Genomic DNA, 104,714 nt, shown 5'->3' on the forward strand with positions numbered 1-104,714 from the left:
TGCTCTTCAATAATGTCAGTGCATTTCAACACAGTGATCACGAGAAGTCCTCTCCTTTCAATGTGTTTTTTTCTTAGCAACATTTGAAACAAAATATCCCTAATTCCCAGAGGGGCCTTTCGCACTGACGGGAGTCAGGACGGCGCAATATTATTTTCAGATATCAAGAGCACAGCAGTACCTCTGGAATGTAATATTCCGTAGAGAGTTTTCCTAATGAGGATACAGCCGGGAAATGCGATATACTGTATCGCGGGTGAACAGAAATACTGAGGGGGCTACACAGAAATAGCGGTAAGTACTGCAGTACCTGCAGTACTGTATGTTAAAGCTTTTAAGGAGAACGCACCTGAAGGCATTGTATTTGCTTTCCGTGACATTTCTGGGATACAGAACAGCCTTTAGAAACGACCTCGACCCCTTGACAGCGATTTAATTTTCCATTGGTGATCATTTTCACATTGCCGATGGTAGGAGACTTGTATTCTGGAGCATATCTTTTCACAGACATTATCGCGTGAAAAATGTAGCAATACAAAGACAACTGATTACATTTTAACTACACTGAATTGATGATGCTGTTTTTTTTTACCTTCACTATAAGCAAATTGCCTTTTTAGAAAGGCAACAAAGTACCCGCACTCTGATTACAGTAATCGATAATGTAAAGGTTTTAAGATGCATCACACCTGCACATTTCCATAATGGTAGGGAGCTGGCGCTTGGGCTTTCCAGTTTAGGTCTATGATAACACTTGAGGCTGCAGCCTCGCCATTTTCAAGCCGGCAGAAATGCGCCGGCTAGCCTTGTGCCTGGCGACAGCTCACGATGCGCAGACTTTGTAATGTCAAAACCAGCCACCCCCCCCCGCCTCACTCACATTCGCCCAGTCACATCGCTCCCCGGCTCCGGCACGATGTGGTGCGATTTCCTGCTTATTGTTGTGGGAAGGGGGCCGGCGGAGGAGGCGGGCGTGATTGGCTGTGGACCTTTGTCGGTCATTTCGCTCTTTCTTCCCCTGCTTCTGCTGTCTTTTTGAACCCGGTTGAATGACGTCCCTGTCAGCGCTGGGCTTGTAGCTGCTGCCTAAGTGAAGACAGAGAAGAGATACCCTGGACAGCGCAACTCCTGTCTAAACTACCCGCCCGCAGCTGCCGGCTGTAGTACCAGCACTCCCAAATTCACACTGAATAAATATGGTGAGTGTCACTATCATTTTTATTTTGGCCATGTGTGAATAGCCGTTCTTAATGTTCTGTTAAAATGGTTTCTGGTGAAGGCGCTGTCATTCATTGATTCAAGATTTATGTGCAGTCGGTTTCGTTTTTTGCAAGTGTGCCTTTAGGGACGCATGATCTTAACCTGCTCAAGGCAGTAGGATAACAATTTCTGTGTCTGATCTAGGGCATGTTTCGCTGTTGAGACAAAAAGCTCCACACCGCGTTTCATGTCATGGACTTGAATCGTGTTTGAAGTGGTCTTGGAGATCAGCATTGACACATCTTTTCGAAAAAGCTCACATCCTTTTGGAACAATTAAATATGGTGTCGTAATAATAAAAACTAGACTAGTCGACGGGAGGCATGAAGTTCTTCAGTGAAGGAGGCTGTAACAATGAAGGCATGCACCAGAGTACAGGAGCTACAGAAGCCTTTAACGCGTCCCAAACTCGAAACATACTGTAAAGCTGTATCCTCCAGTCCTCAAGAGAGGGTCGGTCTCCCGAACTAACTTTGTGTGCGCGGATGCTGTTTTTTTCTTTCTGCAAACCAAATCTGAACTAATGCATAGTAAAATCGCCAATGATAAAGATATCGCGTAACCTATTCTGGAAAAAGAAAGTACGAGTTTTAACCCTCTTGTTAAAAACTGATATAATCCCTATAAAGCGTGTACATTGTGCAGAAATCTAACATAAGGTTGTATTGTGCTCTTTTCACATTGCTCTTCTGTTCGATGTTCAAATTCTATTCTATGAGGATCTTCAACCAATTTATTTTAACAGTTGCTCCCGATCTATAGTTTAGACTGCAAATGTAGTCTTTTGCTTTACGGATATTTGGACAGGAACATCTTACAAGTATCAGATGTATCAGATTTTTGACGGGTCGTGTATGCTTTGCCTTGTGGCATTGGGTTCTAGTCCTGGAGGTTTCTGATCGTTGTGAAATGAAGATTGCTAAATGACAAGTGTGGTATAACAGGCAAAACATGTTATTGTAGTCGAAAACAGTAGTGCAGTCTGATTAAATTATTTATTTATATTATTGACTGTTCAAACAATCCAGTATATTCATTAATCACATTGAAGATGTCTAAGACGTTTGCGAAGTAGTGTAAATGCAACGCTTATCAGTAAAGGGATGCCAAATATGTAGTGCTTGTATAAATGCGAAAAAAGAGTATTTTATTGCCGTCTTTCGGATGAGACGTTGAACCAAGTCCTGACTCTCAGTGGTCATTAAAGATCCCCGGTGCATTTCTCGAGAAGAGTAAGGAGTTATCCCGGTTTCCGGGCCAAATTCCCCCCCGCCTTTACCGTGGCCTCCAAATTTTCCCCATGTATGATTGGCTTACACTTGCCCTGCGATGGACTGGCGCCCCAGGGTGAACCCCGCCTTGCGCTCGTTGCTTGCCGGGTAGGCTCCGGCTTCCCGCGACCCTGTACAGCATAAAGCGGTTCGGCAAATGACATGACATGACATGACATTTTCTTAGTGATACAAACACTAGTTCATCCCATATATGACCTAAATGGAATGTATTTATACAATTATAAAATAATATTAAATATAATACAAATAAAAATATATTAAATCATCCGTGCTCATTTTAGTAATATTACAGCGATCTGAATTCTGCGTGTAAAAGTGCTGGGGGACGCTTGGTTTAGCTTCTGCGCTCACATTCACCTCACCCCTCAAACATCTGACCCAGAGTCACACTGCGGAGCTAAGACCCAGATGATTTGCATGAATTTGTGCTCATTTACTTATCTTTACACAGCTGAGACCTACCCCTGAAAGCACTGTAAATGCCAGTAGTCCCCATCACACCTGGTCCTTGTTTTGCATTGAATTGAAACTGGGAAGAACTAAGTGTGTTAGAAGTGCTTTTTTTTCATAATTAGATGGACCTCAGACTTTACAGAAATCCTGGGACTAGACCTCAGTGTCTGTCTGGCAGTTAGGAATGCGACAAAGAACTCCCTGGTCTTGAAATCAGGCTTGTCACTAGACGAGCAAGACAGTATTATTGATAGACAGTACAGCCCACATTTAATTTTTAGTTTTAGATAACGCTGAAAACCAACACGTTGTTAGTCCCTTATTACTTATGTAACCAGCTAATGTCTGTTTGACAGATTTGCAGGTTTGTTTGAGCTCAGGTGTTGGCCAGTGAACTAGATTCAGTGTTTCTCAAAACATCTGGGGAGGTTATGAGAGGATCCCAGAGTGTTTGGAAGATAACGCTTTAATTTACCCAAGATTTTCTGTTGAAATTTGTCACCAAGGTTTCTGTAATGTGGTTGCCATTCGTGCGTAAAAGAAACATCTCTGAACTCATGTTAGATAAACCTGCACATCTACAAACTCAGAACTTGTGCACCGTTAAAATGCTCAAGACATGTTCCTTGAGTGTTGGTCCTGAATCTGTGGTTCTTTGTGTTTCAGTGCAGTGCACCATACAGTAATACTTGTTTACACAATCCATGTACTGCAGTGTGGAGATGTACAGTGGAGCAGGTTTATTTCTGGAATATTTATATTCGCACGTACATGTCTTTTTTAAAGATCACCCAAAGCTGTTGTCCCTCTGTAGTGTTTATGAATACGTTTCCCTACCTTAGGCTCAGTCATAGGAACACAGATCAGGGTGCTCCTTAGCAACCAGGTCACAGGAGAATAACACTGACATAGACTATCATAAAATAAGAACCGTGTGTCTAAGGAACACCTAAAATTAAAACTAAATGAAAACCTTTTCTGATGTAGTGAAACAGCAAACAAGCGCTTCTAAACCTATTAACTGCACCTAAGTGAGGCTTCAGTTCAAGCTGGTGTGATGAAAGAATTTACAGGTACTGCTTATGCATTGAAGTAAAACTTGTTTCAGGCATTTTTATTAAAACCTGATAAATATATTTAGGTGTGTTCATCCACATGCACATTTAAATAACTTCAGAATGGACAGTTAAACCAGGGAGAAAAATATAACCTCGGTATAGCAGATAAAGATATACATGTATTATTTCAGCATTGTCGTGAACCACAAAAAATACTAAACATGTTCAGAAGTACTTATCATCTGAATGTTGTGTTTTCATGCATTATGTTCAAGAGTTTCAAAATGGCAAAATAATAGTACAATAAATTCTCAATTTAATGGACTTCAGACTTACAGTAACAGACAAAATTGGCTAAAGGGGAATTTTGTCTGTGAAATAAAAAATAGCAGACTTGCTCCATGATAACTGTTCCAATTGAGCCAGGAACCAGCTGATTGGATTGTTAAGACCTGAGCTGGAAGGAAAACCTTCAGACACATAATATTTCTGCAGTCCTTCAGCTTTAAAAATGAGATTGCTTGAACCTCAGTCTTGGGAAAGTTTATTAACCCAGCTCAGGGTTAGAGATAACAGATATAATAATGTGATTGTAATATGTCACAACCAATGTAGAAATGTGTGTGAATTTGTCTACATGGAATAAATGTACATTTTCTTAAAAGTATTATTTCTCAATCACCAAATGTTGCACACAGCATAGTTTTTTTGCAAAGATAGAAAAACATTTAAAGACAGAAGGAAGGGGCAGAGATGTACTGTTCAGCATGTGCTGTATGTGCTGTCCAGAACTGCATTAAAAATCAAACCAGAGCCTCATTCATAAAAGCCTCTGGTGCAGTTAGAAATATCCACATCAGCAAGGATGGGAACATACAGTACTGCAATGAAATGGCACAATTGTAAACCCTGATTAAAAGTGACTGAAAGCCTTATGCATAAGTGCAAATTATCCATAAGGCTTTCAGTTGCTTTCAGTATCAATTTCCCTTCGGGATCAATAAAGTCTCATCTATCTATCTTACATGTCTGAAATTTAGAAGGTGATTAATTTTACACAAGCTGACGGTTCTCAATGTCTGCCCATGCAGATTGAAAAGGGAAGGGTGCCATCTTCACAGGAGAGAGGACTAACAGACACCAGCACATAGAGTTTTCAAGCCTAGCTTAAAATATGAGAGCAGAAATGCTTACCTCAAACACAGTACTGGCTCTACTGTTGGCAACTTCTTACATTATGTCTTTTCTGCCTGCTATTAACAGATTTCTGATTTTTTGCAACGTCAAGTTCAATGATTTGACCTCCAATTGTTTCCACATGGCGTGTCTCCTACGTGGTCTCTATAGCTGCCCTGTGCTTTGCAGTCAGTGGCATCTGTGTATGGGATCATAACAATTTGAAGAACGTATATTGAGTAATACCATCTGATAGGAGATGTCAGGAAATGTCTGTTCATTAGATCTGTGCTTAAATTACATGCATTTGTAAATTAGATGTGTGACGCTGTGCTAATGATGTGCTGATTAATGTCTTCCTTTGCACGCAGCTACATTACTGGCATTTATCTCTGTGAGTGCACACCTACTCATTGTTACAGACATCTCAGTTACTGCTTATAAGTGGGAGGGCTACACTACCATCTTGCACAGGAATCAGGGGAAGTCTGCCCCAGCCTTGTCTTGATGGGTCTGCTGTAATTATCACTGCCAGGATAATGAATAATGATGCTAATTGCTTGCAAGCGTGCGGTGCTTTTCATCCCAAAGGATTTCAAAGCACTTCCTATGAGAGAGAGAGAGAGAGAGAGAGAGAGAGAGGGGAACCGCCTCACCCACGAGTGAAGTGCGGCACTGAGTTTGGAGATGTCTGGCTTTCATTATGTTCCCTCAGCTCCACCACAGAGCAGATCAGGCGGCGTCCCAGCCTTCCTACAGCTCGCTTTGGTGCAGCATCAGCTCTTCACCACCCCAGCGTGTATAGTGCATGGAGGGTCAGCTATGCATCGCCCCAGAGTATTGTCTCTACCTGAGTCACTGCTTCTGGGTGCTCCGGGGGCTCATCTGCCTGACCCCTGGAGGCTGTGTGCAGGAGCACCTCCTGGCTTGCAGCACCGTTAAGCCTTGGTGTCTGCCTCTGGAGAGCACTGTTTGTCCCTGGGCCAACATTGCCATATGCCTGCCTCAGGAAATCTCATCTCATCACATCACACAGAGGGCTGCATTTAACTTTCAAGAAGGCCTGACAGTAAGACTTGTCAATATTTGTCATAGTTCCAGAGACCTGGAAACCTGGCCTCTCATCTTTAAGTGAAAGGCAGCAGTTTTAAATATAGCGGGCTTGTTAGGTGCTCCGCTCTGCTGCTGCAGTACTGTACTGTATAGTGCATGAATGTTCTCAGAGACGGGGAGGTGTTCAGAGGGACCTGCTTCTTAATGGATTATTATGATCAGATTTGGATCCAGCTGTATTCAGTAGCTGAAGGTAATTGGCTTGCTTTTCAAACTATAGCATTAGAACTATAAATAGATATTGTATCTGTTGCTTGTTCAAACTCACGGGATCACTAGTATTATTTTTCCAGACGTTTACCAGGTGCGTGAGCCATCTGATACAAGTTATCAAGTTTCTGCTCGAAGTTACATGAGTGACCAAAAGTAGAGGGTACAACCACACACACAGGAGCGTTGAATTCTTAACCGCAATACCAAATCATACGTTTGCGAATGGCATGTTGTAGAAAAATGAAATCCAGCTATTTGTGAAACAAATCACATACAGTATTATACTACATTACATTTCGACAATCTCTATACAAATCCATGGAGTAAAAGTGCTTATTTCTTATGTTCTTTGTCATTAAAAAGGAACACTGCCATTATCATTGTGCTGTAAAAGGGGATTTATCATTATGATGTTATTGATTAATATGCCGTTTAGGGGTAAACGTGAAAAATATGTCAAATGAACACAATTTTCATGAATTGTAGCCCTGACAATAGGTGGAATTCATTCTGACCTGTCACAAGGAGATGAAAATCCTGATACACTACTTGAAGGCTACGTGTAGGGTTCGTGGTCTTACAGGGCTTTATTGGCATGTGCTAAGACCCAGACTTTGTCACTGACTGCAGTCTGAAAGACCCTGGTTCTCTGGGTGATTGATATTGAAAAAAAGAAGCAATCTTTACAGGAAGAATTGTAGGAGCCATGTTGTTAAAGCTAATAGCTTGTCTTATTTCAATGAACAGCTGGATGGTGTTCTTGGATTAATTAGCTACTGAAAAACGAAACTAAATAAATAGGCCTAATGGCCCCCCTCTTGTATCTAATCATTCTTATGTATCCTGGTTTCAAACCACTTTTGCCTGATGTGTCACCTGAAGTGAATTTAGAAAGATGAAAAAGTAGAAATGATCCCTACTTATATCTAGTGAGGCAGTTTGGTGCTTTTTAAAGTTTCTAAAATGTCTTGGAAGTAATTAGGCTTTTAAAGAGGAAAGTAATGCACGGCACAGTTTGTGTATTCCATTTGTATCACAATAGTAGAAAAAATGAATAGAAAGAATCTGAGATAGTGCAGATAGAGCTATCAGAATGATCTTAACTCTTTTTTCTACGCAGTCCAACAGAACAATATTAGAATCACAGTATCCGTCTGTGGTAATTGTGAAACATGATATCTTTTCTCTGGAACAAGATGGGGTTCCTGGGTTTAGCTTAGTGCTTGCTGTTCACTTGCAGAATGCTCTTTGTGTTAAAGAATACAACTTTCACTGTCAGGTCATCAATCCAATGACGAAGTTCCTGAGAACAGCGATGAACAACATTCTCCATGTTGCATCCCTTTATCCGTGTAAAAAACTCTGGAGCAGAACTGTATACTACTGCAGTCTTTGCAAGAGGCACTGTACTGAAATTTCAGAACCCAGCTACTTTCAAATTGCCCTTCTAACTTTCCTGTTCATTTGTTACAGTACACCACAGTGTGCTTTCATCAATAATCATTGCTAAGAGTCTCTACTGTTGTTACTCCTGGCTTGAATGGATTGTTTTTTTAATGGCAAACATGTCTTAGTCTAAATACTTTATCTTGCTAATCTTAAAAGGAAGTTATTCTTACTTTTTATAAATACAAATATTTTTTTTCCCCACTCTTGTAAGTGTGGAGGCACTTTGAAGTTTGAACAATGACACTCATTTGAAGAAATAAAAACGGCACAATCTTTTGTACTTGGCAGTAAAAGGGTAAAGTATGCAAAGTAAGCATATCAAACAGGCTGAATTTATCACCTCTGATTTGTAACCTTTCTTAATTTCTTAGAAATTAAAGCATAATTAACACAATCAGGTACAGCACAATTAGGCTGGTTGTTATCCCTACAGCTATTAAAGTGGTAAATATCTGTAGATTGGTACTGTAGATCATTTTCTGAAAGATAAGCATATTTTGTAATATAACTAGAAGAGTGTCAGCAGTGTGGAGTCAATGGTATCAATGAAGGTCACATTGTGATGACTGATGGCTGACGTATGGTTTTCTTACTGTTTCGTATGTGATGAGAAGAGGCTGTGAGGTCTGATTAACAGCTCCCTATGTCTCCTGCAATTCACAGTCTGCTGGTATTTGCCTTACACAGAGATTAGGATCACAGTTTTGCCACAGCTTTAAATATGAGCTTTGTGATTGTTCATAAGATAAAGAAAATAGGTCATCATTATTTATATTTTACTGCTTTTACCTTTTATTTATTTGCCAGATACTGTAGTTTTCATAATCTAATAATACTGCACCAGCATAATACTGTGATGCAGTACTAATTACTGTATAAGTCAAATTGAAGATCCCAAGAGCAACTACCTTTTTTGGTGGTTTGCTACTCATGATGAGCACTCAGTAGCTGAAACTATTCATCTTTACATTTTATTCATCATTCGTTTCTTTCTTTCAATGCTTTGTTTTCTATGCCACAGTGGTGTAAATGTCTTGGCCAGATTATCATATGAAAAGATAATTTACTTCTCAATTGATGTATGTGTTTTAAAATGTTTAAATGAATAATTCTTGTTTGCATATACTGTATACTATGAAGGACGGAGGAAGGTGTCTTAATATGACATGATATTTTACAGACAGATGGGTTTTACTGATGCTTTTGGCCTTGATGAAAAAAAACTACCATGAAAGCTTTTTTATTTTATTTTTTGTTCAATGAAGATTGGACAGTTTTCTAATTACTTATGGGATTTGTTTCTTGTATTTTATTTTTAGGACCAACTAGAGGCCTTTGACAAACAGTTAAATGATTTTGTGGATTATTTATTTGGACCAAGAGGTGAGTATGCCCTTTGAGATTCGCGTGGTTCTTCATTTCATTTTTGAATGACTGTATCTTGGCTGACAAGGTGTATGTACTGTATTTCTGTGACTTTTAACAGCCTGAGGTAAATATTCATCACAATGGCTAAATGAAATAAGTGTGTAAATCTGTGAAAATACAGTAGATAATAATTTGAAGAATCCCATTTATTTCAGAGCAGACAAACTAATAACTTTAGGTTTTAAGGCAGCAGTGTAGTTTCAGGGCTCTGAACTGTTGATGTGTTGCTGCAGGTTGTGCGACGATACTGCACATTGTGCGACGGCATTACAGCGGTACCTTTGTACTGTTGTGCACTTGCACAAGCTACACCACCACGTGCACATTGCTCCAGTAACATGCCCAGCTGTATAAATGAGTGCAAAAGTAAGTTGATTTGGGTAGAAACATCAGCCAATTCATTAATAATAACAGGCAGGTCTCTAAACAATCCATCGTGTGGGTCGAACACAGCTTTAATAAGCAGCAGTGTTTTATTGAATATTTCAGAGAATCTTAGAGATATTGACTTGACAATTTATAGCATCCGTTCTTGTAATTTCTGCATACAACCTCGCTAGCTTTGTGCAGCTCAAATGTAAGATACAGTATTCATTTCCTGTAGATTGAGGATCCCAGTTCCCTGTTTTATGAGCAACAAGAATGATGCTGCTTGGGGCAGTTAGGGTGAATGAATGTCCTCCTCTTTTTATTTTTGAAAGAATATGACATTTGAAAATTTGAAATCCATGGTACTGGGACTACAGAGCAGACAGGGTAATGCAAAATCATTGCTGCGTTGTCTTAAGAGGAGCCGAGAATGGCCAGTGCTCACTTTGACAGGCCAGTGACTAACTTCCCTCTAAAAGGCCTGCAAGTTGCTGACCCCACGATAGGAGAAACACTTAAGAGATGCATGCTGGTCATTGTCAGGGAAATGATCAAGGAAAATTATCAAACGTTCTGAATTCTTTCAGAACACTGCTCATGCTGGATTGTAGTATTGTAGTGAATGGGTTTACACAGATCTTCTAGCTTAGACAGGTGAAGGGTGGCTCACATACTGTACAGTAACTTCATGGGACACGTCCTGTGACTGGCCTTCATGTGGTAGGAAAATACTTCTGAGAAATTCCAATGCCAAATTACAGCTTAAGCCTCAAGTGAATTCCCAATTAAAATATGAAAGCCCAGGCAATTATTCCATACCCAGAAAATATGTATCGCTGTCATGCTCACTCATTATTGTAAGATGTGCACAGATAACATTTATAACTACAAAACTAGACTTATTATACATGAAGAACAAGAGGCTAGAAAACAACTCAAAACCCCATCCGAAAAGAAAATAATTTCTTTTTTTTAATGGATGTTAACATGACTCTTACTGCCAGGGACAGATATGTGCTTACGTTAGTGCTCAGTGCCCATCTACCACATGTCCTTGCTTACACAGTACTGGAATTAATGATGGAAGCAAAGTAAAATATGACTGTGTAAAACAAATTGTGCATTTTAAATGAATAGCTTTTGTGTAAAAATGAAATGCTACCTAATACAGAATTTTATCGATTTTCTACAGGGTCCTTGGTTGTCAGACAATAAGAAAGTGTCACAGCCCCTCAAGGCTTATGTAGTATATGTGAGTATAGGTGGTGATACCACTGTAGGGTATGTTTAGCATGTGGAGAGCACTATGTCAAAGACTAAGGCTTTAAGACTCTTTGCTTCATTCTCGGATTTTGTTTTTGTTTTTTTGCTTCTGCAAAGTTTTTGGACCATCTACACATCCAGTTGAAATCCCTTTCTGTCAGTGTGTACCTCACATGTCCAGTTTATCCTTTGTTTCCTTGATTACCGCTAATGCTGAATATCACAATTTTTGTCTGAACTGCTTCTATTCGGCAATAATAAGTTCTCTATATACAGTAGGTTCTATTCTCTTTTGTTGAAATGATAATAGTTTTCACCCTGTGCTGTTATGTGATTATTTGCAGTAATTCCAAACTAGAACTTGCGTGGTAATCTCCTTGTGCAAACAAGAAACAACATGCAACTAAATTCTCACCTGATCCTGTGTAGTTCATTTGTTCCTGGATCACAAGACTGCTTTTCTTAAGATAAGAGATAAGATTAAGCTAATTAAGATGAATTCTCATTATATAAACTTATCTCATTATATAAACTCTTATCTTTCATAAGCTTACATAAGACTAAATTCTCTTGCATTTACCTGTGTCTCTTACTGTCAAGCCAGTTAGTAATTGTGAGTCTAAAGACATGGGATCATATACTGTATGTACTGTTTATATAATGAATTCATCTTAATTAGCTTAATTAAGAGCTCAGTTAGCTCTCACCATATCTCAATGCTATAAAGCTAAACTATCTAAATAAACAACTATTTCAACTTCACAAGACAAGAACAACTGTTCCATCTCATTAAAGCTGTTTATCAGGGCATAGCAAACTTAACATACAGTATATTAGGAACAGGTCATGGGTTTATTCCATGCTGAAAAGAAAAGAAAGGAAACACAACGTTTCGGCTGTGGAGCCTTCTTCAGGTCTGAGAAGGCTTCAGTATATACATATATACCGTACCACTTGACATACTTTTACTGCAGCTGAATGGAGTAGTCAGTTGTTTCTATAGTGTAGTGGAGTGCAGCTCATGTGGCTGCCGAGGTCACGGTTCAGGCGAGCCCCAGTGAGTCGTTTGTTTCGTGACAGCTTGGCTCAGTCTGTCAATGCTAGGCCACACCCACTGAAGCTCCGTTCCCACCACTGGCTGACACCGTTTTCTATGTCCTATGGCTTGTCGGGAGCATTAGAGGTAGGAAAGAATGAAAAATAAACGGTGGCGGCCGTTATTGCGACGCTGCCCTGACCTTCAACACTGCTGTTCCATCGGAAAAACAGGCACAGGATTAATCCCAGCTGACAAGTCCCCCTCTGCCGCCTGAGCAGCCAAAAATTCCCATCAAAGCCAGGAAGAAAAGAACACGAAGACGTTCATGGCCACCCAGCCTCAGTGCGAGCCCTGGCCTTTATTTAGTGATGTGAAAAAAAACCCCAACATTTTAATGAATTCTGTTCTTGTACAGTCTTCCATACAAATACGCAGGATGCAGACGTCTTGCCAGCACGTCCCAGTCACATGCCAGATTCCAGCTGGAATCCTTACCCTTCTGGAATACGAATGCCAGCCAGACTGTGGATTAGTCTAAGCTGAACCGTGAAAGGAGCTGGTTGCTTTCTTGTTGTGCCCCTTTCTCTCCCACACCCACTCGGTGGCCTGTTAAGGGCCTGTAATTCCCAGCCAGTGTTTGTGTATTAACCCCTGTGCCTCAAGTGTCTAACTCTGCCTTTCCACCCAAGTGTTACCCGTGAAAAACGAGCACGCTACCACATGGCTCATGAATTCGTTAATTTCACGACTCGTCACTGGACTAGGGCCTGTGTCTGATTGACCTATGTTCTGTCTGTATGAACCTGTACTGTATGTTCTTGTTTAATTTCTTTTTTTTTACTTATACTTTTTTTGCCTTTTTCTTTATCACTATATACACCCTCTTTGGGTTTGGAAAGACACTTTATAAATAAAAGTTACTAGAAAACCTTATACGTACCTGTGAGGACCCTTCACCAGTATTTTGGGGGCAGGGGCATTTCACATTTTCTAAAAAGATGAGACTTCTCTTATTTCTGGAGGGCTTCTTGCAGAAACACAGCTAAATATTTCTGTACTTTAGTCTACTTCATATGTACTGTAAATGGTAACAAAATGGCTACTTTCAACATTCACCCTAGATGATTCCCTAGGGAGACATACAATATATCTTAGTCATTTTTAATCATGTGGTTCTTGATTTTGAAGTTTGGACAAGGAGAAGTAAATTATCAAAGAGAATTTGTCAATTAGCTACCAAACATCTCATGCAGGGAAGATTTTCATTTTCAGCATTAACGGTCCCCTCACAATTGGACTGAGCTTGTCAGAACAGTTCTGTAAGGAGGAATGGGCAAACGCTGTCATATCTAGGTGTGCTACAGTGGTACAGATCTATCCAAACAGAATTATGACTGTGATTCAAGCAGATGGTACTTCCACCAAGTACTAACTCAGGGGTGTGTTCACTTCCGACATCCAACCCATTTTTATAGGTTTTCATTTGTGATTAGTTTTGGCACTTGTTTTTCACATTGTGTTACAATGTGTAAAAAAGTCTAATTAAAATCTGACTCAATGTGTCATGTTTTCAGGCTACCAAATGTGTTACTTTGGAAAGGGAGAGTAGATTTTCTATAGGCACTGTATGTGTATGGCTTTGAACTAACTAAGGAAATGTTGTATTTTCCTTTCAGACGCAAGAGTCAGAGGATGGTTCATGCTGGATTCCTGTCTACCCACACTCTTGCTCACCCTAGTCTACCTGGTGATAGTATATTTTGGACCACTGTATATGAAGAACAGACCTGCATATTCTTTGAAAGGAGTTTTAATTGCATATAACTTTGCAGTCACTATGTTGTCTCTGTACATGCTTATTGAGGTAAGAGCAACAAAGGTCTTAGCCATTCACATTTGAATTGATTATTTTGTTGACCATCGTGAGCTCGTATCTTTAGCTTCCACAGTGATGGTCAGTATCGTGAGTTATTTTGCAAACTGCTGTGCCAGGGGTTCCCAGTCCTGATACTGGGTACTTGCACTCTTACTTGTTTTCATTGCAGCTGATCTCTTTCATCCAATCATTAATTGATTAGCTGGACCTCAGTTGGGCCAACGGGTTGCTTGTTTGGAAGCTTTGAAAGTTATTTTCCTACTTAGAGGTTGGAGATCTTAGGTTGTTTATGAAACAAAACAGTTTTAATTTTAGTCTTTGTGAGTGTACAGAAAGATATGTTTCTGTGTCATGCTGATATTGGACTTTGAGCAAAGTGGTCAAGGAATAATGCTGTGGGTAAAAGGAGATTCTAGTTCAGGGCTATATTTATTTAATGAATACCCCAGAAAATGTTTGTAGCTTTCCTTGTCCTTTATCTAGACGGACATGCCTGTGTGAATAGGAATATTTTAAGAAGCCTAGGCAGTTCTCTGGGAAATAGCTAAACTGGGACAGATTTTGCATACTGGCTGCATTGTTGCTGAAGAGTGCAAAGAGTGTGGGATAACTCTCTTTTTTCTAATTCTTTATGACCACTGTTATGAACTTCTGGCTTCTCAAAGACAATAAGAGATTGTATTTCTAGGAAATTCAACTATACTGTTGAGTTCACGCAGAGGAGTGTTGCTGTGGTCAATGTGGAGCTCCTTATTATAGTGCCAAGTACAGCAGATTATTCAATGCATTGTTATAGGTAAACAGAAACCGCTTTTAAAAAAACCTAAAGCTAGGCTTGCAACAACATGCTACGAAGCACATAAAAGTAGCTCACACCAAACCCAACACAGAACGTAACTTTCATGGCTTTTAATTTCACTTACAATGAAAAACTGTGTCATTGAGAGCTCAAAACAATCTCCCGAATCCTTGGGTGAATTAGTGTAACTTGTGTGCGTTGTAATTCTGTAAAATATGATCAAACACAAATTATGAACCAAAGTCTGAAAAGCAAGCCAGCAAAACAGAAAATAGACAGATGCATGGAAGAATTAAGTGTGTTATGAAAACAAGGGCCTGATGCCGTGATATGTCAATGGGCCAGGATGTGTAATGATGGACCAAATGCCACTAAATTGACGAGTGTGGGTATACAGCGCTGTTTGTAACAGATTAGACAGTCGAACCCTAATCTGACATGATCTCATGATCATGATCTCACAGTGCAGCCTGAAGCCTCAGGCCTTGCTCCTTACTGGGGATTCACAATGGAGTGAATGCACCCCCATGACAAGCGCTCCCCAAGCACCCTGCCTTTCCAGAGGTGAGGGAGCATGTGTGTGCTCTCACGAGTACGTGCTGCTGCTCTGTTTCAGCTGATTTTAGCAACGTGGCAAGGAGGATACAAACTGCAGTGCCAGAACCTGGACAGCGCCGGCGGAGCTGACATCAGGGTAAGAGGGGAAAAAACCCGTTTTACAGCAACATCTGGGACGAGCAACTGGGTTTCTGTGCTTGCCTTCCAGTAAGCATCTACTTTTTCTACATTTTCACTCGATCTTTGCTTATAACATTACAGTATGTAACCAACTTATTATTTTGCTAAATGCTTTGAGGACAAAAGTGTGCACGCGAACACACACACACGTGTGTTATAGCATTCTCAAAGAACAAATTTGGTCCCGCAAGTCTCAACAGGTTAAACGTAGCAGAATGTTACGGTTATTTTCTCAGGTTTGTAATTAAAAATGGTACTCGCACGTTAGTAATATACTTTATATATTATATCTAGCTAAAACAGAGAAATTTCAGATAAAAAATTCTCAAGCTTTGAACGCAGCAAGAGTAACTGTTTTTAATGATATAGAGAATTTTGGATGTCCTAGCCGGGAAGTGAGCAAGACAGACTTGTGGATTAGTTGTAGTCCCCAAAGGATACACACGTTGAAACCTCTCGCAAGGCTAAAACTACCACTTTTCTCACAGAGCACTGTATACTGTATAAATGTCCAGTACAGTAACATGGTCAGAGGAAGCAAGGAGGACGTAAAAACGTTTCTGAAATAACCACATGTAAGACTTTGATGCTTGAAATGTTTAGGGAGAAACATTTTATATTTCATATAAATATTCAATACTAAAACGTGCACAGTAAAGACATTAAATGATTAAATCTTTCCACGACCAACCAACGCACCACGAGTGCCCCTCGGTCATTTTGGCCAGCCAATCACGTACCGCGGTATGACGCGTTATTATGACGTAGGGAAATGGCTGCGGTACGTGTTTGTACCGCGCACCTTGAATGGCTGCATCAGTAGCTGTTCTGGCTGCTGGAGTGCGTTTGTCTTCTTTCACACACACACACACACTGTATACGGTGTGAAGTAAGACTCCCGCTCACGCTGTGTGCTGGTGGGAATGGCCGTACAGAGCTTGAGCAGCTCGTACAAAGCGGCTCACTGGCTGGGTTGCGTTCAGCGCTGTTGGGGAAAGAAGCAACCCGGCTCTTCTGCTTCCCGGGCGGAACATTGTCCTTTCCCTCCCACAGGTTGCCAAAGTGCTCTGGTGGTATTACTTCTCCAAGCTGATCGAGTTCCTGGACACCATATTTTTTGTGCTGCGGAAAAAGAACAGCCAGATTTCGTTCCTCCACGTGTATCACCATGCCTCCATGTTCAACATCTGGTGGTGTGTGATGAACTGGATACCATGCGGACAGAGTGAGTCACAGTGTTCACCTGGCTTAGCAGATACACGTGCTGTCGTATCACACAGGGCCGATTCCAAATCAGGCCAGTAGGACAGACTCTCAGTCAGGTACGTTGCTATTTAGCATATGCCAAGGAGGCATAGGAGTTGAACAGACATCCAAAGAACGCATGAAAAAAATGTATGACATTTCCTGCAGCACATTTATATATTAATTTTGACAGCTACAGCCGTTATTAGTACAGCAGTATTAATTTAGAACAATAATAAATTGAATGCCTAAATAGGTAAAGTAAAGATCAAGATACTTCAATGTTCTGCTTAAACTGTTTTTCTGTTTTTCCTGGAGAAATGTTTTCACTCATTATTAAAGAAAGAAGGGAAATATGTGTAGCATATACAGTACTACTGAGATACAAACACAACCCTGAACTGATTAACAATAAAAAACTGTCAATATATACAGTATAAAGGCCACAAGACTACATGGGAAATGAATTCTAAAAATCAGAGGTGTTGTCAAATTTTCCTTCTATTACTGAGATTCCACTCTATTTTTTTCCACAATTTTTGCATTCAGGAGATCAATATTTTTTAGAAACATGTTAATCTATTGTACATAACTTGGATATCCCCTTTTGCTCTACACTCCAAACAAAGAGCCCAGTATATTAAGCTCATACAGTTTCTATAATACATACACAAGGTATAAGAAACAAAACTGCAGAATATTTCACTTGTTTTCAGAGGATTTTTGTGAATTATCTGTATAGCACACTACACATACAGTATGTCTATTCGGTGTAATATTAAATATACATGCATGTGTATAATTGTTATTTTCAATATTTACAAAGTCCATATATACAACCCCTGAAAAATGATAAATATCCATGAAAAACTAATTCTGCACAATTTTCCAAAATATTTGTCTTCAGATCATGCTGTCAATTTTTTTTTTTTATGGGGCAAGATTTGTCATCGTGCTGTCCCACAAGAGATTTTTTTTGTTTGTTGCTAAAACAGAGGTGCCTCCCTAGACACAGGACCCTCAGAAGGTCTTAACGTGGCCTGTGAGTCAGATGACCCAGCTGGGACAATAGTGTAATGTGATACCAGACAGAATAGGGAAACTCAGAAGGTGATCATATCTCAGCCCCCTGTTTCAGGTCTTTGAAATACATCTAAGCCTGCAGGAGCCATTATGACCCTACCTACCTATTAACCCAGGAATCCAGCCTTAGGCGTGTGCTAAAACAAACCCAGGAAATAAATGCACGTGCTGGGAATATTATTCATCCTTTCTTAAACTTTCTTTTAAGGTTTCTTTGGCCCGACCCTGAATAGTTTCATCCATGTACTAATGTATTCCTACTACGGGCTCTCTACAATCCCGTCTATGCACAAGTACCTCTGGTGGAAGAAGTACCTCACTCAGGCTCAGCTGGTAACGTATTGCCTCTCACGAGATTTGCATGCTGTTTCTTAGCGCAAGAACTCACTGTGGGCGAATGCTTTGTTCAAACAGATTCTGTCAATTTGTGCTGCTCTTAGATTCAGTTCCTCCTGACCATCACACACACCCTAAGTGCTGCTGTGGTTCCATGCGGGTTCCCCCTGGGATGCTTGCTGTTCCAGTCTTCTTACATGCTTACTCTGGTCATCCTCTTTGTCAATTTCTATGTAAAGGTAAGTTATCTTGTTGTACCAACCCATCTTGTACTCATACCCAACACTGTTAGTCAGAACCATGCTGGATGGACACCTTTAAGAGTAACAACATTCAGGCCTTTGTGCCATAGCTGTAGAAATAACTGTGGCACCTTTTCAGAACAAACGCATAAACAGTGGCAATGATCAAGATCACACGTACAGTATATGTGAAATAGCTTTGTATGCTATTAAGCCTTCTGGTACTTAAAACCTGTTTGTCGCTGACGTTGAAGGTTTTTGCTACTGTAATAACATTTATCACCTTCAAAGGTGATGTGTGGTATTGTATTGTTACGATTGTATTGTGTTTATCTGTGTCTAAGAAGTAAGGCCGGTATCTGGACATTACAATCGAAATGCGAATGTTCTATTAACCAGCCTGAAAGGACATCGCTGTTTTTCTTGGTCACATATTTGACATTATCAGTCACAAATCTATCAACTTGGTTGAAATTCAGCCTCAAATGCATGTAATCATTTTACAAAGCCTTGAAAAACACTCATGTAATTAAATCGGTCAATAATCAATCACACTGAGAATGGCTATACATTTATTATGAAACTACGCATATTTTATTTTTCTAAAACCATGCATACAGAAATAGAGTATGCATATAAATAACATTTTGAAGCGCAGAATATGAACACGACTGGAGTGATAACTACATCCAGATAGCACAGGTGGGAAACATCAACAGAATACTTAGCATCGGTTCTGCTCCAGCCTAATTTTCTGTTAGCTTCATTGCAGAGTGGATAGAGCCCGCTCGTCTTTAACACGCACTTCAAGTGACCTTTGCTATAAACATGCCTGCAGCATGTTGTCTTTGGATAGAAAAGCCTAATGGCAGTGCAGGGATCCTTTGTGCATAGTTGGGACAATGTTATTTTGGTGTAGTTTAACTCCAAGACTCGTACTGTACACCATCTTTTATCTGCAGACATACAAGAAGAAGACCTTCAGAGAAGATGGCAAATGCTCGCGAGATCTGAAAGATGGCAGGAATGGTCTTGTCAATGGCTATTCTGCCGTTTTCAATGGCACCATTTCAACCAAGAAAAGCCAGTAGTGTGTGAATACACTTTACAAGATAGAGAGGGAGATAAAGAGGTATCAGCATCTAAAGGTGCAAAATCAGATAGCTCTGTAGTTTAAACTGGAGATAAACTGTATATGTTGTTATATAGACTTATTTGTACTTAATTTTGTATCAAGTGGTTTATCTTGTTTTCTTAATGCTTGTAACTGATAATGGAAACAGTGCAGGGTACTGTATACATAGGGCTCAATTTTCTACTTTTCTTTACGTCTATATTTGGTATTAAAGAAGTGCTTAATTATCATTAAGGTAATAAAGTTTTACATGAAAAAACACTTCTTTTCCCCATCTCTGTACATTGTTACAGTATATTAAACCTTTGAAAAAGGTCTTTGAAAAAAGTGCAGAAGCCAACCCTGTGTGTACAGTACAAAGTATCACTTTGCTAGGACTTAAATCAAATCAAAGCAAAACAAAAGATGCCTTAGAAATACACAGTAAACCTTCTACCTGATGCATTACATTTTTTGGGTTTTTGAATGCCTTAGTTTTACCCATAAAGATGGCATTTAACAACTTATTTTTAAAACTATTTAAAATAACTTTCTTAATTTTTTTTAAAAAAATCTAAAACTTTACTAGACTTTTTGAGATATTCAAACTAAAGGCAAATTCAGAGACGAATGAATGTTCTGGGAGTCTTGTCTTCTGCATAAATATTAAAAAAAAAAATAAAGCAATTGAAAAAGTTTCATTGGATGTCTTTCATTAATACCGTTTCATGTCCTTGAACTGTGAAGGAAATTACTCAGACCCAGTGAACTGTTTTTGTACAAAGCAAACTACAGCTGGAGATGCAGCCACTCAAAACGAGCTTGTTACACTGTGGTAAAACACGGTGGGTGTTTTACATCACAACGCGTCCTATCGCGTCGTACCGTATACTACTGTAGCGCTCTTGGGTTCACATGGGTACGCCCCTTCTCCGCTGCTGCCTCAGGTCGGCCTCCCCACCGCTGGGGACTCGAACCCGGGCCTCCGGCGTCACTCAACAGGGACCCAGCCAGTTGAGCTAAAGGGAGATCTCCTGTCAGCCGACGGCTGTGGGAACCTTCCAGCCACAGGCGCGGATCCTGAGCCACAGAGCCACCGCCCCGCCCCTAATGTCAGTACAGTTTCCACTGTTTCATAATATTTTTGATCAGATTAATGTTTTAATGCTTCTCCCTCATCTATCAGGGAATAGGAGATGTTATACTTACCCTCTCAACCCTTACTGGGGCGTTGGATTTTGACATCTTCCATAAACAGGCAGGTAAACCATACAAATCTGTAGGAGATGCTGTAATTGTTACAGCCCAACACCAACATTTATCACAGACCGAGGAGTGTGGATAAAGTTGTGCAGTTTAGGTTCTGCTATCTATAACAATACACTGTGTAAGCAAAAAATACACTTCCTTTCAATTAACTCATATACAGTATCCTCATCATAACCCCTTCGTAAACTTTGTGTGGTTAACTGGCCAAATTCCTTTAATAATACAACAAAATGAATATCAATGTATCAAAAAGATTAAAATACAGTTTTGATCAACATCATTATTGCAGTCTTATGTTTTCAAAAACTAACACCAGTCATATACGAGTGATAACATTTTATTCATAGAGAAAAAAATTGCTAATTGCAGGTCCTTTACAATTCTCACAAAACATGTTAACCAAGATGAGTTTGTTACATTACAGGAACAGCCTAAGGATCTCGAGTCTAAGTAAAAAAAAAAGACAAGTGATCATTCATAATGTAGGATCAAGGTGTAGAGCACAATAATGCTATATGAAATAGTGACAGATTTAAGTTTTTGTTCTCTTGGAAAAATATTAGTGGAGATATGCGATTACAAAGAATGCATATGAAACTAAAACCTGAACAATGTATAATTGTTTTAACAAATTCTCCTGTGTTGCCATGTTCTGCTTCTAATCTGCTTTCTTTCAAGTCATTACTGAGCAACTAGTCCATTAAAGTATTCAGGGGATTCAGGGGAAAACTATGATGCTCTGGATAGAGGCTTTTCCTTAGAAAATAAATGGCATTATTCATAAAATTATCATTGCGGTATTGTGGACTTCACCAATAGTTCATTTCCAGTTTTGGTTTCCTGTCGAGGAAAACAAAACACACTGGTATCACTTTTCAACATTAGAATATTCCACAAGTCAATGAAACATTATATAGTTGAGGCCTGTTAAAATGTCCAAGTAAATTAGATCCAACTGACTTACCTGCAATCAATTCACAATCTAAATTAATCAAAAGCATAATACAGTGAGCATTAAACAAAGCCACTAAAACCACAATGAATTAACAACGTATTGGGGAAATGACTGCCTGTTTTAGAAAGGCCACTGACATTTTATTTAGCAGAGTTGAAAGTTGAACTCGTTATGCCGATTGAAAACCATCATCGACGGGAGGATTTTCACAATGAAAACTGCAGGCCAGCAGCAAGCCCTCGCTGCATCTCTAACACAGGCTCTCCTGCAGGATTCTGTCCCTCTGCTCGTCCTCAGAGCCCGGGCAAGGCGTGCTGGTGTGCTGACCGTTCACTTGGTTTCCGAGACCAGGGTGCCCTGTGCCCTCCTGGCTGCCCCCACGGGTGCTCCAGGGGCTGGTACCCAGCAGTCACAGCCACCTCTTGCCACAAGCCCTCAGAGCGGGCGGCAGGGAGGACTCGGGACTTGAGCAGTGTCGCGCCATGCAGTCAGGTTGCCACCAGCCACTGGAAGTGGAGTCCTGCAGTGACCGAACACTCCTGCCCGGAGCACCACACTGACTGGTCTGTTGTGTCCAAGACTTCACATTCCCTTCTGCACACCTGAGCCACGCTAACCTTGTCTGTCAGGGTGGTTTATACAAGAACCATTCGAACAAGTCACTGCAAAACACCTGGCTCCACTCCTGCTGCTCTATCGGCATAACGAGCCGAGAGGACAACCGCCCAACTTTAAGGGCAAAGAACCCCCCCCCTCCCTCTTCCTTAAAAGCAATGAGCCAGGAGGCTGCTGGTCCAAGTAAATAAAAAACAACTTTATTTCTAAGTCAGGATGCGAGAGAGGTCACATCACAAACTTTCATTTAAAACTCTTTTTCAGAACTGTGGTCTGAGGAGATGCGGCCTGAATTAGGGTGAGGTGTTTCTTACCCAACCTCCTGCTGCTGCACTGTGAACATGGTCAGTACCAATACCTGCCCTGCAGGGAGGGCTGTTTCGCTGCCCTCTCACAGTCGCAATGCTGATGCGCAGGGTGCTGTGACCTGTTATTTCTGATGAAATGGGGCTGCCAGTGCAACAGGGATCAGGAACACAGAGCATGATGAGGTGCCGATCAACCCGGAAACTACATTTCCCAGGTTAGAAATTGCTTTTATTCCTATTCCTATATTCCTATATATAATATATATTAGTTTCTACTGAATTACAGGACGTACCATAACAGTGCAAGAGTTATGGACTGTATAAACGTGATCCTTTTAAATATTTAAGGCTGAACTCAGCCGTGCCATTTGAGAAACAAATCAGATAGCAGCACCCATGCCTGGTTATGTGCACTTGAGGAAAAGCTTAAATTTCAACCACGTACGGAATTTCTGGTCTCTTGCTGTTCACTGTTGCATTCTAATTAATCAATTGTAGGGTGCCCATAATCGGCCCTGCCCACGATGTCATTTTTAACCACTACTTGTATTTTATCAAGTTTATCACACAAACCTGCTGAGCTGATGGTTCACCCACTTGTGCCACCACACCTCTCGTATTTGGGTTCATTAATTCCAATGATTTTAGCCTGCAAACACAGAACACTGTAAAACTGCAGTACTGGCAAATAAGTATAACACTTAATAGTTCTCATTTAAACAAACAGTGATAGGACAAATATGTACTTGTTTCATGGCTTAGGAAGATGCGTCCCATCCCGTTGTTGGGCGTTCATTATACTGGAATCACCAGAGAACTGGGGAAAGCCATGAGGCAGCTACAGCATAGGCAGTAATCGGTGGAGGTACCGAATGAGTCTGGAAACCTGAAGACACAAGAACTCCTAAGGACCAGGAATGGACAGTCTTACTTCAGCTCCTCTCACCTCATCTGCTGTCTTTCACAGAATGATGCAAATGTCTGGGACTGGGTCTGCCAGAATTCCTGAAACCAAGACAAACACCTGCAGTTACATAGTTCTTAGCACGTAACACAGGCTAGTTTTTTTTTTATGTTTTCCCCAAAACGACCATTTCCAAAGAAGCAAGGCCAGAAATAGAATCCCATGGTAAATAATCCATCGAAAGACGGGTCGGCTTGTGGGATGTTAACGTCTTTTCCTACAGTAATGTGCAATGCTTTTCTTATGTTGCACCAAAACATAAGTATCATTTTTTATATTCAAACCATAATGCTTAAATTTTACAAACTTTATTTTTGAGTTCCCAAAAAGTTTGTAAAATTTAAGCATTATGGTTTGAATGTAAAGAAAAATGAAGATGTCAAAAACATCTTCTGACGCCATATGAAACACTTTTTATTCTGTATGGTTTATAATCGTTCTGACCCTCTTACAGCATGATTAATAACCAAGACAATAGCACGATACATATTAAAATTCTTCACAAGTCTTCCCTGAAATTAAGGGTTTGCAGAAAGCACATTTGTAAATTTACATCAATACCTTAAATGGAGATTTTTTTAAATTGAATGGATTATATTTATCTGAGGAATGAACTCTAATCTCAAATTTGCATCCGTAATCCTAACCTTTACAATTTTCACCTGTCCTACCTTCATTTTTGCAACTAGATGGACCTCTAGTGGAGACAACGAGTAATTCTCCATACAAAGTACTTGATTTGGTAAATTCTCAAGTGCTTGATAGCACGAGTTAACCCCCGGACATTATTATTCTATGTATAAAACGTGGACTTCCCGGAAACATTATTTCCAGAATAATTGCAAACCATTTAGGAATCTTGGCATATATCAGGAAGGGATTGATAATGGACCACCATCTATACACATACACAGGTCAAAATAAGTATGACGTTCAAAAGAACGTAAAAAGGATTGAAACTTGTGGAAAATTCAAGGCGCCGATAATATGATTCGGGGGACTTGATATTAAAACTCCAGCAGAGGTTTTCTCCCCGGAGTCCCCGAACGTTTCTGGGTTTATTCACACTATTTTCCTCTACTCATTCCTGCACTTTTTCTTCCTTAGTCTCTCAACCTCTCCCCCTCCATTGGTTTTGGGCACCAAAAAAATCCTACATTCCAGCTGATCGACCTGTAGTCTTCCCACTGCAGTGTATTATATACGCGTCTTCCAGGCCTTCGGCCAGACGGCCTCTAGTGGCGCCTCCTGGTCATTACACCTCCTGCACAGGGCGCCTTGCCTCGCTTAGGAGTCACCTACCACAGTGTCCTTCTCTATCTCCATCAGAGCGTTGGACTCTTTCTCCAGCTGTAATATCTGGTCAGTGATGGTCGCCCGGATCTGTTCCAAGTTCTTTAGCCTTTTACACAAAAGAGAAAAGCTACTGACCCATGAAGAACAGCAACGTGTTACTGTTGACCCCCATGAACAATAACCCTACTCTTTAGTGGCAAATGTAAAAGCAGGATTTCTAGGTCTCTGTATGTCATCAACAGCACAAATTCCTTTATAAAAAGGGTTATAGCTCACTTAAGGCCTAAACTCTCCTAAACGCCAATTAACTCTCCTGCATAGGCCTAGAACAGATAAGGGTTTAGGAGAACTACACAACCTGCTGCAGTGTTGCGCTTATAGGCCAGACTTGGAGATCTGACCTACTGTATGCTTTATAGCCTAATGAATGAGCAATGAGGGCACCAATCAAACTGGATAATGTGCAAGATAATTCAGGCACAGTGTCCTCTTTTCTCCCTATCCATCCATTTTCATCAACAGAGCAGTCCAACAGGGTGGCGGGGAACCATTTTAGAAAGTTCGATTCCATAATTTATACTGCGCATCAAAAGAAACTTATGGTATCATTACATCTAGGCATGTCTGCTTTCAGAAGGAAGGTGATGACGTGCTCAGGTGATGACGTGATCTAACCTACAGGCAGATCAAGAAAGAACAACTCTGAGGGGAGTCTTGCCTACCAAGAGAACAATGAAGCTTCATGTCATCTGTATGCTGGAGGCTGGGATCAGTCACCAAGTTGCTCAGCCTCCAGCACACAGCCAGCAAGTGGCAAGACATTGCGCCAAAGAATTAGTGACTGGACACCATCCAGGAGACCGAGTCATGAGGCCTCCCCAAGATGGGACATGATCTGTGGATTTTCTAATCAACTGTCTTTCACAGCACTTGAAACGATCTGCCCTATGAGTGATCAATGTTATCCAGCATGATGAACTTGCCTAGGTCCCGTCTGTCTCTTTTGATGCTCAGGATATAGTTTTACACACAGGATAAGAAATAAAACAGGTTCAGACCATGAGATACTTAAGCCCTGTGTGGATAATACACATCAGTAAACCCATCATCAGTTTAAGAAAGTAGTAATAACACCAGGGTAAAACTTTCACGCTCAGGTAGGGGTAAAAGGATTGAGAGCGATCATCTGGACCTTTCAGACACTGCTAGCTAGCATAAAATGAAAAATGAAAAGATGGAAGTACAGGGGTCCTGTTTTAGGTTACTATACAGGTGAGCTAAGGCGCAGCAGCTACCTGCAGGTATGTACAATGTTCAACAGCGTAGATACACTCGTCTCACAGTCATTGAGGGCATGCTGTGAGCATATCACCATCCTCTTGTACCTAGACTGAAGGAGAAGGAAAGAGTTACATGCATTGCTGTATAAGAAAGCAGATGTCAGAAATGTTTATTTTACCGTTTACATCAATTCTCAAGATTGGAAAGGTACTGGATGGAAGAATGTGCTTAATTCCCAACTAGATTTTCATATTTTTACACTTGAAAAAGTAATGGAAAAACATGGCTGTATGCTGTTAGAACACACTTTATTTTTATAGCTTAAACCTTTTTCTATGTAACCTCTGATACTGTATGTAAAATCTTCCTTTTAGAAAGAGTCAAATGTAGTCTGCTTCTAAATGTTTCTGTAAAACTTTATTCAACCAATGAGGGACCACATGTGTTAATGCATTTGTATTAAGGACAAATCTTTTTTTCCAGGTGATTACCTGAATCAGCTTTGCATAGCAATATTTTAAATGGTTTTAAACACCAAACTGAAAATTCACTGGACATATGCATCTGAAGAAGATTTGCTTTTAGATGTCCTGCTTATAAACCCATCTCCACACTGTCAGGGTCCCGGCCTGCCCACACCTTGTGTCATACAGAGAAAGGTCACCACAAAGACATTTTAACATCAGACAGGATTGAAGCAAGATACTGTAACTGTAAACTTTCTCAGAGCACCACGTTTTAGGACACGGAACAGTTTTCTCCAATGTTATGCTCTCACACACACAGTAAAACAACTCACCCAGAACTTGTTCCTGAGCTGATTTGTGAAGGTTTCAAACATACTGATGACACTGGATCCCCCTTCTGCTCCAGAATCAGTGTCCTCCATTGTCTCATTGGTAACTTTATGCTCTTGAGTAATGAAAGATATGAGAAAAACTACTACTAATTTGCTCAAGATTATGCTATGCATGCTCACGAAGTGCAAAAATTAGGAATGCAACCAGCTCTTTAGACAAAAGCTGGCCTTAGTACTGCTTGAACACTCCTAATTAAAACAGACTGTGTAAAGCTACACAATTTCTGATGCCATTTCATCAACAGAAAATATTTTTACAGTGATAAGAAGTGAAATACCCAATCACCCCCAAACACCTACAGGTGGGCTACATACAGTAAGAGGTTCACCAGTTTACATAAGTTGCTGGAGTTGCAAGGAGTCCACACGGCTACCTTCATCACTCTCTTGCTTTTTCGACGAAAAAAGGTTTCTTGGTTTAAGCCTGTGACTGCTGATGTGCTGTGCTGCCTCCTCAGGCAACACTGCCTCAGAACCAGGGCCTGAGCAGCAGAAGACAAAAGTAGAGACAAACCCATTGCGCTCATTGCTGTGTCAAACATACAGTGAATCTTCATTTATATGTATTGTCCCTGAAAGTGCACTTGTGTTGCACAAAAACTGCGATTCTGATGACTTTTAGGTACATTTGAAATGTATTCATAATAAAAATGATTGGAATCAACATTCCTACTTTCCAATGGCAAAATAAAAGGCTCCGTTTCATTCTTACAATGTAGTCTGTCAATATCTTACCCAAGCCAAACTTCCTTTTCTTAGGTTCAGGGGAAATCTCACCCTCATCTGGTACAGGCTCCTGAAAGACACTTTACTTGTAGTGATTTGAAGAGGAGACATTTGAGGGAAAGACATTTTTTAAGAGAGTCAATAGTGAACTCAAAACACAATTTATTTGTACGAACATTTTGAAGCACTGATGTAATCAATGGAGGAAGCTGTTATAATCATGACAAGTTAACTGTTCTGGAATCTTTCAAATGGGCAGATGAAAAAGGGGAAAAATCTGTGTGGTTAATGCTGAAACACTTCTCTTTGCAAACCCAAGCGCACAGCACATCTGCATTAAGAGGTACATTACCTTCGCAGACATGGCTTCATCATTTGCAACACACACCGAGCTCTTCAATGGTTTTTCTTCTGTAACTGAAGATGATAAAAACAGGTTCATTACAAAGAGAACTTTAATGACGCTAAAGAAGATGCTGCTGTTGTAGATCTGCACTCCAGTAACTAAATGTCCCACTCAATAAATCAGTCACCCAGTAATCAAATTCTCATTTCCAGTGTTTCCCAGTTGACTTACCAGGTAAAATGAAAGGTTAAGAAAAAAAGTTGCCATACAAGCGACATTTGCAGTCTGTAATTGTGCAGCCTGACCATTTTCCATTTGTTTACTATGATATGAAGACGGTCTATTTGTGCAGTTCAGCTGGGCTTGTGTCTTATTCAGGACTTGCGCATCTGTGCTGTGTACAGTGGAATGCGTTTTACTTGATACTATTTTCTGAAATAAACAATTTTAATCCTTGGGATTCAAGCTACAGGATACAAGAAAAATGGACAGATGAAGAGATGACCAGTCTATATAAATTGATGGTCATAGGTCTGTATCAACTGGAGAGTTGGGGGGGTTCGCGCCTCTGACTAGGATAAATGTCATTTTACCCTACTTGCTACAGTCCACCCAGCCAAACATAAGTATTGCCGGGAATATACTACAATTGTATGTAGTGGGTCAAATGCACTCCGCCTGTTTAATACTAAAGAAATGGGAATAAGCTCATGTCTGATGAGACAGTAGGCTCAAGTATGGATACATTTCACTGAACACTCTGTTACTTGCATTATAGTTCAAAAAGAGTTGAAACAAGTAAAGGTTAATTCCAAACAGAATGAAGCCTTGATATGCAAGTAAAAAAATAAAACCAGGTCCTACCTGACCATAAGAATCGGGATATTTCAGGATATTATAATAGAAATCTTACCTGGGCCCCTCTCAAGAGGTTCAAATAGCTGAGTTGATAACACTGGAAGCTCCAGATCTTCTTCAGAATCATTCAGGAACTGAACTATACTGCTCTGATTTTCTTTTCGTTTTTCTTGAAACGACTTCGGTGTTGAATGCTTCTGAAAACAAAAAGGTAGAAGAATGTCTTTTCCAAGCCAAAGCAAGCCAACAAAAAAAGCCCAATAAATTATTTGGATTAGAGCAACACTAAATTGCAATGCTAATGGAACATTTTAGACTCTACAACAGACCCCCAAAAAATTCAAACTTACCCTAATATTACTTGGTTCGTTTTCACTGCTGGGTGAGGAAAGAGGCAAAACTTTATAAAAAAAAAGAAATTGCAAAGTTATGATGCTGATGCAAGCAGTTAAAACCTTTAGAGATTTTTGCTTCAGGTATTTATCCACATGCACTATACGATATACATTAGAAGGAAGCTTACTCTTCAGTCTGGATTTGTTCTTTGGCTTTTTCCTGGTGTAGTCCATTTTCTTCTGAGATCGTTTGAGTTCCCTATTCAAGCTCGCTTCACTGTGTTCAGGGCTTTCCTCACTCTCTGAAAAAAATCTCTTGGATTGCCAAGGCTGAAACAAAAAATTAGACAATCCCATCAAAATTCAAAATGAACCATGGTGGACACCACAAAAACTCTGGACGTTTGTATTGCCTTTTTTTTTTCCTTTGCATTTGACATTGCGATAGGGTGTCGTGGCTCTGGAGTGCCGCCGGCCTCTTTCAAACTTTGGAGAGGCCCTGCGAGCTGGTACAGGACTCTCAGCATGACTTGAAAAGGTAGCAGAGTTAGTGTGCAGGATCACCTGGCTCTGGTCAAAATTCAGCTTCCACATTGCGAGGAGATGAACCTGAGCACTAGTGTCTCAAGGAGAGACTGAGTGGCTTCCTTCTTTATAGATCAGGCTAAATGGAACAGTAAATGTAATAAATTAATAATTCCCTACACTTATATAGCATTTTGGACACTCCACTCAAAGCACTTTACAGGTAATGGGGACTCCCCTCCACCACCACCAGTGTGCAGCCCCACCTGGATGATGCAACGGCAGCCATAGTGCGTCAGTACACTCACCACACAACAGCTCTCAGTGGGGAGGAGAACAGAGTGATGAAGCCAATTCATAGATGGGGATTATTAGGAGGCCATGATTGGTAAGGGCCAATGGGAAATTTGGTCACGACCAAAGAGATGGTCCTACTCTCTTCGAGAAACGCCTGGGATTTTTAATGACCACAGAGTCAGGACCTCGGTTTTACATCACATCCGAAGGACGGCGCCTATTACATTATACTGTCCCTGTCACTACACTGGGGCATTAGGACACACACAGACCGCAGGGTGAGCGCCCCCTGCTGGCCCCACTAATACCTCTTCCAGTTTCTCCCAGGAGGTCTCCCATCCAGGTACTGACCAGGCTCACACCTGCTGAGCTTCAATGGGTAACCAGTTGTGAGCTGCAGGGTGATATGGCTGCTGGCCATATGTAACTCAAGAACATAACTGAAAAATGATAAACTGCATATGCTGTGCCAATAGAATGCCAATAGAACAAGCTTTTAAAAAGAATTGAATATTATAGAAGTAAACACAAGATGCTTTCAATAGATGCCTCAAGAGTTAGATGCCTGCCATGACAATTTTACTCACCAATCTTTTCTTAGCCTCATTCAGCTCTTTCTCCGTGACTGGTGTGGAGGCTGTCATACTCCTGACAGTGCAAGCACAAACCACACATCAGCCTCCTGTATCATGTTTTATCAGGTACGTAGATGCTAACTTTAACTTCTGAACTCGAATTGCATTTATCTTTACAGAACCTGGAATAACCCAGTTTAGAGCTGTAATTCGACTATCCCAAAGTGGAAATGAAGACATGCATTCAAAGATGTGAGCAGTCAGATTTTGCATTGGTAACAATGGATCTTTTCTGCTCAAGATGGGACAGACCACAATGATTGCTTACTGCTCTCTCGTGAGAAGTCTCAAACAAACAGCTGTTAATCAGCTATTGTCAAGCTTATCAGCAGCAGTTCTGTTGGACTACAGCTTTGATGGTAAAATAGTTTATAAAAAAACTGTACATCTATGTCAAAGAGCAAAAATGTTTTTAAATTCCCAATAACATGCTCCTCAGAACACAGTATCAATGCAGTGCATACAGAAGGTAAACAATTAGAAAGCAATTTTAATTTCATCATGCCTGAAGCAATTCAAAGGCACTTTCACCAGAGGAATTTATTAACATTTACCATACCTGTCAGAAGAAAAAGAACGACTGAAGATCCTTGCTTTAGCTTTCATGATCTACGAAAAAATATTAAAAATAATTACAAGACTTGTCTGAAACGCATAAGATTTACATTTCTTTCACTCCCTTTAACAAAAGCAGCACTGCAGCTATCCTGAATTCCAGAGACTCTGCATTTTTAAAAAAAGTATCATTTGATAATGGAAACAAGATCTTGTCTGTCAAGTTAAAAACACGTTCACTGACTCAATTCCATAATTTGAGCCCCACATTAAAAAAAAGGTAAAAAAATGGACTTTTTTCCCCACCTTGAAATATTCCTCGCTTAAGGACACCTTGTTTTTCTACCAAATCTGTAAAGTTCATTCATGCTTTTGTTTTTTCGAGATTTGGTTACAACACCTCGCTTACTGCATACATCAGTGCTAAAGTCCTGTGGAACACCTTCAAATTCAAGGTGTATACTTTCTCATTTAACTAGAGAACACCCTGGTGTTTTATGATGAAACATCTATAAAACCAAAACTTTTATGATATTACCCAGATCTTGTCTGGAGAGTGCCAGTCTACGAAGTCTCGTAGTTCACACCAAAGCAATTATTTATAAAGCTTAGGAACATACAGGTCAGTATTGATCAGATAATGAAGTAGTTGCTCAACAATTCAATGTCTGTTTTTTGAGTGTTAAAGGGTACCCAAACGTGTTCAAAAGCAAAATGTTACTTAACTTCTTTATCACAATTAAACTCTTATACTGTATATCTTTACAATGCTGGAAACGTAAATTGTATGATCCCTGCTTTAGAATTTAAACATGTACTGTACGTACTGTGCATGGGATAAAAAAGAATGCTTTTAAACCCGTTTAATCTTGATGTTTTGATTATTATAAAACCAGGACACTTCACAAAAAAATTTAATAAATCGAAAATTAGGGGTATCTGAGGAAATAATAGCACTGCTCCAAACAGAGGAAAAGGCAGAGTGCAAGTCTTTCAAAACCGGATAATTATGAAACAGGTACTGCAGGAAGACAAAACTCTGTTCATTTCAGCTTCACTGTAATTTTTTAATGATTTCTGAATTCACAGTACTTCATGCTAACTCGATGGGTAAGTTTTATACTTGAAAATTAAATAAGCTGTTATTTTACGTATTCGCAAAAAATGTTTGCCCTCATAAGACTGTACTTAAACTTCATGGATGCCAGGGAAACTAACCTTGTAGCTCTTCAGTACCTCCTTGAATGAATTACTCTCTGTCCTCCTGACTTGCGATAAGTTTTTACTTGCGGGAGTCAGTGCTTCTGACTCTGCCACTGCAACATTAACCTGAAGCAGCAATGAATAAATATGGATTGAGAAACGTACCGTGCAATGAACAGGCTTGGAAATGGACGTCCATAAGAACTGACTCCTGGGGGTTCCTCCTTACACACTAACATGCATGCTACATTTTAGACACAACGCAACCCAATGGAATTGAATTTATACAGCGTTTTTCATTCCAGCCGAAAGCACTTCCCATATAGTAGGCCCTTCTCCAGCCGTTAAAGTAGCCACATGAGCCACAATTCCCAGCACTGCACATGTGAGGAAAACTGCTTCAAAAATATACAAATACAAACATATACCGAAACGTCAAGATCCGTTTTTTTTAATCCCATGCACAGTATGTATATATTTAAAGCAGTTTTATATATATTTCATCATCCGGGCCATATGAAAAGTAGACCAGAGCGGACCAAATCTAGTCTTGGACAGCCACAATCCTGCAGGTTTCACAGGTCACAGGTTAAATCTTCAGTCTCTCAACAAGCGGAACAATTTTCCAAATATCTTATGCAGGCGTTTTACTCAAATTAGCTTTGAAATCATTAAAAACACAACCGCCACATTTCTCAAGGACTATGCCTGACTGTTTCGGACTTAAGTGACCCAGTCAACTTATTAAATTGATCCGAACTCTTGTGTTTTCAAGTTTAGACAGATTTAAGCATGACCTGCAAGATCAGTGAAGTGCGGCTCACCAGGACCAGGGCTGGTCAGTGCGGAAATAGACCTGCCATAAGGCAGATTCACAGTACATAAACTGTAGCTCCAATGTACATTATTTCTTCATACAGCATATACTGTATAAATAAACATATGTACTAACCTCCGATTCAGACTGTGTTTCAATAGCAAAGACATCTTTTTTCTTCCTAGAAATTTCAAAGCAGAGTATTGAGATCTGGGCAATGTTCTGCCAGTTCAGAGGCCATTCTGAAAGTATGGGTACAGTTAAAATAAACATGTCAAAGAATCCTTCAATGTCAAATCTCATTTTTATATATTTTCTAATCAAAAATTAACCTCCCATTCCTGAGTCCTTTTGCAATCTTGTGAACTCTTGCTTAAATGGTGTTGAGCCAAAGCTACAGTATGAATTTCATTCCAGTCACTCAAAACTGCCACAGAGTGCAAGGGAAGCACTTACACTTCAGAGGTTTTGCCTACTTGATGTGTTAGGTTTTCCCGAGCTTCAGGGGCATCTACAACACCCTGTGAAAATGAAATGTTAACAAAAGTTCATTTCCGAAGATGTTCTAAATCCAGTACAGTTAAACCAGAATGCATCTGGGGCCCAAGAGGTAAGGGGTCTTTACAAAAGCAGAACTAATATTACTGTGCAGTTATCAAAGTACATAGCAGACTTGCGCTGAGAGTAAGTGAAAGTAGCCAGTGTTTTATTAGCAGAATTGACAAAATGACATTGCTGAATGCTAGCTATGGTCATGCAATAGTCTGCTTTCAAAGTAAACAAAAAGACAAGTGGTCAATTTCTAATTTTTCACAACAGATCAACTGAAAAGATGTGAAACGACAACCATGTCCATATTGCTCAGAGAATAAAATGGTCAGGCCACAAGACAATTCATACCAATATAATTCAGAATACTCACAACAGGATCTTCTCTTGCTTCTGAAGCTGAGGAACTGAAAAAGTGCTGATTTGAGATTCTTTGTTTTATATTCTTTATAAACTACAGGGCTCTATGATCATTTGAGGTCTCTCAACCTAGACCTTAGTCTATGAGTATTCAACAACAGATTGTTGCTCTGCAAGAAGGTTTCCCAGCCAACTACCAAACTATATTCCCTCTTAGAAAATGACAGTTCACAGACATTGAGATGGGTGGGGAGATTAGTAACACTATGCAAGAATATAAGCACTGTGTGACACCTTAAACAATGCATTTTATATTAATCTTGAGGGTGTGAAGGTTTCTCTTCTGCCACTGATGACCAGGCCATTATTATCTTCGCTAAAATACATCACAATCGTTTAGAATACATTGCACTCCATTAAATGGCATTATTACTGTACATATCTGCCAATCAATTAGCAAAAGAAAATTATATATATATACACACACGTGCCAAGCAGGAACTGGAGACTTAAATGTTTTAAACACACAAATTTATTTTCCTGTTTAATTACACTAAAAAGTACAGGCAAAGTTAGTGAACCTCACAATTAAACGAATTCCTCTTCACAGTAGCTTCTTGGCCAGCAGTCACCGCTGCTAGACACCAGTATCATGGAGACATATACTGTAAATACACTTACCTGGACGAAGGTTCATTCTTCTTAATCTCAGGGCTTGGAAAAATTGAGTTTGATTTCTCAACTGAAGAGAAAAAGAAAACAGAATAACCTTTTTTCCCCCCTTTTTTAACATTTATATTGCAACATTTTATGTTAAAGTCAAAAACATACCTTTAATATCATTTAAAACAGAGGTCTTCCATTCCGAATCTAAGCTTTTCTAAAATGACAGCAAAATAAAACTTCAGCATGCTTATATTCCAAGAAGCGATGAGACACCACAGTACATGAAAGGCCTACATAAACTGAAAATGACAATGCCATCTTTAACTTTTTTTGTGTACTTGGATTGCTTTAATTATCCAACATATTGAAGTTATAGTAAGACGTTTCTTGTACACTGCCCACTGAAAGACAGTTACTGCTGTTGCACTACAAACTCAGCTTTTATGAATAACGCCCTTCAAAACACTTCCTGCTCTGACCATTGTCAGTATTCTGATAGATTCTCCTGAAGGCACATCTAAATTATACAATTCACTGTCAAAATGTGACTATTATTTGCTTAAAAATATTATCCAGGCAACAAAAAAACAGGGCGCACCAGACAATGCATATGCCATATTTCTCATTAAAAGGAAAAAATACCTTAAGTTTTTCCTCTCCAAATATCATCTTCACCACTGAAAGAATGTCGTGAATAGCATTGAAGATAATTCGGACCATTTTGCCTTCCTTGCTGTTCACAGACAATAAGACTTCAGTATGAATAGTCAGTATTTTTTGTTCACTGGTTTCTGAGAAGAGAAAAAAGTTAAATCTTTAGAAATGGCCATAATATTTCACAAATTCGATAGGTATCTTTGCTATCCATCTTAAGCTAAGGACTGCAATACACAAGATTACAGATCACATTTTATTTCATGAATGACCTAAGATACGGCAAGAGGGAAAACAGGCTACAGAAAAATCCATTATCTGATAAAACATGGGTTATAACTGGATAATGAGGAGCATAGCGGGGCCTACGTTCAAATTATCAATTAAAAAATCCAAAGCAAACAACGTGACAATTCTTAGGAAACAGGTTCTTTAACATGTGCAAAGAATAAAGAACTTTCTCACTGCATATTTATCTTTAAATTGGGTTAGATTTAGAGACCCAGAGATACGCGATAGGAGTCTGAAAATTTCAGAGCAGCTTGCATTTTCACCTACCTTCAACAACATACCAGCTCACAGCTCCTTTGGACAAATTAACCGAATCCCAAAGGGCTCCCTTTATTTGAACATAAATGAGAAACAATAACTTAGGTACAAGCACAGGCTACAAGTCTTGACAGAGGAAGAAAATAAAAGCATACCCAGTTGCCTTATTCATGAGAGCTGTACACTTTTACCAACAATATATAAAAATATTATTCATAGAAAATGAAAAAAACATGAAAAGTTGAAATCCACATTGAAAAGTTACACACAAATATTTGTAATGTAAAAATTATACAATTTTAAACAGGACAGTGTTAAAATGATTTGTTGTTTATTACTTGATCAGTCAAATCTCATTTAAAATGAGGACCTGAAGTCCCAGTCATACAGCACAGCATTGCTTGGAGCAACGTGAATGAACTACCTTACTTTAGAGTACAATAGCATTGCCCCAGCTCGGATCTGAACCCACAACCCTCCAGTATAAAATATAAAGCCTTGAGACCTGCTGAAATTCAGGAGCTTCAATCCAGTACTTCATGTTGTTTATGTTTAAAAAAAATGAAGGAGTAAGTCTTTAGTTTTGTGCAATACTTAAAGGGGAACTGCAGTCCCAATTTCTCAGACTGGTTACTAAACCTCTGTAACAAAATTAATTCACCCATGGTATAGAAAACTTTTACAAATTTCAAATTAGGCAGAAAATTGTGGGTCCCCTGGCCTCTCCACAGGCGAGAGAGAGCGTTTCCACGAATTCTGACGTGAAGCGGCCCTTCCTGCTCACTTGTCACAGCAGTGACTAATGTAGTGCGATGTACAAGTGAATAAGTACAGGTTGAGCAGCAGACTTTTCACCACAGAAATGTTCCAATGTGCTCTGCATGCAGAGTTAACAAGTAAGTAGTATTTGTCAGCAGAACCGTCTAGAAGTCAAGAGCAATATTTCTATTGGATGAAAGGAGACGTATTCACAAGCCTGCTTCTTCACAGTGTAATAGGGCTGCATCACGTCACTGGAGGTTTTGTTGCCAGTGTTGTGTTTGAATCGCAGAATACGGTGCTGCGCATACATGGAGATTTTGTCTATTTTGTCAAGTAAATTGGATGTTTTACAAGTTCCTGTGTACATTTTACTTTTATTGTGGTTTGAAATGTACTCAATGCTGATTCTTTCTAACCCCAAAATATAAAAATAGAATTGCAGTTCCTCTTTAAAAGCATCATAAGTTTGTACAAAAAGTATATGTAAGTACACATACCCACACAGAAGCTCATGTTAAGGGTCCAAACCACTCAAACATACCTCAGGATCATTTATGAAGAAACTTATACATGAACTTCCAATGTTGAAATCAACCCAAAATTCCTCAAGTTTGGCATCATCTGGCTTGTGCAGCTAGGAGAAAAACCCCAATACAACTTAGGCTGGCCAATGTCAAAGACATATTCTATACTAAAATGGGTTCCAAGATTACTTCAAAAAGCATGAAACTTCACAATGTCACAGTTATTTCCCCCTCATTTAATGTTTAAATTTGATGTTTGTGCATGGCAGGTATGTAGTTTCTTTATAATAAGTCTCAACGAAAACTTTCAGAAAGGCTGAACTTTTATCAGTGGTATAAACACATATAGTCCTGCTGAACTCACCTCCTTTGTTCCAAGGAAAGCTTGGATGCATGGAAACGTGTACACCCTGGAGAAAGAAATGCATTTGCTCCTTAAATCCAAGAGCCATCTAACAAAGTAACCGACATAGCATTTATTCCATTTTAATATATTGATACATTTATATATGGCATTATTCTTTTATCATCTTTTGGCAAAGTTAGTCAAACTTTTCAAGTATACAGCCATGAATAATTTAGGTACAGCAATGGGAATTTATTAAGGATTAAGCTTTTAAAACAATTCAGAAATCCCCAGCAGTTTAACGTGGCACAGGATTAGTTAATAGACTCGATTTACTTGGCAAAGTGCTTAGACGATTCATGATGCTAAGGAAGAGGCAGTTGGTACCCCTTGCATGAATCCCCAAGGATCAACAGAAGAATACATGGGGAATAGTGAGGGAAAACATTAAAAATGAATATTGCCTTCCGTTTTTATGGAATGAAAACCAGGTCGGTCATGCAGGTGGGGTCTTAGAGCAGGGCGATGGGAAGAGGGAATGATTTCTCCTACACCTTATTTTACACCATTCAGGAATAATTTCATCAGAGTTTTGCTTTTACATTTAAAGTGGTGCTATAATTTGACCAAAGTCCTGAACTCCTGAAGGATTCATCATAAATCGCTATGAAGACTCTAAATATCCACATGCTTAGAGCACATTAAATACAGGTAAGAGTGGGGAAGAGATGTTATACTTGTCACACCAGCAGCAAATGTTGACCCACAATCTTGCAGATTGTGGGCACGTCTAGTCATATCTATCGTCATGTATAACTGACACACAGGACTTGATGGTACAATCCCTTAGAGATGGGGAGCACTTCACTGGATTTCACTCAAAAGGCAAAAATAATATTTTTCCATCATTTTATCATGATAAGAATTTTCCAGGATGACGCAGTGAGGAAAAAAAAAGGTAAAATTTAACACCTCCGTATGTCTCCAAGGGAACTGTTCACTTTGTTGAGAAATTTTCGGCAGTCCTTAATAAAAAGGAAAGAAAAAAATTCTTAAGGGTTTGCTCATAACATTTGTGGCATTGTGTGATGAAGTAGTAAAAGCGGTGTACATGATTTTAAAACTGAGGATTTTAATGCACTTAAATATTAACGGGCAAATATGCTTCTATACCCTCACAGCTCTTTTCCTTTCTGTTGCTATCAAAAAGACTGGAATTCAACAAATCACAAAGTTATATACAATTACTGCTGAAAAAGTTACAGGTTGTTGGTAGAACTTACTGTTTCAAATTCCCGATCGTTTATTTCCTTGAAGGAGTTTGCAAAATCTGGATTTACAAACCACTGGTAAACCAGGTCTTCCCTCCATTTTTTCAAAGTCATGCGGCAGAGGGCTTCTGAAATGGCCACCTGTATTTCATAATCTGGAAAAGGCAGAAAACTGGGAAATATCTTCTTTTATAACACAGTATACATGCAGAGAGGAAGTGTAGCCTCTAATAAAACAAAAACTCCAAGCATAAAAGTCATGCATGTTGTAATATTAGTCTCTGCAATTCAATGGTCTTGTTTTTACCTTTGATTCAGTTTTCTATTAGCCTCAAATTCTATACGGACGTTGGCATCCGCTTCAGTATAATAAAGTAGACTTCCCCCTATCTACAAATTAAAAGACGACGATGACGATTCATCTGCCCTATAGTGTGAATGAAGAAAACCTCATTGACCGGCCTTAACTTCTTTCTGTCTTCTGACAGATGTATTTTGGACTATAGGCACAAGTATCAGCAGGAAGCATTCTCAATAAGAATTCTGTTGAAATTCCAGAATGTAAGACAGATAAGCAAAAGGAGCCTCTTCACAGTTCATGACTGAACTACTTTCATGTAACATACAGCACTTCTCCACATTCAATCTCATCTGGCAGGTGTTTGCCCAGTCTTGACTTTGATCTAAATCATTTTCCATTTCCTTTGCTTCTTCTACAATGCTTACAGCTCCTCACATTTTGGAATAATCTGCAATCTTGAGCAGTTTACTGACAGTACAGCATGATCCCTGGTGTACAGCACCGAGCCTGAAGCTGGGGTGACATCACTGTATTCTATTCATTAACCAGTTATCTGTCCAAAGACATGCGGTTCCTTGCATGCCTATCACCTGTAATTAGACCATTTTTAAATATGCAATGTCATGTGCTTGTTTATATCCACTGCCGCTGTTACTTGTTACAAGTAACATTAAAAAGTCAATTCAGCACAACTAACCTGTTCTAGGTCCACATCGACTATCCTAAATTGGGTCTTTATTAACATGGGGTGCACATGGTTTACTGCATTTGTATGTTCAGGCCTGTTCAGTCTTTTTATTCTCACATACAGTATTAGACTGGCTTGAACACAGAGCACCACTCATGGGAAACAGTAAAGTGACTTACTCTGCACCACTATTTTAAGTACGCTACGGCAGAAAAGGGCTCTGCTTCAGAGAAGCTCTGAAGAAAATCACCTCAAAATTATTCTACCTACCACCGGCGTCCACAATCAGTTTGGCAAGCTCTTCCCTGGGGGGGAAAAAAAAAGTTAAACCGCCGTGAGAATGAGCCTGATAGCGGTCATTTTCTAGTTCACATTCTAAAGCAAGAAAACCGCTAGAACAAAACATTACGTAACTGTCCTCACTTCCCATACATTGCAACACCATTGAAACAGAGATTTAATCTAAATCAATCATGTTGACATGAAAAACGTTTTGGGATTAACTGGTAAAACAAAGTAAAGCTGTAGTAAGCAAGAGGTGTTACAATGGCACCCTGGCCAAATTTCCCCAATCATGGCCTCCTAATAATCCCCGTTTTTTAACTGGCTTCATCACTCTGTTCTCCTCCCCACCGAGAGCTGGTGTGTGGAGAGTGTACTGGAGCGTCATCCAGGTGGGGCTGCACACTGGTGCTGGTGGAGGGGAGTCCCCATTATCCGTAAAGCGCTTTGAGTGGAGTGTCCAGAAAAGCACTATAGAAGTGTAAGGAATTATTATTGACATATTTCTAACCAATACTAAATGTAAACCTTTGCAATCATGGAGATAAATAACACGATTTCTCTTTGGTTGTTATTGCTTTTCCAGTAGGTGGCAGCGAAGGTCTTCACAGAACGCTAAAGAGCTGTGTAACCATCCATTTGTCAAATCACCTTTCAGATTCCATGTAAAACACAAATCAGTATGGACTGAGTAAGACTCAGTTTAATAAGTTTAATATATTCACTTACATAAATGCTCGATATTGCCAAGAAAAGTACTGAGACAGACAAAACCTATGTTAATTATCCACTAGCAAATAGCATTTTGTCATCCTGTGGATCAGGAAACGAACAGAGAGACGAAAAGGGTTAAATCAAACCCTGGAGCTATGAGGCAGCAGAGCTCATTTCCATGTCATTATTTTGCCATAAAACTTTCAGACAGTCAAACAAATCTTCACTATAAGCATATACTTAATTGTTTCCTGTTCGTAAGCAAGCCTGTCACTTGGGATAATATTTGCTGGAATGCTGTGATAGAATCGCAGTACATGAGAGACTTACAGAAGTGAGCAATGTTGTTCAGACAAGCTCATCTTCTTCCGGTCTTCTTTGGTGGCAATGTCAAGAATTGAATTAATTGTCCTTATACCCTAACAAGAGTAAAGGAACAGATGAAATCACCATATTCGCAGCTGCGCTAAAATGACAATGCTTTACTGGTCAAAAGAAAGCAATACCTCCAATCGAAGACAGAACATAACATCGGGATCTGTCACTAGCATTCCTAACCGCAGAACAAATGTGTCATGCATCTGATTTTTTCCTGAACACCACAAAAACAGAAGAGTTAAATTCTCATTAATATGCAATAAAACCCCTCAAACTATTAGAGCCCAGTACTGTTATACAAATTGAGGGAACACAGAAAATAATAGCATCTGCTGCCTGCCGATTTAGATATAGACATCTTGATTTAAAGCTCAGAATATTTGTGCATGTATTTATGTTCTAAACATTTGCAATAAAGCTGATACGATCCATTTATATTCCATTCCCTTCAATGGCTCTAGCAATTCACTCACCATAAACTCTTCCTCTACCTTTCAGATTCCCAGATTTCAAAAAGGTGAGTGTGTGCATGTTGGGGGAGGAGTCAGGTCATTACCCAGCCAATCAGCAGGCCAGGCCAGTTCTCAACCCCAATCTCCTCTGAGTCAGGTGCAATTCAGAAAGCACAGCCCGCAATCCCCCAACAGTAACAAGCCTTTCTGCACGATAATGGGAGTAATTCCTAAGGGAATATTTCTGTGTTATGTTTTCTTTTGTTTCATTTGCTTTCCTTTCTTTTTAGAATTTTAGCAAGAATTGCAGGGTTTATCCCATGGTCCCCTTTGCCTTCAATTAAGCCAAATAATTGATTTGTCTTCAATTAATGAATCATTCTTATATTCCAATGTTACGCTTAAATGCATCTTATTTCTACAGGAGTCACTTGTTTGAAAAGTTGTTTTCCCCACTCTGAAAACCAGTTTGTAACATACTAGAACATTCCTTGCCTGTATTTAACAGGCAAATAAATAGCAAATATGCTTTCGCTAGTCAAATAAAAAAATACATATTTTACCTTCTGTGCTTATCTTGCAAATACTCTATAAAAAAGAACAAGACTTCATTAAACACTGGACACACTGAACTTGATAATTTATCATAATAAAGGAATATTTTAATACTGTTCATTTAAAAGCATGTCAGCCAGCATCTTCAACCTCTGAAAGCTGGTTCTAAGCAATTTCCATAGTTAAGACAATTCTCCCCTTATCTACATTAACCTCTTTATTTTATGTTTCAGGCGCCCAGTAATGTGTTAAGTCAGCAGTATTCCTCCAAGGTCCTAAGGAGCCAGAATATCTGCTGGTCCTTTACAGCTGAGCTCTGAATATTTTTTAATTGGCTCAATATGTTGCTTGCTTAAAAGAATGTAATATTCTTTTCCCTTCTTTCATTCATTCATTCATTCATTGACCATTGAAGGCTGCCTATAAACTTATGTGCCCAAGATAGCACACCACTGTGTCAATTCATTAAATGCTTAGACATGCAAAAGACAACATCCACATCATGGTACTTACCAAAGCCGCGTCATAGCATTCCTCGATAAGATTTGGCAGGAATTTATTGGAATGCATTTCTTCAATCTTCAGAAATTCCAAAGCCCTTTCAAACCACATCAACATGTAAAGCACACAGAAACGTGGTTGAAGGAACACAGTTCTGAACCACCTGGTGCTCTCTCGCGGTCCGCACCTCGCCGCGCTTACTCATCGACGGCCGATTTTCTACCTCCACCACATTCCCAGATCAGAGATATCGGATCTCCGACCGTGCTCATGAGACAGGAGGGGTAGGGGGATCCCTTCTTAATATTTTGTGAGGGGAAACGAAACCACTGTGGATGAATCACTACACAGCTTTTTTAAAGAAAGGAAGCTCAGGAGAGACGCCAGCAGCCAAGGTCTTCCTCACCACTGCTACTCATACAGTATGTCTTCACGGCATCACTTCCTCAGAAAAGCTATAAAAGCTCTCCGGCTCACATCCCGATTTCGGTCTCCCCCCAGCTCCTCTTCACCTCCACCTTTGCGGTTAACTCCTCTCCCTGACCAGGGGCCCTAACTTCCTCAGCCTACAGCCAAGATCCTGACGTCTAACTCCTCAAAGGATATTCCAAAAAGCCCGAGACTACTGGACCACGTTATTCCTTGCAAGATGGTTAGCATAAGGAGGCCAAGCTACTCATCATGTGCCAAACAGGTTATTTTAAAGGCTTGTGGTGGGGAAACGTACCCTACCTCAGTAAAGCATTCTCATCCGAAACCCTGCAAGCAGGGGGGGACTTGCAAGACTTGGCGAGAGAAGCAAAAATCAGATTCTGTTCACTAACGAAAACACATTCTGTGTCAGCAGGACAGAAGTGCTCTATGGAAGGGAAGGCGTTGCCATGTTTGTTATAAGAAACAGAGGCTCTTGTTAAATACCAGGCTGTGGTGAATTGCTGTGTACTTTATAGTATATTGTCATAATTCAAAGTAAATCAGAAGTATTTAAACGTGTGAAAAAAAAGAGTGATACCAGAACACTGTCTTATAATGAGTAAATACTTGGCAGTTTCAAAATTAAGAATGCTTACAATGTCCAGCGGGATATAATACAATAACAATCAATCCTAAAGATAAATGCAGAATATTTATCTTTACATAGACATACCTGTACATAATGTATGTATACTTTTAAACAGACCACATATATGACTAAATAAAACAAATTCTAAGCCACAATATTAATACAATATATACAGCTAAGCATTTTTACAGAAATTCAGTTGGGTTTGTTTCCAATACATGTCTAATATGTTCTTGTGACCAACCCAAAACTAAATTATATTATTGAGAAAACACAAAACTTAGTTAAAGAGATAGTTAAACTAAATGACTTTAATGAATTAAATGAATACTTCCAAATTTCTGTACAAGTACACTTATCTAAAAACAGTGTAATTTTCACTTTTTAACACAAATAATGAAGGTGTGGTTTTTACGTCGTTTTTCTTTCTTGAGCTCAGCTTGTATTAAAACTCGAAAGGCACGTCATAGTGGATAACAATTTGTCTTTCCTTTCGGATCTTTAAGTACAGGTAACATCCTAATAACAACAAATGATATGGCCAGAAAAATAATTAATCAAATACTTATCTTTGCAACCAGTCCTTGTTGGACAAAATTATTGATGACGTCTTCCCCATTGCTCAAACATAAGCTTTCGATGCCTTTTAATAGCAAAGTTACGTGTCCAAATTCGTTTTTGTCCAGTTCCTAGAAAAAAAGCACACATGCGTTGTTCAGTAGTAGTAAAATTAAAGTGTATCGTTCTATCGTCATAATCGTCTTAATGAGGTGAAAAAGTCAAATTACACAAGGTAAATACAATAGCACACATACCTTATTGGCTACTTTGTCCAGTCTGTTAACGGAAGTCTTTGAAGATTTCTCCTCAAGAAGAGCAACTGTAATTTTCTCAACTTGATTACTGGCGAAGGCTTCCTCTAATTCAATTTCCAGCTGAAACAGAGAAGTCGAACAGTACTTGGTCGCAGCTTGCCAATGTAGTACACTTTATACTGTTACAAAATGTTAAAAGAAGTACAGTAACACAAATTACAACGTGGTCTTTCCACTAGTTTATTTACACCACATGAATAATTAAAGCACACAAAAGCTTCCGTGCCTGTGCGTTTCATGAACAACACCGTTAGTAAAACAACATTTTAGTAAAACTAGATGTCTGCATCTCGTCTGACAAACTCAGAACAAACGCTTTCATGTATACCTCACATTTTCTAAAAAAAAAGTGTATGACATTAATTTTAATGATTTTATTTTGGAATGACATTTCGAAGAGATCAGGTTTATCTGATTTACGATGATGAAGCTCCCAGCTAGAGTGCTTCACTTCATTTCGCAAATAGGCTATAGGATTAATATTCTGGGTTCGCAGACGGGATCCACGATTTTAATTATGAGGCGGAAAAACACATACAAGTTTACATATCGGTGAAATATGCACTTCGTTTCAATTAATTTTTAACGAAAATGTCGCCGGACTTACGCTCATCATCTTTGGTTGGTCTTGGTTTTACGTCTGTTGTCTTCACGTCCTTCATGTCGTCCTAATTGGATCACGGTTCAGTTCGGACGCAGGTGGCCCAATCAGACAGAAACCTCATTCGAGATATATTTGCCCTTTCATACGGAGAAACACTGTTTAGAATGATAGATGTTTTGTGTGTGTGTTGGGGGGGGGGGTTATAATGAATTCATACTAACTGTATTATTAAATTGATTGATTTGTTTTTTAACAAATCCATTCGTCTACATTTAAATAAGTTTTTTTAATGAATGCTTGATGGTTAACTCTCGCATTTACTGAGCAAAGATACTTGCACAATTACTCTAAAACAGGGCTCTTCAACGCTGAGGCCTAGTGTCCTGTTCTAACTGAACAGCTCAAAGCTGGTCTAATTATTCAATCAACGACTCAATTGCAACACATCTAACTAGGCTCCAGTGTGTTTTATAGGTATCCGTAATTTTAATGAAGTGAGTGTTGTGCATGATCAGCTTTATATAAAAATACCTTATGAAATGTTCTATAAGTCTATACATAAAATGATTCGGCCCATTAAACAGAAGACGCTTTAAGTCGTTTCCGAATTGAATTCGAGAGCACTTTTTAAATTAATGTGATGTATTTTATATTTCATGCAAATTCGTTTTGGAGCTCAGAGCAGCAAACCGTGTCCTAATAAACACACACGGAGGGGTCCGCCTTATTCAAAGTGTGGAACGGATATAATAAAAATGTTTAATTTGCATGATGTTAAACATTTCATTTTTTTCTTCGTGGGGTTAACATTTCTGTAGCGCTCTCTTGTGTGTAAGGAAGAGGTATTGGTGATGATTAGTACCACTCATCGTCCAATTAACCTGAACTGAACAGCCAGGTGTGCCTGGCATCTGCGAGCAGAAACCTAATAGCTCTGTCGGTAAAACGTGAAGAATCGGTGTCAGGTTTGGAGTGATTTGTAACTGGTAAGTTAGTTCCTCCGCAGACCAAATCGCAACCCATATGACTCGAGGCGAACTGTTGAACTCGCAAAGCATCCTTTTCCCCGAACGGAACGGAGAGCTGTTTAATTAACGTGGTGTGTCGCTTGATGATCTGTAACAGAAATGTCCCAAGTTTGAGCACAGAATGGTGTTACAGGACATTGTTTTTACATCTCTGTGTTTGACTAAAGCGGTATAAAACCAGTGCAATTCTCTCACAGACCCACTCTGAGTTTTGAGCAGACCCTACGATTTCATGTGGGCTCTGACTTTAATTTCCTTCACTTAACCAACGTCCGACGTGAGGGCGGTCTTAACTGCGCGCTGTCCAGGAGCCTGGACTGCTGTTATCCTTCCCCACAGACGGGCGAGAGTCTTACTGGCTCGCCAAGGAAACTGACAGCATGTTTAAAAACAAGGACTGTTGTATTCGAATTCAAACGTTTGGTGTCCATATTCTTACGTCTAGTCTTTTAATCGTGGTTGTTGTGCTAAATTAGAGGCGAAGCGTTAGGATGAGAGGGAAAAGCCGTTGAACTGAATAGTCCACCATTCTGCCGTGGTGCACTTACAGGAGATAGCACGGTATACACACGTACTGCAATTTTTTTTTATTACGGGGTTGAGCAAGTGACCTGAGACAGACTGTGCATAGGAGGTTCAGCGTTCAAGACCTGAACATTTTGTTGCTCAGGTTCAGAAACGGACAGCTGTCACTTGGAGTTGGAGTTAGCGGGTAGGGTACCTGACAAAAATGAGTCACAGGTAAATCCTGTTTGCTTACGTTAGTTCGTATCGATTAATGCTGAAAACATTAACCTCCCAAAATTACGATACAGTAAGTTTGTCCTTTTAATGGACTTCCAGTGGAGTTGCGCTCCAGTGGCGAAGGAGCAAGACGTCTTCAATTCATCCACATCGCAGACAAGAACTCTTCTGTCCTGAAGCTGGTAAAAAGCGAGCAGGCAGAGGCGTCTCGGTGACCTTAACACGACAGTAAATGTAGTAAATTTGGGAAAATGGTGCGTGGTTCTTTGAAGCTTGGCGGTGGACGAGAGTTAAGGGGAAGTAGGTTTTTCAAACGCTGCTTCGTCTCTGACTTTCGATATCCATGATTTGTACCATTATTACTGTATGTCATTTTAACGTAGGTAACAGCTTTTCGTAAAAAGTCTGCTAATACGGTGAAAGACAGGAAAGCATGTTCACAGACCTGCGGGGCGACTCTCTAGCGTTTCAAGCGGTTCTGGGTACAACAGCGCTGTTCCTTATCGCCTCTTTATAAAATATAGAAACGACTCGGAACATAAAAACAAGCGTGCTAACACATATTCAACAGGTTGTCATCAGTGGGCTAATGAACAATGATAATGATGATAAATCTTAATCCTGCGGGAAGAGGGTCTTCTCTTTACTAATGCGCCCTTTGCAGTGTAATGTCGTTTAACACTCCTATCCCACAACCTCTTCACGGGTCTTCAGATGCTGAATTAGCTCCCGATCTAACAGTTTGGAAAGTTGGAATATGCAGAATTAGTGGAAAGTGCATTGAATGAGTACATGCCAATCGGAAATTAAAAAGGGAATGATCATTCAGTAATGTATTACCAGTAAACTCGCCTGCCGCAATCGTGTCAGGCTCACAAATCAATGACACTTCCTGGAATTATGTACTGTACATGCAGTGCACAGGCTACCCTTTTAAAAACAAAAAGAAAATAGGTGTGGGAAAAAAGAAAGATTTTGTCTGTGACAGAAAATCGCCGGTATTCGAGAATTAATCGTGAACGCCCGGGCCATGTGATATACTGTAAGGTCTTCAGGTTTTCTTGTGCGCGGAGAACAATTGTGTGTGTGTGTTTGTGAACCAGTTTTTGCTCGAACAAACCCTGCCCTATAGCTTCCAAAAGTCACGGTCATTTGAGTTGGTGAGAGAAACTGAAAGGTCATTATGAACAACAGTATTTCTCACCGTTTCTCCACACGTTTCCTGTGGATGAAGTACATACGAAAAGAGCAAAATTCTTCATAGAATTGTGGATAATTATTAACCATATGGTCAGAAATGATGGCCATCTGAATGAATATGCCTTCAAGTATCTTTATATTAAACACTATAGGTTGTAAACTGTTTTCGAAAGTACGACACACATGGTATCGTACAGTAAAGGAGCGAGAAAGCTCAAATAGGGTCACTACGGCTAATGTTCATTATTTTAGTTCGTCTGGTGATTTCACCTTAGGTCGAAACAAGTTTTGTGAGTCTCAAAAAATAAATATTGGCCAAATAATACATACAATAATTTAATTTTCCAGGTCACATTGTAAAGTTAAATGCATTTATTTTTCATGTATTTTTGTTTTGTGTATATACTGTACACAGTACGTAGGCTGTATAATTATAGGGTCTACACTTTTAGAGTTAACGTAGAAGAGGTTCAGTGAATGTTCAGTGTAGATTAAGGGAAGAATAAAATTTAGAATTCAAGTGAATGACTATTGAGATTAATACCAGGGATGGTCTATTACAATTAATTCGATTTCTCATACGTTGATCGTGGAATGTATCAATTTAAAACAATACAATTTAAAGACGGAGTAATGTTATACAGCACGTTTTAATTAATGATTTTTAATGATGATTTGGAACCAGATTTCATTGTAATGCCCAAATATTAAATTGAACAATAATTACTAAGGAACATGTAAGAAAAATTATGAAAACAGTGCTCATAAAAGTGCAGTAAATCACACTGATGATTAAATCCCATAATGCATGTTCTTCGAAGTGTATTGCAGTTAATTTAAATATTATAATTCGTTGTAATATCACATAGCTCTAATATTTTTGTCAAGAATAATGCACATATTGACATATGTGACATATTGCAGTATATTGCACAATGTCTGCTTTTTCCGTGTGACAGCTGTCTCACTCGGCTAAGGCTACGTATTACAGTATATAGTGTTACATAAGATATAACACAAAGAGCAGCTCAAAACGTGCGTTTACCACACCTACATTTCATCTAAGTGACTACAACAGGTTAATTTTTTCGTCAATTCTACAGGCCACTGTATCAATTTACCTCCTAAATAGAACATAAAATAATATATTGTAATGTGATTATTGACATGTAACCACTGTAAAGTGACTTTTAAAAAAAATATTTCACAAGAACTTCACACCTGCGTCCATATTTTCTTTTGAATCATAATAGCTGGTGCTACTAAACTTAATTCCAGAAATAAAAAAGCTCGTGGTATTTTGAAAAATCCCGCTGTGATTTATAGTTCATTAAATCAACGTCATAAACATGATCGCTTCCACTTTGTCTCCCAGATATAGTTTAACAGAAAGACTGAACCAATTGCCCCAGTCATTTGATTTTTTCTACGTCAGCTAACGTAATACCTGCACAGAAGAGTACGTAGCGCAAAATGACGCAGTAAGATCCGGTGATTTTGTCAGATCTTGAAGATTCGTTTGTGTGGAGATCTCTCACTGACTCTCATTTTTTTATATTTTTAATATTTTTTAATATTCTGAATTGCACTGCAATGAAACTGTAAAAAAAAACAACAACCAGATGAACAGAAACAAAAGTAATATCTGTCGCCACTTTTTGCATGTATCTGAAACGCCCATTAACATTGCCTGGATGTCCTCAGAGCGGTCAGGATTTACAGTATATAATTGTGGGGACACTTTCTCAAATTCTGTCCCCATTGATAACAGTGTAATATATAACTTGAATCGATATTCTATCCCTATAAATACTATTGTCTAACTTCCTTAGGAAGTGTTAATCTATAGACTATACAGTACATAACTGAATAACACAATTCATCTTTAATAAGTACAGTTCGCACCATTTTTATCGAATCAGCCGAACTAGCGGGTGCACTGCTCGTCCCTGGATGCTGTCGGATACACAAGTTAATGGAAATGACACGAGGGTGTCCTAAGCAACATTTTTGTGAATATCAATTGAAGAAAATACAGATTACAATGCAAAAATTCAGAGGGACTTAACATTTAAATGCAGGAAGGGTATCTACAGTATATGTTACTCCTTCTACTTTTTGTGATGATGTCGCACCTGTGCAGTTGGGCAACTGAACTTGTTTAACAGCGTCGAAAAACGGCCAGTTTATGTTGACGACTTTAAAAGTGCTGAGAGGTTACGGCCCAATGAAGAAACAGGTCTTGCAAGTGGGTATGAAATTGTCAAAAAAAGTCACATACTACACCTGTTATCTTGAAGTACCATACTTACTATTAAAACTGTATAATTCAATAATATCTGAACCAGTACACCACGTATATTTATCTAAACGGGGATCCTAAATTTGTCTTAGATCCACAGTTAATTAAATCAGTAATTATACTCTTTATTTCATGTATAGACTTGGCACCTAATCGCAGGGCGCTTTACATAAAACAAAACAAAACAAAACAAAACAAAACGTTATACACAATTGAAAACGTATAAACAAACAAATAAATAATTCAAATTAAAACTGGAATTACAAACTGGTGAACAAAAGTAAGTTCGAAGTTACGGTTTGAAAACCTTGCTGACTGAAGACAGTTTAATGTAATAAAGCCCATACGATATAAAAGAAAAAGGAGGGGATAGATCACACCGATGCCTACTGCACCTGTGTGGCACTCAGAGCAATTTGCTTTTAAACAGAACAACCAGAGGGCTTAAATAGCGTGAATGCGAACTTTGTCGATGGGAGGGGAGATATTCATCGTTTTCTTTTTCAATCCCATACCAAAAACGTATTTATTCAAGAACGCTCTCAACCAACTGTTCAAAACAAATTTGCTCCCAAGGAGCAAAATAAATAAGCTAGTCTCTCTTTTAAGGTGTTCTGAGACTACCACATTACCACAGAGCAGTCGGCTTTGAGTTCTCGATTTTATGTTACTGGCTATTGATATTTGTTAATGGTATTTTTTAAACCCCAAAATACGCTTCTGAAGCTCTTTCACGCTTCTGATGAATAACTACAGATATTCCGTGACATGAAAAGTAGATCTAACCTCTCCTTGACCTTGCGAGGTTATTTTAAAACTTGCTTGGATATGATTGTTAGATAAAACCTCTCAGTTGGACCTGTCAGGCTAGAACAGGGAACTAACTGTACTTTTTTCAGTTATTTCATTCCATTTTCGTAAGAACTTCACTTTGTTCTGAAAATAACTTGGCTAGATTCTTCTAAATTGCTGTAATTGTCCTGTGCTGCACTGCAACACTGCGGAAATTAGACACGACCAAGTAGCTTACATTAAAAAGGTACCTTTAAGTGTGTGTCAGTTCCCTGTAGAAATGTTTTTTTCGGGTCATCATTGAACATTAGTTACCGATTCATTTACCAGGTGATGCCAAAACAATAAAAATATAACGTTCCCGGGGATTAGTTTTCCAATGGAATAAGAACACATAAACACGAGACTCCGTTATTTTCAACAATAGCTCTTTTGCGTTTGACGATGGCTAACGAATTTAATTATTTGAGTAAAAAATACACTTCTTAGTATTGTTTTTTTTACTTTGAGCATATTTTTACTATTTTATTAATTTCAAATAATGCAATTCGAATGATTGAATTTGTAAATGTTGTAATATATGCATTTGTCCCCATTAATGACACGTATACACGCTATAAAGCTTGTTTCAAACTGGTGAATTAGATTTGAACAGTACTCTTTTCCACACGCGATACACCTTTTTGTAACACCATTCAGAATACAGGTGTAGGGGAGCTCGCAGCCCATAATCTAAATGCAAACTGCGAAACACCTTTATGTGCCGTCTCGTCTGAGACTTCGACCTGCAAGGTTCAGTTCTTCATTATCTTGTCATTAGATGAAAGGTAGCTAGTGTACAGTATCTACTCTCTATGTAACTCAGGCAAAACCTTTTCCAACTGCAACGTTTTTTTCTATCATTTTTTACAAACTAGTCGATTCGTTAGGGTTGGAGGGAGGTGAATTGACCAAAGCGACCAAGAAAATATCCCTTAACTGGAAAAGGCACTAATGCTCTTTTCATAGACGTTAGGATCTTGAACGGTGGGTGGAAAACCAATCGATTTGAAGAGAGTTCATTATTTTTGTTTCTCTTTCTCGAAATGTAAGCTATACAACAGGTTAGACCTTATCCGTGTTCTTGAACCGTTGAGGTGTTTTTATTCTTCGACTTGAAATTGTTTATTTTGGCAACAGTTGGCTTGTTTTTCATTTCCATGCTTCAGAGCAGCAGCAGGACAGTCGGTTTACATATAACATCTAACGACCTTAAAGTCACAAGCTCTCGCTGAAAGGACAATTGAGTGCTCTAACCGTTTCTGTAATTTTTGTGTATGCACACTTGCACAGAACTTTTTCTGCCATGATTCCAACATAAACCAGATACTGTACAGTACTATTCCCCCATTTCTCTGGTGAATCGGACGGTCGTCGACTGAGCCGTTTCTCGATTAAAACGCCAGCCTTGTTGAACAATGGTTGGATTCGGCGAAAAGATAAGACAATTAAAATTTTAAAACATTAAAAGTTTTTTTGAAACGCTCGTCGTCTTTTTCGGATAAATTAAGATAGGACGAAGCTGGCGCTCGTTGTTGTTTTGTTTTATTTTATTTATTTATTTTTAATTTGAAGGGTTCAGGTTTGTTGCATAATGTATTATTGCTACAGCTGGTGTCTGAGATGTGCGTTACAGTGCGCGTTTCCTTGGGGAACAGCGAGGAGCTGTTAGTGGAGGTCAAGGCTACGGATCAGGTAGTGTGAATGCGGACGGTGTTCAACTTCAACAGAGCTGATGCAAGACAGATTCGGAGACCTGCCTCCTTCTTTAACATAAAACCGCCAGCCCTCATGCTGCGCTCATTACAACACTTCACGGGCTCGGGCTGAGTCGAAGCTAAGGCAGCTCTTTATAGTGGACTACATATTGACATACGAAGAAGGATCATTGGAAATCTGATAACTATTCTAGAGAATGTGGGATTCCAGCGTCTAATCATTTTGATTAAGTTTTTGCATAGATTTCTTTTTTTTTTGCGGTAGTCCTAGGCAAAGAATTACCACGTTAAGGTGATGCGAGAAGGCACCGACTTCGATTCGTTAACGTGTTTTTAGCTTTGACAAACGGTACAGATCTGCGGTCTGCCACCTCCAATCAGCCACTGCAACATGTCAAAATCATCCGACCAGTTTGACGATTCCGACTGCGTGTGCTCCTTTGGGATGAAGTTAACCTGGGATATCAACGACCCCAAGTTGCCACAGGTAACGTCTTGGTTGGGTATTATTGTCAAATCACTTAGGACTGTTTCCTTCGTCAAAATAGAGAGTGCTTTTACATGTAGGGGAGCTGTTGCCGCACTCTTACGTATATATATGCAAAGAGACAAGTAAAGGTTTATTCCACGCTGAAAGGAGAAGAAAAGAAACACAATGTTTCTGCTGTGGAGCCTTCTTCGGGTTCCTACTTGAACTACTCTTGTATACTGTACATGTTTTGCACATACATATTGCAATGGATACTCGTGTTCAGTTTAATGTGTAAGTATGTTAACATGAGTATGTTAAGTATATTGGCCGTGAATTCTAAGCGCTTTGTACTAAGTGTTGTGTATTTTACACTGTCCTCACCCTGTAGTCAAGAGAAGCAGCTTATTGCCACATCCTGTTGCTGTGTTGAAGCGTATTTTTTTAAGTATCTCTGTCAACATGAGTTGTTCTAAATAATAATTTATAGGACCGATAAATGTGATCAGTTATTTTTCATTTACGAGTTTTTAATAATTTTTATGAGGTTTAAATAAATATATAAATAGCGTTTAAATGTATATATTTATGTAAAAATACTATGTGTTAAAATCACATTAGACAACAATAATTATATGGGTCGATTCTTCGTTTTCCTGATTGTTACTATACACACGTGAGCTGGTAGATACTGCACAACTACACACATACACACGCACCTTAACCATACATTTAATTAAATTCTAAATTAAAGCCTTACTGTGTCTATATAAACTGTCTTTTACGAACCGACACTTATGAATTCAGGTTATTTCAACACTCCAAGACATTCACATATGAAAACTTGCCATTCTCGTTTCCAAAAGAGAAAATGAAAGATGAAACACCCTCCTAGTCCAATATAAAATATAAAATATCCACACCTAGCGCTCCCCACGGGTTCTAAGCATAGGATAAAATTATGCATCTAGAATAGTCTCAATGCAGTCAGTATAGCCTAACTATACAGTAATATTAATATACGAATATTGTGACGTGTTAATAATCGGTGTTAATACCTGTGTTAATGATAGAATATTAATAATCAGGATCATTGAAATGCTTGTGTTATGAATGATAGTCCATGATTAAATAGTAACTCGAATAGAGAAATAAAGGCTCCCCTTCTTTAAAATCTAGCGCATATTAAGACAAAAAACGTATCTCATCTGACCAACAACCCTGGTAACGCCGTGCCATAGCGACTTTTGCAAGATTTAAACGCTTCACACCGATTAGGGGAGGATGTCCTACAGCCCGCAAGAGCCACCAGCAATCGCCAGCGACGTCTTTCTCCCGATTGTAATAATGTTATGTTCTATTTTATATATATCTATACACGCACAGGACATCAAACAGTACGACGCTTTCCAGGAATGGACCGACGGCTACGTCCGCTTCATCTACACGGCGGAGGACAAGAACGCGCAGAGGCACCTGAGCGGCTGGGCGATGAGGAACACCAACAACCACAACTGCCAGATCCTGAAGAAATCCTGCCTTGGCGTGGTCGTCTGCAGCCGGGGCTGCGCGCTGGTGGACGGCAGCAAGCTGACGCTCCGGCCGGCCATCTGCGACAAGGCTCGGCAGAAGCAGCAGAGTGAGTGTCGCGCAGGGCGGGGACGCGCGTTTCACGACTCCTGTTGAAAGTGATTCTGAGAAACAGCTCGGTCTCCCATTACCGCTTCGGCCTCAAGAAAACATTTTTAATCTCGAGTACCCCGTTGGACAACCCCTTACACAAGATAAAACGTCCAGGACTATAGGAGCTTTCGCTAACGATTGAGTTTGTATATTAACTTTCGAGAATATTTGAGTTCTAGGAATAGTATAAAACAATTGAATGCATACATATTGAAATAAAAATATTTGTCAGTAGATATCCCAATTATTTTGAATCATCAAGTGACACTTTTACATAAAACCTACATAAATATGTATACATTAAAAAACATACAAATTACATAAAAATGACCGAAAGTATCAAAATTATTTTTGCTTTCGCGTTCGTATTGGTTTAAATCCATGTTATGCGCATAGGAAATGCCTGAATTAAAAATTTCATTGCAAAGTAATGACTGATCTCCATTACTTTTTGTACTGAAATAACGACTGTTAACTTCATTAACTGGTAGTCTTTCAACCACAGATACGCGGTGCTAATTAATAATAACCGAAATATTTGTAACTTCTGAAATTAATCATGAACAATGTTAATGCTACTAAGAAATCACACAGGAGGCAGAGCAAACAGTCAAGTTAGGATTAGATTTATGTCCACAAACCTTTCTGTGGTTCTGTTTGTGGATACTTATACAGTACCATTATATTTGCATTAGCAAATGCTGCTGTATGTGGAAGAGAAAACACGCAGTCTGTGAGGGTCGGGAAGTGCAAATACCGTTCCTGTAGAAACGCAGGAGGCAGAAGAGCGCGTACTGTGCATTGAAATGCAAAATTAAGCCGCAGGTCTACCTAGAAGATCTACTGTATACCATTGTCTCACAAGAAAAAAAATGAAGCTGTTTAGCTCGTCTTTTCTGTGCGTAAACGGAGAACAGTTTGATAGCGATGGACAATTGAGGCATTTAAATCGCCAGAAACCAAATCGTAATGACTTCCCCAGTGGTATGGTTTATTTTGTGATATGCTGTCTAGTACTGTACCTCGGGTACACAAAGTTGATAATAAGTTGTTAGTAACAGGAGCAATAACAGTAATTAAACAGTTTAAACCCAAGTTCTACCACAAACAAAAAATACGCATAGTACTTTGTAAAGTACTAGCTTTTTAGGACTTATCGTGCTTGCTTACTAGGGGGTCGTATTTCTTCTCATAAGTCTATTTAATAATATTTTACCTTGCAAATAAGAGTTCGATTTATTTCATAATGTTCTGAACAAATACCTTTTGGAAGAAAAAATCACGGTAAACAATATTAAGAATCCAGCATATTAATTAATATATAATTAATTTTCTCGGTTGGTTTTCGAACATATTGACCATGACGAAGGATTTCAGGTAGTTCCGGGTACTGATTTTTAAGATTCTAAAAATTAATCTGCACTGCAAACTCTATCCGATGGTTTCACAGACCACAAGTAGTGAACTTCCTAATGTTATTTAGGCGATAAAATCAGTCATAAATGTATGTTGCTCCATATTTTATAACCATACAAAAACATCGTTAAACATCCAGTAATCTAAAATATCTTGTTCTTCACAGTACTATGTTCATTTCATTCAAGCAGGTGTAAGAAGAGAAATACAAACGGAGTGCTGTGTGTGCAGTCTTTATTTTAAATGAAGAATTAATAGGTTTAAACGTGTTTAGCTTTACATGAATTCCTTCTGCAAACGCGTTTTCGTGATCGTGAGAGAGTTTTTATTGTCCTATCTGTATGCAATTGGTTAAAATCTATTTCATAGCTCACACTGGCCAGATGAAAGAAAATGCCGTTTAAGGAACTAATCGTGTGGTATAAAAAAGAAATATATATTACTTCGTCTCAAAATTTATCTGCACAATAGAATAATATAATTATTTAAAAAAAATAAGAACATAATCGAATAAACTAAATTACTCTTTTTGAGAATTTGTTTGGCTTGACTGCCTTCCCATTTGTTGTCACTTAAATTAAATCTCTTTTAAGTGATTTAATGTGATTAGTGTGTTTAAGTCAACTCTGTAATATTGAAAACGGAAAATATTTTACCTTACATAATTTGTACAATATCATCTTTCATCATAATTATTTTCCCAACAATTAATACAAACTTAAAATACACATTTAATATCTCTTAACAAGCATTTATACACACTAATCTGATGGCAAAACTATCTTTGCTTGTTTCTAACATAACATGTTCGTTCCTAAACTCCACATATAGTGTTGTTGATTACCATACATCTCTTACTGTTTCAAAGCACTTTTTCATTTCAGTGAACCTTAAAAAAAGTCACTGTCCTATTTGAGAACTCCCTCATATTTTATGCTTCATTTTAAAATATATTTTGTTAAAACAAATATCAAAATTGTTAGATGTGATCATGTGAAATCAGAAATCATACAGGCTTACGTGGTTGTAAATTATAGACAACAAAATTAAAATGTGCAAGACTGTATTCTAATGTGACTTAAATGTACTTGTCCGTGTTGATTTGTATTACAGTACATACAGCATTTTTTAATGAAAACATCAGTGCCATTTTTTTTAATATGGTCAGACTTTAAGAAAATATAGTGATTCTGTTGATACCTTTGTTTATTGTATATATAAAAAAATAAGCAATAAAACATATAAACAATGTATGAAGTGACACCCTCCAATGTTAGTTTGGCTTGTATTTTCACTACCCTGTGTATTTTCTTTTTGTTTTGGTCATTTCTGCTTGAAGGAAACTAAAAACGTAGCGAAAACTACTGTACACAGTTGTTGCCTGGACATTTTGTTCCCATAATAATTACTAGTATTTTACACAAGTATTATTTTACAACAAGTATGTTTCTTTCGGTTATACGGTGACTGAACGTGTTTTACCTGATCCCGTGTATCAGCGGGTCTGCAGGAGAATAGTGCCACGAAGGGCAGACAAGGCAGGTGTCTCCCACATCCTGTGTTTAGCACACCTCATGAATGACCTTGGCCAGAGCAAACTCCTCACACCCCAATCTGTGTTAGCAATCGAGTCGGATGTGCAAAACACAAGAGCGTTCCACCTCTCCTGTTTTCCCTCAGTGGCTTGGCGTCCCCTTGATGTACAGTAAAAGAAAGGTGTGCTTCTTTTACAGAAAAGCTGTGTCCCAACTGCAGTTCTGCCCTGGAACTTGTCCCGTGCCGCGGACACAGTGGCTATCCAGTCACCAATTTTTGGAGATCAGAAGGAAAAGCAATATTTTTCCAGGTAATTAATTATGTTAACAGTCTCCGTTTTTGAAAGTCGGAGTGTCCTCTTGAGCAGACCGGAGAGAGAACCAGCGTAGGTTGTGAGCTATTGTACAGTATGTGTGGAGGTAAAAAACATTTAAACTTGAGGCAAGTCTCCATACCTCTCATAGGAGTTACTATAACAATTCTCCAATCTTACTGACAATTATTGTAACTTATTGCTTATTCTGTTACAACTATATTGTTTATTGGAAATTTATATAATTGATTTACCTACAGCTTTCTGAATTCCTTTCCATTCGTATCATTTACATGTGCAACTACTGCTAGTCATGGTTTAAATACAGAACATTTAATTAAATTTTGGTCAAAATATTCTCATAACGTATAAGAAAAGTTCTTAATTTCAATGTTTTGTGTCAAGATGTTACTGAATGTGATTAGTATGTCAAAATATAAATACCAAAGTACTCATAACTTGAATTCATAGTCCCTTATATTATGCAATTATAAGAAAAATCATCTTTTTTTTGCTACAGAGAGCGCAAAAATAATAAGTAACTAAAACCAATTTAAATGTGAAACATAATTCCTGTATCTTTTATGTGCATGGAGAAAAGAGAAATAAATCTGAAGGCTTGTTGCATATGATTCTTCAGATTCAGATTTTGATGTGAAGTCACGCATCTGGCGCAACATTTCCACTGTGGGATATGTGTGGTACAGTGCGAAGTGTATGATTTACACGTAGATAATTACATACAGTATGGCGTGCTAATAACAGTTTTACCTGAAGGCTGCTTCACCCAGAACTGTGCAGCAGTACTCTTCCGTAGTGAATAACTGAGGAATGGTGCTGGGAAGAAGAAGAGTCGAGCCCCAAGCAGGGAGCCAACACTCCCGAAGTGCAGGGGCTTCATCACATCACATCACTTTATTAGCGCTATACAATTTCTTGCATTAGGAATTTGTCTTTTCGCAGACCCCAGCTTGCTCTCCATGAGACACACAGGCAGGGAGAGAAGCCTGGGGGTCAGAGTGCAGGGTCAGCTATTGTACAGCGCCCCTGGAGCAGCTGGGGTTAAGGGCCTTGCTCAGGAGCTTCGAGCCTGTGATGGAGTTAGCGGACCGTGGTCCCACCTTTGCGCAATTACAGATCGAATAAAAAAAGGCTCCTGGTGGGGGGTGGTGCAGATACCCTGACAACTCGTCTAATGCTTCACTGTACAAAGTCTCGGCTCCCTCGGATGCGTCCCTGCGTACACCTCCAACTTCACAGGAGCTTCTCGAGCGGTCGACACTCAGACTCACTGGCCAAGAAAGGCTTCCTCTTACGACTGGCTTTTCCACTTCTTTCTTTTAAAAAAAAAAAAGTTTTTGTTTCACTCACTACTTTGCAGTAATCACGAATACGTCTTTTATCGGTATTATCTTTTATCGGTGCTGGCCAAAACATGTCTGCCGTTATGCCAAGGAACAGTAACTGAATAAAGAAGCAAAACTTTTAAAATAAATAGAGTCAACCATAACTAAACATAAGCCATTTTCCCTAAAAATATATTAAAGATATTAAAAGATGTTTTTACTGAAAGAAATAATCATAGAACGTTATTTTTCTGTTCCCCATTGGCTTTCCACAGGGCGGCAAGACACACAGCCTGTTCTTTGCTACTGTGCTTTGAGGATGTGCTTGCTTGACCTTCAAGTCTGACTGAATAAATTATTGTACAGGTGCTGAATTTTGAGCACAGGTTGAGCACAGCTGTTTTATCTTCAGCCATGTCCAATATATCCCGTTAAAGTGCTATAGCAGAAACATAGGAATGTGGTATGCTTTATTACTGAGAACCGGTTATCGTTGAAATTCTGAATATATACTGTGCATTAGGTGTTAACTTAAAAGCTGGTTAAAATTATTTTACAATAATTATTTTTCTGTTCTAGGCCAAAGGGGTCCATGACCATCCCAGACCAGAAAGCAAGTCAGAGACAGAGGCCAGAAGAAGTGCTGTTAAAAGAAGAGTGTCCTCGCCTCATTTCTCCCAGAAGAAGAGGCTCATGGAATCAGAGGTACCGCTTCAGAGTAACACACTCAACGGGTCTTTACAAAGAGCTCATCAAATCGTTCATTCGATCTTGAGGTGGCCCCCCGTTCATTGTGCTGTTGTCTTTGGGTTCTTTTACAGGCTGGAAGATACCACGACACCGGCGGGCATTTCCCCAACATCCACCACTTATCCTGCATGGATGGCTCGGAGAGGTTCAGCATCATCGCAGAATCCAACTTTCCCATCCAGGCCCAGCATTACGCTTCTTTCCAGAACGCAGAACCCTACAAATTTGCCTACGACGCGCCCAGTAACACGGCCGACACCACCTCCCCGCTGCAGAAGCCTTCCAACCATCGCCTGTACATGCCCCGGCCACCCTGTGGCTATGAATTTGCTGTTCCCAGCTACCTTGGGTCCGGTTCTTACCCTGCCATCTATAAGGACTCCAGCAGTCCGCAGCCAGAGTCGGACTCCGGTAAAGTGTGCTCGCAGCTGAACGGATCTCAACATGGCATGAGCCCCCTGAATGTTCACGACAGGAGCTACGATGCCGCCAGCAAGCATCATGGCTGGAAGCAGATTTTGAGCAAAGGAGGTTATGGAGAAAGGAGTGAATACAGCCCTGTGCCCGCCAATTCCAGTCACCCCTATCATAACAGTGAGTACCCTTGTAGATACACAGGCCCGGCCTCTGCCACTCCCCCAGCTCTGCAGACAATCATAACCACCACGACCAAGGTGTCATACCAGCCCTGCAAACCGTCGGTGGTCAAGTACAGCGACAACATCTACGACGTGAAAAACCTGCAGAACTGCAGCTCCTTGCTGGAAAACGGTCCTGTGGCATCCTATCCTGAACTAAAGGTTCCTGAGGATTCTGGGGTTATTAAGTCTGCTTTAGCCTATCAACAAGAAGCACCACCCCCCAAGACGGAAAGAGCAGAAAGCCTGGACTCCTACAGATACCCGGGATACTGTTCCAACAGCTACTCTGAACGAATAGCTCACCCCTTTAGATATGAGAACGGGGAGTATTGAGGAAGGCAGAGGAACTCCGTGAGGGAGACTTTGTTTCAGGACTTCTGTCAGAAGACGTTCATCTGTACTGTGTCTTTCTCAGTAAATCAGAAAGGATGTAAGTGACTGGTCAGGCAAATGCTTGGCACTATTCCACACCTATTGTAATTATTTGTGGTTATTTATAGACTTGTTAAAGCAACGTGTGATATACTGTATATATGTAAGTGGCACAAAGTGTTCATTGAAGCCATGTACTGTTCATATGTCTGTATGTATCATTTCACATTCAACCGTGGCTACTACCTTTAGAAAGAACAGGACCTGGGCATACTACTGTACGGCTATGATATTCAAAACAGTTGTGACACTTCTTAGTAAATCTTCTTATTTTTAGTAATCCTGCTTTGTAATATTGTTTTATTATGTAGATGGGGGGTCTATGCAAGACATTTTCCACTCCTTTGTTTTTGGAGGTGAAAAAAAACAGATCAAACCAGTTAATACAGACCTTTTGGTGTAGCTGAGTTCCTATTCAGCATTAAAATAAGACAGAGGTCCTCAGAAAATGGATCCCTAACAGAAGAGGTGAAAATGCCATCACTCCTCCATCATCGCAATGGTTGAACTACACCCCAAACCACTGACATCATTTTATATTTGCTGCTTATATCAATAGAACTGGAGGCTAGCAAGCTGTGCAGATCGAACTCTCCCAGTTTCCTGCGAATGCCGAGTGCAGCAGGTCTGAAAGGGCAATCTGGGATTCTCGTCCGAGAAGCTCTCATTCGAAGCTCCACACCAAGGGTCAGTTCATTCAGCATAGTGGCTCTGGTACTTGTCTGCGCTGTGCTACACGTTGTGCCCTCAACAGTGAAGGGATCTGGACACCTGCGGTATGGTGGGCTGTCACCTGGATAAAACATGGCTTGTCCTGCAGCAGGTAGAGAATGTGGCGGTGATGGGCAATAATAATGTGACTGTTCCCATGGTATCGCTCGCCCAAGGTCTCTCCGGGGAATTCAAACTGTCCTTGCTAGGATGCCAGTCTTTTTGGCACTGCAGGCTTGATGCCCATTCCTGTCTGGGCCATGTAGACAGGCTCTATGAAGTCCAGCTGCATTTGCTACACACCTTATTGCTTTTTAAATCACCAATGTCCAACACATACACTCCTGTCAGAACATTTTTTATGTTTAACTGAGCCTCTGAGCCTCTGACTCTCTTTTCCGAAATGTTAAGATATTTATAAGGCAACTCAGTGCTATGTAAATGTTCGCTACATCTTTGCACGACATAAAAGAGTCAGCAATTTAACTACACTGTGCAGAGCCAGGCATGCTGCTAGGCTGATTGGCTGCGTTAAATTGCTCGTTCCACGAGGAGCAGGAGTGGGGCCCTTTCCTCATGTCTGCCCAGTGTGGAGCAGCTCTGCTGCAGCGTACTGAAGTAGGGGTGGGGCTCAGCCAAAGAAGATACAGGGCCTCCGTGAAGTCTGAAGGATTGAAAAGGCAAGACTGTTCCGAAGAATGAATATTCCGTAAAAGGGAATCCAAAATGAAAGTGGGCGGGCAAAGAGAAACTCGAGACCAGCTTTCCTCTTTACAGCGTCAGCAGTCAGGTGGAGAACGGAGCGAGGGACGCACAGCAGGTTTCCAGTTTCCGGTGCAGTACTGCAGTGCAGCATGGTTCAGGGCTCCCCAGGTCTTGCCCATTTCACCGCGCTCCTAGCTGGGAATGCAGCTTCATTTTCCCAGCCACGATCTTCTCCACAGGCCCGTGATTTTAGCCTCCTGTCGGTTTCGCCTCTATCTTTAACAGATCTCACAGTAAATAGTGGCCCAAGATGTTGATGTCAAACAAGCCCTGTCATTACCTCCTATTAGGGGGTAAGCCTTTAGGTGCAGCGGGATTTGGGAAGTGGGAATTCGTGCCTGAGATGGCGATTTGAAATCACTCAGGGCTGCCCCACCCCATATAAATCTGCCAGCCCTTTTGCCAGTCTCTGCCATTGAGGGAGCAACCCGGTTTAAACAGCAGGATGTGAGTCAAGTCATTAGAATCAAAAAGGACGTAGAAATCGTGTTCAGTTATTCCACCAGTCGTTGAATATATGGCGGGTAAAATTTGATTAATTTAATTCACATATATCCACATCTAAGCTGCACTTTAATGTGTGGAATCAGTAGAAAAAAAAAAGAAATTCTAATTATTTTGTAAGAATATGGACAGAGATCAACTTATTTCAAAACTCATTATAAGTAGAGGAATGCTATAAAGTACTTTTTTCCAAACAACTACGTAAAGAAATAATTTAAATTGGGTGTGGATAAAATTTGGGGAGGACGGAAATGAGAACACAAGGAAGGCTATGAACGAGAGGAACCCGTCTAGATCTTTTGGTAGGTAGGAGCTAAGTGATCAGAGGCTCTCATCCCGATGTTACCTGAAGGAAGCTACAGTAGGGTAGCGCCTTCAGAAACAAGGCTGACTAGCTTGTTCAATACCCCCACAACTCTTTATGCAAACAATTCACACAAATTGCAGCTATACAGTATGCCCACAGATTTCATTATCATTGCAGACAGCGTACAGCATTTCAAAAGAAGCGTGTTAAAAATTTGTAACTAGAACCCATAATATAAAGGCAAAATAGATATCATTGAGAAAAAAGGTTTGAAATATTCCTTTATACTTGTCAGATTTCACGTGTGTCCCTTATCAGAACTTTAAAAATATCATTATTCTTTTTCTTATCTAATTAGTAATATTATTTCATCTTCCCAGGAAATAAGCAACATGTTATTTGAATTAGGTAAGTAATTACCTTGTATATACTGTATAAAATGATATTTCTGCATTCTTAGTGCAATTCAAATTCTCATAGATATACTGTATATGCCTTTGTAGCTAGCAATCTAAAAAGACACATGAAAATGTTAATGTGTGAAAACACCATGTATACCGCAATGCACCAATAAAAGTGCCAATAAAACAGATTGATTAGAAGCAGAAAAATAACTTAGAGTACTTTCTGTTTCCTTAGGCTTTATAGTAATTGTGTGGAATAGTCCTGCGCAGAGCAGTATTTCACCTCAAAGAAAACAAGAAAATAACTTGAAGCTGATCCTCTAAATTGCCAAGTCATACAAAATATATTATTTTTATTAATATACAAATTAAATGAATAGTACAATTGTTTATATGTTATTATGCCACAACGATTGCAACCAAACACAAACACTGTTTCACATTGTAAGAACAAAATAAATTGAAACCAACCAAGCTTTATTTGATTTCCCCAAACATGAGCTGCTGCCTTACAGACATAAAGTGCAATTATACGTGCACTTAATGTGAGGGAGTCATAAATTAATTTTCCTAAGCAATATATATCCAGCTGGCATTTTCTTTCAAATAACGTGTGAAAGCTGGCAATGGTGTTAAATCTTTAGGGAAATCTAAACAAAACCAGAACTGACATTATTTTGTACAGTACTTACATTTTGCATATATCAGACTGTCACCTTGAAATGACCTCTATATGCTCTTCCAAGAAGACAGTATCTAGATCTAAAGGCTTGCTTTAAGATTTTGTTTGAAATGCCTTGCCCTAACCAACCACAAAGGAAGAAGGTATTGTAGGGTTGGAAAACATTAATTTAACTTACTGTTTTGAATCATGTCTCTGCTGTCATTTTACAGATGAACACTTTATAGATTATTTGTCATCAGGAAGCTTTTAATCATGTCGTTTCTAGGTGTTCTGGCAGGTCTTTTCCTCCTTCATTCCTGCAGCAAAAGATAATGTGTCAGAAGTATTTTCACCTGAAACATGCCTGCCATTCTTCTTGCTGACAAAATCTTTCCACACAGTCAGGTTCAAGAAGAAGAGTCAACTTTCTCTGATTGCTCATGCAAGGGTGAAACACAAAACATGCTTACTTTAAAAGAACAGAGGAGACAGAAAATCTTTATTCTTTTAAAAAGCCTAAGGAATGAATACTTCACGTCTTGTGAAAAAAGGAACAAAAAGTTCAGTGCTAATACTTCGCTCTTCTTTTGTGAAGACAAGAATTCCACGATGTCTTATTCATTAAAAGAAACAATCCCTGTGTTTGATGTGTGCATCAAAATGGATTTTATTATTGAAACATTTCAACAGCCCAATAAGTGAAAACAGTCATACAAGCAGCTGGTTTCACCATCAACTCACTCTCACGGTTTTGATATGACTATGAGACGAGAAGAGGTATAGGAAGAAATGTATAAAAACACCCTTCTCTGGAGAAGCATGGGCCTGACTCAGTGACATGTTCTCATGTGCAGTTTTCCTTTGGTTTCCCTCCATGGCCAGCGCCTCTGTCCCTGGGGCACCTTGTTTGCTGTGAGTGTGTACGTGCCTCACGTGTCCAGTTGTTTATTAAATCGAACGATCTTCCTAATAGATATTGTTCCAAGCGTATCCACCACATGCCAAATCTGTGCAAATTAAAGGTTAACAGCAGTGTGAAGTGTCAGAGGTATTCCAGAGCAGTCGTTAGGAACTGGAATTAAATGTCCTTTTATATCTCTGCCCCCCTACCCACCTCCACAACATACCCCGGACCCCCCCCCCCCCAAAAAAAAAATCACTGCTTAAATCTCAGTTTCTTTTCTTCAACACACTCTATTTTATCATTGCACGTGGGCTGCGTTTTGATGGTGCTTAATGAATGATTTAAAAATACATCAGTGCAAGCCTCTGTATTGACACCTCTTTGAAACATCTCCAGACCTTTTGTTCTGACACATACAGTACAGTGTCTTCACCTCTCCCATTGGCTATTGTCCCAGGACACATGTTGTAGTCTGTGGCCAGTGCTGCATGTGAGAGAATAATAAATGTAATTCTAATAAACGTATTCAAGCCGTTAAGAGGCAGACAATCAGATAGACAGGCAGATAGATATCAGTGTACAAACTGTTTATTTTTAATTGTCATTAGGCAGCAAAGTAGAGGCGTTATTTTCACTGGTGGTCCAGTTGTTGTGTGTCAGTGCAGAGCAGTATATATGCTGTAGATAAGGATACTTGTGACACAAATGTAGTCATACTGAAACTCACAGTTGTCAAGTGTAGAGAGGTTTTGGGAAAACTCTTTTTCCTACTTTTGCAACACTTATCATTAATTTTCCAAAGCCTATTACATGAATAGAATTCATTATCAATAATGCACACTGTGAATGATCCTCCTTAAAAGATAAGCACATTTTAAAGCTGGCAAATACAATAATAGAGTAAAAATAATAATAATCCCAAACACATGCCATTTATAAGAAGAACTGTATTCTGTTCAACCAAGAAAGCTGCAGGTGTTAGTTCCACTGTAGAGATTATTATGCCCCTATGATACTCGCTCAGCAGACTTACAAACTCCAGTAAGAAATTATCATCACTGTCGAAAAATCACAAAGCGCCTTACCGGTGAACCACGACCCATCGGTATTGAATTTCGGGTGCTTAGCTTTTTTTTTTCCTTCTCTCTGATCAGCAAAAAGCACACAGATAACATCACAATAACAGAAAAGACATTGCACAATAAAATTGAGATGACCTGAGGACATCACAACAAACAAAGGATGAAGCAGGCAAGCTCAGAAGATTCGTAACTGGCAAGACTTCCTGATGTGTGAACATCTTAAAAAAAACCTGATGTAAATATGTGTACACATACTGTATATGCACATATGCACTACTGACGCTGAAATCCTGTTGGCAATTCACCCCAGTATGTTCAACACTGAATTCTGTCTCCCTGTTCAGAAGACCAGGGCCATCATTTGCTTTGCTCCAGAGTTGGGCACTATTGTCTCAGATTTTCCAGGCCTTAAAACTTATCTATAGACTTCTGTCCAGAGCATAAGAACAAGCAAGTAACAGGTACAAGCAAGAGAAGGACAACCGGCCCAACTCGGCCCAATTAGTAGTTAGTAGCTAATTAAACCAAGGATCTCATTCAGCTGTGTCTTGAAAGAAACCAGCGTTATTTGGTTATTTGTTATTTGGTTGTAAAAACATGGCTGGGTAGCTTGTTCCACACTCCCACAAGCCTTTGGATAAGAAGTGTCTTCTGTTCCTGGTTTTAGATCCACAATTCCACACTCGTATCCTGTGATTCAAGCTTCACTGTACATTCTGAAGAAGCTCTAAGGCTTAACTTTGTCTGTACATTTGAAGATTTTGAACACTTGTATCACCTCCCCTCAGCGTCTTCACTGTTTGAAGTTAAAAAGGTTCATTTCCTTCAGCCTGTGGATGAAAGTGCATGACATTCTCTTAAGCCCCAGAATGTTTCTGGCTGTCCTCTGAACCGATTCAGGAGGAATTACAACTCATGATTACATTATGTTACAAAGAATAACAATGGTATGAACTGAGGGTTCGTGTACCACTGTATATGTTTTAAACATTCTTTTTACAAGAAAACATGTCCCTAACACACTGTTTCCTTTGTGCCTGATTATTGTGCGATTAATTCCTGCGAAGCTCCACCTCCTCTCAGACCCACATGCTTCGTACTTCAATTGCTTTTATTTACAAACAGTGAAGAATAGATACCTAGTGGTTTGAAGGAAAGTTGCCTGATTATCTACGCACCCATATTTCACTTCAAAGACTTCTAACTGTAAGAGCTGCTCAGAAGTTAGACTTTGACTTTTGATATGTCAGACTCAAGGGCTTTGAAATAGCCCCCGTGAACTGCTTTATATGCTCTAATCAGACCTTGGAAACAAAGGAAAATATCAAAACCCCAAAACACACAACTGCCCTTTCAAAGGTGACATTTTATGTCTCCGTGTGTTTCTCTTATATTCAAGAGACAAAGAACAGCTCAGGGCTCCTGGAGCTTAAGTCTCCACAGGCTTGGACAGGGAGACATCATGTTGCCTTTTTTAAATGTTTTTAATCATTCAAATGAGCTTTTATTCGACAGTTGATTTTTTTAACGAACAAAGGCTCTCACATTACAACAATCCTGGAAAAGTAAGTCTTAAAATCTTGAAAATAGACACCCTGAATTCAGTCTACTCATGTAAAGTGGTTAAAAGTGTAGCGTTGGGACCTAGTTCCTTTAGTAGAGTACAAGGGAATTAAGAATAAATTAAACCAGGAATTAAAAATGAATTAAAGGAAAGATGTGAACCTGACAGTTACTGAACAGTCACACTTTTGGACGATTAAAAATTTAAACAATCATTCGAATGAAGCGTAAAAATGAATCTTATTAACATTTAAACAGAACACAAATGACAACACTACCATTCTATTGCATTTTTTGTATTTGAAAAAGTATCTGATCCGAACATGTGAGTGACCCAAGCACAGACGATGGATAGCTGGTAAAATAAATTCTAAAGAGCACATCTGGTCATAAGCTTGTAGCATTCCTCTAATAATCATACTGAAGGCTTTCAGTGTGGTTTCTTCCTGAAGAGGCCCTCTAAAACTTCACCATTAAAAAACAATAATGCAAGAGGCAGCATTTTATCAGAGAGCTGGCCTGACTGAGGCAGCTTGCGCTTTGCCACAGAGTCCTCTTCAAGATGATAAAATAGGAGACACAGGTGGTTGAAGGCTGGAGTGCGGCCATTACGATGAATTTTCTGCAATGGCAGTAGCAGACATAAGCCCATCTCGAGGCTTGTGGTTTGAAACGAAGCTGCTTCAGAGTAATGCCTGCCCTGTACTGGTACCCGAGTAGGGAGAAAACAAATAGATTTGATAAAATGGGTCACATGGAAGACTTTGGCAAGACATGTTTGAGTGCCCATTTGCTTAAAAGCAAACTTCTCTAAAACTCAAGGCTGAAGGAGCTTCCAAGTGGGTGATGCAGTTCCTGAATTAAATTGTATTTATTCGAGAGCTTAGTTTTATTTTCCTGATTATCCTCCTGTGTTATGTCTGAATTCACGCACACGCCTTTGAGAGCGTCCTGCAGATGTTCCCTCAAACACGGTGACTTGAACGCTTGTTTCACCAGCGGAAACATTTCTGCTGCAGACGCTTTGAATTGGGTTTGGAAGAGCTTTGGTGGCGCCGGGACTGGCCAAGTTAAAATCTTGCATCTGATAGATGTGTCTTCAGCCCATAGACCTCAAGGCCAGTTCCTGTTATGGTTTGCAGGCTAAAGGACCCAATGCAAAAAAAAAACATTTGGCTTGTACAACAGGAGCGGTTGTACAACTCAGCTGCAGCCTCAGAAACCCATGCCCTTTACCTTCTTTACATTATTACTATCCAATATAGTAGAAGATCACAATGCCGGCTTTACTGTCTTCATCAGGAGAAACTCCATTGTGAACTCTGGGGGGGAGTATTTTTGATATCTCATCATTTTTACCACTCATATAAATATTTCTAAGTCTCATATCTTTGATTTTGTTAAAAAAAAAACATTGGTTTTGAACTTGGAAAATGGAGGGCCTTTTCAGTTCTATTTTGCTATAGCCATAAGAGCAGCACAACCCTTCAGTCATTTACATGCTTTGATGATTGTCTGCAGATTTATTTTGATGTTTTTCTGAGAAAGAACTAAGCTACCCTTACCGATCATAAGAAACATTTCTGCAGTCGATTTGGATGATAAAATCAAAAGGCAGGGGGGTATTTACATTTTCTCTGTTTTCTACATTAAGGTGTAAAGGGGTATTTGGTATTATGATTTATCAAATATAGTTGGTGTAAAATCAAAGAGGTCATATATGGAGTTTGAACATGAAAGTGTTGTTGAGATATTGCGGTCAAGCTGAGCCATTATGTTAGAAACCTCAGCTTGAAAGTGTTCTGTGATCTCTGTTCGTTTGTTTGCTTTGTATGTTGTTGTACTTAAAAATCATTTTACGTTCATTTTTTTCATAGTTTCCTAAAGCTCGCATTTTAGAAAGCTATGAAAATAACAGCAGTAGGTTGGATTCATGCAGTCTTTCTGAATTTATACCTAACTAATGGATTATTATGCAAGTTTATATAGCTGTTCTTTTTATCTAGAGGTCATCAGATGTTTGTTTGTAGATACTGTGAAAAAATATTTTAGTTAGCATTTCATTGTATTTTTCATTAGCAATGAAAATTTGAATTAAAATAAGGGGAAGAAAAAACAGGAAAACAAATGTTCAAAGTTGTACAAGGTGATAGAATGTACAGAAACCAAAGCCACTAATTTTTGCCAATACTGTACTAAATCTTCCCAAGCTGGAGTGATCGCCACCTGCTGAGTGAACGCCACCTGCTGGAAGACTTTGTGTACTGCCTGATAGAAGCGACCTTGTTTTCTTCCTCTTTGCTATGTTGTGTGGCCCTATTAGTGACAGAGCAACGTAGCACAGTTTCCGCAAACTTGTCTTGCGAAAAACGTACTAGCTACTTTTTTACATCATATCACTGTACTTTTTTTTATTTAAAAAAACAGTCCATTCTTAAGAGCAAGTCCCTCACCCACACAACTGTATTTGTTAAGGAAATTAACCACATTTTATCAGTGAAAGATGAACGTTTTTGTTTAACTTACCGTCTCTTGGATACTCATATAGGAATACCATAAACAACATTCAGATCAGGTCCCCGAAATATGATAATAATATGAGCCACCAAAACACTGAAAAATACTGTATATTGGTGAATTAAACGGGACACGAATGATGTGTTACAGATACAATATTCAACTTTGAAATGATCAGGTTTGAGAAATAGGGGAACAACCTACCTGTGATACCTGTGTAGCACACCTGTGTACAACAAACTACCTGTGTATTAGGATCAGTACCTACGTTGTCAGTACTGATCTTCAACGCTGCTGAAGGCTGGAGAGCCAATTGCAAAGTTATAGCCCAGTGAGGAAAGTCCACTACTGTATGTACCCCCAGCAAACTCCAGGCGAAAGTGACAGTGACAGTAGCTACAGTAGCTCTGTAAAGACACTGTTAGACTCTGAGTTCAGCAGTTCACCACACTAGGGTACTAGTTTAATTTACTGGAAAACATCGGACGCTGAGAAAAAAGACACCGGATTATTAAAGAATATCAGTTAATTGAACAGATACTTGTGATTTTTCTGCAAAGCATTGAAGGTTGACAGATGAGCCTGAACAGAAACACGTGACTGTCAGGTGTTCTGTGTTTTGGATCTGAATTATTTTGTGACCCAGATGAAATAGCTTTTTGTAAAAGAAAAACAGAGTATGATTCTGCCAATGCTCTGGCTTTGTGCAGGTTTTCTCAAAATAACTATCCCATCTTTGACAAAGAACTCCATAAAAGCTCAATTTTTTGCTCCTCAAAGAAAACATGCCCAAGCTTTTCATTGCAGCTCTTTGAGTAAACCATTCGCTGAATCATCCCTTGAATTGAAGTTTTGTACTGTGTGAGGTCGTTTTATATTTTATTTTAATAACAGCTTTCCTTAAGCTGTTCACCTCATCATATGTAAACTCCATTAACTGATCTGTCCTGCCTTTGCTACAGACCTCTTGAAGATAACAGACAACTTTTATCCCATTGTGCTGTTCGTAAAAACAATTTGATGGTCCGACCCAGATACTGTACATGGATGTGGTCAATCTGGTAAAAGCACAGCCTCTTTCAACTCTGAAGCCATTTGATATAAGCACGTTACGGCCATAACAACAATAATTCTGACTCTGCAGGTGTGAATCTGTTATCCTCTAGGAGGGCTTTATTAGGGTCAAAGCAACTGTGAAATTGAAGATCAGAGACTCTGTACATTAGTTTATTCCTTGTCTTGACAGATTAAACGGAGCATATCCACAGCTTTGTCCGACGTTATTGACATTTCTTTTACAGCCAGCTGAGATTCAGAAATTCTCCTTTAATTGCTTCTGTCACCATAGTGATGGGGTACTGCTTGCTTTTATGAATAAATGTTATTGCTTTAGCAATGCATAAACTCAGGGAAATATATTGACAGTTGTTTTTACCTCAATGAGATAGTGCCTTAATAAAAAAGGCTTTGTTTTCTTGGAGGCAAGGAGACAAAATTAAAAAAGCTTTGTTTTTGCAGGAACACTAATATTCTACATGCATGACCTATTAAAGCCACTAGGGATGACTTGAAATAATTATTGTTTATTTCTTAATATAAATAATGAATGCTATGAACTTGTAATGTTAGATTTGGAAATTCACAGTCCATAATTCTCATACTCAGACTCATACTAATACCAATATTATTACTAATACTTATTTTATTACTCATACTAATACTCATACTCAAACTAATACTACTGCTAATACTAATACTAATACTCAAAATCAAACTAATACTCATACTCCCTATGTTTGTGTGGGTTTTTGACACAGGCACAGGCCTGTGGGAAGATGGGCCCTGGAGTGATTGTGTGCGTGTCTGTGTTTGTGCGATGGATGGTGTCCCGTCCAGAGTGCCCCTTGCCTTGCGCCCGTTCCTCGCCAGCCCCCGCAGCCCTGTTAGTAGCAGGAGCAGTTAGAAAATGGAGGGATAGCAACAATAACAATAGTCACCCGATGGCGATTCAAAAACAACAAAAATCGTCTTTGTCCTGCGTTTGATGCGCGTTTTTGAACGCTGTTCAGAAGTCAGGTGCACAGGAGAAAGAGGCCTGTGATCTGAAAACAAAGGCTTCATCTGGCATTGTGTCGTGTTCAATTTTAGAATGTCCTTGGCTGAAATTTCATATACTGTATGGGGGCTTCTAATTCAACTAGCCTGTACTACCTAAAAGATTATGTTGGACAGGAAAGCTGTGCTAAATAAGGCATTGCTATGTATTGAAACAGAAAACCTATTACAATACCAACAAAGTCCTCGGGTTCTCGGTATCAGATGCCCTTGATTTACATTATTGCTAAATCGTTTCTGCATTCCCAACACTGCAAGCATTCCTTTACTTTTCAGGACATGGTATCAAAGTGTGGCGTAAAGAATAACCTGTGCCTAATGATCCATCCTCAACAATTGTGTGACATCTTCAGGGCAGCATGCCGGGAATTCCAGTTTTGGTTCAAAGACCAGGGACAAAACAATTGTAGCCATCTGCAAATGAGGCAACTTTCTGGAACTCTGTTTTAGGGTGTGGGATATTACAGATAGCTGTGCAGTTCTCATCGCACTTGAGTACATGTTTAAGAGCAATCAGTGCAAACTCGTTGTCTTGGGGTAACAAGCTGCTGCCTACCTTCCAACTCATAATGTACCTCTGCACTGGAACTGTCCTAAACATTTACTGTACAGTATATCACAGAATATCCTTGTACCAAATGGACTACAGCATAGAAAAACACCCACTGCCACCATGATACATCATGCTGAAAGCATAGAGAGGAATAGTAAAACATGACATGAACTGCAAAATGCAAAGAAATTGTGTGATTTATTTTATATCTACTACTTCTACCTCATGACTACCAGACCTGTGACACTGTAACACAGTCCAGGTTTTTAAACCTGGTAAATAAAGTAAATATTCTTGTCACAAGAAGTGTATCTGGACAATACGACTGGACCAGGGAAGATGCTGATGCTCTGTCTGTGAGTTACTTGTTTCTGGTAGTTGCACCACTTCATAGATGGCATTTCCAGTAATAAAAGGGCATCATTAAGGATCAATCACATCAGAAATTCATAGTGATACAACTGTGGAAAAAATATTTGGTGACAATTCCTTTTTTTAATTTGCAGGAAGTGAGCACTTCAGTATAACTGAACATGAGGTTTTATTCACTCAGTGTAGGTTTTCTGATTGTTATAGGCTGCACATGTTGTGTAAGAAAAAATTCTTTGACTTTTGCACGTCAGTCTTGTGTGACTTGGCTATGGGTTCAGAGCAGGATCAACCGTCCTCACCTGGGCGATGTTATGACTAATCGAGCCCCGTACGAGGGTGCCTTTCAGGGTGTAGGTGTGCAGTCCCCAGTAAAAGGCAAGGCAGCTGGGAGGGCCAGGGCTGGCAGACTCTTCGTTTTGTGAACTTTTTTTGTATTATTGTGAATTTGACTCAGATGTATTGAATGCAATACAGGTTTCATAAAATGAAATATGGACAACAGTTTCCACCACACCCTCTGCTGTCGAAGGTTCACCTCTCTAAGTAACCACCCAACAGATCCTCAAACTGCAATCAGGCAGAAGCTTCAGAAGCACGACTGTATGTCTTTGTTTCTTCATCTGCCTCATTGTTTCACATAACAAGTTGTGGCATAGCACGGGGGCGTGTTCAGTGGGGAGGCGGAGCCCTGGATTAAGGGCGACGTGTTGTCTTAGCAACCACAGCTGCCCTGGCTGATTAAGGACGAGCCGCAGCTGTGGGGCCCTTTCAGACACACTGAGCTGCTCCCCGGAGGGGCGAGCAGACCCCGCAAGGGGAGAACCTTCCAGCGACCATCCCGCAGGGGGGATTGTGGGGAGAGCGTAAGGCCATTATTTTTGCTTCATTTTATTTTCATTTTCTTTTCTCCTGTCCCGCAGTGTATCTCCCACTGGGGCAGGTTGAGTTCTCTTCTGTTTTTGGCCTTGTGCTCCTTTTCCGTCCAGCCTGGACACCGATGTGCAAAGCGGTGTATTTTTTCTTTTCTTTTTTTTGTTTTTTTTTGGGGAGGAGGTTTCGCTAGCCTCACACCCACCAGTGCCTCCGCTCCTCAGATGGGGCGTCAACTTTTAACGGTGTTCGCAGTGGCTCCCCCCACTCCCGCTCCAAGCCTCTGCTGTCCCCCCACTGGCATCATGGGAGTCAAGCGACTTACAGCAAGGTTTCCATATTCGCGAGGTTTCAGTGCAGAGATCCGGTAGTCCACCCCCCTGTACTACATATAATGTACCAAAGTATATGGTACGAATTGTTCAAAAACATAAGAAACTCTGCTGCATGTGATAATTAAAGTACTAATGCATTGGCTTTAAGTGAATTTGGATAACATTGACCAACTAGAAGAAGGAACAACAATCACAAACGTACAGTAATCAAATAAAATAAACATGAATCCCTCCTCTGCGTCCAACCTGCTCTCTCTCTCTCTCTCTCTCTCTCTCTCTCTCTCTCTCTCTCTCTGCCTTGGTGATCATCACGCACCACTGTAATGATCACATCTTTGTCACACTATGCTCCTCAACAGGGAAAAGCAAACCACAGGATGCAAATGGAAACCAAGGAGCATTTAAGACTGGCGACCGGAGGCATGTCTTTACACAAAGGACAGAGGGAGCCTGGAAAGGACTGTAGAGCCATAGTGTTGAAAATCTGACTTACAGCTAACCCAAGGGTACGCAGAGCTTTCCATGGAAGTCAGAACATGGGCCATTGTGCATTTTAATTCGAAAGGAGATACTGCAGTTAGCTCTTACCAAACCCTTCAATGTATTCACTGGTGAAGAGCTCCCACACAAGCAAGGACATGCACAGGACAGCACGTGGCGAGTGATCCGTACTACACAAAAAAAGGCGCTAAAAAAAAGGGGCTATGGAAAATTGTAATATGAAAACAGATGTCTGCGCCATTAAACCGTATATCTTTTTAAAAATAAGAGATAGGAAGAGCTTGGCTCCTCCCAGTCTGACAAAACAACACCCTATCTACTCATCAGATGCATTTTTTTTGTATTAATCACATTGGTGTACTGTAAGTTGTGCTGTGCAGCCTGTAAAGGTAATCAGATGGTTATCAGGTGTTCTGAGAGGAACATATATCTTAAACATTAAGACTTTTAGAACACATGAAAAAAACAACTTTCCATTTACTTCTTTTTAAAGCTATGTCCTGTTCTGGAAATTAATATAACAATTTCATAGTGTATGTATACTAATTAAAGGTTAAAATATAACAGGATATAACACCTATTACACATCAGACATTGAGGAAATAAGGAGTTATCAAGGGACAGCTGCACAGTGACCCTGGAGATGTATTGTCCTGCATTATGGCATGCTTTATGTTTGTTTTGTAGCACAACCACCTGTGGGTGTTCAGGTAAGCATGTCAGTCTTCTGCTACTTACCTGTTACTTCCTAAATGTATACACCCAACCAAAACATTAATACAGTAAATACCATGAAGAGCAGGTCAATCCACCTCCTGCAATGATAACATCTGCATCATGTCGTGGCATTGATTCGTCTAGATCAGGGTTAGGGTTCGACTAGATCAGGGATGGGCAGTCCTGGTCCTGGAAGACTGCAGCAGCCGCTGAAGAACTGGGAGAAGCTGTTTAATTTGCCCCATGAAACCAATAATGATCTGATGTGCATCGTTAACAGTTGAGATGGCATGAAAACCTGTAGACATCACCAGTCCTCCAGACCCATCCTTGAACACAGATGTCAAGACAACCCCCTGCAAGAGATGCCATTTCTTGCAACCTTGTTTTTTTTTATTTAATCCGTCAACCACTGCCTATTAACCTTTGAGCTGCCTGAGCTGAAGCACGAGTCAGGTCTACTGTTGCTTTCAGTATTGCACATCAAATCTGTGCACCAGCAGCCATTATTCTTACAAGGCCAATTACATCAGCCTTCTTTACCATTGATGTAAAGGCCTGGTCTGCTTTTACTCTACTGCCCTTAGAAATCATAGGACACTGCCACTGCCATAGCTCACTGCCAATACTGTGGACAGCATGTGTCACATGCCATTCTGACATAACGTACACAACAAACCAATGAGAAGCAAATAATGTATTATGGATAGAAGGAGGATTCTGAAGGACTCCATAAGGGTAATTTTATAGAGAAGTTCATGAGAAGGTTAGAAGGCACAGTGTTTAATTATCCTGTTGTCTCACCTGAACCTCTTGCAGCCCAGACAGATGAACAACAAAGGTGTTATTTTTCTGTCATTTCCTGACATAATTTTTCTTTCTGTACTCATATTCACTTGAGGTTCAATTAGCTGGCCCTGTATATTTGTTCTAAAATATTACCTTGTCACTCATTCACCCGTTTGGGACTCCTGCCCTGTTGAGAGATTAGTCTTCTCCTTAATAGTTTTAGAGCAGATGGCCTCCAAGTTGTTTTCAAAATATTTCCACACAAAACATCAGCCAGGGCACCCTAGATGAAATAGCACTGCTGACATGCGCCTTTGTAAAGTAACTCTGCTTTAGTCTTATTCCTAGTCACTCTAGACTAAAGATAACTGGGCATCATTTCTTAATTATTTCACTTCTGTCGTGGTAGTATGGGGTATCTCTATTTCTGGAACACATTGTAAAACCTTGGTGTAATACAAATCTGTATGTAAGAACATGAGAAGGGTTACAAATGATAGGAGGCCCATTGGACCTGTTTGGTATTAGTTAATTGGTTCATGAGTCTCAGCCAGTCTTTTCTTGAAAGACGCCAGGGTGTCGACCTCAGCATGGCGAGGAAGCTTGTTCCAGACTCCCACAGCTCTTGGGGGAAAGAAGCGAATCATGTTCTCAGTTTTAATATACTTTCCACTTGTGTCCCCTGGTTTGTGTTACACTGCTTGGTCTGAGGAAATCTGCTGGGATAACTGTGTCAGTGCGTTTGAAGATTTTGATTACTTGTATCAGATGCCCTCATAGTCTTCTCTGTTCAAGGGAAAATAGGTTCAGCTCTTTCACTCTGTGTGTGTGTTTACAGATGAACATACTAGATTAGCACTTGTGTAGTTTTTCATATCCTAAAACACAGATTTATAAGTGCAACTATATGCCTCTGCTAGAGGTCATTATCCATATTACATCACAGACTCTGATCTCCAGCTGTGACTCTACCGAGCTGTGAGCTGCAAATAAAAGCCCTTCTTTCTTGAGTACAACAGGAACAGCAGCCCTGCAGGCTTCTGGACTCATTACTGGTGGGCTGTGGGTTCTGATCCCTGCTGCAGACACCGGTGTTGTACCTTGAAGAGGGTACTTTTACTTCCTCCCTCACCACACACACTGTCACACTGACTCTCTCTCCCTCCTGCACCTCTCTGTCTACCCCGCTGGCTCCAGTCCACCCCCCTGTATGAATCGGGACCACAATTGCTGGAGGTCATTGCTGTGATTAGGCCTATATTGTGTCATGGGGAGAGTGATGTGTTCTGTGTTTGCTTTACAGAAGTCGTTTATTTTTCATGCATATAATAATCGTCTGTTTATCTATCGAGAATCTGTGAAAGGAATGATTGGTTAATGATTGGAGTACAGCTTTACATAAATATTTCAGGAAACAGTTATTCCCTTTAGCACTTTTTATTTAAAAGCCCTGGAGTACATCATGGCAATTCCTAGGTGATTGATTTGGGTAGGTTGTTTTCTTCATGGAGAAAATTGTAAATACAAATTTGTGTGTCACGGTACTCCGCCTACACTTGCGTCTTAGGGTGAAAAATAATGTTTCCCTACAGCTGTTAAATTTCAAGTACTTTGCCATTATATGCACACTGTAATTAAAATCAAGTCATAGTGCTTAGCTGCGACAGGCCGGTCTTTGAGGGGACTGTTTAAAAGCTGACCTGCCACATGTGGTCACTGAGACCTCTATTATCTGTAAACGGACACAGTGGGTGATAAGTGGTTTTTTATTAATGAGTATATTGGTGGTGGTTAAGTCCACATTCTCATAAAGGTTGTAATTAGCAACATTAGAGTTTATAAAGGGCTTCCATGTGGTTAATTGGTGGTTAGGCTGGAGTTCTGGCAGCAGTCTGGGGAGGGTGCCAATGGGCATTTTGGGTGTCAAGCTGGAAGAGTCTCTCCGTGAAAGCACCCTGCACCGACTTTGATGTCTACTGTGAGCGTCGATGTGTTAAGATCCTGTGAACCGTGATTGTGAAGGATGGGGGTTTGACATGTTGGCGTTAAAGAAGTGGAAAGAAAAGGATCTCTCACAGCGATGAGTGCCAGTGAAAGCTGTACTAATGAGGAGAAAAGCGCTGCATGGGAAGAGCACCTTGTGGTCAGTTTGTCCAGTGACAGGACGTAATTATCTTATTGCTGCGCCTTCCTCCATTTTTATTCTTCAGAGCCCCAGCTGAAGCTCGCCAGGTTCACGGAGTTTTAAACTTTTACCGCAACTCACCACTGCCAGCCCACTGAAGCTCAGCAGGTGTGAGCCTGGCCAGTATCTCAATGGCAGACTTCTTGGGAAAGCTGAGGTTGCTGCTGGAAGAGGTGTTAGTGGGGCCAGTAGGGGGCGCTCACCCTGCAGTCTATGTTGGTCCTAATGCCCCAGTATAGTGACGGGGACACTATACCTTAAAAAGGCTCCGTCCTTCGGATGAGATGTAAAACCGAGGTCCTGGCTCTCTGTGATCATTAAAAATCCCAGGGCGTTTCTTGAAAAGAGTAGGGGTGTTACCCCGGCGTCCTGGCCGAATTTCCCCCTGGCCCTTACCAATCATGGCCTCCTAATAATCCCCATCTATGAATCAGCTTTATTACTCTGTTCTCCTGGGTGGTGTGAAGAGGAGTCCCCATTACCTGTAAAGCATTTTGAGTGCAGTGTCCAGAAAAGCTCTGTATAAGTGTAAGGATTATTATTATTATTATTATTAATAATAATAATAGTAATAATCATCTTGTTCCTTCCACTCAAACCAAGCAGGGAGTGGAATTTTGTGTAAATTGAGGAGAAGCAGGTGTGTGAGTGCTGCACTCCTGCACTCTCTGAGGGTGAGGTACTGTGTTGTTTTCTACTCCACTCTTAGCCCCTATTCTGTTATCTTTATTCTGGCTACCAGGTTCACAGAAAGAGCAAAGCACATTACCTCTGTTATGTCTGCATGGGAAAATGAAGCGCTAATGGATTTGCTAAGGCCGTTGACCCAGCCTTTGTAAGCTCGACACTTTTTCTCAGAACAAAACTCTTTGATGTAAAAGTTCGCGTTTTGTTTCCTGGGCTTGGAGGGGAGTGCACTTTTCTTCTTCAGAACCACAGTGGAAAAAGACAATAGGCAGACAAAAGAAAAAGGAAGGCGTTGTAAAGCGTCTCGCTCCAGATCGCCTGTCTTGTTGCCAAGTCGCTTTGTGTTGGCCCTCCGTTTATCTGAAAGGACCTTTCTCTCCACTGTGTCTACATGATAATCATAGACAGAGTTTTAAAGAATAAAATGCTGTAAACATTTTAATAAAATGCAAACATTGCAGGGAGAAAGACATGGAAGTTGGGACAAACCATTTAATTCATTGTGTAAATACCATGTGATCAGTAGACCATTGGATGCAGTTTCATTGGAAATAAACAAATATTTCTCTTAGATCCAATAACGATAAATAAACCTCTCCATAGTTTTAATTTAAGTCTGTAAAATAATGTTTTCCAGTTTTGCATATTTTGTGTGCTAAGAATTACAAACTGACCTTTCTCAGTTCATACTTCACATGTCACGGACGTCCAAAGGGACTAACCGTGGAGAGCAGGAGAGCGGATAAAGACCCATATGCGTAGCGGCGAGACGGGAAAAAGGCCCGGGCTCATTAGTGCAAAGAGTTCAGGACTGCCGTATAGAAACCTATGCCCTCAGGTAGCGGACGTGGGGCGACCTGGTGCTAGGCGGGTCTCAGGACATCCGAACGTCAATGCTGAGCGAGGGCAGAGTGCAAGACCCGGAAATATATAGCCCAAGGGAAAGAGAGGGACCGGAAGGACAGCAGACCGGAAACTAGGGACAGGACAGAGAAGGAGCGCCCTCTGGCTACAGAGGGCGTGACATCACACCTCTGCCCTCCAGTGCAGATCTGCCTCCACGATGGCAACATCTGGTGTCATGAAGCCAACTTATACTCTTCACTCTTATGTGAAGAGACCAAGCCATATGCGACTGTGAAATCTATAACCAGGGAAAGCCATGGAAACTGTGTCCTTTATAGTTAATTGCACTCGTGTGTATCTAGTGAAAAAAAAAGTTGTGGATAAAACAAGGTATTTACATTTTCTTAAAGAATCTTTTTTTCTTTGAAATGTGTATGTATTCATTTAGGACAGGGGTCTCAAACCCAGTTCCTAGAGGGCCTAGTCTTCTGGTTTTTGTTCTTTCTGAGCAACACAGCTGTTATTGTGTAATGACAGTTACTGCATTATTGTAGTACTCCTAACAGGGATCAAATATATTTTATAGGGAAACTATGCCTTTGGTCTGGTCACATCAAATGTCTTCTGCTTTTGATTACTTGAAACAGAAAAAAATGCTTGTGCATATCTAAGAAAATAATTGTTTGACAACCCAAATTGGATCAAAAATCAGAAGACATTATGCCCTCTGGGAAATGAGTCTGAAACCCCCAATCTGAATATATTTGATGTAGCACAGAGGTGTAGTGATCAGTGCTGCTGCCTCCCAGCTCTTGGGTCTTGGGTTCCATTCCAAAAGGGTTCCACAGGGATTCTCTGTGCGTGGAGCGTGCACGTTCTCTCTGTGTTTTCTTGGGTTCTCTGGTTTCAGGGAAACACTGTTGAGATGAGTGGCATCTCTAAATTGCTACCTGTGTGTACATCCTGTGGAGGGCTGCTGTCCCAGTGTCAGCGCCAACTCACCTCACCCAGCCTCTCTGCAGGTTTATAATTCTCCCCCGGCCTCTTAATGACCCAAATCAGCTCATTACTGCCTTGAATCAGACCCGTTTAACAGCCTGTACTTTAAAGAGACAAAGACAGCCTGCAGGACCAGGGGTGGGAATTGCTGCATTAAGGATAAGGTGCTTACAGAATGTGTTTGTGCTGATCGGCTTCATCCTTATGATGGAGAGCAGGGGCTCCCAGCTCTGGTCCTGGAGTGCCACACGCCTGCTGGAATGTGTCCTGGGTTCATTCTGAACTGTTTGACTGCTTCTCAGCTTTCAGACAGGTTGGAAAATGTTTGTTCGCTACTGTATTTCACAAGTGAAATAGAATTCCAAACGTTTGAGTAGGATTAAAAAAAAAACTTGCAAATATTCCAATCAAGCATCTCATTAAATTGTTTGGTAAAAGTGTGCTTTTTAGTACATTTTAGGCTTCAGTCATGTAAACTCAGCTGAGCTGGAAGGAAAACCAGCAAATATTTAGACCTCCTGCACCAGGACTGGAAACCCTTGATTTAGAATTTTCTAAGCTAATAAAACCCCACATTCCAGGTAAAGGTGCAAGCTTTAAAACCTGGAGTTAACAGGTAATAACGAATGGTTTACTTGAATCAAATTAAATTACTATATGTATTCTCCCAATTTTCAGGTTTTTGCAGCAGCAGAATATTGAGTTTTTATGCATTAGGAAGGCTACTCATTTTATTACTCAAGTTGGGCTCTGTGCCATCTCTACCACCCAAGGGAATGTACAGTTCTGCTCAGGGGCATGTACATTCAGGAGCCTGGGGAGGACAAAGACTTTGCTAATGCATTTCCTAATCTCATCTGTAATCCACTGAAGGTGTTGAAAAGTGGTCTTTTATTTTTTTTTCTGTCTGTAGCAGAGTATAGTATGTGGAATGGATTCCTGCTACAGCAACAGAAGCTGAATTCAAGCTCTCTGTAGGTCATAAACCTTAGAACCCAAGAGATAATGATCAACTTAATCACCAGTTAATCACCAGGCTGGTGAATGAAGAAAAAAAAAAGCTTTTCAACTGTCCTTGAGAGAAGACCGTAATACAGATTAAAAAGAAATGCAAAGTTTAAAAGCAAAACAAGCAGAATAAACTTTATGACTTTGAGGAAAAACCTACTTTTGTCAGATACTGTACATGTAACTAAAATCACAAGTAATTCTTCTCATTTTATAAACCACATGATTAAATGTTTTTTATCATCTTAATTTCCTAATTTTGCTTTGGTCTACAAAATGTGCATGTTTTATTGTAAATGTCCGCTTATGACAGACATTTGCAGCTATTTCATTAAAAAAGTTAATATCTTGTTGTTTAAACAAGACCAAAAAAAAACTAAAACACTTGCATACATTATTATATATTTTGATCAATAATATATTATAGATAGATATATTTCAGATACTTTCGGGATTGAATTAATTTGTTTTAGCATCAGTGTTTTGAAACACACGCAACTTTGCAGCTGTTCAAAGCTGCACAAGCGCTAATGGTTACATCCTGGATTCCATTTCTGACCAGGACAAGGAACTGAGGAGCGCGCCGCAGGAGAGAGAGATCCAGCTGAGACGCGACTGGGTGACCCGGAGTGAAAACCCAACAAAGACGAGCCGTGACCCGGATCTGCTGCGCTCAAGTCGTGACAACGTTTTTCAGGTCATTTCAAAGGTTTTATGGCTTTGCAGCAGATCATAAATCAAGCTGCACAGCTGCACGTCAACTACAATTTCAGCTCTGCCCTGCGCAAATGCCTCCCGCCGATTGGCTGAAACGTCTTTAAACGATTTAACCTTGTGCACACTAGAAATGATCTATCAATTATGTCCAAACACTGTTGAAAATGTATCCTTCAGCTCCAGGCACTTTGTCTTAGCCGCCTACCATGTGATATTGGTCCTGTTTTTAAGACATATTTTGATTTGTTGGAACTTAACTTTGAATAAGGTCTTATTCAAATCGTTAAATATTAAACAAATATTTAACAATTAAAAATAATTAGCTTTGTTTTATGTTTTGATGTCACATTTGCTGCTATCTTGTAACAATTTGAAAAGCACAATGGTTGTTTCTATAACCATTACCCCCAAAAAATTGATCTGCTTATTTTTAAAATAATTGTAATTCCAAGTGTAAATATCTCCCCTATCATTTCCAAATACGACTTTAAAAGCTCGTGTAACTAAGTATCGTTTTCATATTTCAGTCATTGTTTTTTTGTGCCAATTCTAAGATTTTAAGTTGCAATTGTGAGATATAAAGTCGTATTTGCGAGATATGAAGTCGTAATTATGAGATTTTAAGTCGCAATAGCGAGATATAAACTCGTAATTCTGAGATACAAAGATGCAACTGCGAGATACCATAGCGCCGTTTGTTTTTGACTCCCTGGCTGACGGGCTTCTATACTAAGACTAACGAAACGCAACAGATTTTAAGAGGAATGCTTTAATTTAAGATACAAATATCGGAATGTTAATCCAAACTTTAGTTAAAAATACAATATTGCTATCGTTTGAAGCCTATGTGATATTTGAATTAGACACATCTAAGTGTACAGTATAAAGATTTAAACTGCAGTGCAGTGGAGAAGCATTCAGCCCCTTGCACAGTGTTCACAGTCATGATTCTTTGAAGTAACTTAATATTTGTTATATACATCCTAGTCCACACATGTAAATCAGAAAGTAAATGGATAATATGAAAGAAAAATTGAAAAGTCACAACAGCGCAAGTTAGCTCTGGAAGACCTCAATTAACTGAAGATCACGAAACTAACAGTCCACACAATGGGTGGAGTGGCCTCTGTCTGTGTGTAATACTACTGGTTTGCAATAAATCATTTCACAATTATTGCACCTGTCTGTGGCAAAAGGATTCATGGCGAGACGAGACAAAATTGGAACTTTCTGGTCTAAAAGTGTTTCATTTGTTGCAAACCCAACATAGTGCATCACTCAGTCAGCTCTGTCCCTACCCTCACGCATGTTGGTGGCAGCAGCATGCTGTAGTTCTGCTTCTCATCAGCAGGCACTGGGAAACACAATGCTTCAAACCTAAAACAGAGTTCACCTTTCAGCAGGACGATGACCCAAAACACAAGGCCAAAGCTACACTGTACTGGCCTGAGAATAAGAAAGTCTTTGTCCTTGAGGTGAAGTGTCCCTTGCAGTGATTTCTTCCAAAGGGGCTTTCAACCGATATTGAGTTCAGCAGTTTGAAATCTTGCAGCATGTTTGAAATCTTACTTTACATTTTTTTCTCTTTAGTTTTTGATCACATTTATTTATCTGTTGTATGTAACTTATCCTTAGAAGTCTTTAGTTTGAGAATTTGGGTTTTCACTGAAAATCTAAAACAATGTGCGTGCATACTTTTGTAATTTCACAAAATGGTACAGCATAGGAAGGGTCTGAATCCTTTTGCAAGGCACTAGATATTTCTAGTTTATGTTTCTGAACTACTATTAATCTCACCTTTACTATATTACTATACTGTTAGCAAAACCCAAATGTTTTGTGAAGCGCTACTGTATATACTCCCTGTCTGATGAGCATAACAGCCTCTAATGAATTGTGCAAAAAATGTATGCTTATCTATGAGGGACTGCAGCAGAGAACAGGTTATGCTTGATTTGATGTTGCTGAACTTTGAATCCACAGTTGTGTTAAAATATTTCCTGCTTAGATAATGTTATAGATATTTGTGACAGTGTGGATTGTCAAAAAGTTGCTTGACATTCAGTTTCTTAAATTTTGCGTTTAATGAGTACAAATATTCTTTTTAAATTGCACCTTAGCTATTGTGTTCATTCAGATCCCTTCCTTACTTTCAGAACTAAAAACATAACATTCAGAAGTCATACTTTGCATGATGATTTACATACGTAATTATAAGTTGAACCTCTTCGCTGGGTAATTTATATCTCATTGTGTTTTGATGCTGGGTCAGTGCATTGTCTTCAGGCTGCCACAGGAGTTCATTATAAAGTGTGTACTTAAGGACTGATATAGGGGAGGCACACATTGCACTTCTTTGAACAAGGAAATCCACAAGAGAACATCTAACCAGCATTTCTGAAGCTCCCTTGGGACTCCAAATGTTAAAACTAAGAAATTTCAATTCATCTATCTATCCACTTTCAGTAACCACTTCATCTTTACCAGGGGCACTAGTCCATCAACACACAGAAATTCACTCACACGTGCAGATGGAGGATACTTTAACCTGTCTTAACAGGGAGTCAGCATCCATTTCCAATGATATATTAGTTTTATTTGGGAAAAGCTTTATTCATAATACAATCTTCAGAATCACAAAAAGCAGAATACGTTTATCCTGTATTTCTAGTGTTAACTAAATGTTTTTGCTTGATAAGGTTCCATATGTTGCTGCTGCTAAAATGTATCTTAAATCAGGATTGAATCAATTGTGTTAAAGATGTTTAAATTGCTGATTTACATCTAGAAAAAAAATAGTTTGACATCCATAATCCACAAGGCTTGTGACAGGCCGGGGAAGTCTGAAAATATGTAAACTAGAGGTTTTTCTGTGCTTTTGTGAAAGAGACCCCTTGTCTGTTCCTGATTGCACAATAAGGATTCTGACATGCTTTAAAAGAGCAGATTAATCAGCCTGGTTACTATGACTTTCTTCAGCCTGAGGTTTGTCATCAGCCTTGACTCCCCGAAGAAGCTGGCTGCACTCCAAAAGGACAGCAAGCCGACCCTAAAGTTGTGACAAAACAGCTGAAATCTTTTGAAATCGAATCCCCGAAGAGTAGCCCAAAACAATGCCTACAGTCTTTTCGAAAACAATGTAAAATTAAGGCTCGGTTCTGGCAAACACGGCCAGTCCTTATTTTGTCCCTGCTAGTTTATGTCTAGGGAGGATGTATACAGTTGCATTCTTTGTAATCTCCAGACATCACTGATGCATCTGCCTGGGAGTTTGTTTAGGTGATGTACAGAAACTGATACTTTATCAAAGCTACCAGCATGAGCGCTGCCTTTTCTTAGGGTTGGCTTGGCTCCCATAGGCGTAATTGTGCCTACGTGCAGATCCTTTGTGGCATTCTGTGAACTGGCAGTCATCAGGTCAGAGGAAGATGAAAGACTTTCAACAGGTCTAACCTGAACGTTTCAGCATCGCTAATTTCTCCATTGTCGATAAATCTTCTAAATTTGTATCTTCATTATTTGTGCTTTTCTCTAGGTTGCACATCCGACATACTGTACAGCCTACAGAAAGTGAATACTAAGCACTGCACACCTCATGGTTGCACTACACAAGACCCATGTGACGCTCTGTCTGTTGCAGTTACAAGGGTTTTGAAAACATTATTCGAGGGAGGTGGTGAATTCAAGGCAGTCAGCAAGATGCAGTTTGATGTTTTGTTGTTTTTAGCATCCACATTTTGGTTAACAGTGACATTCCTTTTGATGTTGGCGAACGTTGTCTGCAGCAACCATTAAAATAACTAGTTCACAGTGCCGCAGGGACATCTCTTAAGTATAATATTTCACGAGTGATTTCCATCATTGCAACCGCATGTGAGCCAAGAGATGCGTGTACCTACACAGGACTATAGGAGTGGGTAGTTTTTTAAAGGTTGTAAGCTCCTCAGATTCCAAATTCAAGTCAAGCTCAAGATCACCTGATTAAAAGTAGTAGTGTATATGCCAAACAGAGCAGGTAAGTAGTAGGGAGGAGATGATTTAAATTGGCCTGTAAAGTCTACAGCAGTGTTGCCTATTACGGGCACAGCTGGACCTCGTTAATAACCAATTAACATTCCGTACATGACTCTCTGATTATACCCTTATCAACCCACACACACTAGTTGGTATCGAACAGCCTGCTGTTTTCCTGAGCTCTCCTTCTTCCTGAGACCTTCTGTGAATAAATGCCCTTCTGCCACTCTGGATCCTAACACTGCTTGCCTCACCGACTTCGTCTTTGTCTAGCCCCTTCGGATTTGTTCGCCCCCGTCTGCGGACCCGACCTGCACAGGGTCCTTCCTGACGCTCTGTAACAGCCGCCTTATTGAAGTATGGCCAGCAGCCATATCACTCTGCAACTCACAGCTGGCAGCCCCCTGAAGCTCAGCAGGTGTGAGCCTGGTCAGTACCTGGATGGGAGACCTGGGAAAAACTAAGGTTGCTGCTGGACGAGGTGTTAGTGGGGCCAGCAGGGGGGTGCTCCCCCTGTGGTCCATGTGGGTCCTAATGCCCCAGTATAGTGAGGGGGACACTATACTGTAAACAGGTGCTGTACTTTGGATGAGACGTAAAAGTGAGGTCCTGACTCTCTGTGGTCGTTACAAATCCCAGGGCGTTTCTAGAAGAGAGTAGGGGTGTTACCCCCACGGCCAAATTTCCCATTGGTCCTTACCAATCATGGTCTTCTTCTAATAATCTTCTAATAATCCCCTTCTATGAATTGGCTTCATCACTCTGCTCTCCTCCCCACTGAGAGCTGGTGTGTAGTGAGTGTACTGGCGCACTATGGCTGCTGTCGCATTATCCAGGTGGGGCTGCACACTGGTGGTGGTGGAGGGGATCCCCATGACCTGTAAAGCGCTTTGAGTGGAGTGTCCAGAAAAATGCTATATAAGTGTAAGCAATTATTATTATTATTATAAGTGACACTGCCTGCCCTAGATCTGGCAGCAGCACTGACTACAACATGTACCAGAGGTACAGAACTACTGTAGAGTGGTGTCATCATCTAGCTTAGTCTAATCACACCCCCCAGCCCTGTCAGGTATCTTGTTGTTGGAGCGCCCGTTTTTGTGTTTTTCTGTATGTTCTCCCTGCATTTTCTTATTTTGTTTTTTCTTTGTTTAATCTTTAAGAATCATTAGCCTAAAAAAAAGAGCATTTAAATTTTGGGGGAACAGAGTTTCAGGTTCCAAATATACTACTTTGCATAGAAACTTCAGTGTTTTGATTTGTGTGGTGCTTTGTAAAACATCAGAGATAGTTGCCTATAATTAAAGACTTCCTATACAACCCCCCCCCACTTGAACAAAAATAAATATCATTAAATGCTGCTCCATTTCCTGATATGCTCCTAGGGGAGGTCAATATACAACTGCAGGCTGTGCCCCCAACCTATGGGGACAGCAAAGTCAAAACTGGTATTTTTGCTTTGTACTCAAGCAATTTGTATTGGGGATTATGAGATTAATATATACAATAAGTACTATACGATATGTGTTGTACTTCTGGGTAATTCTATGCCTACATTTGCTCATATTAGAACAAAAACATACATGGTCTGTTCGGCCCAGTACTTTCGAGCGACTAATCATTTTTTGCTGTATGTGCTTGTGACTTGCCATGTACTAAGGCACAACTGCCCCTGTGGTTTGGTGGGCTGGAGACGGGAGGGGCAGCCTCAGCCTGGCACACCCTGGGGAAGAGAGCAGCAGCCCCCAGCTTTATTTCATTATTTACTTCATATATCATATCATAAGCCCTGTGCTTATGCCCTCCTCTTCTCTTACAAACAGGGCCATGGACTCTTCAGTGACCAGGTCTTTAGCAAACGGAGTAAAAGAGTTCAGCTGATGGACAGTACTGTACCTCCTGCAGCATTGTGTCTCTGGACGCTGTACTTAGGCATTCTTGTCCAGGGGAAAGAGCTCCACCTGCTGGTCAACCAGCAGCGCCTGTTGCAGCAGTTTAGACCTTGGAGGTCTATCATCTCAGCCAACCTTAGCCTCTGAGTTAATCAAATGAATCTACAGCCACAAGGGCAACATCTGGTGGGAGTGGACATGTAGCTCGGTAAGCCTCAATTCACACTTTTCTCTACTAGACAGGACAAGAGACTCAAACCTCAATATTAGGAAATCTACAGCTGCCAAAAGTCATCAAAACCATCTCTGTTCTTTATAGTTCATTTATAGCTCATATCACCTTTGTGTAAAAATGATGTGCTCTGTGGATAATGTAGAAATGTTAAATAGGAGTGGTCTTTATTCCTTTGAAAACGCAGATATTTCATTCCTTTAGAACCCATCTGGGGCAACGTGGTGGTGAGATTAGCACTGCTGCCTCTCAGCTCCCGTGTCCTGGGCTTGATTCCAGACTGGGGTCTCCGTGTGCTGTCTGCCTGTACCCCGACGTCGGCGTGGGCTTCTTCCAGGTCCCCCAACACCACTCATGGTAGCAACCTGGTATTCCTAAGAGTTCCAGGTCCAGCCTTGATTAGCTTTTAAGATCAGACAAGATCGTGCAACAAGGCGGTAACACTATTGACTCTGTCGCGGTGAGCTGCTCGGATCACCCAACAGTAAACAGAAAACATCAAGGACACATGAGAAGAAGCCAGAAGAACTCGGTAACTTTACAGCCTGGTGGTATTTAAGCAACACCTCTCATTGTTGTTGCTGTATAAGTATGGACCACGTTTGGCTATTAGAAGTATAATTAAAAACAATATTATTGTGTTTAAGAAATTAACACATTTTAAATGTTCAATATGTGGACACCATTAGTTTTTTATGTTTTTATTTTTTTCTGAAAAAGCGGAGGAGTTAGGACAGAGGGTGAGAATGTACAGTTTATGGAACTTTTATTTAATGATGCTTCCCAGCTGCTGTTTTTAAATGGGAATAATCATGATGATTTTAAGGAAATATGCCTGAATATGCCTGAAAGAACCGTGGTGCATCATTTTGTTTGCTCTTTCAAATATGTTTTTCAGCAATCAATTGACTAATCTGTTACTTAAGAAAATGTCAAGAGGACATTTACATTTGCAATGCTGTACTACGCTTGTATGAAGGATTTCTGATTGACTGACAGTTGGATCCAGAAATCTTTTGTTCATGATTTATTCTTACCCTTATCGTCTTGAAACTGGTATGAATTCTACTGCAAAACAAACCTCTTAACTTCAGTACATCAGTTTTGCTTAAATGTATTTCTCTAGATACACAGCAGTGGCTGAGATCTTTGTTTTAGAGATAAGATATGTGAATATGCAGTATATTTTAAAAAAGACAACTTCTTCTTTGCTGTCACTTGAAATGTCTTGGCAAATGACTTGCATTAAAAACAAGGTTTCCACTGTGCTTTTTAGTATGAATATTTTAGTGCTTTTAGGATATTAGTAGTTTTATGTGCACATTGTAATATGTAATATGAATTGGGAAACTCATTTTTATTTCATTATTTACTTCATAATTCAAAAAAAGAACTTTCCCTGGCATAGCACCAAGAAAAGGAAATGTACATAGTGCATATAGGAACAATATCAAAAGCAAATAGACAGTTATGCGAAAATTAAAAATGAATGTATATCATATACCTTTGCTAATAGGCAAACCTTTACTCAAAGAGTGTGTGTTTGGAAACAAATGCTCTTGTTGTTCAAAGACAATCCACTGAGATCCTTAAAAGTGACTGTATCTTTTTTACAGTTTACAACAACAGATCTCTAGATCAATTAGCTTCATAAAAGCTGTTGCCAAGTGTTAATTGTAACGATTAGGGGATGTTCATAATAATGTGTCTGTGCCCTTTCTATTTATTCAGCACGTGTACAGTATCCGTAACCCATGAAGTGTAGCCAGGTCTTTCCCTGCTTTCCACAGGACGGCCCTGGCCAAGAGACATTAATTCGCTGTTACTATCAGGTGCCAGTTAAGTACGTCCCATCCTTTTGGAATCCTTTTAAAAGGCTGCTTCCCGAACAGATCCTTCGATATTCCCGTGCAGCGCAGAGAAGGGGCCGAGTGTTCCTCAGTCGCCGGCTCGGCACAGAGAGCTCGTTTTGTGACTTAGTGTGTTCAGATGTGTGTAGGCGATAAGGAGCGACAGGACACCTTTTCGTGAGAATCCTTATCTCAGCAGGAAGCAAAAGCCAAAAATGTACTGTCTTCTTAAAGAGGCATGAAGCTGCCGGCTATGCCTCTGCATCTGATAAATATCTTATAGTCAGGATATTGTGCATTGTTCCTGATAAGCAATCTTCCAGCTGCTTTTCGCCATGGATTCCATACTGCTTACTTTGTTTTTTTCGCCATCTCATCTGCTTCTGTTTTTGATCATCCCCAAAGTGGCATTACAGGGAAAACATTCATCAGTGCGCAGCAAAGCCACATCTGAGGAGCCAGGCTGGGCAGGATGTGTAGCACATTGACAGAGCAGGGAAGAGAGCCATTCTAAGAAGGTGCTGGAGCATTTTAAATAAGATCATATTACAGTGATGTATATACATATATAAAAGCAATTTGCACCTAGAAAGGAGATGAACTGATTATGTCTTGACACCTTTCAAAGGCATAACACCTGAAGAAAGAATAAGTCAAATAACCCATGTTTTATCATTTATCCTCTGGAGATGACTCGGAAGATAGAAAATACTCTCCATATTAATGCAGCAGACTGTAAAAGAAGGCTAAAAGTATGAGTGCAATATGGAAGAAAGTCATCTAAACATAGGGGCCATCCAACCCCAGTTTATGCAGCTACAAAGATGGAACAGATACCAGCTTAATTGAAGGCAACCTAAGATAATGCAACTCAAACATATTAAGCCTGTGTTAATGAAATCCATGTAGGAAAAAAAATGGCTGTTATCGTCACACTCTGCTTTCCTGCTCCTTGAATATTCCACCACCAGTCTTTGCTGCAAGGACAAAAAAAGTCCAACAATGTTAGCCCGTCAGATGACCGAACCCAAAAGCCTCAACGTCACATATATATACATAGATATTAACACTACTATATAAATGTGCCACAGCTCACTCAAAAGGTTTATTGTACAAAAATGGGTTCTACTTTCAAGATACGTTTCCAAAATGCCCCAGAGATCAATGAGTCAGAAACAAAAGTTTGTGCCACCTCAGTGATGAATTGCGTCTCAGTTTTTCATTCAGGGTGGACTCATGCCTGCTTCGTGTCCCACGACGACGCTGTCCAGGTCTCCCCAGTTGGCTGAGCATCGCTGAGGGGAGGGTGGGGTTAGTCAGCCGGGAGTTTCTTAGCTCTCAGCGACATAGAGACCCTGGGGGCCTGTTGGGTACTTGCCAGGCTGGCGATGCTATCAGAGAAGGAGCTGACCCTGAATCGCCTGCATCACACCATGTGGCCTGTAACATGGTGGACGAAGGGGTTCAGATGGGAGCAGCCTGCCTCTTCTTCCTTCCGTTACGCAGGCGCAGGGTTCGCTTTTGTGAACCAAGATGCGAGAAATCCACACATGTGGCTATTCCTCACTGGATCCAAAAAACCAACAGCAATCTTTTTACTGCAGTAGTCTTTGACTTTCAATGATGGTGCATCAACCGGTTACCTCTAACTCATTTTGTAATCATACGACACTGAAGGACTGTTACAGACACGAAAGACAGAACTGAGCAAGAAAAGTACGGCAAAAATATCAGCCCAAATGATTAAATAAACGGACTGTGGGGCACAAACATCCTTGTATGTGACCTTGGGCCCTTTTGAAATCCACCTGAGAATGTATACTGCACAGATGTAATGAGGGATAAAAAAACAAGGAAGAAGACCAAATACAAGCAGGGGAGAAAGTATTTAGAGCAAACTCAATGCTCATTACTTCACACAGCTGACACAGGGGTCTCACTTATCTCTGCTTTGCCCTTTGTAATTTGATAATCACCCTGAACAGGTAGGGGAAAATCTGCTTCGATCTCTCTGTCCCACACTCCACACCTGGGTTCTGCACTGCTTGATCCACAGAAAACACACCAGATGTCGTTTTCACACTTGAAGATTTAGATGGTGGTGTTTTAATACAGAAATATCTAAATGTTAGTCCTGTGACATTGTCTCCTCAGAGCCTATATTTAAATCTTAATTTTTTTACTACTGTATATGATAAAATCAAACCAAAATCTTTAAATAACAGCTTTCTGCATTAATATATATATTCTGTATAATAGGTCTTCCAAATCCCACAGTCTCAGAAAAGGACAAGTAGAACTGTAATCTTACTGTAGGCCTGCAAGTCACCTGCAGTTTCCCATTGTATAAACAGCGAGGGAATAAACTAAAGGTGTTAGAGGATTTACAGGCAACTAAACCTTTTCTCTTTTTCTTAAGTGGATGTGAAAGGAGAAAAGAACAGGCTATTGAGAGAACACCTGAGCTGTGTGTTGATTGTACACAAGGATATAGCCCTCTCAGCGCTCAATGACAACAGCTTCACACTCGGCAGCAATCAAAGGCCTGCCGGAGCAGTTGACAGTACACACCAGTTGCAAAGAATAGTAATGCCTGATGCTTATCACAGCGGCAGTATTATTGGTTTCTGGTACTTGCTGTAAATACGGCATGTACTATATCTTGATCTATTCATAAGGAAGTAGATTAAAACCCTCTCTGAAATTCAGATGTCCATAATTCATGGGCAGAGAAGGCACCACCTGTAGGTCCGCTCTGAGTTTGGCTCTTGTTTGACCCTACTGCTCCTACATTCTCATGTCCTGCTTGTGTAGCAGGAAATTCCCAGGCTCTCATAACCGCACACAGCACAATCCGTTAATTAAAAACGGTGGTCAACGATGCAGAGTGATCACAATGTATCCTCACAGTTTGTTAGGTCATATACTGTATAATTATTCCATTAAACATTTTGATAATTAAATACATCACCTTTGGAAGAGAACAAATGCAGATTGCATGTCTTTCTACATAACCTAGAATGCTTAAATAAAACTGATATCCCATTTGGCTCCCCTTATTATTCTGCATTTCACTCTCAAAGAATGAAAATAATTCTTATGGACATGCTTTAGAAGTGCAAATTGGAAAGATGCCGGCTGGTCCCTAATCCCTTTGCAGAAGTAAACAGATTTCCACATTTGCACTCAGTAAAACTGTTGAAATTACCTGTTCATTTAAATGTGCACTTCACCAGGATGTTAAAAGAGGTTTGTTTAGGCAACAGACTCTGGCCTTTCCCGGTGCGCGTTGGTAAACGTATTATGACCACATATAAATGGTTTGCTTTGCTTGAGGCACCCTTGCTTGAAAGTCACATTGGCACAGTAGGTGATTGCATCTGTATGCGCCACTTGACTTGAAGTGGCACTGGATTGTTTCTTTGTTTCTGTTGGGAAGCACAAACCCTAACCCTTCCTACCCGGTTCATCTTAAATGTCTCAAAAAGAAACACAGAACGCCAGAGCTCAACCTCGTTAAAACAGTCGGAAAAACCTGAGGTTACCGATGTTAAGAGGGAACTTGCTTGATTTTATTCATGACTAAAGGGACCATCAGGAAGCTAAGAGCAGTGTTCAGGACTTAAATGGTCTCTAGCTGGGCAAGCAAAATGTTCAACAATTTAACATACAAGTTAAATTATCTTTCATTTTACTATAGCCTAGACTGCATTTCAACTTTTAGCTACTTAAATAGGAGAGTTTGAAGCCAGTGCTTGATCAAGGTTCCTGAACAGATACGTTTGAACCTCTCCAAGCAATGGGGCTGTAACCCACAATAGGTGGACAGATTAAATGTTCAGTCTGGTCCCTTTCAAAAATGAAAAAAAATTTAACTTTAAAGGATCCCACAGAAAAGAGATTTATTTATTTTGTTGTTTTAGATTTTCCTGACCTTATATTTTGTGGGTCTTACAAAAGACAGACATTAACAAAAGGGAGTGCTGTGTGCCTGTTTAATTAACTTTTACAAAAATGCTGAGCATATCTCTTCCAGGGTTTTCTTTTCTTTCCTTTCCACGTCGTGAGATTTTTCTCCCTACTGTTTCATGCTGTCCCAGAGTGACAGGTGCATGCAAGTCCTGCATCGAGAGCCTAGAAGAACTGAACATTTACAGTCATGAACAGAGAAGACTAGGAGCAGACCTGTTGCAAGTATTCAAAAACCTCAAAGGCTCCGACAAAATTCAATCGGTGGACTTTACAATAAAATGTGAAACTTGTTTACCCAAAGGATCGTGAGAACATGGAACAAGCTTTCCAGCGATATTATGAAAGTTGGTGCCCTGAGTTCTTTCAAGAAAAGGCTGGGTAAGATCCTGTTTGTAGCCTGTTTGGCCCTTACTATGTTCTCAAACCCGAGCTATCATGCAAAGAAGGGATTAGACCTGCAGTATAACTCAGAAGGTTCTGACTCTCCCTTTCAACATATGTATAACGTATATACTGGTATGTATTTAAAAGCTATAGTTTTTGGTTATGTTTTTAAGAGGTGGGTGGCCTTCCCATGAAATTTGAAATGAAGATGTGCAGAAAATATTGCAGACTGCATTCTGTACCTATTGTAAGTAGAAGAATGCCCCTATGAAACTTTATCCCTGCATCCTACAGGGATATTCCCATCCAGTGTAACGGTTAATGAAGATCAATGCAACCTAACATGTGCTCTCATTCTTACTGAATCAAGCCTAACATTTTCAGAACCTGATGGATGACTCCTGCACCAGGTCAAAGGGAATGTGATATTGATACTGCCTTTTCTTTGCAGTATGAAAAATACATGGTATAAACTGCTCAGGCTTCATATTTGATGCACAAGAATGCTACCTTGCAAGTATACAGCATGTATAAATCAAAATAAGAATTCCAGCATACTGTCTTTAGCCTGTTCCAGTGATGAAACTATTGGAAATGCCTTGAAGACAAAGGACAATTTACATTGAGATGTTAAACTGAGATCTTTCCTTGACTACTGCCCATCATGCAGGTGGATGAAATGGGTCCCCTCCTACATGTACAGCATTTGGGGATCATTTGTGAGTGGGGATCTGCTACGAAGAAAGCAAGGCATTAATTCATTAAACCCCTCCAAGGCTAAGTACAAACATTTAAACACGAAATTCAAAGACAAAGACTTTTTACATTTGTGAGTGCCCACCATGCCTACTGCTGTAAATATTCTGCCTACTGCTTTGCCACAATCCCCTGAAACTAATCTCGTTGTCTCCATCTTGAAAGCGTGTGATCCTCAGTGCATTTTCGTTGTCAATTGTCCTGTTCTGTGATTTCTTAGGACTTTGCTTATCTTCCATGTAACCCATGTTGCTGGAGTGAATGAACAAGTCTATAATGACATGTAAACCCCTGGAAGCCAATTACAAGTCATAAGCTACATGACAGTAATGGCTGAACTGTAAGTAGGTAGCTTTGTATTGGTATTTTATAGATAGATTAATTAAGGATGAGTGAGGGACTTTATGCTATATTTAAAATAAAATGACTCTTTTACCTTCAGAGTGAGCCTTGCGATACCTTTCTTCTGTGTAGTTCCTGTTTCTAATTTATGCCTTCACTCATTGATATTGATGGTGATGTTGATAATATTCTCTTAAGGAGAGAGACTTCCTGGATTTCTCACTTAAATGAATTAACACGGTGATGTGGATTGAACAAGCAATTCGATTTTAAACCTTTTTTACAAGGGGGAGTTGATTATCAAAGGAAACATCTGAAATTTTCCAGAAAAAAAACACAATTTTAAATTAACTTTCTATTTTTGATAGTTTGTACTTTGATATTTAGATGTGTAATTATTTGGCTTTTAACAATACACAGATCTTATTCACTATATGGCCAGCTCCAGGTCTATTTTTTTAATAGCCGTTCTTCAGAAAAAGATCTTTCCTGTGGTCAGGAAACTCTTGTATATAGTGGATCTTTATCTGCAATACAGACAAAATCACATCACCATATTCCAGAAATTAGTTTAATACTTCTCCAAACAGGTCCAGATGAGCTTAACTGCCCGGTAAGGCCATGGTATTCGATTAAATGTAGACTCTGTAATAGCAGATGCAAAGTGCTTCTAAAAATTGCATTATACAGTATATCCTGAAGCATTAAATAATTGATTAAACTAATTACATATTGCATTCCTTACATGGCTGAATAAACAGATTTTAAAAATTCCAAAACCAAACATGAGAAAGAAAGAGAAAGAAAGGGACCTTTTAAACTCTGCAGAGCGTAAGGTCGTGACAAAATATCATATTACTCTAACTTTTTCTACTCACTGCACCAAGCATGTAAACAATGCAGCTTCGCCCTCAAACATGCCGATAAAGATCGCATCAGCACATCAGTGTTGACAGAGGACGGCATTATTTGGGGAGACAGACAGCCCCTCCTGCTTCTTGTAATTGGCAGAATCTGACGATATTTAGAAATGGTTAAAGTCTTTCCCCCTTGAAACCATGCTTTGCAGGGCAGTTCTCACACATTCTGCTCTCGCGACAAAAATGTCACGACTCAGGAAAGAGTAAGAAGACAGGAAAGTGCAGACGCAGTGGGTTTCCCTGCATGTGTCGGCCTGAAACACCCCCTCTTCTCCACTCTCATCTAGCAGACAGACGTTCTAGCAATGGCTGAAGATTAAAATACACCAATAGGACTCTCTATACAAAACTCCTTGGTTCCCGAATCCTCATCAGAAGCACAGGGCATATAAGCAACTAGGTGTTGCGAAACCCATCATGTGAAAGAGAGTACATTTTCTTATTTGCTGCTTACCTGGAAAAATTAGAGGCAAAAATTCATAATTCCCTGAACATATATTGCCTTATCATAATTGCTGAAGCTGCCCTTCCAGCTGCCAATGACAGAGCAGGTTTGAATACCCCACACTGATTTAACAATAACAGTACAGGACATTCCCTCTTCAATTCAATCACATGTGATGCAGATGAAGAAACCTCAGTGCTCTTCACTACAGTATTGTCTGATGGAAGACAGAGGTAGTATTTCACAAACGAAAGCAGTATCTATAAAACCTTTCTCCTTACAGAAATTCACAACATCCATTCGAATATCTGACTGCAGTTTGTGCTCAGTGGCCCTCACAACCACACTACAGTATATTTGGTATGGAAAAAAATGTGTGAAGGTTTTATTTATGAGTAATTCTGCGTATTAAACAGAACATCATGTGTGCAGAGTCATGCTTATCTTCATCAGTGTTGTCAAGCTGAAATGTAGGAATCCAGGAACGAGCACAGGCGCAGGTTACTCAGGGTGAAATTATTTTCGGGGATGAGAATGCCAGCATAGCCAAGGACAGTTTCCATCTACATGACCTGTCAGCCCCATGCAGGCAGCGGTAAAGCCAAGCATTACTTCAGAAAATCGAACCTGAATGTACTCAGGCAACATCAATCAGGAAAGTACCACCAGTCAGAAGGGAAAGTGTTCCCTTGGCAGGAGTAGACAGACCCTGTTTTAAAAGTCAGAGTCTTGAAATCCATTTGTTTTCTCTCTTGATCTTCTTTTTATTGCTTTTTGCAAAGTGCTTTATCTAAAGCTCTGAGCACCTGTGCACCTATCTTGAGAGCACCCCTGAACTTTCCTCTGTCATTTCTGCCAGAATGGCTTTCACTGTGAAATGTGTGTCTGATTATGACTCATTGTAAAGTAGAGGTCTGTGCTGCAATGTCCTCCTTGCTGAACACAACTGGCCTGCATTAAGAACCTATTTAACCTTTTCAATATCTATGCAAGAACCCATACAGATACAGACAAACTGATTAAACTGTATAATAATTCACTGGCCTAAATCTTTGAAGCTTTAGCCTTAAGAAGTTAGTATCTCCTATTTCACTTTTTCACTCACTGACTGTTAAAATGATTTTGGCAACAGTTTCTTTGAATGTTGCTGCAGAATGGCTTCATAATACCTTCGGAAGTCCCAAAAGATGTAAAAATAAAATTCATGAAGCTTTACAGGGACGTGCACAAAAGACATATTCTGTGTGTTAGAGGTTATGACATTTGTTCGAGCATCATTTATAGCACTTGGTATAATTTGGACAGTTTTGAAATGAAATGCACAAGCTTGTCTGTATTAATTTGTTCTGCTTGTGCCTTTTTTGTAAAAACAATAAGGCCACATTTAGAGTTCATATTGTGATGCCTCATACCTGTAGATATTTTTTTTTTAAAACTAGGAGAAATAAATATTGGTGCACTGGTTAGCATTGCTGCCTCACAGCGCGGGGGCCCTGGGTTCAATTCCTGGGGTGCAGTGTGCGTGGAGTTTGTGTGTTCTCCCCGTTTTCACTTGAGTATCCTCGCACTGTCCAGGGACAAGCTCAGAATGGAACTGGCTTCTTGGAAAGCTGGCCCTGGTGTGAGTGTGTTTGTGTCTGCCTGTGTCCTTTGACGGACTGGCGTCCAATCCAGGGTGTAGCCCGCCTTGCATGCGTTGCTTGCTGGGGTAGGTTGCAGTTCCTCCACGACCCTGATTTGGAAGACGCCATTAGAAACTGGATGGATGGATAATCTTAATATAGGTATGTTGTTTCTTCTATAAGATGACTAAGCAGTACTGTATCTTACTAAAGTTTTCCATGAAACCACAGGAATGAATAAGAAAGTTAATATGGGCAGGTAAAATGCTATAATTTAATAGAGTCAAAAGAGTCATAAGAAATGTTTAGTTTAACTTCTGTTACTCCATTTCCTGACATTTAAACTCTTTTATGTTGAAAGGCTTCAGATGAAAGATCATATGACACATGGGTTGTATTGTTCAGAGCAGTGCAGTTAAAACAGATCTGGAAAACACTGTGCCTCCTCAAAGCTTATTACTGGAGCAAACACTATGGAAGCAGAAGATCATTGCACCATGTATTACTGTCCATCAACAAGGCAATACAAATCATTCCCTGAGTTATTTCAAGTAGGTACTGTTAGTCAGGCAGTCAAACATATGAAAAGAAAGTGTAAATCATTTTAACCAATTGTTGTTCAAAAATATTTAATTTTACAAACTGCTAAAACTATACCATAAGAAATGTATCAAAACACAAAATCGAGCATCTGATTACTGTACATCTCGTTGCTGAACTGTCTGAATCCAGGGTTAATGATATTGTCTGTAACGTGTTCCCTAGTACAGTGTCCTAGAGCACAGCTCTGAATTGCTGAGAAGCAGTCTAGCCTTTCTAAGAGTGGAATGAGTGAATTTTTATGAATGGCAATAGACTGCAGATATATAGCAACATGAAAGATTATTTGGAAACAAAGACGGGCTATTGATTTTCAGGCAACCTAAATAGTAAATATTATGGTTCTAGATACTTAATGAAAACATAAACATTCTGATTGAAGTCATAGCCAGCACTGATCGTCCTCAGGCAGTTAATGACGTTTTTCATTTGAGCTGTCCCTTTACTGTTCTTTTGATTGACCTTGAAAAAATGCTTTCCCCCAACACAAATTGCACATCGTTAATAAACTAGGAAATCTTTTAGTATTCACTGTATAAAAACAATTAGACAGTTTGTTTTTAAATAGAACTCTATAAATGTTGCAGCTTGTATGTTGGTTACCTTATAAGAATGCTTTTCACTGTATTATTGTGCTTGCAACTTGTAAAACAAGATAGACTATTGATGGGGCTTTTCATGTTGTTATGGACTACAGGAAAAATCCTACATACAAATAATTCAGAAACACCAAAACAGTGTGACGGTAGCTGGAGGAAGTTAAATTAAGGATAATGGGATGTTAAGTCCCAACTGGAAAATGCCAGTTAGAATGCTTCCTGGGAAAGGTTTGTGGGTTTATCTCTCAGGTCCAGTTTAGACTTTACTAAGCATATTTTTCAATGAATCACATTTTGTAAACAAGAGCTTAGATACAGAAAGAGTTGAAAAACAGCACTTCATGCTGACTACGGCTTGTTCTTAAAGTGCTTACCTTTCTTTTCTTAATCAGCAGCTTTCCCACAACCATCGGAAAAAACCTGTTTTCATTTCAAATGCAATGAGCTGCTCATAGCTGTAAAACTATTTTTTTAGCTACCGGTTTTAACAGAGGTCAGTAATTCTTGTACATTATCAAATAAATGACTGTCTTTTTTAGAGGATTAGAAGGTTTTCTAACAATAATCATATGCTAGATTACGTGGATGGATAGGGTTACATGAAAACAATTAAGAAAGTCTCGGACAACACAGCCAGCAGTTCTGACTCCCTGGAAGTGCTGACATGATCCAATTGTCTGCTCTTTCTTTTGATGATCACCTTCAGATAAAGAGCTACTGAACTGTACCGCATTATCAGGCAAAGGCATTGCTAAGGCTGTAGGGTTTCAAAGGAAAACCCAACACTTTCATTGGAAACTTACTGCTGAAGCACATCGACAATAGTGATAACTACAGTATGAAAACAAGCAGCCTCTGCATAGCTATGTCCTGGATTTCCAGTGTTTAGTGTTCCAGTGTTCCAGTAGTCTGCAGCATGCAGTTTACTGTGGCTGAGTTTTTGGAAACATCATTTTGCCAATGATCATCATGTTCCCCCAGGCCCCTCTTTAAAGTGGCATCACTCAGTGTTGCAGAAAGGGGCTCGTGAGGAGAGGTCACCACGTGGCAGCTGAAGAGGAACCTGGCTGCTCATCACCTACGCCGAGCCGCACAACTTCAAACCTCATTTACAACACGCTAACTGACAGCTAATGAAAACACTGTCAGATGGCCTGTGCAAACAATACAGGAGGCAATGAGAGTGCTTGGCTGCCAGACAATAGCTGTTTGGCAACCGGTAGGGCCAGGCTCGCTTGACTTCTCGAACAGATCAGGCTCGAGCTTGTTTCCCCGCAACGTTTCATCAATCTTAATCACGGCTGCAACTTGCAAGGACAGTTAGGTTTTGAAACTCAATCCCCTCTCAGGGAAAAAAAAAGAGAGGCACTAGGTTAGACTTTGCTCTGATCTGCTTTCGTTCCCTAAAAGATTTTTATTACTGTTATGGTTGTTAGCATTGGCTGAAATTCAATTCAATTCCCCGAGGGCAGTATTTTTATATTGTGCTTGGGCAAAGCATTTGAGCCGAAGGTTTAAGGGAAATGTGGGAGATAAAAGTGGTGTTTTGGAGATAAAACTAAGGCTGTAGCGGGCAGAGCGAACGGAGAGCTGTGAGAGAGCAACACCTCTCCAGAACGAGCCACGAGACAAATGCATCGCTCGCCAGGGCAGTTGTTGGCCACCCTTGATTCTTGTTTATCGTGGGGTGAATTAAACATGTCTCTTCTGGGGACCCTGCAGCCCACTCAGAGCCTACACGCCTTCTGACAATATCCAGGGGGGCTCAGTAGTTATGCAGTCAGATACCAATGTGGGATTCAACACATTCAACAGAGGGAGAACTCCAGAGTTTCCAGCTTTTGCAGTCAGTCAGAATGGGATGCAAAGACCAGTATCTAAAAGACCAGGCTGAGGAATCCACATGCTTGGTCCCAGTGAGGGCAGAGGAGAGGCGAGAACTGGGGAAAGAATCCAGGGAATGGATAACTAATCAATGAAAGTGACGTTTATGGATGTGCATGTCCCTAATAATGTCTGTGCAGTGAACTCATAGTGAAAGATGTTGTAGTTTTTATTACCTGTCTTAAATCACAACCTCCCTGCCCCCACCTTACCCAGTGTCTAACTGTAAAATTCATCCCAGCTGGAGTCAAAAATATGTGTATTAAACACAGCAAATATAGCCCCAAATAGCCCCAATTGCACCTTAGCTGCTTAAACTAATGGACAAAGGTTTTGCATCACTCATATCATAGATAACTCTATGTCACTATGAGCATTTCCCTGCTGCTTTGTTGGTCTTATGAATAAAAATAACTGCAAACCCAGTCATTTATTCCTATAAATTAGACTAAATGGAAACTTCAAACCTCTGCATCTGGCCTAAACTCTGATCAAATCCTGATCTCATGCGATCTGCCCTATCCCCTCATTCACAAATCCTGACCACATACAGCCAAGTCTACTCCACTCCCCCACCTCACCTATTCAATAATCCCGACAACATACAGTCAAATATACCCCTTTCCCCACCTCACTCATTCACCAGTCCCCACCCTACACATCTGGAGCAACAATTTTGCCAGCCCTGACTCAAAAACAATGCTATACAAATAACGGTGAAACAGCCGAAACGTAAGTCTCGCACAAGATGTTTTCAGATAAGATGGCTGAGGTGTGATTACCTTCAACAGAGGTTTCTTCAGGGATGGGCTTGTGTGCAGGAATGTTTATTATATGTCGATTTACAGCAGCGTTGCCACCTTCTGACCTGATTTTGTCAGATTTCTAAAGCTAAGCAAGTCTGGGCCTGGTCAATAGTGGGAGAGCAGACATATACGGAAACCCGGGTTACTGCTACAGTGGTGTGGGACTGGTTGACCAATAGATGGGGCCCTTCCCTCTCAACCACAATTTCCAACCCAACAATGCTGCAGTGTGAACTGGGGACACCATGCTTTTGGAGGTACAGTCCTTCAGATGAGGCTTTAAGTTGAGGTCCTCACTACGTGGTCATTACAGATCCCATGGCACAGCTCATAAGAGTAAGGATGCTAACCCTGGTGTCCTAGCTAAAGCCCACTCTGAGCTCGC

General features: G+C 39.9%; 3 protein-coding genes across 3 annotated transcripts; 2 read left to right on the top strand and 1 right to left on the bottom strand.

Moving 5' to 3' along the window:
• The first annotated feature begins 945 nt into the window (after positions 1 to 945).
• On the top strand, positions 946 to 20,250 carry elovl2 (ELOVL fatty acid elongase 2). Its single transcript, XM_088918836.1, has 8 exons — positions 946 to 1,199; positions 9,337 to 9,400; positions 13,793 to 13,980; positions 15,408 to 15,485; positions 16,583 to 16,754; positions 18,066 to 18,190; positions 18,298 to 18,432; positions 19,398 to 20,250. Exons 1-8 carry the CDS (start codon positions 1,197 to 1,199, stop codon positions 19,524 to 19,526), a joined length of 894 nt encoding a protein of 297 aa, XP_088774962.1. The 5' UTR covers positions 946 to 1,196; the 3' UTR covers positions 19,527 to 20,250.
• Positions 20,251 to 22,023: 1,773 nt separating this feature from the next.
• On the bottom strand, positions 22,024 to 31,427 carry sycp2l (synaptonemal complex protein 2-like). The gene is made up of 13 exons (XM_088918170.1): positions 31,378 to 31,427; positions 30,771 to 30,831; positions 29,550 to 29,691; positions 29,377 to 29,426; positions 29,082 to 29,223; positions 28,175 to 28,239; positions 27,832 to 27,892; positions 27,471 to 27,578; positions 27,037 to 27,149; positions 26,252 to 26,346; positions 24,963 to 25,062; positions 23,643 to 23,701; positions 22,024 to 22,168 (listed from the first exon to the last, which is right to left on the bottom strand). Exons 1-13 carry the CDS (start codon positions 31,422 to 31,424, stop codon positions 22,024 to 22,026), a joined length of 1,188 nt encoding a protein of 395 aa, XP_088774296.1. The 5' UTR covers positions 31,425 to 31,427.
• A 19,258-nt stretch (positions 31,428 to 50,685) lies between these two features.
• On the top strand, positions 50,686 to 62,176 carry gcm2 (GCM transcription factor 2). Its single transcript, XM_088918413.1, has 5 exons — positions 50,686 to 53,797; positions 55,166 to 55,418; positions 58,612 to 58,724; positions 60,653 to 60,778; positions 60,895 to 62,176. Exons 1-5 carry the CDS (start codon positions 53,702 to 53,704, stop codon positions 61,795 to 61,797), a joined length of 1,491 nt encoding a protein of 496 aa, XP_088774539.1. The 5' UTR covers positions 50,686 to 53,701; the 3' UTR covers positions 61,798 to 62,176.
• Positions 62,177 to 104,714: the final 42,538 nt, after the last annotated feature.

The sequence above is a fragment of the Atractosteus spatula genome, chromosome 6 (assembly GCF_055471065.1).
Source record: "Atractosteus spatula isolate fAtrSpa1 chromosome 6, fAtrSpa1.hap1, whole genome shotgun sequence".
Taxonomy (NCBI): Eukaryota; Metazoa; Chordata; class Actinopteri; order Semionotiformes; family Lepisosteidae; genus Atractosteus; species Atractosteus spatula.

Coding starts and splice junctions, on each gene's coding strand:
- elovl2 (XM_088918836.1), top strand. Junction 9,401..13,792: donor TTATTTATTTGGACCAAGAG/GTGAGTATGCCC, acceptor TTTTCCTTTCAG/ACGCAAGAGTCAGAGGATGG. Junction 15,486..16,582: donor CCGGCGGAGCTGACATCAGG/GTAAGAGGGGAA, acceptor TCCCTCCCACAG/GTTGCCAAAGTGCTCTGGTG.
- sycp2l (XM_088918170.1), bottom strand. CDS start 31,424: ATGAAAGCTAAAGCAAGGATCTTCAGTCGTTCTTTTTCTTCTGACAG. Junction 28,240..29,081: donor ACCTCTTGAGAGGGGCCCAG/GTAAGATTTCTA, acceptor TATCATCTTCAG/TTACAGAAGAAAAACCATTG. Junction 23,702..24,962: donor AGATAGAGAAGGACACTGTG/GTAGGTGACTCC, acceptor TCTTGGTTTCAG/GAATTCTGGCAGACCCAGTC.
- gcm2 (XM_088918413.1), top strand. CDS start 53,702: ATGTCAAAATCATCCGACCAGTTTGACGATTCCGACTGCGTGTGCTCC. Junction 58,725..60,652: donor GAAAAGCAATATTTTTCCAG/GTAATTAATTAT, acceptor TTTCTGTTCTAG/GCCAAAGGGGTCCATGACCA. Junction 60,779..60,894: donor AGAGGCTCATGGAATCAGAG/GTACCGCTTCAG, acceptor GTTCTTTTACAG/GCTGGAAGATACCACGACAC.